Source organism: Schistocerca nitens, chromosome 6 (genome assembly GCF_023898315.1).
Source record: "Schistocerca nitens isolate TAMUIC-IGC-003100 chromosome 6, iqSchNite1.1, whole genome shotgun sequence".
Lineage (NCBI taxonomy): Eukaryota > Metazoa > Arthropoda > Insecta > Orthoptera > Acrididae > Schistocerca > Schistocerca nitens.
The window spans coordinates 371,533,760-371,648,149 of record NC_064619.1 but is presented as its reverse complement, the minus strand read 5'-3'; the positions used below and the strand labels follow the sequence as shown (position 1 = coordinate 371,648,149).

The window sequence follows — 114,390 nt, the reverse complement described above, 5'->3', positions numbered from 1 at the left end:
CTAAGTGTAAGCTCTCACCTTCCTCCTTGATTAATTCTGATGTTATTCTGTCCTCCCCTGGGGCTTTGTTGTTTCTGAGTCCTTTGATTGTGATTTTCATGTCTTCTTCACTAACTTCCCATTCTTCATCTTTCTTTTCCCCCGTAGTTTTTGCAGGTAATATCTCATCTTGGCCTGGGCGATGCAACAGTTCCAAGAAGTATTCTTTCCATCTTTCTACAATTCTTTCCTTGTCATTTATCTTGCCGTTCTTATCTCTAATGAAAAAAGTTGGGCTCTGAAATCCACATTTCCGATTTTTTATGTATTGGAAGAATTGCCTTGAGTTCTTGTTTTGGCTCTCTGCCTCAACTTGTTCTAGCAAACTGGATAGATATATTCTCTTCTCTTCTCTGCTCTTAGGATTCACTTTGTCTCCCTTCTGATGTTGATAAAATGTGTCCTTGTCTGCTCATTCTCCCTGTCAGCTAGCCACTTCTCTCTCATCTTCCTTCACTTTTCTGTAGCCTTCTGGCATGTCTCGTTGAACAATTTCCTCTTCATTATCTTCTTTCTTCCCAGTATATCCTCTGCTACACTTAGTACCATGGACTTTATTTCTTTCCAGCTTTCCTCCGCGTTCTCTCTTGGTTCTAGGGTCTCTAGGATCTCAAAATGGTTTTTGATTTCTATAGCACATTGTTCTTTAATGGCACTTTCTTGTAGTTTCTCAACATTCAAAGCAGGTTCTAGTGTCCCCTTCTTCTTATGCATGTAGGTGAACATGAGTTTAAGCTTGCACACAATGAGGAGGTGGTCTGATGCACAGTCGGCTCCGCTATACGACCTGACGTCCATGACTCTGTGGCTATAGTGCTGGTCCACCAAAATGTGACCTATCTTGTTGGTGGTTCTTCCATCTGGTGAACACCCTGTTCCCATATGTATTCTCTTGTGTTTTAAGTGAGTTGAACTTACCCTCAGGTTCTTTGAGATAGCTAAGTTGATCATCCTCTGACCATTCTCATTGGTCTCATCATGCAAACTGTTTTTCCTATAGTTGGTATGTAGAATTATTGTTTTCCTGCTTTTCCATTAAAATCTCCCAGCACTATCCTGATATTTCTAGTTGGTGTGCTCTCAATCATTTGTTCTAGTTTCCTCATTTGTTTTATCCTCAGTTGGGGCATGAACATTGATGAATGTGACATCTGACATTTAGTTTCCAAGTACTATGCAGGATATTCTCTTATTAACAGCTTTGAATTCCTTCACCAAATTTGCTGCTTTTTTGTGTATTACAAGACCAGTGTGGAATGCGTGTTTATCTACATGTCCGCCGTAGAATAGTGTGTATCCATCCTCTCTCTGAGTTCCTTCTCCTAGCCATCTTTTCTCTTGTGCCGCCACCAGGTCCAGTTCATATCGGTTAATTTCTGAGACTATAGTCTGGATGATTTCTGGTCTATACAGGCTCTGAACATTCCAAGATCCAAAATTAAAATTTCAAAATCATGTGCTGTTTGTCCTTTGCAGTTTTCATATTCCATTGTATCCATCCACGTCTGAGGCAAGTTTGTTTTTCGTAACAGAGTTTTTTACAGGATTGGGTTGATAGCCCCATGCCCAACCCTCCTCCTTTATCCGGGCTTGGGACCAGCAGTGGCTGTTGCAAGGCAGCTGACCCCAGGCAGTGTTATAAAGATAAGATGGCATCACAGAAAGATCCATAGGTAATTTTTCTTGTTCATTTCTACCAGAGCAATGTTTGTGAAATTATAAATAGATGTGTCCACAGAGTAGCCTTCATGTAACCAAACTGAAGTAGTTAGATACTCCATTGTAGACTACTTTCTCAAAACAATTTTGAGCCTATGTTTAGAAATCAGTTGCAACGTCCCAGGTTTTCTTGACATGATTAAATAATGGTGTTCTTCCAGGTATACAGTAGAGTATGCCCCAAAGCACAACATTAAATCAATTCCTTATTGTGAGTTTTGTAAATGGGTCTTTCTATCACATATTCAGTCTCCCAGAAAAGATTTGTCACTTGGTATGTAAGATAATGCAAGTAGTGTGTTGCCAAATCTGTACAAAATTCTAATACTGTATTTTAAATGACATCATAGCAAGAAGAGTTACTGTTTTTTAGTGACCTCATGATTTTGTGATGTGTCTGATAGATAATTTGGCAAAACTGGTATCTATTGCTGGAGTATGCAATGCCTGTTCAAGTAAATCTAATGAATCTACCTTTGATGGACCATTGTTCCTCAGCTAATGTTGGGGAATGTTCTGTTGGAAAGGTTTTGCATAATTGCATCTGCATGGGTTTGCAGTTCTTGTTTATGCTCACATTCTGACCACTAGTGGATAAACTTTATTTATGTGAGCGCAGTAATAGTATTCTTTGTAATTGATTTTGTTGTATGTGAAAAGTTAGCCATTGTAGAGAAAGCCAGTTACGTTAATTAATAAAATAAGTTCATACACAGCTCTATTAATCTCTTTTTAGCAAACCTCCATTATCCACATCAAAATTGTTGAAATTAGAGGCCAGTAATTTGAATTGATTATCATTTGCCTTGCTTATTTTATTCATTTCATGCTTAATAGTATTCCTAATTATCTTTGTTTTTGGACTCCTTTTGTGTGTACTACATGGTTGTTGCGTTTTTGATGACCTGTTCAAGAATGTTGCAGTACTGCTTGTAATGCCTTTTTAAGTCTTATTAGCAGTAGTCCTCAGTGTTAAAGTTCTCTCCTCCTAGCACATGAAACTTTAATCCCATGCATTAACCATTCTTTCTCACTGCTTCTACTATAATTATCTCTGACTCATTGAAAAGGAAAATTGGATTCAAAGTGTGGTAAGAATTTTTTTAGGACATGATTAAATTTCTCATCTACTGTGTGTGTCTCAGTGAATTTCTTGACATTTTTCATCCTTGATTTGAGAGAGTGAGTCAGCAATTAAGATTCTATGAAATTTACCTTTCCTCCTTAATTAAAGCGGATCTACTGGGGTGCCTGGTTACTGCTGCATGCCAGTCATAGTCAAATGTACTATATATTATGGTCCTTATACATCTTTTGCAAAAGACAATTCAATTGAAAAATAATTTGTCAATTGTTGTTGTATATCTCCCATTCTTGTTTGAAATGTTACTGAGGGTGTAAACAAAAGCAGGATATCAGTAGCTCTAGAAGCCCTTGATCAATACTATATATACTAATAATGAATCTGTAAAACTACTGTCTGTCTATATGTGAACACACTAATCTCCAAAACTACTAGACAAATTTTCACATGGTTTTCATAGGTAACTTGAGTATAAATTTGGTCACCATAATAAGCTTTATTTATTTAAAATTGGCTCACAAAACAAAGGTAACCACACTTGCTATAAAAAATGTATGTATGTATGGGTTTAGTGTTGTAGGGTTGCCGGATCCAATGACGTACACCACATGTAAAAAGCACTATTTTATTGGTCCAAAGAGCACATATACAGATATATACCTCTCTTGATTCTCGGTACACCTGTTTTCCATTTCACGTGCAACCATAGACTGCTCACAAACAGCTTGCCAATTGCCAAAGATGTTACCAGTGACTTACCCCCCCCCCCCCCCTTTTTGAGTGTGGAGCACAAACACAAATACAAGGGCATACAAAGCACCCAGGGGGAGGGAGAGAGGGGTTTAAACAGAAACAATACATTACATTACATAATATCACATTACATTAGTAAAGCCAGCAAGGGGGTCCGGATGGTCCAGGCGAATTCTTGTCAGTAGTGAAGGAGTCCAGGGAGGGGGCGGTGGATTGTGAGAAGCCAGAGTAGCGAACCTAAATGCCTGTAGTGGTACGAAGAATTTTCACCATTGATGGGTCAGTACCAACAGGCAAGGGGACAGATTGGAGAAGGTGAATGTGCGTCAAGTTGTCATTGGGGAAGGTGGCTTGCTTGTAAAATACAAATATGTTATCATGATGCACAACAAAAAACACTTTTGAACTACAAATGATATCAGTGTTGACATTAACGACCACTTCTGTATAGAGGTTGACAGAATCTCCACATGAGTCATCGTCGGCAATGCCACACGTTCAGAGGCTGGCCCCTGATATGTTACTAAATCCTAACAGTGGAGAGGTGAGGGAGGGGGGGGCTGCCAGTAGGAGGGGGCAGTCATCACATGCTTGACTCTGTAGGGGATGTCACACACACACCTGTAGCCCTGTCACATGACTGGCAGTAGGTAACATCACACATGCAGGAATGATTGTCACCCACCCGCAGACCATCAGTAGATGGTTCATGCATGGCAGGTGTAGTAGAGGTTGGGGGCTGACTGGGTGGGGTATCAGGTAGTTCTCCCAGAGACCATGTCGGTTTGAGGTGGCAGACAGATACAGTTTGAGTTGTGCCATTAGTGAGCACTTTGAACATGCTGTTACGCTCAGATATGACTCTGTGCGGGACTGAGTGTGGAGGGCTGAGTGCTGGTCGGATGGTGTCATCCCAGACCATGACGTGAGTGCATGCCGCCAAGTGCTTATGCAGGAATATGGGAGGAAGTGAGTGCAGCTGAGGAGGGAGCATGCAAATGTTAGTGATTAGCTCCTTAACATGCCTGACAAATGTCAAGTCGCAGATTAGGCACAGAGGGAGTGAAGGCTCGACTAGCTCTGTTGGGAATGTGAGGGGTTCTCTGTATAGTACTTCCGCCAGAGATATGCCAAGCTCCTCTTTGTATGTGGCCTGAACGCCTAACATTGCCCATGGTAAGGCGTCAGCTCACTCACCTCCATGGCACATCAGTGAAGATATAAGCATTTGCTGCCAGCATTTGATAAGCCTGTTGCTTTGGGCGGTGGTATGCTGTTGTCCTAAATTGTTTCACCTGACACAGTTCACAAAGCTGCTGGAAGAGGGTGGACTCAAACTGGCAGCCCTGGTCAATGGTGATACAAGCTGGGAAGCTGAAGCGCGAGATCCAAATTAATAAATGGGCAAGGGCCACTGCATCAGCTGTGATAGTAGTGAGGTAGAATTACCTCTACCCAGTGGGAAAACCTGTTAATGGCAGACAGTATGTAACGAAAGTGGCCTGAGGGGGTAAGGGCCAGACGATATCAATGTGTTTATGTTGAGATCTTCTTTTAGCCACATCGAATGTACCCATGGCGAACTGCATGACATCCTACTTTTACATGTTGACAAGCCACACATGCTCGCACCCAACTGAAACATTGTTTTATCACTCCAGGTCAAACAAAATGGGGCATGCAGGGATAGCAGACTGTTGTAAATCTGGTCTGCGATCTTCAGTTTAGCGTCCAGTGGGGTCACAGTTAAATGGAGAAAGTTAATTTGAACTTCTGTAGGAAGTCTGAGCAACCAGATGGTCCAAAGTGTAGTGTCCGGCATATGATGTGTCTCAATCATATTGCAGAGATGATGCCAGAGATGTGAGGGGGATCTGGAATTCAGCAACTCATGACTGATGATTAGGCAGATAGCTTCCTCTCTAGATGTGGATAGGGGCTTGAGGATTGTGCATTGGGTGACTGCATATTTGTCCGAATAGGGAGGCAGAGCCACAATATTGCAGATCAGGTCTGGTTCATCATGGAGGTGACATAGTAAGCAAAGGAATTTAGAGTTGTCAGCAATGCCGTGTAGCTGCAGGACGTAGTTGACAAAGGCAAACCTCGTGTGTGAGTGGTCCTTGCAAAAGGGGTGGTAGCTTAGGCCAATGGATGGGGAAGTCTTGGCATAACTGTTTGTCAGAAACTCACTCCCTGTCCATAGCTCTGCAGTGTAACTGGCTCGGGTGCAGTAGCTGTGTGTGTGGAGGATACACAACGAACATCAACAAAAGTAAGACAATGATAATGGACTGTAGTCAAATAAACTCAGGTGATGGTGAGGGAATTAGTTTAGGAAATGAGACACTTAAAGTACTAGATGAGTTTTGCTATTTGGGAAGCAAAATAACTGCTGATTGTCAAAATAGAGAGGATATAAAATGTAGAATGGCTGTGGCAAGGAAAGCATTAATAATCATAATCATCATCATAGACTAATTATGCCTTTCAGCGTTCAGTCCAGAGCATACCGTATTTACTCAAATCTAAGCCGCACTTTTTTCCGGTTTTTGTAATCCAAATAACCACATGCGGCTTAGAATCGAGTGCAAAGTAAGCGGAAGTTCTGAAAAATGTTGGTAGGTGCCGCCACAACTAACTTCTGCCGTCGAATATATGTAGCGCTACACAGGCATGCTTTGCAGGCACAAAGATAAATACTGGCGCCAAAAACAAATTTAAAAAAACATGGAAGACGAGCTTTTTTCTCTGCCCTGAGTTTCACCACTGCATTTTCATACACAAGCCAATGAAGTAAATACAAATTCCGTATTGTTTATCTTCGAATGTAGCAGCATTTCAATGTACTATGAAAATCTGACTGGCAGGACTGTTCGGGATGTTTATCAATATGGCCAACTCTACGTTCTGAATTTTTTCCTATATGTGAGAAGAGATGGTTGCTAATAGGAACTTTTATGAATTGTGAATCACATGCAGTATTCTCTTCACAATAAGAATAATATGAATATAAACATTTTGTCATGTATTGTTTCGTGTTTGCTGCTATCTCATTTAAATCCTGTCTGCCTAATAAACTACAAAACTAGAGTGAGACAACAGGAAACATGGATGAATATACATATCATGTCATGTTTATATTCATATTATTCTTATATCTAATAGTGATACACTCAGAAATGAAGCACGGCAATTCACTAGGTTTTTAAATCTAAGATGACTAATTTCTGTGCAGAATGTAATGTACTAAAGAGGAGTCTGCAAAGATTTTAAAACGGAGAAAAATTTTCGCTAAACTCTTGTTCAGAACATCTTCTATCATACACAGCCTATTATTTGGGTCTTCTTGATCATTATCAAAGAAAGCAGCAGTGTAAGTAACAACAAATAAGTCTCTTGCCATTGTTTCGCTAATGAGACAATTCCCCTCTTTTTTTTTTTTATTGTAAGCCGCGGTTAGTAGTAGTTTATCCTGTAGTGAAGTAGAAGTGGATAGTTCCTGTGAATTATTATGGGTGGAGGTTACACTCAACAACCGAGCTAGGTTAATAGTTGGCTCCTTTTACCGACCTCCTGACTCAGCAGCATTAGTGGCAGAACAACTGAGAGAAAATCTGGAATATATTTCACATAAATTTCCTAAGGATGTTATAGTCTTAGCTGGAGATTTCAATTTACCAGATACAGACTGGGACACTCAGATGTTTAGGACGGGTGGTAGGGACAGAGCATCGAGTGACATTACACTGAGTGCACTATCCCAAAATTACCTCGAGCAATTAAACAGAGAACCGACTCGTGGAGATAACATCTTGGACCTACTGATAACAAACAGACCTGAACTTTTCGACTCTGTATGTGCAGAACAGGAATCGGTGATCATAAGGCCGTTGCAGCATCCCTGAATATGGAAGTTAATAGGAATACAAAAAAAGGGAGGAAGGTTTATCTGTTTAGCAAGAGTAATAGGAGGCAGATTTCAGACTACCTAACAGATCAAAACGAAAATTTCTATTCCGACACTGACAATGTTGAGTGTTTATGGAAAAAGTTCAAGGCAATCGTAAAATGCGTTTTAGACAGGTACGTGCCGAGTAAAACTGTGAGGGACGGGAAAAACCCACCGTGGTACAACAACAAAGTTAGGAAACTACTGTGAAATCAAAGAGAGCTTCACTCCAAGTTTAAACGCAGCCAAAACCTCTCAGACAAACAGAAGCTAAACGATGTCAAAGTTAGCGTAAGAAGGGCTGTGTGTGAAGCGTTCAGTGAATTCGAAAGTAAAATTCTATGTACCGACTTGACAGAAAATCCTAGGAAGTTCTGGTCTTACGTTAAATCAGTAAGTGGCTCGAAACAGCATATCCAGACACTCCGGGATGATGATGGCATTGAAACAGAGGATGACACGTGTAAAGCTGAAATACTAAACACCTTTTTCCAAAGCTGTTTTACAGAGGAAGACCGCACTGCAGTTCCTTCTCTAAATCCTCGCACAAACGAAAAAATGGCTGATATCGAAATAAGTGTCCAAGGAATAGAAAAGCAACTGGAATCACTCAACAGAGGAAAGTCGACTGGATCTGACGGGATACCAATTTGATTCTACACAGAGTACGCGAGGGAACTTGCCCCCCCTTCTAACAGCTGTGTACTGCAAGTCTCTAGAGGAACGGAAGATTCCAAAAGATTGGAAAAGAGCACAGGTAGTCCCAGTCTTCAAGAAGGGTCGTCAAGCAGATGCACAAAACTATAGACCTATATCTCTGACGTCGATCTGTTGTAGAATTTTAGAACATATTTTTTGCTCGCATATCATGTCGTTTTTGGAAACCCAGAATCTATTATGTAGGAAACAACATGGATTCCAGAAACAGCGATCGTGTGAGACCCAACTCACTTTATTTGTTCATGAGACCCAGAAAATATTAGATACAGGCTCCCAGATAGATGCTATTTTCCTTGACTTCTGGAAGGCGTTCGATACAGTTCCACACTGTCACCTGAAAAACAAAGTAAGAGCCTACGGAATATCAGACCAGCTGTGTGGCTGGATTGAAGAGTTTTTAGCAAACAGAACACAGCATGTTGTTATCAATGGAGAGACGTCTACAGACGTTAAGGTAACCTCTGGCGTGCCACAGGGGAGTGTTATGGGACCATTGATTTTCACAATATATATTAATGACCTAGTAGATAGTGTCAGAAGTTCCATGTGGCTTTTCGCGGATGATGCTGTAGTATACAGAGAAGTTGCAGCATTAGAAAATTGCAGCGAAATGCAGGAAGATCTGCAGTGGATAGGCACTTGGTGCAGGGAGTGGCAACTGACCCTTAACATAGATAAATGTAATTATTGTGAATACATAGAAAGAAGGATCCTTTATTGTATGATTATATGATAGAGGAACAAACACTGGTAGCAGTTACTTCTGTAAAATATCTGGGAGTAAGTGTTCGGAATGAGTTGAAGTGGAATGATCACATGAAATTAATTGTTGGTAAGGCGGGTACCAGGTTGAGATTCATTGGGAGAGTCCTTAGAAAATGTAGTCCATCAACAAAGGAGATGGCTTACAAAACACTCGTTCGACCTATACTTGAGTATTGCTCATCAGTGTGGGATCCGTACCAGATCGGGTCGACAGAGGAGATAGAGGAGATCCAAATGAGAGCGGCGCGTTTTGTCGCAGGGTTATTTGGTAACTGTGATAGCGTTACGGAGATGTTTAGCAAACTCAAGTGGCAGACTCCGCAAGAGTGGCGCTCTGCATCGCGGTGTAGCTTGCTCGCCAGGTTTCGAGAGGGTGCGTTTCTGGATGAGGTATCGAATATATTGCTTCCCCCTACTTATACCTCCCGAGGAGATCACGAATGTAAAATTAGAGAGATTCGAGCGCACACAGAGGCTTTGTCAGTCATTCTTCCCGTGAACCATACGCAACTGGAACAGAAAAGCGAGGTAATGACAGTGGCACGTGAAGTGCCCTCCGCCACACACCGTTGGGTGGCTTGTGGAGTATAAATGTAGATGTAGATAAGCAAGCCATGCCACAAGCGGTGACAGGCTGTAAACACTCATTATCAGAATGTGACAAACAATGCATGGCACAGTACAGTAATGCATTTTCAGCTTAGAGTGACGTAAACACCTATAACAAAGACAACAGCACTTATCAGATCAAAGAAAATAAGCAATCAATTCAAACCACATGAAGCACGTGAAAAAGGAAGGGTACCCGTATAAATACAGACGGAGCACCTGATGCATGGCAATGGCTACCTGGTAAAGCTTAACTGCTAAGCTTACTACTCGAACCAAACTACTGTAGCTGTATCGTCATTCATTCAACCTAAATTGTGTCTCATATTACAATGGACCAACTTTGTTTCAATTTGGAGGTGCGGCCTAAAACTTTTCTCTCCCCTTGAATTTAGAGTCTCAAATTTCAGGTGTGGCTTAGATTCGAGTGCAGCTAAGATTCGAATAAATACGGTAGTCCCCCTTATAAAATTCCTCTATGATCCCCTATTCAGTGCTAACATTGGTGCCTCTTCTGATGTTAAGCATATTACTTCAAAATCATTCTTAACCAAATCCAGGTACCTTCTCCTTGGTCTACCCCGACTCCTCCTACCCTCTACTGCTGATCCCATGAGTCTCTTTGGTAACCTTGCTTCTCCCATGCATGTAACATGACCCCACCATCTAAGCCTGTTCGCCCTGACTGCTACATCTATAGAGTTCATTCCCAGTTTTTCTTTGATTTCTTCATTGTGGACACCCTCCTGCCATCGTTCCCATCTACTAGTACCTGCAATCATCCTAGCTACTTTCATATCCGTAACCTCAACCTTATTGATAAGGTAGCCTGAATCCACCCAGCTTTTGCTCCCATACAACAAAGTTGGTCGAAAGATTGAACGGTGCACAGATAACTTAGTCTTGGTACTGACTTCCTTCTTGCAGAAGAGAGTAGATCGTAGCTCAGTGCTCACTGCATTAGCTTTGCTACACCTCTCTTCCAGTTCTTTCACTATGTTGCTGTCCTGTAAGAATATGCATCCTAAGTACTTGAAACCGTCCACCTGTTCTAACCCACTGACATAACTTTCATCTGGGAGATGCTGATCTTCATACCTTAGTCCTTACATTTCTGATCTAGCTCTGAAATATTACTTTGCAAACTTTCAATTGAATCTGCCATCACAACTAAGTCATCCACATATGCGAGACTGCTTATTTTGTGTTCACATATATTAATCTCACCAAGCCAGTCTATGGTTTTCAACATATGATCCATAAATAATATGAACAACATTGGAGACAGGTTGCAGCCTTGTCTTACCCCTGAAACTACTCTGACCCATGAACTCAATTTACCATCAACTCTAATTGCTGTCTATCTATGTAAAGACCTTTAATTGCTTGCAAAAGTTTGCCTCCTATTCCATAATCTCTTAGAACAGACAATAACTTCCTCCTAGGAAACTGGTCATATGCCTTTTCTAGATCTATAAAGCGTAGATACAATTCCCTGTTCCACTCATAACATTTCTCCATTATACTTGAAAAAAGAGACAGCATTGGTCGTAAATTTTTTACTATTGCAAAACTCTATGTGATTGCCTTAAGCTTAGTGACAACAGTGCATCCCAATTTAAGTTATACAATATAGCACTGAAGATGGTCACTCAGTGACAGAAAATTGATTTTGCAATAGTAAAAAATTTACGACCAATGCTGTCTCTTTTTTCAAGTATACCTGTTATCTGGTCGTAGTGCACAAGACAACATGGAGTCGCCAATCAATAAAATTTCTCCATTATTTGCTGTAAGCTAAAGATCTGGTCCTGACAACCTCTAAGAGTCCTAAACCCACACTGATTTTCATCCAATTTGTCCTCAACTAATACTCACACTTTCCTTTCAACAATACCTGAGAAGATTTTACCCACAACACTGATTAAAGAGATACCTCTGTAGTTGTTAGAATCTTCTCTGTTTCCATGTTTAAAGATTGGTGTGATTACTGCTTTCGTCCAGTCTGATGGAACCTGTCCCAACTCCCATGCCATTTCAGTTATCCTGTGTAGCCATTTAAGACCTGACATTCCACTGTATTTTATGAGTTCCGACTTAATTTCATCCACCCCAGCCGCTTTATTGCTCTGCAATCTATTGATCATTTTCTCCACTTCCTCAAATGCGATCCAATTTCCATCATCATTCCTATCCCATTGTACATCGAAATCTGAAACATTACTGATCGTATTTTCACCTACATTGAGCAACTCTTCAAATGATTCTCTCCATCTGCCCAAGGCATCAACAGGATTCACCAGCAGTTTTCCTGACCTGTCCAAAATACTTGTCATTTCCTTCTTACATCCCTTTCAAAGACTGCTAATTACACTCCAGAATGGTTTTCCAGCAGCTTGACCCAAAGTCTCCAACCTGTTTCCAAAGTCTTCCCAAGGTTTCTTCGTGGATGCTGCAATTATCTGTTTGGCTTTGTTTCTTTCTTCAACATAACTTTCTCTGTCTACCTGAGTTCTAGTATGTAGCCATTTTTGATACGCCTTCTTTTTCATTTTACAGGCTGCCTTGACTGTGCCATTCCACCAAGCTGTTTGCTTCATCCTACCTTTACACACTACTGTTCCAAGACATTCTTTAGCCACTTCTAGTACTGTATCCATTCCTTTTCCAATGGCTGTAATTGGCTACATTCAACTAACTGGTACCTTTCTGAGATCCCTGTTATGTACTTGTGCCTGATTTCCTTATCCTGAAGTTTCTCCACTCTTATCCTCCTACATATGGGCCTGACCTTCTGCACTTCCGGTCTCACAATACCAATTTCACTGCAGATTAAATAGTGATCATTGTCCTCAAAGAATCCCCTGAATACATGTGTGTCCCTCACAGCCTTCCTGAATTCCTGATCTGTTATTATATAGTCAATGACAGATCTGGTTCCCCTGCCTTCCCAAGTATACCGGTGAATGTTCTTATGTTCAAAAAAGGAGTTTGTGATTACTTAGCCCATACTGGCACAGAAATCCAAGAGTTGTTTCCCGTTCCTGTTGGCCTCCATATCCTCTCCAAATTTACCCATAACCTTTTCATACCCTTCTGTTAGATTTCCAAACCTGGCATTAAAATCACCCATGAGCAGAACACTGTCCTTGTCCTTTACTCTAACAACTACATCACAGAGTGCATCATAAAAACTATCCATCTTATCATTACTGACAAAGAGAAATTTGTTAACATCAAGTACAGATTTAAGTGTCAGGAATAAGTTTCTGAAAGTATTTGTGTGGAGTGTAGCCATGTATGGAAGTGAAACATAGAGAATAAACAGTTTAAACAAGAAGAGAATAGAAGCTTTTGAAATGTGAAGCTACAGAGGAATGCTGAAATTAGATAGGTTGATAAAGTAACTGATGAGGAGGTAATGAACAGAATTGGGGAGACAAGTAATTTGTGGCACAACTTGACCAAAATAAGGGATTGGTTGATAGGCCACATTCTAAGACATAAAGAGATCACCAGTTTACTACAGGAGGGAAGTGTGGGGGTTAAAATCATAGAGGGAGATCAAGGTATGAATACAGTAAGCAGACTTGGGATGATGTAGGTTGCAGTAGTTACTCAGAGACAATGAGGCTTGCACAGGATAGAACATCTTGGAAAGCCACATAAAACAGTCTTTGGACTAATGATGCTACAACCGCCAACCAGTTTATTCATAATTTGGTTAATCTCCTTTTTGGTGTCTACTTGGCTAATGTAATCTGCGTTGCCGCACTAACACTTTTGAGGGGGGATGTAATGGAAAATGTAAACATTTATTTAAAAACCATTACAGCCATATTTATAAATGTGCAAATCTAAAGTTTTGCACATGTAAAGCAAAAGAGCTGTGTTTTAACGGAAAAACATAATAAAATATGCAGGATTTAATTTTTAATTTTTTTATTGTCTTTTTTTTTTATAAAAAGCTATAACTCAAATTCTAATCATGCAATTAATGAGTGAATTTTATTGCAGTGTCCTGAGAAGGTTGTAAGACCACTAAACTTAAGTTATTAATTTATGGTACAAATTGTATCATTAATGGAGTTTTTAATTTTGCACATCTAAAATTAACTTTTTTTTCTACATACAATCATCTAAATATCAGAATGTAACTGCAGGATCTCATATTTTTTAATTCCAGGGACACAGCAACCATAAACATGTTGCAAATAGTTCCTGAAATTTTCATAGCATTAGCACATAGCTTTTTTCAGAAAATGCTTCTAAAAACATAAAAAATGTAAAACAGGGAAAATGAGGTTCAAAGATTTTCTTCTCGTACTTCTACATGTAATTAGCTTATCTCAATTTTAAAATCCGCCATACTGATACTCCTCATCCTACAGGTTTCTCTTCTCTCCTCTTTGAATCTGCCTGATATGTGTTTGCAGGTAACACACTGATCTGTTAGCTTTCTTAATCCTGCTCTCATCGATGGTGTAAAATGCTTTTGTTGTAAACACACCAGGATCTGTACCAACTCTCTTCATCACTTCAATTCTCCATTATTTCCATTATTGTAACATAAAACTGCAACATAGACACCTATTTTGAGTACTTAAATTTCACAGAATGTCCTTTTTGAGTGTCTAATCCAAATTAAATTATTGAGGCTTTCATTTGCATTTTGTGCTTTTTCGTGAAGACACTTCCTCAATAAGTCGGGCATTGTAAGAAACCTGAATGTGGGCTTAACTGCATTCATAACAGGTTCTGGTAATGAGTGTTTCTGTTAATACATCTCATTTCTGTCGTCGAACCTACACCAATCGTCTTTCGGACACAGATTGTACATTGGTGTTTTGCCAGTGGATAGTTCTTGGAAAAAAAAATTGCCCACACAGCACGCATCATTGCCTCTAAATTGTGTGTGTTTCCTGATAGCTCTCCAGTAAAATAACTGAAGAGCATTAATTTCTTTTGGGGTAAGGCTGCCTTTTCCTCCTAGTGGTTTTCCATACTCAAGTACTTCACTCTCTTTTCAGCAATCGATGAAGCCCACCACCAAGCCTCTTTCGGGTGTGGCCAACACATTCCAACTTTTCTGTTGAATTGTATGGATTTTTATCTGTTACAATTGTGAACGAAGAGGAGTCCCTATCACCAAGGTATTTAGTATATCTAAGGTCATACTGGTACACAAATCTGGAAAACATCCTCACAACTGCAGCAGCCTCCATGCCCCCACTTGAGCCACTATAATTTTTAGAGCTTGCTACTGCATGCTTTTCTTGCCACAGTTTCTCACTGTCTTCATCGTTGGACATTTTCCTTGTTCACACTGGTGGCAGAATTTAGACATAATTTCTACATAAAAAACTTTACCTGAGTCAGTACCAGTAACAGATGCAAGTCCAACAGAGATGTTTGACCTCTTTTCATCCAGACCCCATCTACAGATGCACACAGGTCAGTAACATTGGTAGGAGATTCACTGTCATGAATATCTATGCCAGGATCTATTTCCTTTTGATTTATTTCCACCAATTACTCCACTGCTTTCTTCATAGAAACTTTGGCAGTATTGCATACAGCATCAGATATTTGTTTGTTTATTTTTTCAAACCTTGCACAAGGTGAAGGCATGGTCAGGAAACCACACAATAAATTGCCTCCTTCTTGGCCCTGTCCAAGGCATCACAGAGCATATGCTAGCCTAAAATTGCTTTCATAAGTACCAGTGTCAGATTTTTGGAGGAGGAAAATGAAAATTCATAGCCACACGAATTACAAATTAATTTAAAATCACAAGCTATTCCCCTCTTCTTTCTTCAACAACAATTAAGCATTCTGTATTCTTACAGCTAACACATGAACATGAAAACTTTATAGCCTGGCAGAGAAGCTCAAAATCAGTAAGTCTGAATCCAGTGAAATCCGTATCAACATAGTTCATGCACCTGTGCAATTCTACTGTCTCAAGTTTTGATGCTGAAGCTGAGAGCTTATGTTCTTCATTTCAAGCTGCTTCCTCTTTCTTTTTTTTTTTTATAAACCAATTTCCATGAAACGTCCATTTCATAAACACAGTTTTTCCACCACCCATTATGCATAAGTCTTGACTTCCACATAAAGGTTTGTGAATTCAACCTTCCACCTACTGGTATGTGTTAGTGTTGACAAAAAATAAATAAACCACATGCAAGAAAGTTTTCAGTCAAAGATATAGCTGTCAACCAGAGATATAGATGACAGCCAAAGATATCAAAAGAAACCAGCCTTCACACTGACAAATTCTGCTGAATCAAGCAGTTTCCCCAATTTCAGTAAAGGTGGGAGTTAATCCGTTTAACAACTTAAAGGCATTTCTAAATCTGCTATCACGAGAAAATTCACACACAACATAGATTAAACTGTGTAGATCAAGAAAGTAATATTATTGAAAAATTGATTTTTTGTGCCAAAATCCATTACATCCCCCTTAAACATATCCTTACTCCTTCTAACAAACAATTTTCTAGAAATGAGGAGTGAACCTGTTACACAATTAATAGAATATTCCTTAAGAGATGTTACATTGTGATAACTGCTTGAAAATTTGTTGGAATTTTGCCACAGTATATTTGTAATTTATCAAATTGCTCTTGCATTTAATTTTGATTTATCTTTTCAGAAGTTTCAGGTTTCCACACTGCAAAACATTCACAGTGCTTGATCTCTCAAAGAATTAATTATGAAGACAAAAATTTTCATTGTGTCTTTCCATGGAATAGATTGTCTTTTTCATTGACTGAGCATATCTGTCCTGTGAAAGAAGTTGAAAAGGAACGATCTAATATTGTTAGTAAGTACTAACCATATAAATAAATTTTTTCCTTCACTAAAAAGAGCAAAAATTCAGCCTTTCTTTTTCTACAGGCTTTCCAGTCCATCATTCTACACAGAAGACCTCACAAAATTTTAAAGAATCCATCACTGATTATTCCCCAAGGAGTAATGAAAGCAGTTTAGAAGATCTTAACACTGAACACAAATGTTCAAGGACAGATTCTTCCATCACAAGTCCAAATGGAAATACCAGTGTCAATAAGACGGGAAATACTGAATTTTCTGATTGTTTCCATTGCAATGCTATGTTGGTTCATAAAGACTTGCGTCAATGGAAGAAAGCAATAACTACTCAATTGGACTCTCCAGAAAAAGCCCCAGTTAGTGTATCCAGTGATAAATCTACTAACACCTGGGGCTATGACCAGGAGCATCTGACTTCATTTGTACCAAGAGAAAGAGATTTTATCACAAGAGATCGGCAAAGATCTAAATTGAGACCATGTAAAAGATTCAAAAGTCCTCTAAGGTCATCATCACCTGAAATTGAAGTATCTGTAAATACAGAGTTTCTAGTTTCACAGCAAGAGAGGCATGAACAAGAGGAAAATGGAACATCAATGGAATCCATTTCAACAATACCTGATAAACAAACTGATTGTGCATCTCTTTCAGAAACACAGGAATATAAGGATCTGGAGGCAATGGTTCTGCATGCTGCTGAAGTAAATGAGAGAGAGAACACGGAAGAGAATGTGACACAGGTAAACAAAGCTGAATGGAAAAGCTAGCCAACCCCTCCCCCACCTGCACCCCCTCACCCATCTCCACCATGTCTGTTCCTCGCTCCCCCTTGTTTGTAGTTTACAAATTTTCGCATATATTGTGTATAGATGGAAAATACTAAAACAAGAAGTTACTTCCTTGAATTTTATTGTTAATTCTGCCTTTGTAACTAATATTACACAGATAATTTAAGTTTATTTTAGTTGCTTTTTCCATTTTCCATCTTCACAGCTGGTTGATGCAGCCACATACAATGTAGACTGGTTTCTGAGGGATGCTCTTGGTGATGAAATGGACATCTCCATTTGCACTGACAGTCATGATGGCCAAGTCATAAAGCCAGATTTTCCTGAGGAATGCTGTGCATCTAACCATGGAGAACCATTATTCCACACAGTTAGCAGTTACCGAATGTTAACCAACCTCAAAAGACAGGTTTGATAGAATGTTTCGAAGTTATTTACACATTCTGATATATAAAACCCTGTTGGTAAGGTGTAACTCACTTCTTCATATTGCCACAGTGGAAAACAATCTGAATTCAGCATTGGCCACCTCTAACATGTTATCTGAAGTCTCTGACAAGATACCATGTTCAGCTATTTTTCTCTGTTATCTCTTGATTCTACTTTCATGAGATTTTAATATTTCCACTTGCTGGTAAAATATAAGATGCACACTCAGTTCATTACATGGTAAATGCAAACAATAAGAAAACTACAAAACATTGTCCTTCAAGTATCCAGGATTCATAATATTTCGTATGTTTGTTATGCCTAGTTTATTTAGTTATTCTTGCATTTGTGAAATCTGATTTGACATTATTATGATACTAAAAAATTGTGGGTAGAATACAAAGATTGCAAGGAGTGTAGATAATGATTCACTGTATAGCTGATGTATTGAATGGTCAGCAGGCAGTTTTCCACTTAGTGGTTGAAGTGGTAAATTGCAAAACCTGTCATCCACTTGTGTGAACACAATGTATGAAACCAAATGTCTCTTGCAAGGAGAGGGCAAGCCGTGTGGAAACTGTGGGAAGATCCAGGTTGTGTGACCTTACTTCTCAACGAAGGAAACACAACTGTGTTCCTATCTCCCCAGTATTACATGGAGAAAATGCACGGATGGCTACAAGACCATGGTTAGAGGAAGACAGGAACTGACCCTACCAAGAGGATGGAGGGGAAGACTGGAACTTCTCAAATAATCCAGCTTGCCAAAAAACATTCTTTAAAAGCCACAACAGAGAGCACTAGTCCCACTGGGACTTCATGGACTGCTGGAAGCTCAAAAAGATAGTATGCCTTTATGCCCCATTGTTAGCAATTTTGGTATCCTGATGTACTCATTTGCAAGCTTGCTAAATAAATTAAGGATAAGTATAGCCCTCATTTCAGGAAGTATCTATGCCACATTTACAACACCATGGTTTTTGTTGGAACCTTAACAACTTTAACATTAAAGATACCAAGAGCTTGATGTGCTTCAACGCTCCTTTTAACAGTGCCTTTTCAAGGAGTCTTTTAAATTACTGGCCCAATTTGACACAGAGACAATCAACCTTTATAGGCCTGTCGTGATACTGTCTCAAGTATCCCTTCCAGCAGACAGTGAAAAGGCTGCAGAGGATCTGACATGGTTATTGCAGCAGAATAGTCTAGAACATAGTTATGGAGGGTGTAGGCAAACCATGACAGTGGCAGAGCCACTGATCTAGGTGTTCACTTTCTGGTGGCAATAGGCCTGACCCAGCAGTTTTACAGTCACCTTGGCCGCCCCCCATAGTGTTATACAGCGTCCTCCAGGAGCAACAATGAAAGTTCATATGAGTTAACCGATTCCAGCTGAGAGTCACTGATAGTTTATTCATGAGATACTACTTTTTTTTCATTTTGTCAAGTACACACATTTTCAGTTCTGAACATTTAATGCAAGTTGCCAGTAGTTACATCACTCTGAAATCTTATCAAGATCTGACTGAATATTTGTGCAGCTTTTTCCAGCCAGTATTTCATTAAAGATAACTGCACTGTCAGTGCAAAGTCTGAGGTTACAATTAAGTTAATATTGGCTCCAAGGTCATTAATATACAACATGAACAGGAAAGTGCCAACACACTTCCTGGAGCAACTGTAGTTACTTCATCTGTCAGTTATTCTCCATTCAAGATGACATGCTGTGTCCTCCCTCTTTTTTTTTTATAATAAGCTTAAGTGTGGTAGTGAGTCAAATATCTTTTGGAAGTCAATAAAACTGTACCTGACTGACTATCTTGATCCATGACTTTCAAGATGTCATGCGATAAAAGCATGAGTTGGTTTTGGGCTCTGTGCTGGTTGACATGGATGATGTACCTCATTACTTCAATGTATTGTAATGAAGTGTCTCTCAGCCAAAAATTCAGTAAAGAATCTGGTACAGGTTCCATCAGTCCCTAGAACTTTAAGTTTCAATGACTTCATTGTTTATCACTGTCACTGAACTCCAAAGTCTCTTTCACTCACCTCTGGAGTAGTATAAGAATTAAAGCTGGCAATAGTCCTGGGTTTTCCTGTAGAAAGGAATATTTGAAAATGGAGTTCAGCATTTCTACTTTTGCTTTGCTGTCACCAATTTCTTTTTGTCTTGTCTACGAGTTTCTGGACACTAACTTTGGTACCACCAACAGCCTTCACATACAACCAGAATTTCTTTGGGTTTTGGGAAAGATGTTTTGATAATAGTCTGCTAGGGTCCAACCAATATAGTCATTAGTCCAGGAGAGGCACTGCAGGCAATGTTGTGCTCTTAGCAAAAGCACTTGCATGGATTGTTCGTTGCCGTAGCCTGTTAATGCCAAATTTTGCCATACTGTCCTATTGCATGTGTTAATCATTCTTCCTACATTGATTTCTGTCGTTACCTCATGCAGTGTTGCTCACCTGCTAGCGCAGATAACTCTACACAAATGCCACTGCTCCCAGTCATTAAGTGAAGGCACTTTGCCTCTGCATTGCCTATTGTGAGAGATAATGCCTGAAATTTAGTGTTCTCAGCACTCTTGACACTGTGAATCCCAAAGTACTCCAATTCCATAATGATTTCCCAAATGGAATGTCCCATGCACCTTGCTCCCACTAGCACTCCACATTCAGTGTCTGTTGATTTCCATCATGCATCCATAATCATGTTGGGAACCTTTTCACAGCAATCACCTGAGTACAAATGACAGCTCCACCAAACCACTCCCTCTTCTATTACATGTATGTGATTCTACGGCCATATGTGAATATTGCTATCAGATGACTTTCGTCACTTCAGTGTACTTCCATCTGTGGAGGCATGTAACTAGATCTTCCAATGATACTTCCAGCTCTCCTACAACTATCATTATCTGCACTGAATGGCAAGTTGTGTAATCTATAAAAAGACTTATATGTATCCCACATACAGTCAGCTACCTGTATATCAGTATCTTATGTGTAATGCACTCCTGACCTATTCAGCAAATCGTACAGTCCTCAACCCAATGGTGCAAGTCTAAGAAGTCACATCTCAGCTTTTTGCAGGACCATTGCATTCTCTGATTAAAGCCTTCTGCTTGATTTTGAACCGGGGGAGCCTTGATCTGTTCTGTGGGCAGTAGTGCAGATTGTGAGCTTTACCCAAGCTCCATGGCATTGCTGGTATTTTCAACCTTCTCTCTGTCATGGGAACGATCTAGGTGTGATCTTGAAGCCCAGATGACAGGTATCATTTGTGCTAACATGCACCACAGTCTGCAGTTGGTTGCACTCTGTTCCTCAATGACAGTCAGAATTGCCTCTTCAGTATGTTGAGTGAGGCCCCAGACATGCATAGTGATACACATGGTGTTTCTTTTGTCCCTTTCAGCCATTTCGCTAAGGGGCACCATTGTTTGTTACACATTTTAAATGTTGAAGAAACTTCAGAAAGTTCTCAAATATGCATTTGCAAGCAACCTAAAATGCTCAAAAATATATCCTTTACCACATAAAAATGGAATGAAGGTAGGGAATGGTTGTTTTTGAATGAGAATGCTGTTCCCAGAAGTTGCTAAAAAGTTCAGATTAAGTTTACAATTGATGATATAGTAAGTTTTTCATAGTACTTGAAAATGTTCAAAAATACACAATACCAATATAATCAGTTAAAGATTACATGAAAACAATGCAAACAGTAAAATATTAGAAGCTAGAATTTAGTGTTGGGCCTATCTGGCACAGAAAGTCTCAAAGGTAAATTTGGAAGTCAGTTTATGTGTATAAATAAATGCATGAATTGGATGAATTATTTATTTAGATGAATTTCTGGCACCTTCTGCATTGGTGTGCTAAAGACGAACACTGCAGCATCAGTTTCACACACAAAATTGTGGAGCACCATCTGTTTGCTTGGGGCAGTGAATAACATCTGTCAGTATTAATAGAAAAATGAAATGTATTGTAATATCTGTGTAATGCATGTTTATCATATCTTTGTCATATGTGTACAACTGTAGCCTGTTTTATATAAATAATCTTAACAGGTTATGGGCCCAGACCACGTGTGAAAAGCCGCAAAGTAATTGTTTTCACTCATGACTAAAATAATGTGAAGTTTCCCTTTGTTTGCGTGTTCTACGAAAATGGCAGCCAGTGTTGGCGATTACAAAATACAAGTAGAAAAACTCGGAGTACCCGAAGATTGGGTGAAGTGGAAAGGACACATGTTGATGTTGTTGCAAACATTTGTACTTGAAGACATCATAAACGGTACATACAACTGTCCTGAATTGCCACACGATTCAACCATGAAGAAAAAGGCAGCACATCTGCAGTAGTTGAAAGACAATGTCAAAGCAGTAAGTGTACTAGCAAGTGCGTTAGGAAAATCCATTGCTGAGCTTGTGTTAACACTTGCACCAATGCAGTGAAATTTGGAATAAGTTACTTGCACAATTTGAATGAAGCAGTACACAATGTCTGAAAATGTTGATAGAAGCATCTTTTTATTTTTTTTTAACATGACGCCAAAGAGGACATTAGCACACATCATGAAGCTACAAAAGCTTTTTGTCAATTTGAATGACGAATTGCAGAAGCACAATGAAAATGTTTTGTATGAAAGAATTTTAAATGGCCGAATTCTCTCCACACTAGGCAAAGAATATAACAATTTCAAGGACCTGTGGTACACGATATCATCTGAAAATATAAGTGTGAACTTTTTGATTGAAATATTGTCCACACTTGAATTGAGTGAGCAAAGTATGGTTGAACCAGCTGTGTTCATTACATGCAGTTGCCCTAAAAAAAAAATTCAGTTAAATAAGTGATGATATTGGTATTTAAAAATCAGAGAAGAATATTGAATACAGAAAAAGATTTCCTTGTCAAAAATGTGGACAGGTAGGCCACTTCGCAGCAGTGTGTCCAACAAAAAAAGACAGATAACACTCCCATAAACCGTTCTGAAAAGAACATAGAAAAAAATGTTGCATTTTTGTCACATGTTTTTAGTGCTTGTCGAAAACTGCATTGGAATCAACAGTTGGTACTGTGACAGTGATGCCACAAATCACATCACTGCAAATAGACAATAATTTGTATCATGTATGAAATTTGCCATCTGTGAAAAGATTTCTGCTGGAAAAGAGATGTGAGCATGTTGGCTCATGGACAAGGAGCTGTGAAAATTCAAGTGCAGTTGAAAAACCGGTGAATTGAAAGATGTACTTCATGTTCCTGAACTGAGTGCTCCCTTGTTCTCTGTCAAAGCAGCTGCACGAAGAGATTTTTGCACTAGACATGATGACAAAAGTGTCAAAATTGAAGAAAAAGTGACTGGGCAAACAATGAGGACTGGTCATGTCAGCCATGGTCTCTATTCTTGACATACGTGTCATTAAACCAGTACAGCTGGCTCAAGTGAATTTGGTGACATCATCAGATATGCTGCAAATTTCCATGAGAGATTTTGACATCAGCACAAACACCACGTGAAACTCCTCTTGAAGCAGATGAACATCAATGTGGATGGGTGCAAAGAACAATTCTGTGATGAATGTGCACTTAGAAAAATGCATCGACTTCCATTCAGGAATAGAATGAATTGATGACTGGTTACAGATGAACAAATCCATGCTGATGTAAATAGATCTACATTTACAGTCTCTCTCGGAAAAGCTCACTATTACATAAGTTTCAAAGATGATTTTAGCAACTTCTGTTAAATTTTCTTTCTTAAGCAGAAAAGTGAAGTCAGCACAGACCTGGAACAGTTTTTGAATAAAGCCAAGACAAACAGTCATGTTGTCAAACAGTTCAGCTGTGATGGAAGAAGAGAGTTCGATAACAAGAGAGCCGTGAAATTGCTAGCAAGCAGAGGCACAGATCATTGCATCACTCCACCTTACACACCACAGCAAAGTGGTGTTGCAGAAAGAGAGAACTGCACTCTTGTGGAATGTGCACATTCTATCTTGAACCCCAGTAAATTTCCAAAGGGACTATGGGCAGAAACATAAAATACTGCTGCATATTTTTTTTTAAATTTCACTGAGAAGTCCTCTACTCAGAACAAACCTCCATACTAACTCTGGTGTGGATGACTAGTAGATAACCCGGACCATCTGAGAATCTTTGGAAGAGAATGTTATGTGCATGTGAATAAGAATTTTTATTCAAAATTTGATGACAAAGCTGTGCGTGGACATCTGAAGGGGTATGCAAATGACAGAGATGGCTTCACAGTTTGGTTTCCATCTCAAATAAAAGTTGTACTAAGTTATGATGTAAAATTCAAGCCTGAAGTTGTATGCAATCTGCACACCAGTGTACTGAATTTGTAGAACAATGTCTTCACCAGCAACTTCAGAGTCAGCCTAATCAAACTTTTGATGAAAAAAGGAATGAGAAGTGAAGCTGTCAGCCATGACTAGAGAACAGAAAGAGAAAGTAAAGTGGAAGAAGACTTGGAGACAATGTCAAGTTCTGGAGTAAGTAAAGAGGAGGAAGAAGATTTGGATATGGTATCAAGTTCTGGAAGGTGCAAAGTTTTGAGTGAGAAACAAAGAAGCAAGTACAAGAAGAAGAAACCAGAATGGATGACCAGTTGAGATTGTGTACATGATTAGATTAGATTAGATTAGATTAATACTAGTTCCATGGATCATGAATACGATATTTCGTAATGATGTGGAACGAGTCATGGCTGGAACATCGAGGACAAGGATCCAACATCATATGCAGAAGCTCTGCACTCTAGCAATAAAATTCAGTGGCTGGGGCCATGCACAAAGAATTAAAGTCCCTGAAAGAGAATAATACTTGGATATGACTTTACCATCCAAGTGGTGTATGGATTTTGCAAAATCAGTGGGTCTTGCGGAAGAAAATTGCAGAAAATGAGATAGTTCACTTAAAGTGTCAACTTGTGACCAAATGACACATACAAGAACAAGGAACTGACTATGAAGAAACATTCAGCCCTGCCATGTGTTATGATACAATTCAAACTCTGTTGGCATGGGCTGCTGCACAGAATTTGAAGCTTAATCAGTTTGATGTCAAAATTCTTTTGCTAAATTGTGTTCTTGAAGGAGGTGTATACATGGACAACCAGAAGGTTTTTGAGAGGGTACTGGGTTTGCTTATTTGCTGAAGAAAAGTCTGTATGGTCTCAAACAGGCACCATGATGTTGGAACAAACATTTCCTAGGCTTCACAATACAGGCTGGATTTACAAACAGTGATGCTGATGTCTCTTCTACCATCGGAGCAACAAGTACTGTCTATATATTGCAATCTGTGTTGATGATGGTTTAGTTGTGGGCAGCAACAGAGCAGATATTGAAGATTTCTTGAAAATGTTGAAGTGGGAGTTTCTTACAACTCGAGCGTCTCTCAACAATTTCTTGGGTATGAAGATACAGCAAAATGAAGACAGGCCAGTAGCAGTGCACCAAGAAGACAACACAAAGGAAATTCTGAAATGGTATGGAATGGCTGAGTCTAATGGAGTTTCTACTCCAATTGGACACAAAGAAAATAATTTCAAAGAGAAGATCACAGCCAAAGTTTGATATCAAGAGGCAATGGGTTGTCTGATGAATTTGGAAACAGTCTCGCATCAGGACATTGCTTTCACAGTGAGCAAAACAGCCAAAGCAATAGAAGATCCTACAGTTAAAGACTAGAATCAAGTAAAATGAATTTTTGGTACTTTAAGAATACAGTGGACTATGGAATTAACTACAACAACAACAACAACAACAACAAAGTGAGATTACAAAAGACAGTGTCAACATCTACTATGGAAGCAGAAGTAATATCAGCCAGTAAAGGAGCAAAGGAGCTGGTCTGGTTAAAAGGGTTGCTGTATGGATCGTTTGCAACTTCCAAACATGTGAAACATTCTACACTGTATGTTGACAATGCAAGTACAATAAAACTGTCCAAATACCCCACATATCACTGAAAATCAAAACACACAAAGTTCATCACTTCCACATCAGGGAAAGATTCTTGAATGAGGATCTTGAATTAGAACACATTGACAGGACCAACCAGATAGCTGATCTACTAACCAAGCCACTGGATAGTGTTTGACTCAAGATGCTGCATGAAAGAACTGGAGTGCAGAAGATTAAATCCATGTGAAATTCAGTACTCAATTTTTGTTTTTGGAGGAAGTGTCAATATTATTGTATACCTGTATCATATCTTTGTCATGCGTGTACAACTGAATCTTTGGACAGTAGAACTGAGGGTCCTTGTCTTTGTCACAAAACTGAACCTATGGTCAGAGAGAGAGAGAGAGAGAATCTCCTATTGCACTTTGTAGTCTGTTTTAAATAAATAATCTTAACATCTTTTCACCATTACCGGAATGCCTACGTCTCATGGACTTACGCAAGGTAATAAGGCCTTCATACAACACTGTGTGTGGTTAATTAGCCTGATTAGTCCTGAATAGTCACACAATACATATGAAGAGCACTAATTTATGGTCATAGTAATATCACCCCATGCTGTGGGCTTAACCAATGGGGGGATCGACACAATCATTTGAGAGCAGTAATACTGCCAGTAAATTAGTCTTTGCATGACTCTTGAAGCATTCCAGTGAAAACAGTTCTAGACACTAACTTCAAATGGTATCTATAGTAAAAGTTAGGAATCAGTCCATCCATATTACTCCCCACAAAGCTATCCATCATGATCTTACCTCTTTGGGTACTAAAACACTTTGGAATGCTACATGAAGGATCAGGAGATCATGATAGCCACTTCCGTCCTTCAAACAATGATAGAAAACAATCCCTATTTAAATGATCTATTGTTTATTTTGTTTGAATGGCAGTCTAGACTTTTGCGGGTAATAGTTAACCAGAGGCTTCAAAGTGTCCCCTTTGTGTGTGAAGTCTGAGCACAGTGATTTTCACCATGGGCATTCGTGAATGTAGTGAAGAAGGAAAAAATTACAAATAACTGGATACTTTGATATTATCTTTCAAAACTAGAAAAAATACCAAATAAATTTAAATACTGAAAATTGACTCTAATGTGATGTAGTCAGTGCTTTTATATATTGCATGGTATAGCACTGATGATAAAGTAGAAGGAATTTGGTGTTTCAGAGGACGAGGGGAAGGGATGTGGATATTAATGCAATGTTTCTAGTTTTACCATTTAAAACAACAAACAACAATTATTTTAAGTAAAAAGCACTAATTGCATAAAAAGTGGATTATTTTAAAACTTGCAGAAAATAAGACCACATTTATCATCAGTGAGAATGAGCATTTCTGATGCACCTACATCACCCACAGAAAAACAGGTGCAAGCTGCAGTGCAGTCACTACTTTCAAAGGTTTGCTTATTCACCATTATTACATCTGAATAATAAAGTTCGGTTGAAGTTATTCACATGTGTATATTTAATTTAATTATTTTTCCAGGCAGACATACATATGTCAATAATTATTCAAGCAAGCAAAGCACTTGATGTTTGTGAGCAGTCAAAAGAGTTTATATCATCACGTGAGAGAGTAGAGTGTGAAAGAATCCTGCTCATATCAAGTGAGTAAAAATACAAATAATTAATGCCTCCAATTTTTCTCCCTCACACAGAAATATGCTCTGCTGATTAGAAAATTAAGACCTATAAACAAGGCAGTTTAAAGTAAAATGATATACTTCAACACACACAGAATTACTGATTTTTCACAGATTTTTCTACATCACAAATTTGAATGAACCAACTGTAAAACACAGTTGATTGCTAAAAATTGTGTATTCTTCCTAATTTATTTTTGCCTAACTTACTAAGTGCAGAGAATGATGGGGGAAACAAAACAGACATGTTGCAGCCTGGAAAAGGAGAATCACCACATCAAGGAAATGATTCAAATTTTGTTATTTTGTTATTGTTTTGTTATTTTGTTGTTGTTTTTTGTTGTTTTTTGTTGTTTTTTGTTGTTTTTTGTTGTTTTTGTTGTTTTTTGTTGTTTTTTTGTAGTTGTTGTTTTTTGTTGTTGTTTTTTTTGTTGTTTTTTGTTGTTGTTGTTTTTTGTTTTTTGTTGTTGTTGTTGTTTTTGTTATTTTTTTTTGTTGTTTTTTGTTGTTGTTTTTTTGTTGTTTTTTGTTGTTTTTGTTGTTGTTGTTGTTGTTGTTGTTGTTGTTTTTTGTTGTTGTTTTTTGTTGTTGTTGTTGTTTTTTGTTGTTGTTTTTTGTTGTTGTTGTTGTTTTATGTTGTTGTTGTTGTTTTATGTTGTTGTTGTTGTTTTATGTTGTTGTTGTTGTTTTATGTTGTTGTTGTTTTTTTTTTGTTGTTGTTGTTTTTTTTTGTTGTTGTTGTTGTTGTTGTTGTTGTTGTTTTGCTGTTTGTTGTTGTTGTTTTGCTGTTTGTTGTTGTTGTTTTGCTGTTTGTTGTTGTTGTTTTGCTGTTTGTTGTTGTTGTTTTGCTGTTTGTTGTTGTTGTTTTGCTGTTTGTTGTTGTTGTTTTGCTGTTTTTTTTGTTGTTTTGTTGTTTTTTTGTTATTTTGTTGTTACTGTGGTAGTGGTCTTCAGTCCAGAGTCTGCAGTGTTGGAGCTCTCCATGCTACTATATCTTGGGCAAGCCTCTTCATCTCTGGGTAACTACTGCAACTTACAACCTTCGAAATCTGCCTAGTGAATTTATCTCTTGGTCTCCCTCTACGATTTTTACCCTCCATGCTTGCCTCCAATAGTTAATTGGTGATCTCTTGATGCCTCAGAATGTGTCCTACCGACTGATCCCTTCTTCTAGTCAATTGTGGCACAAATTCCTCTTCTCCCCAATTCTATTCAGTACCTCGTTATTTACATGATCTACCCATCTAATATTCAGCATTCTTCTGTAGCACCACAATTTGAAAGCTTCTATTTTCTTCTTGTCCAAACTATTTCTCATCTGTGTTTCACTTCTATACATGGCTACACTCCACACAAATACTTTCAGAAAAGACTTCCTGAGACTTCAGTCTATATTTGATGTTAACAAATTTCTCTTCTTCAGAAATGCCTACAGTTTATATCCACTCTACTTCAATCAACATCAGTTATTTTGCTTTCCAAATAGCAAAACTCATCTACTACTTTAAGCATCTCATTTCCTAATCTAATTCCCTCAGCATCACTTGATTTGATTAGACTAAATTATATTATCCTCATCTTGCTTTTGTTGATGTTCACCCTATATCCTCTCTTAAATCCTCTTCCAGGAAACTGCCCATTCCATTCAACTGCTCTTCCATGTCCTTTGCTGTCCCTGGCAGAATTACAATGTTGTCACTAAACCACAAAGTTTTTATTTTCCTCTGTGGATTTTAACTCGTGCTCCAAATTTTTCTTTTGTTTCCTTTACTGTTCACTCAATATACTGATTGAGGGATAGGCTACAAACCTGTCTCACTTGCTTCTCAATCATTGCCTAATTTGCCGGACATAGACTCAGAGACTCAAACGTTTTTAACGGGTGGCAGGGGCAAAGAATCCAGTGAAATGTTTTTAAGTGCATTATCTGAAAACTACCTTGAGCAGTTAAACAGAGAACCGACTCGTGGCGATAACATATTAGACCTTCTGGTGACAAAGAATTTGAAACAGTTAACACAGAACAGGAAATCAGCGATCATAAAGCAGTTACAGCATCAGTGATTTCAGCCATAAATAGAAACATTAAAAAAGGTAGGAAGATTTTTCTGTTTAGCAAAAGTGACAAAAGGCAGATTACAGAGTACCTGACGGCTCAACACAAAAGTTTTGTCTCAAGTACAGATAGTGTTGAGGATCAGTGGCCAAAGTTCAAAACCATCGTACAATATGCATTAGATGAGTATGTGCCAAGCAAGGTCATAAGAGATGGAAAAGAGCCACCATGGTACAACAACTGAGTTAGAAAACTGCTGTGTAAGCAAAGGGAACTTCACAGCAAACATATACATAGCCAAAGCCTTGCAGACAAACAAAAATTACGCGAAGCGAAATGTAGTGTGAGGAGGGCTAAGCGAGAGGCATTCAATGAATTCGAAAGCAAAGTTCTATGTACTGACTTGGCAGAAAATCCTAAGAAATTTTGGTCTTATGTCAAAGTAGTAGGTGGATCAAAACAAAATGTCCAAACACTCTGACCCAAATGGTACTGAAACAGAGGATGACAGACTAAAGGCCGAAATACTAATGTCTTTTTCCAAAGCTGTTTCACAGAGGAAGACTGCACTGTAGTTCCCTCTCTAGATTGTCGCACAGTTGACAGTGGTAGGTATCAAAATAGATCAGAGAGATAGAGAAACAATTAAAATCGCTCAAAAGAGGAAAGGCTGCTGGATCTGATGGGATACCAGTTCGATTTTACACAGAGTACACGAAGGAAACCCCCCCCCCCAGGGGGTCCACAACTCTTTTGTGGATACGTGCGTAGCAAGCAAGGGACCCCGAGCTAATGTGGCCCTCCTTCCTTTCCGGGCTGCATACCTTCCTTTTCCGCATCCTTCCCTATCCCCCCATCTTCGCCCCCCCGTCCCCTCACCTCTGGCTCTTTCCTTCCTCTTCTCCCACTCTGGGAGTATGGTTTGTGCCTACATCCAGAGACAGACGCTCGTAAATGTAACGCATTCTTCACCTTCTCTGCTTGTATGTCTTTATCCTTCCTTCATCCTTCTCTTCTCCTTACCTCTTCTCTTTACCCTTTTCTCCGCTGCGGCGTTTGAGACCTCTCCTCTTTCCTTTCCCTTTCTTTGTTTTTCCCTTTCAATTTCTCTTTCTTCCTCCCTGTGCGTGTCTGAAGGCCGACCCACGCATTTTCGTGCATAGCCGGTGACGGGGTAACGCGTAATTCCCCACCCCGGGTAGACAGGTACGTACCCCCTGGTAACGGCCAGGCCCAGCGAGGGGTGATTACCCGAGCTGATACCTTCCGAAAGTGCCGATTGGTCCCTCCGTCCGTTTGTCAGGAGGTGCGACCTGAGGTGTGAACAATCACCTAAGGCGGGAGTGAACCTCAGAGAGGGCCCCCACAAGGGAGGAGCGTGCCATCGGAGACGCCGGTAATCATGGGGGATTCTTCCGCAATGGTTTCCTCATCTTCCACTATGTCTGCTCACAAGCGTAAGTTCACTGAGTCTCAGCCACAGACAGTTCTTCCATCATTGCCACAGTTCCTTGTTGTTTCTCGGTCTGACGAAGGTCACGACTTCTCCACGGTCAACCCTTTCATTATTCAGAAAGTTATTGATGCAATTGCAGGTCCTGTAAAGTCTTGTTCCAGATTACGGAATGGCACCTTGTTGTTAGAAACAGTCAGTGCCCTCCAGGCACAAAAATTGCTGCGTACTTCACTGCTCCACACCTTCCCTGTCCGGGTTGAAGCGCACCGCACTTTAAATTCCTCATGTGGAGTCGTTTATACACGCTCCCTCGACAGATTGTCTGACGAGGAAATTCAGCACTACCTGCCTGACCAGGGTGTAACGGCTGTTCATAGTTATGAAAAGGGTTGACACAAACATCATTCCAACCCGCACTATCTTCTTGACATTTGACAAAGTTCAACTCCCATCGAAAATCAAAGCAGGCTATGAGATAATTTCCATTCGCCCTTACGTCCCAAACCCTACGCATTGCTATTGGTGTCAGCGGTTCAGTCACACCAGCCAGTCCTGTTCCAATCCGGCCAAATGTGTTACGTGTGGCAAGGATGCCCATGAGGGTGCTTCTCCACTTCCATCCCCTCGTTGCATCAACTGTATGGGTGACCATGCTGCTTCCTCTCGAGATTGCCCTATTTTTAAAGACGAAAAGCTCATTCAGGAAATCAGAGTGAAGGAAAAGGTCTCGACCTTTGCTGCTCGAAAATTATTCGCCAGTCGACAGCCCACCATGCCTCAGACAGGAAAATACAGCACTGTCCTTGCTTCTCCTCGACCAACAAAGGAGGCGTCCACGCAGACTTGCGACCTCACTTTTAGTGCCACGGTCGTCAGATCGGCCAGTGCAAAGATCACCCGTTCAACCTCACCACTTTCGCCTGCCCACTCTATGGCTCACCCTTCACCGGGTTCTGCTAAATCTCGAGCCCAAAAGTCAGACACCAAGACTTAGAAAAAAGAACATACTCGTGAAGATTTTTTACGTACCCCAACTTCACAATCATCGGTTCCTCCTTCATCTAAACATCATGTTTCCAAGAAGGCTAATAAGAAACCCAGTTCATCTCCTTCTCCACCAAGGCGTGTCTCATCTACAGCATCACCTGGTGGAAATCGCCCTCGGCCGTCTTCTGTGTCGCCGAGGCGCACTGCTGGCGGCCAATCAACCGGCCAATCGCTGGTGGCAGGAGCTGCTCCTGACCAACCTATGGATCAGGATCTTCTGCCTTCGGTTGAATGCCAATTCCATGCTGTCGGTCACAAGCTCTGAGCAGTCATTGAGTTGGCGGCAACGTTGGTCACATTCCTCCATTTTCTGTTCACCCTATGTCCATTACCCACTGGAATATCTGCGGTATTCGAGCCAATCGGGATGAATTGTCGATCCTCTTACTATCCTACTCGCCGGTCATCTTCTGTCTTCAGGAAACAAAGCTGCGTCCCCATGACCGCTTTGTTCTCCCCCATTTTCAGTCTGTCCGATTTGATCTCCCCTCTGTTGAAGGCACTCCAGCCCATGGAGGACTCATGATTCTTCTCCATGATACTCTCCATTATCACCCAATCCCCTTAAACACTTCCTTCCAAGCTGTCGCTGTCAGTCTTTCCCTTTCTGGATATACCTTTTCTCTTTGTACTGTATACATTCCATCGTCCACACCAATGGCACGAGCTGATCTCCTTCATCTTCTTGGTCAGCTTCCACCCCCCCCCCCCTATTTGCTGGTTGGGGACTTCAATGCCCACCACCCGCTTTGGGGATCTTCACATCCTTGTCCACGTGGCTCACTATTGCTAGATGTCTTCCAACAAGCGGATCTAGTTTGCCTCAACACTGGGGTCCCTACATTTTTGTCTGCCTCCATGACAAATTTCTCTCATTTGGACCTTTCGGTCGGTACTGTTCCGCTAGCTAGGCACTTTGAATGGTTCGCCCTTGATGATACACACTCGAGTGACCACTTTCCGTGTGTCCTTAGACTGCAGCCTCAACTGCCATATATGCGCCTGCGATGCTGGAAGTTTTCCCAAGCCGATTGGACACTTTTTTTCGTCTCTAGTGACATTAGATGACCGTCACTTTCCTAGCGTCGACGATGAGGTCACACATATTACAGACGTTATTCTTACAGCTGCGGAATGTTCAATACCACGCACCTCCAAATTGCCCTGGCGCCCCCCAGTTCCTTGGTGGAACGAGGCATGCCGTGACGCAATACGTGAGCGGCGACGTGCTCTTCGTGTTTTCCGCCACCATCCTACTTTGGCCAACTGTATCCGCTATAAGCAGTTCCGTGCGCGATGCCATCGCGTCATCCGCGATAGCAAGAAGGCAAGCTGGAAATTCTTTATTAGCTCATTTAACACCTTCACTCCCGCCTCGGAAGTTTAGAGTCGGATTCGACGGTTATCAGGCGCGCCTAGTAGAAACTAGTCTCTGGGCTCACAGTCGCGCACGATACATTAGTGGACCCCGTCGCAATTTCTAACTCATTGGGTCAACACTTTGCTGGGATTTCGAGCTCTTCAAATTACCCGCCAGCGTTTCTCCTGAAGAAACGTGCAGCGGAAGTGCAACCTCTTGCTTTCTTCTCTCAAAATCATGGGCTATAATACTGTTTTCTCCATGCTGGAACTCCAACATGCACTCTCTTCTTCTGGCTCCTCCGCCCCAGGACCGGATGGTAACCACGTCCTAATGTTGCTGCATTTCTCAACCCATAGTCTGCGTTACCTCCTTCGCCTTTATAATCGAATTTGGACCGACAGTACTTTTCCCAGACGATGACGGGAAGCTATCGTTGTTCCTGTTCCGAAACCTGGAAAGGACAAACATCTCCCCTCTAGCTATCACCGCATTTCTCTCACGAGTAGTGTATGTAAGGTTTTGGAGCGTATGGTGAATTGCTGTTTAGCTTGGTGGCTGGAGTCCCGCAGTCTTTTAACACCTGCCCAATGCGGATTCCGCGAGCATCATTCTGCAGTTGACCATCTTGTTGCTATCTCCACTTATATCATGAACAATTTTCTCCGGAAACGCCAAACAGTAGCAATATTTTTTGATCTGGAGAGAGCATACGATACCTGTTGGAGGACAGGCATCCTCCGCACACTGTTCTCCTGGGGCTTTAGAGGTCGGCTGCCCCTTTTTCTTCGCGAATTTATGGCAGAGCGCACATTTAGAGTGCGGGTGAACACTACTAACTCCCGTACTTTCTCCCAAGAAAACGGGGTACCCCAGGGCTCCATGCTGATTGTTGTACTGTTTGCCATTGCCATAAATCCAATTATGGATTGTCTCCTTCCTGATGTCTCGGGCTCCCTCTTTGTGGACGATTTTGCGATCTACTACAGCTCTCAACGGACCAGCCTTCTTGAATGACGTCTTCAAGGATGTCTCAATCGCCTCCACTCTTGGAGCATTGAAACCGGCTTCCGTTTTTCTCCCAGTAAGACCGTTTGTGTTAATTTTTTGCGACGTGAGGAGTGTCTTCTACCCTCCTTACATCTAGGACCTGTCAACCTTCCATTTTCGGACATCACTAAATTCTTGGGTCCTATGTTTGACAGAAAACTGTGCTGGTCCTCCCACGTTTCCTATCTTTCGGCTCACTGTCTGCGATCCCTCAACACCCTCCGTGTCCTGAATGGTACCTCCTGGGGAGCGGACCGAGTGGTCCTTCTCTGCCTCTATCGCACCTTAGTGCACTCGAAATTGGACTATGGAAGCATAGTTTACTCCTCTGCTTGGCCGTCTATTCTTTGTCGTCTCGACTCTATCCACCACCGTGGATTACGTTTAGTGTCTGGATCTTTTTACACCAGCCCTGTGGAAAGCCTTTATGCTGAGACTGCTGAACCTCTGCTGTCCAATCGACGAGCAGTCTTTCTGAGTCGTTATGCTAGCCATCTGTCTTCCATGCCTGCTAATCCAGCCCATGACATTTTTTTCGATGCCTCCTTTGATGTAGGGTATGCAGGCCACCCTTCCTCCCTACTACCACTGGGAGTCCGCTTCTGTCAACTGCTCCATTCTCTTTCCTTCCGCTTTCCTAAAACCTTCTTGACAACTTGGAGTACAGCACCGGCTTGGCTCCGTCCCCGGATCTTCCTGCTCCGTGACCTTCACTTGTTTATCGTCGGGCATTTGCTGCTCTATGTGCACAAATGGAGGAAGCCACATTTATTTACACTGATGGCTCAAAAACATTGTTAGGTGTAGGGAGTGCCTATATTGTTGACGACAACCCAAATCAATTTCGGCTTCCCGACCAGTGTTCGGTTTATACTGCGGAGCTTTACGCTGTTCTCCAGGCTGTCCACTACATCCGCCGCCATCTTCGGATACAGTATGTTAACTGTTCAGATTCTCTCAGCTCTCTCCTCAGTCTCCAAGCTCTTTACCCTGTCCACCCTCTGGTCCACCGGATTCAGGACTGTCTGCACTTGCTCCACCTGGGGGACGTCTCGGTGGCGTTCCTCTGGCTCCCGGGACACGTTAGTATCTGTGGAAATAAGGCGGCCGATATAGCGGCCAAGGCTGCAGTCTCTCTTCTTCGGCCAGCTACTCAATAGATTCCCTTTGCCGATCTACGGAGCGTTTTATGTCGTTGTATTGTTCTTTTATGGCACACACATTGGTCAACACTTCCCCATAATAAATTGCGGGACATGAAAGCTCTTCCTTGTGCTTGGACCTCTTCCTCCCGAACGCGTCGTCGGGAGGAGGTAATTTTAACTAGACAGGCACTGTCTTTTTAGCCATCGACATCTTTTAAGCGGCGATCCTCCCCCACTCTGTCTCCACTGCTCTCAGCTGTGGACAGTAAAACACCTTTTAATTGATTGCCCCTATTTTACTCCGTTACGTGCCCGTCTACAGCTGTCGCCTGATATATTGTCAATTTTAGCAGATGACACGCGCTCGGCCGATTGCGTTCTCGAGTTTATTAGTGCCAGTGAAATGACGTCAGTCATTTGAAGCTTTTTTTTGGGGACAACCAAACCCTTTCTGTAGTGGATTTTTAAGCCTTCCTTCTGCTTTTAGTTTCTCCAGTTTTTTGAGTTTCGTTCCCATTGCTGCTGGTTTCCATTTTCGGTTTTTACTGTTCCCTAAGTCGCGGACCGGGCGCTAATGGCCATAGCAGTTTTGCGCCCTAAAACCAAAACAAACAAAAAAAAATTACAAAATATTAACTTCAGTCATTACACAGAAATTAATGACACATGCAACACAGAACAAAATTATAAATGAAGAACAAAAAGGCTGCTGCAAAGGAGCACGAGGATGTAAAGAGCAAATGATAATAGATGCAGAGGTGACATATCAAGCTAAAACTAAACAAAGGTCACTACACTACGCATACATTGATTATGAAAAAGCTTTTGATAGTGTACCCCCACTCATGGTTACTACATATATTGGAAATATACAAAGTAGATCCTAAATTGATACAGTTCCTAAACATAGTAATGAAAAATTGGAAAACCACACTTAATATCCAAGCAAATTCAAATATCACATCACAGCCAATACAGATTAAGCGTGGAATATACCAAGGAGACTCATTAAGTCCTTTCTTATTCTGCCTTGCTCTGAACCCACTATCCAACATGCTAAATAATACAAATTATGGATACAATATTACTGGAACATACCCACACAAAATCACACATTTGCTATACATGGATGATCTAAAACTACTGGCAGCAACAAATCAACAACTCAACCAATTACTAAAGATAACAGATGTATTCAGCAATGATATAAATATGGCTTTTGGAACAGACAAATGTAAGAAAAATAGCATAGTCAAGGGAAAACACATTAAACAAGAAGATTACATATTGGATAACCACAGTGACTGCATAGAAGTGATGGAAAAAACAGATGCCTATAAATATCTAGGATACAGACAAAAAATAGGAATAGATAATACAAATATTAAAGAAGAACTAAAAGAAAATATAGACAAAGACTACTGAAAACAGAACTGACAGCAAGAAACAAGACCAAAGCTAACACAGACCTAGAAGCACTCAATACACTTACACGTCCACAATGCCACAAATGTGGCATCAGGATAAAGTTGACATTATACCAATTATACTATCAACTACAGGAGTCATACCACACAATATCCACCAGTACATCAACGCAATACAGCTACATCCAAACATATATATACAACTACAGAAATATGTAATTATTGATACATGTTCAATTTCCCGAAAGTTCCTAAATGCGATGTAACATATACCGTACAGTTAAAAGGAAGTCATGCTTGATCAAGGTCCACGTCACTTTCCATTTTTGACCAGACATAACGTCTGAGAAAAGAAAGAATAATAATAATAATAATAATAATAATAATAATAATAATAATAATCCCGTGGAGGCCCGGGAAAAGAATAGGCCTCCGGTATGTTCTGCCAGTCGTAAAAGGCGACGAAAAGAACAAACCACTAATAGGGCTAACCCCCCTTTTAGTGTGATTACTTGGTTCAGGACAGAACTAAAGAAGCCTCGGACAAGCACCGTCATGGTCGGGGACGGCGCTTGAACCCTATGCCCGCCCACAATGGTAATGACACTGCTAGCCAACTGGAAAATGATCTAAATCCAAATAGAGGTGTTTTGCAGGATATGCTTCCTGCAACCACCCTAGAAGGAAAACAAAGACAGAGGATGAGATGGTCAGATGAAGTTAGACACCTCATGTTCTGTTATTACCAAGCAACAAACCTAGGAACCAACACAACTGGATACAGATCACAAGTATACACAACATTTATTACCAGATACCCAGAATTAAAATTTTTAACAGAACAACGTCTAGCTGATCAGATTCGTGTAATAATAAAAAATAACAGGATACCCCAGTCAGAATTAGAAAACATCAAACAACAAGTACAACAAATACTGGAACAAAATAATGTGCAATTAGAAGAAGAAGAAAATACAGTAATGGACTCAAACATCCCAGAGCAAACAAACAAAGAACAACACGCATCAATTAAACAATCAGAGGAAAATGAAATTTTAAGACAGCCACCAGCACAAGCACAAATAGAACACGAAGTGACACACATGTTAGATATAGAAGAAAAATTTCAGTTGACATATATAGAATACAAAGACACAAATACAGACATTAGACCATTCTTGCATAGACCACCAAATAGCCCACAAGTCGAAACAACAATAAAAACTATCAACACAATCATACACAACAAAATAAATGAATACACAACTATGGAAGAGTTACAACTACTGGTTTATGTAGGAGCACTCACTACACTAAATATACACACTAGGCAGATATCAGAACCAACCAACACACAGAAGAAACCCACAAAACCAGCATGGCAACACAGGCTACAGATCAGAATAGAAAAACTGAGAAAAGACATCGGACAGTTAACACAATTTATAAGAAATGAAATATCAGACAAAAAACGAAAAAGGTTAGGTAAAATCTCACAACAAGAAGCAATAGAGCAATTAGATGAAAAGAAGCAAAAATTACAAGCTTTGGCGAAACGACTTAGAAGATACAAAAAAAGTGAAAATAGAAGGAAACAAAACCAAACATTCAACACAAACCAAAAGAAATTTTACCAAACAATAGATAACACACACATAAAAATAGACAATCCACCAAACATAAGAGACATGGAACACTTCTGGAGCAGCATATGGTCAAACCCGGTACAACATAACAGGCATGCACGGTGGATACAAGCAGAAACAGATACATACAAGATGATACCACAAATGCCTGAAGTGATAATTTTGCAACATGAAGTCACCCGAGCAATTAATTCTACGCACAATTGGAAAGCCCCTGGAAATGATAAAATAGCAAATTTCTGGCTAAAGAAGTTCACCTCAACACATTCACATCTAACTAAATTATTTAACAGTTACATTGCAGACCCATACATATTCCCTGATACACTTACACATGGAATAACTTATCTGAAACCTAAAGATCAAGCAGACACAGCAAACCCAGCTAAATATCGCCCCATAACATGCCTACCAACAATCTACAAAATATTAACTTCAGTCATTACACAGAAATTAATGACACATACAACACAGAACAAAATTATAAATGAAGAACAAAAAGGCTGCTGCAAAGGAGCGCGAGGATGTAAGGAGCAACTGATAATAGATGCAGAGGTGACATATCAAGCTAAAACTAAACAAAGGTCTCTACACTACGCATACATTGATTACCAAAAAGCTTTTGATAGTGTACCCCACTCATGGTTACTACAAATATTGGAAATATACAAAGTAGATCCTAAATTGATACAGTTCCTAAACATAGTAATGAAAAACTGGAAAACCACACTTAATATCCAAACAAATTCAGATAATATCACATCACAGCCAATACAGATTAAGCGTGGAATATACCAAGGAGACTCATTAAGTCCTTTCTGGTTCTGCCTTGCTCTGAACCCACTATCCAACATGCTAAATAATACAAATTATGGATACAATATTACTGGAACATACCCACACAAAATCACACATTTGCTATACATGGATGATCTAAAACTACTGGCAGCAACAAATCAACAACTCAACCAATTACTAAAGATAACAGAAGTATTCAGCAATGATATAAGTATGGTGTTTGGAACAGACAAATGTAAGAAAAATAGCATAGTCAAGGGAAAACACACTAAACAAGAAGATTACATATTGGATAACCACAGCGACTGCATAGAAGCGATGGAAAAAACGGATGCCTATAAATATCTAGGATACAGACAAAAAATAGGAATAGATAATACAAATATTAAAGAAGAACTAAAAGAAAAATATAGACAAAGACTAACAAAAATACTGAAAACAGAATTGACAGCAAGAAACAAGACCAAAGCTATAAATACTTATGCCATACCAATATTGACCTACTCATTTGGAGTAGTGAAATGGAGTAACACAGACCTAGAAGCACTCAATACACTTACACGATCACAATGCCATAAATATAGAATACATCACATACATTCAGCAACAGAAAGATTCACATTAAGCAGAAAGGAAGGAGGAAGGGGATTTATCGATATAAAAAACCTACACTATGGACAGGTAGACAATTTAAGAAAATTCTTTATAGAACGAGCAGAAACTAGCAAAATACACAAAGCAATCACTCATATAAATACATCGGCTACACCACTACAATTTCATAACCACCTCTACAACCTGTTAGACCACATAACATCAACAGATACGAAGAAAGTAAATTGGAAAAAGAAAACACTTCATGGCAAGCACCCGTATCATCTAACACAGCCACACATCGATCAAGACGCATCCAACACATGGCTAAGAAAAGGCAATATATACAGTGAGACAGAAGGATTCATGATTGCAATACAGGATCAAACAATAAACACCAGGTATTACAGCAAGCATATTATTAAAGATCCCAATACCACAACAGATAAATGCAGACTTTGTAAACAACAAATAGAAACAGTAGATCACATCACAAGCGGATGTACAATACTAGCAAATACAGAATACCCCAGAAGACATGACAATGTTGCAAAAATAATACATCAACAGCTTGCCTTACACCATAAACTCTTAAAACAACAAGTTCCTACATACAAGTATGCACCACAAAATGTACTGGAGAATGATGAATACAAATTATACTGGAACAGAACCATTATAACAGATAAAACAACGCCACATAACAAACCTGACATCATACTCACCAATAAAAAGAAGAAATTAACACAACTAATCGAAATATCCATACCCAATACAACAAATATACAAAAGAAAACAGGAGAAAAAATTGAAAAATACATCCAACTGGCTGAGGAAGTCAAAGACATGTGGCATCAGGATAAAGTTGACATCATACCAATTATACTATCAACTACAGGAGTCATACCACACAATATCCACCAGTACATCAATGCAATAGAGCTACATCCAAACGTATATATACAACTACAGAAATCAGTAATTATTGATACATGTTCAATTACCCGAAAGTTCCTAAATGCAATATAACACATACCATACAGTTAAAAGGAAGTGACACCTGATCAAGGTCCGCGTCACTTTTCATTTTTAACCAGACTTAAAAACGTCTGAGAAAGTAAAGAATAATAATAATAATAACCCCCGTGGAGGCCCGGGAAAAGAATAGGCCTCCGGTATGTTCTGCCAGTCGTAAAAGGCGACGAAAAGAACAAGCCACTAATAGGGCTAACCCCCCTTTTAGTGTGATTACTTGGTTCAGGACAGAACTAAAGAAGCCTCGGACAAGCGCCGTCATGGTCGGGGACGGCGCTTGAACCCTATGCCCGCCCACAATGGTAATGACACTGCTAGCCAACTGGAAAATGATTTAAATCCAAATAGAGGTGTTTTGCAGGATATGCGTCCTGCAACCACCCTAGAAGGAAAACAAAGACAGAGGATGAGATGGTCAGACGAAGTTAATCGACACCTCATGTTCTGTTATTACCAAGCAATAAACCTAGGAACCAAAACAACTGGATACAGATCACAAGTATACACAACATTTATTACCAGATACCCAGAATTAAAATTTTTAACAGAACAACGTCTAGCTGATCAGATTCGTGTAATAATAAAAAATAACAGGATACCCCAGTCAGAATTAGAAAACATCAAACAACAAGTACAACAAACACTGGAACAAAATAATGTACAGTCACAAGAAGAAGAAAATACAGTAATAGACTCAAACATCCCAGAGCAAACAAACAAAGAACAACACGCATCAATTAAACAATCAGAGGAAAATGAAATTTTAAGACAGCCACCAGCACAAGCACAAATAGAACACGAAGTGACACACATGTTAGATATAGAAGAAAAATTTCAGTTGACATATATAGAATACAAAGACACAAATACAGACATTAGACCATTCTTGCATAGACCACCAAATAGCCCACAAGTCGAAACAACAATAAAAACTATCAACACAATCATACACAACAAAATAAATGAATACACAACTATGGAAGAGTTACAACTACTGGTTTATGTAGGAGCACTCACTACACTAAATATACACACTAGGCAGAGATCAGAACCAACCAACACACAGAAGTAACCCACAAAACCAGCATGGCAACACAGGCTACAGATCAGAATAGAAAAACTGAGAAAAGACATCGGACAGTTAACACAATTTATAAGAAATGAAATATCAGACAAAAAACGAAAAAGGTTAGGTAAAATCTCACAACAAGAAGCAATAGAGCAATTAGATGAAAAGAAGCAAAAATTACAAGCTTTGGCGAAACGACTTAGAAGATACAAAAAAAGTGAAAATAGAAGGAAACAAAACCAAACATTCAACACAAACCAAAAGAAATTTTACCAAACAATAGATAACACACACATAAAAATAGACAATCCACCAAACATAAGAGACATGGAACACTTCTGGAGCAGCATATGGTCAAACCCGGTACAACATAACAGGCATGCACGGTGGATACAAGCAGAAACAGATACATACAAGATGATACCACAAATGCCTGAAGTGATAATTTTGCAACATGAAGTCACCCGAGCAATTAATTCTACGCACAATTGGAAAGCCCCTGGAAATGATAAAATAGCAAATTTCTGGCTAAAGAAGTTCACCTCAACACATTCACATCTAACTAAATTATTTAACAGTTACATTGCAGACCCATACATATTCCCTGATACACTTACACATGGAATAACTTATCTGAAACCTAAAGATCAAGCAGACACAGCAAACCCAGCTAAATATCGCCCCATAACATGCCTACCAACAATCTACAAAATATTAACTTCAGTCATTACACAGAAATTAATGACACATACAACACAGAACAAAATTATAAATGAAGAACAAAAAGGCTGCTGCAAAGGAGCACGAGGATGTAAAGAGCAACTGATAATAGATGCAGAGGTGACATATCAAGCTAAAACTAAACAAAGGTCTCTACACTACGCATACATTGATTACCAAAAAGCTTTTGATAGTGTACCCCACTCATGGTTACTACAAATATTGGAAATATACAAAGTAGATCCTAAATTGATACAGTTCCTAAACATAGTAATGAAAAACTGGAAAACCACACTTAATATCCAAACAAATTCAGATAATATCACATCACAGCCAATACAGATTAAGCGTGGAATATACCAAGGAGACTCATTAAGTCCTTTCTGGTTCTGCCTTGCTCTGAACCCACTATCCAACATGCTAAACAATACAAATTATGGATACAATATTACTGGAACATACCCACACAAAATCACACATTTGCTATACATGGATGATCTAAAACTACTGGCAGCAACAAATCAACAACTCAACCAATTACTAAAGATAACAGAAGTATTCAGCAATGATATAAGTATGGCGTTTGGAACAGACAAATGTAAGAAAAATAGCATAGTCAAGGGAAAACACACTAAACAAGAAGATTACATATTGGATAACCACAGCGACTGCATAGAAGCGATGGAAAAAACAGATGTCTATAAATATCTAGGATACAGACCAAAAATAGGAATAGATAATACAAAGATTAAAGAAGAACTAAAAGAAAAATATAGACAAAGACTAACAAAAATACTGAAAACAGAATTGACAGCAAGAAACAAGACCAAAGCTATAAATACTTATGCCATACCAATATTGACCTACTCATTTGGAGTAGTGAAATGGAGTAACACAGACCTAGAAGCACTCAATACACTTACACGATCACAATGCCACAAATATAGAATACATCACATACATTCAGCAACAGAAAGATTCACATTAAGCAGAAAGGAAGGAGGAAGGGGATTTATCGACATAAAAAACCTACACTATGGACAGGTAGACAATTTAAGAAAATTCTTTCTAGAACGAGCAGAAACTAGCAAAATACACAAGGCAATCACTCATATAAATACATCGGCTACACCACTGCAACTTCATAACCACTTCTACAACCCTTTAGATCACATAACATCAACAAATACGAAGAAAGTAAATTGGAAAAAGAAAACACTACATGGCAAGCACCCGTATCATCTAACACAGCCACACATCGATCAAGACGCATCCAACACATGGCTAAGAAAAGGCAATATATACAGTGAGACAGAAGGATTCATGATTGCAATACAGGATCAAACAATAAACACCAGGTATTACAGCAAGCATATTATTAAAGATCCCAATACCACAACAGATAAATGCAGACTTTGTAAACAACAAGTAGAAACAGTAGATCACATCACAAGCGGATGTACAATACTAGCAAATACAGAATACCCCAGAAGACATGACAATGTCGCAAAAATAATACATCAACAACTTGCCTTACAACATAAACTTATAAAACAACACGTTCCTACATACAAGTATGCACCACAAAATGTACTGGAGAATGATGAATACAAATTATACTGGAACAGAACCATTATAACAGATAAAACAACGCCACATAACAAACCTGACATCATACTCACCAATAAAAAGAAGAAATTAACACAATTAATCGAAATATCCATACCCAATACAACAAATATACAAAAGAAAACAGGAGAAAAAATTGAAAAATACATCCAACTGGCTGAGGAAGTCAAAGACATGTGGCATCAGGATAAAGTTGACATCATACCAATTATACTATCAACTACAGGAGTCATACCACACAATATCCACCAATACATCAATGCAATACAGCTACATCCAAACATATATATACAATTACAGAAATCCGTAATTATTGATACATGTTCAATTACCCGAAAGTTCCTAAATGCAATATAACATGTACCGTACAGCAAAAAGGAAGTGACGCTTGATAAAGGTCCGCGTCACTCCATTCCTCACCAGACTTAACATCTGAGAAAGTAAAGATAATAATAATAATAATGTGCTTTGTCAAATTCTTCATGCAATATCATATCTCCAGTTTCATTTCTCCCGTTATTTACTTATTGCTGTAATAGTAGATGTACTACACAAGAAATGCTAATAAAAAGTGCCAGAAGCAGAAAATGGGGTCACTGGACACATACTTCTTTTGTACTGTGGGCTCTCTAATCAAAAAGACACTTGGACATAAAATAATCAGCATGCTATACAAAGGAGAGAGAATGAAGATTCACCAGAGAAGGAAATATTTTCTTCGTGAGAGGAACGACAGATAAAGGAGGAAAAAACTCGTGGAATTTCTGATCTATCATAAAGTACATAGAAGACATTCATCCTCTGAAAGTTGGTGAAATAGATGTAGGTTCCAAAGACACGGCAATCTCATTAAACAGAAATTTTGTAACTATTGCGTATAAACCCGTAACACAAATTTAAGCAGATGAATTGAATACACTGCAATAAATAAATAAATAAATAAATCCAGCTTATTTATCCTCTCTCTTTCACAACTATTACTGAGATGTGTTTCAAACAAACTAAAATAACAAAATATGACATTCATTTGTTACCATGGATAGCCCGTTACATTGTATCTCATGAGGAAATGCAGTGACAGGTAACTAAACACTTAATACACACATTAAATACTGAAATGGGGAACATATTTTTCTAAATGATTAAAATAAGTAAAGGAAAGGCAGTCTTCCAGTAGATAAACAATTTGTTTTAAGAAACTACAGGCCAATTTCATGGATTGAGTTGTTAACATTCCCAATAGCTGCATAGAGCATGGACCTTGCCAAGGTGGAGTGACTTGTGTGCCTTATTGATACAGATAGGTGCTATCATAATGGAGGTTTACCTGTGAAGAGGCCAGGCTAATCTAAAGTTCCTGGAGGGAGGCAGCAGCCTTTTCAGTAGTTGCAAGGATAAAATTTTGGGTAATTCTCCTGCCCTTGAAACATTAGCAAACATGTTGCTGTAACTCGTAATGCAAATGGCTGAAAGCAAGGGAAAACTACTGCTGCCACATTTCCTGAGAACATGAAGCTTTAGAACATTGTTAAATGATTATAACATCCTTGTGGGTAAAATATTCCAAAGACAAAGCAGTATCCCATTTTGATCTCTGGATAGGAACTACTCAGGAGCATGTCATCATCAGAAAATACAAAATGGCATTCCATGGTTCAGTGCTTGGAAGTTCAGATCCCTTAATTGGGTGGGTGGGTGGGTGGGTAGTTAGGAATAATGCAGTAATAGGTAGCTGTCTGACAGAATTTTGCACAGAGCATAAAGGCTAGTTTACACAATGACACTGAGTTGCACCACTTAATTCATTGAATGAGTTGCACACAAATGGTTTTGTACATGACTATACACATGGCATCACCTCTGTGAACTTCAATTTTGTCTTTTCATGAGTGCTGTAGTCATTTCTAAAATGAAAGTTTTGGCAGCTGCACAAGTTATGGTGGAGTTAATGTTTGGTTAGGTGAAATTTCTGCATAAGAAAAGAAATGAGAAACGTATTGGGTTTATGACTGGATAAAAAAAAGACATCAGCTCAGTGACTCTGCAACATTGCTGAAAGAAATTTCAGTGGAAGACCATGGAAGTTATTCTGATTAACTTAGAATGACATCAGAACAGTTAGTGTTCCTTCTAAATAGAGTTAAGGAGGTAAGAAGGAAGAAAGATACTGTAATGCCTGAAACATTGTTGCCATAAATGAAATTACAAATCATGTTGCATGCAATAGACTCCAGTTTTCTTGGTTGGCTAGATGATGTGATTTTAGTTAGTGGTGACATATTTCTATTAACATTACATTTAATTAAGCCTTTGTTGTGCGAAATGCGTTTGGCATTCTGATATCCAAAATTCGTTTGTATGAAATGCCAGTTCTATTACACAAACAGATAGTTGTAAAACTTGTCAGAGCTACACTCGCAATTCATAACTGGCAAAGCAAAAATTTCTCAAATTTTGACAACCACAGCTCATAGATTAGGAGCATGTCGGTAACGGAGTATACCAGCCAGGAACATGGAGAAGCATAAATGCTGGGTGGGCTGATAGATCTAAAACTGCAGTCCAGTAGTAATGATAATAGGAAAGTCCTCATATAGTAGAGAATGGTTTGCAGACTACTTTCTTGTAAGAGGATCTGTACAGGAGCAAAACTTTGAAGTTTAAGCATATGTACTGCAATTTATGAATGGGAAACACTACTGTAACAGTTTAAATAAATGAATACTGGATAAAGAATTCAGCTTTATGATATGTGAAGCCTTTACTCCTGACAACAGTTTTTCTTAAAATGGAATTGGCCAACTTGAACTGTGGCATTTCAGTATCGTAGGTGTGGGCTGTTCTGCATCCAAATGTTTTGCTTGCCTGTATTTTTCTTAATTTGTATATTTTCTCCTAATTGAATGAATTTTTCCTCAGATATTGTGAACCCATCCATGTTCAGATTGCATACCATGGCCTCCATGTAGTAGCATGTCACTGCTTGTTTTTGTAGTCAACATCACTTTAATCCCACAGACACCTATGCATAGCATAGATAACCAAAACCCAAAAGTACCCCACTTCATATTTCAATTTGTTTACACTCTACTGATAGACCTAACCTCAATACTTGTGCACCCAGTGTCACCAAAGTTGAAACAAACTGAAGTTGATTAGAAGATGAGTTGGTAGATACAATAAGTCAAGAACAATTTGAAAGAGCAGTTTGAGACAGTAAGATATCTGTTTAGTTCAATGATATTATTTTAATATTCTTTTACATGACCTATTATTTATGGTTATTTTGATTTCATGTCAGGGTGTATATAGACAATGTTACCAGAAAAGTTTACTCCTCAAATACATGTATCACTAAATCTTTCTTGCTATGGGTGTATACACCTGTGTCACTTATGTCTTTCAGACCCTGATTTGATCTCTTCAGTATATCTCTCTCATTAGACATATGATGGTAAATAGGCTCTTGAAATTACAGTTTGTAAGCAATACTGAGTTTATTATATCTTCAGTCCTAAAATATATATTAAAACAATTATCTCTGTTGGTCATTTTTACTCCTCTTCCCCTTCCTTCCCCCTCTGCAATGTGTTTAAAGGGCTTACTCTCACTTTCAAGTGGAACAGTGGATGCATTACAGTTTGTTTGCTGGATGTAGCCAGTTCTGTTTTGAATATCTTTTGCTACAAACAAAGTATAATTTGTCACTTTTATCATAATATGGCACTGCAGTTATACATTTTGAACAATATTTTAGTAACTTAAAAAGATATTTCAGCAAAAAGAACCATAAAGGTTGTTACAGTTTCAATATTAAATGCCACACACCAACACCACAAACAGTCCAGTGTGTGCAATACTATGTACACTAACAGGGCTGCAGCTTGGCCCATATGTATTCACTCTGTGATATCACTCCACAGGCTGCTTACTTACAAGCCTTTTTTGCTGGCACTGAAAGTTCACCCCCACCTCTCCCTAGCTGATAGGGCATCCTCCCACTGCATGGGATCTTTGGTCCTGAGAGACAGATAAGAGTGGAAGTTTGAGTCCTCCTTGGGCATGTGTCCTTACTGTAAGATATTTTAAATTAGATGAAGTAGTGTGTAAGGCTAGGGACCAATGACCTCAGCTGTTTGGTCCCTTAGGAACTTACCACCACAGATAAGATTAAGATTCAATATGTAGTAGCAATATAGATATATTTACTCTTATGGCCACACACTAAAGTTTTTCTGAAATAGCATCAAATATGTTTTCTTTTTTTTTCTCTCTTTGGAAAAATAAAGAAAAATCTCTTTGTACTCAGAACCACCTAAAAAAACCTCTAGAAAGCCGAAACTCTGAGAGAAACCCAAAAAGCTACAAACTGCAATGACTCCCTTGACTCTCAATTGTGCACTAAGAAGTTTTCATGAATATCTCAAAACGTTCACAATGTGCTTCTATCCATATCCATCCATTCATTTTATAATAGTACTCCGAAATGTAATTCTTCAGGCTTTCCGAGCAATCTGAAGACATCTTGAGATGTCTGTTGTTCTACTGGGTATCACTGTCATCCATGAACAGTGTTTTGATAACGTGCCTCATTATCTTAATCAGTTGTTACCTGAGACAGCTCGTACAGAGGAATGGATCCAGTACTAATACTTAATGCCTAACCTCTCTGTGGTCAGTTCAAAGGGCTCCATCTTTTTGTTTATTTGCACTAGAAACACCATGATGCTTCATTTTCAGTGTGGTTTGCCTGGCCATGAGTTGGCTTTAGTTTTTGGTTTGGTGCACTTTACTGCGATCTGACATTCTGCTCTCAGTATGGTGCAACTGTTGCTCTGTCTGAGGACTTTGTTCTCTATATGCACATCCTCAGTTCTTCTTTTTGTTGAGTTCTGCTGTTGTAATAATTGTGCTTTTAGCAATGCCAGTGCACAATCCCAGACTTCGTTGAGCTGGTACCCAGTGTCATGATTATGGGGTTTTGCCACCTCTGTCTCTATTGACACTTTTGTAACATTGTCCCAGTATCTGGGCCAGAACCCTTATTTCTTCATAGATCATGGTATGATTAAGTGCCAGACAGTGGTCAGTTATAGCTGATATGATCATCTGTATAGACCAGGTGTGCCTCTGATCTCGATATCTGATTCCCACTGCCCTATTTGTCTGGTCAGTGTATGACTTGCCACATTGGTAAGCTATATTATAAATTCCTGCTTTTTGTAAAACAATGTCTTCTTTCACACTTCCCAGTAGCCCTATTATTTTGGTAGGACGGACGTAACACATGCTAGATGTTACACTTCTTGAGAATCCTGTTCATCTTGACAGAAACAGATCTGCCAGATGTTTGTAGTGGGAAGGGATCACAGACGGAGCTCTTGGAACTGATCCTTGGGAAGGTAGTAGGTACAAGTATTGGACCCATTCCACTTGACAAACAGTCACAGGTGGCACCTGATGAGGACAAGTAATACTGCTGAAATAATGTGAATGGGTGACACTGATATCTGCCAGAACTCTGACACCTCAAGGTGTCAGAATCTGAAAAGTTTTCATAATAGAAATAACATTACAAAAAGTACAAAATCAAAATTACGTTTCACATGATGTTCCAAAACTGTTCCCTCTACATTTTTAAATGTTTGTACATCAGAAACCATCAAAATTTGAAATAAAAAATGTCAACATTCAGTTATAAAAATGCATTTAGGATTCATTTTCTCAAATGATCAAATTAAAAAAATTGTGTAAACAAACAGAAATTATCCTTACATTGAATACACCCACTCCTCAAAAAGAGCTCGGTTGGGCAGTCCTCCCGAAAAGAATTCTCAGAGTAATAGTAACAGGGCATTAGTGTGCCATATCACTTTCATTGTAATCAAGCAAAATGGGGGAAGCTTTGAGAAGATATCCCCTTTCTATATTAACAAGGCATTGGAAGGTATAGCTGGATCTCTGAAAAGAGTCAAACAACTATGTAATACAATGCTTTTGGTGGAAACAGCTAATTCCACCGAAATATCTAAGCTTCTAGGATGTAAGGCCTTAGGTGACTACCCAATCGAGGCTGAATTGCGTAACACCCTTAACATTAGTAAGGGCATGGTTACCTGCTCTGATATAATGGAGATGGACCCCGCGGAGTTGGGTGAAGAGTGGAAGAATGTGGCCATCAAAGAGGTGCAGAGTTATATGAGGAGAGTCAATGGCAAATTGGAAAAATTACTGGAATATATCCTTGCTGGTTATATCCGCCTTCAGGTTAGCCCATTTGTTCCTAACCCCATGCATTGCTGTAAATGTCAAAGATTTGGACATACCACTATGGGATGTAACGTGACCACTACATGTGGCAACTATGGAGACTCTGCTCACGAGTCAGGGACTTCTTGTACACTTCCTCTGAAATGTGTTAACTACTCTGGGGATCACCCAGTGTGGAGCAGAAAGTGTAGGGTTTACAACGAGGAAAAGAAAATTCAAGAGATGAAAGTACGGAGACGCATATCCTATGGTGAAGCTAAAAAGGCTTACAAAGCCATGCACCCACCAGTTTTTGCAACTTCTTTTGCATCAGCTCTTGAAACACCAATAGCTAAATGTGATGCTTTCACACAAACTCAGACCACAGATTCAGGTATGAGCACATGCACTTGTCACTGTACCTGTAGGGGAAATGCTCCACTTGCAACTAATGTTGCTTGGAAGCCGTCAGCAGTAGACTTACCACCTAAGCCACATACCACTCCCCAACTTCAGAAACCACCTAAGCTGTCCCAGCAACCCAGGCACTCTCCTCCTCCTGTCAGTAAAGAAAAACGCTCGTCTAAAGTAGTTCTAAGTCCAAGAAAGCAGTAGGTAAGCCTTCGGATCAATGAGTGCTCTCCCTTTCTGTGATGACTATGCTCTTGAAGATATGGACTTCCAATCGGAAGAACTAGAGAATGTGGAACCAGCTAATGTTCCCCCTGACCTCCCCGGTAAGTCACCACCTAAGAGGGAGAAAGGAAAGAACCATCATCGCTAACCAATGGCTTCAATAGGGACTTCTGTGTTGCAGTGGAATTTGAATGGATATTGCTCACATTTGGAAGAATTGCAGCTGCTGGTCCAGGATAAACCATTCTGCATCTGCTTACAAGAAACGCATTTTAAAGTCACAGACACACCTACATTACGGGGCTACCACATATACAGGAAAGACGATAGTGCTGTAGGCAGGGCTAAACATGGAGTGGCTATTTTTCTTGATGACAGATACCACTCCTCTGCTGTCCCTCTTGCCACGACCATCCAAGCAATTGCTGTGCAAGTTTTCTCACCATTTACTATCACAGCATGTTCTTTGTACCTCCCCCCCCCCCCCCCCCCCATGACACTTTGGATGCGGATGCACTAGCAGACTTCTATCAGGACTTCCATTCCCATTCCTTCTTGTGGGGGACTTCAATGCCCAAAATGTGCTGTGGGGCTTGGCTACTACTTGCTCCAGGGGTAGGCTGATTGATCGACTCGTCCATTCTGAGGATATCTGCCTTCTGAACGTGGGTCAGATGACTCACTTTTCCACAGTTACAGGGTCTTTTTCAGCCATTGACCTTTGTTTTTGTTCCCCAGCTATTGCAGATTCAGTTCAGTGGGAAGTGTCTCCAGATTTACATTCTAGTGACCACTTAGCAGTGTGGATCTGTCTGCCGACTAGGACAGTGACCAGCAGGAGTCCACGCAGGTTTATGCTACAAAGGGCAAATTGGTTACAGTACAGTTGACAGGCTATTTTTGAACGAAAGTATTGTGCAAAAGAGGTGGTGGCCCATATCGCTCATGAGATCCGAAGGGCTGCCACAGAGTTTATCCCCAGGTCTAGTAACCACCTCTGACGACAGCCTGTACCATGGTGGAATGACGACTGTTGATTGGCAATCAGGGCCAGATGGACAGCTCTTCAGAACTTCAAACAGTGTTCAACTACAGACAATCTTCATGTCTTCAGGTCTGCGAGAGCACATGCAAGGCGAGTGATCAAAGAACAGAAGAGTGCTTCCTGGAGGGAATTCACAACTTCCATTAATCGGTCCACTTCCGCTGTGCACGTTTGGGAATCAATAAGATGGATTTCAGGCAAGGGTAGTCCACATCTCCTTACAGCCTTGTCAAATAATGGGGCCTTGGTGGACACGCCAGAAGAGATGGCTCATGTTTTCACTGAACACTTCTTTACTGTTACTAAGTCATCCAGACAAGCTCCTGCTGTTCAGGTATTCCGTCGGACTGCAAAGATGAGGAAGCTCATTTTTTTCTCGCGTAATGAAGAAGTCTACAACCTTCCATTCTCCATGTGGGAACAGGAATCAGCTTTATCTGTAGCCAAAGACACTGCTCCAGAACCTGATGACCTCCATTATACCATGCTTCGTCATCTGTGCCCTGAAGCAAAAGGTCAGCTCCTATCTTGTTTGTCAGATTTGGTTTGATGGACAGTACCCCACGACTTGGAAGGAGGCAATCTTAATTCCATTCTGGAAACCAGGTAAGGTCCAGAGCACCCCTAACAGTTATCGGATGTCACCCGTACTAGCTGTATGGGTAAGACTCTTGAACGCATGGTCAACCGCCGCCTCATCTGGCTGCTCCAATCCCGAGGTTACCTGAGCCGTTTCCAGTGTGGTTTCAGGTGCTACCGTTCCACTCTTGACAACTTAATTCTACTGGACACCTCGAAAAAGCATATAACACTACTTGGAGGTACACTATCCTTTGCCAACTTCATCAATGGGAACTACGTGGACGCCTGCTGCTTCTGATCCACTCCTTTCTCGAGGACAGGCATTCTTGTTATCGCATTGGTGATGCCATATCTGATTGCTATGTTCAGGAGAATGGTGTGCCCCAGGACAGTGTCCTCAGTGTTACATTGTTTGCAATTGCTATCAATGGCATTTCCTATGCAGCCAGGAGCCCTATCAAATTCTCTTTGTTTGTGGATGACTTTGCAATCTTCTACACTTCCTCTGATCTTACGATGACGATGAGGCAGCTACAAATGACCATTAGAAGGCTGGAAACCTGGCCCCAGACAACTGGTTTTCAGTTCTCACCTGAGAAGGTGAGTCAATGTTAATGTTAATCATGCTCGTCGGAGTTTTAACCAACCAGACCTTACAATGGGGGACCGTATTTTTACTTTTTCAAGACATGGTGCGCTTTTTGGGTCTATTATTTGACTCGAAATTAACATGACTCCCACACCTGAAAGATTTATGAACAAAGGGCTTCCAGTTGTTGAACATTTTTAAATGCCTTGGTGGAAAAACATGGTGAGCTGACAGGTCCCGCCTCCTACAGTTTTACAGGGCATTTGTTTGATCACGCTTAGACTATTGCAGGGTGGTATATGGATCAGCCCATCCTTCCTACCTCTGGATGTTAGATGCTGTCCACCATGCAGGCATTTGGATATCGACTGCAGCCTTTCAGACCAGCCCAGTTCAGAGTCTGTTTGCAGAGGCTGGTAAACTACCACTCTGGATTCGGTGACGTATTCTTTTGGCTGGACAGGCACTGAAAATCTCAGCGTCACCTCAGTCATTGGCAATTAGTTCAGTGATCCAACTCGCCTTCGAACGATTATTCAGGAATTGGCCCCACGTGACTCAGCCATTTGGTATATGTGCTGCGGCCTGCCTCAAGGATCTGGATCTGTTGGGCATGAAGATACACACCCAGGAATGGAATGCACTGCAGCCTTGGTGTCTTTGGAGGCCCAAAGTGATTCTAAGCTTGACGCAGCACCCAAAAATTGTACTCCAGATATGGTTTTTACAACTTTGTTTTAATCTATTTTAAGTATGTACCATCATTTTATCATTATTTATACAGATGGAATGCTCTTGGTTGTTCTGTGGTTTTCCCTGATAGGGTTTTTAAAGTGCGTATTCCAGAACAATTTACGAATTATGATGTGGAGTCATGTGGCATTCTAATGGCACTGGAAAGGGTTCACAGACATCACCGTAAGAGTTTTTTTGTCTGTTCAGACTCTTAGTGCTTCACCAAATGTATCCGGTAGACCCGCCGATTCAGCTCATCCATGACTGCTTACAGCAGCTCCAATGCCGTGGCAAGGTGGTGATCTTTTGCTGGGTACCTGACCACATCGGGATACAGGGTAACGACATGGCTGATAAAGCTGCCAAGGAAGCATGTTGGGATGGTGCTGTCCATCAATGTCCCATCCTGTTGCTTGCCATTATCTCATTTACTGGCAGATGCATCATACATCAGTGGGAGACTGAATTGTTGCAGGTGTCGGACAACAAACTGCGGTCACTCAAACTGACCACAAAAGCTTGGCAGACTTCGTGTCAGCCTCGCCACTGGAAGGAGGTTTTGCTTACCAGACTGTGCATCAGGCATAGCCCTTTCACACATAACTTCCTCCTCTGGGGGGAGGATCCACCTTTCTGTGAAGTTTTTGGTGTACTGCTTTCAGTTCAGCATATTGTGTGTCCTGTATACTGATAATAGGGCAGCTCTTGGTCTCGCTGGAGATCTGCCCACGGTCCTTGCAGATACCGATACCAGTGTTAAGAGTGGTGAAATTTTGTGAACTATCAGGCCTCGTCCCTAAACTGGTGGGTAAGGGCAGCACACTTTAGTACTTTATAAACTGCTCTGCATGTGGGGACAGCCTTCATCCTCACCCATGAGATTTCCTGTCGATTTTTCGTCAGGGCAGTGATGACGGTGATGTCGAGTGCCCTCTCAACCCAACTCATCGTCGTCATTGTACACACCACACAATAACATTTTTTGAGTATTAATGTTAATTAACCTCATAATTCACTTCAGATTAGATATAAAGTTCAATATTCAGCTGTATTCTTCACTTACATTTAATGCAAAGCCTTTGGTATCTTTTGTTTTGTACAGTTGCCTGTATTTGTGATGTATACTAAAGGGCCCAGAAATGTAATAACATTGTACTCATTAAATGTCTCCCACATATAATCAAATAATCTTCATTCTTAATAAACCATGTTGTAGTGAAATTAGTCTTCAGTAAATTTTGTAGCAGGATCAGGGTCAAGGTGAAATTAATATTGTTTATAAGCTGCTTTTTATTAGGTCTTCAGCTCTAACTACTTCACAGTAGATTATATTCCACTCCAGGGTCATCACATGAGATTATTTTGGTTGCAAAACTGGGAAATAGTCATATAAATTTTAACTTCAGTATATTATTCTTTACTTTGGCCTCTTCAATTTTAAATAAGTTTCAACTGGATTGTATAACCTTGACCATTTATTTATATGAACTTGCACAAATATGTTTTCAGCATTGAGTAATTCTTAATGCTAAATTGATTTTCACATATTTTTCATAAGTTTTCACTGTTGTATTTCTGTATAATATATTCACTGACAAAGCTTAGTATTGTTGTCATGTATCCTCACGGTTGTAGCCCCCAGACAATGCCAGAATTGTGCTGCCGATGCCCGAGTGATAACCTCCCCATGTGTGCCGAGAAGTAGCTGCCTGTCAATTCCAAGGCACTGTGACTCTCGGAAATGGTTACGGTACAAGGTAGTCCATGCTAAGGCAGGGTGGTGCCTGTGGCAAGATCCTCTGATCAGAAAGAGGGGCATCAGGGCAGATGATGCACAATGAAATGGATCAAACTCATTCACACTGGTGGTCTTGTCAACATGGCTGTCAAAGCAGACAGAAAATATTTTAATGCAGAGGCTTAGATTACATTAGATTCAGTTTTTGTTCCATAGACACAAAAAATGAGATGATTCTCACAGGTGTGGAACATGTCAGAAAGTATAACATAAAAACATAAAACATTTGAATATAATATTAACTACCTTGATCATTTGTCAGGAGATTGTCAAAATAGATGAATACAATGTGATAAACTAGAACAGCTAATAATTACAGAACTAACAGGCCATCAAAATGAAACATTATTATGAACTATTAATAAATGTACCATACACAAAATATCTAATCTTGACTGTTGTGACCAAGTGCTGTCAAAACTGAGATCTAACAGACATTTTTACTTATGCTTTCTTAACAATCTCTGTTAAGATATTCATCTATAGAGTAGGAGGAGTTGTCTATCAAAAAGTCTTTCAAACTCTGTTTTAACCGTACTTTATCTGAAACCAAGATTTTAATGGTTGCTGGCAATTTGTTGAAAATGTTTGTTCCTGAATATTGGACCCCTTTTTGGACCAAGGTAAGTGATTTTAGGTCTTTATGTAGATTGTTCTTATTTGTAGTATTGATACTATGTACTGAGCTATTGGCTGGAACAGAGATATATTACTTGCAACAAATTTCATTACAGAACAAATATAATAAGAAGCAGTGGTTAGAATACGAAGTTCCTTGAACAGGTTTCTATGTTGTGATCTTGAATTTGCACCACAAATGATTCTTATCACACGCTATTGCACCCTAAAAACTTTTGCTCCATTTGATGAGTTAGCCCAGAATATGATCCTGTACGACATAATAGAATTAAAATAGGCAAAGTACGTAATTTCTTAATTTATATCCCCTACATCTAACCTCATTCTCACTGTAAATGCAGACTTGTTTAGGCACTTAAACAGTTCTGTGGTATGCCCTTCCCAACTGAATTTATTATCGAGTTGTAATCCCAGAAACTTAACACTGTCAACCTCTTCAATCTGCATGCCTTCATATGTTATACACATGCTGGCAGGGAATCTCTTACAGGTTCTGAACGGCATGCAGTGGGTCTTTTCAAAGTTTAACACTGTCAGTTCCAGCCCTGTTCTGTGTAGCCGGCTCCAGAAACCAGACTATTTTATCAATATTTAGAGACTTGCTATGGTAGCAATTGTTAATATATATTTTGACAAATAGCCCACCATTTAAATTCTATTTCCTTCTACTTTTAAATTATGGTGAAATGTTTATGTTGAATTTAATAGGGTTTTAGGGTAATCACATAATCAACTGCCATGTTTTTGTAAATTTAAAAGTCATATATTCAAATAAAATACAGCAAAAATTTTATAAAGTGAAAATATTTTCTTTATATCCCTGAACTCGATTCTCACACAGAATCATGTTGTTTCTGTGTGTGGTATATTTTGAAACAAGGTCGTATACACAATGCAACACCACACTGCTCACATTGGTATAGTTTCTTTGTGGGAAGCTTTTCCAGTTCCTTTCTTGTTCCTGGAGCTGCATACATGGCGCGCGCACACACACACACACACACACACACACACACACACACACACACACACACACACACACATGCAGCATACTTCTTGGCTGTTGATGGTATGTCCTGCAGAAAATGCCTTTGTGATAATCTGCCCACAGTTCCACTTTGTACACTTGTACCAGCAGCTTGTTGCACTTCCTCCTGAGTGAACTCAGCTGAAAGTGTTACAAAAAGTCAGTGATTGTCATTTTCTTCTGGTGCACCAAATTGTACAACAAGAATTAATTTGACACTCCCATAATCAGTTGGTGGAAATACAGTTTGCTCTACCATTTTACTGTCCTGTGTCAAAATACATTGTACTGTAAGCATTGGCCTGCAAGGTCAACCCCAGCCTTGTTGCAATTGTAATCCAGGACTTCAGTACAGGCTTCAGTACAAATGTACCATTCCTTTTTGTGTGTGTGTGTGTGTGCCAAATGATGCCATATGTCTAGTTGATAATGAATACACATCCCTCTTGTCCTTCCATTTCATTGCAAACAAATTACCTCTAAGTATATTATGTCACTTCACCCTTCTGTACTTTAGTTGCTACCAAATCTTGGGGGCATCAATCTCCTTAAATTCAACAGTGCATACAGCACCAATTCCTGCTTGAGCCAACTGCTGAAACAGATCTGGACTCAAATAAAATCTGTTTAAGTACATAATGTGGCCTTTATGCAACAGTTTGCCTTCAGACACGAGCCACAAGACAACTGCTGATGATGCGTTGTTGAGTGCCTGCTTTCCAGCATACACTTCAAAATTGAGGACATAACCACTGCTTGTCTCTGCAACAATGTACAGCTTCAAGCTGTATTTGTGAGGTTTGTTCTATATGTACACTCAAAAACTTACATGACCTCGAAATGGGCTTATACCTTTATCTATTGCAAGTTTTTCTGATGGGTAATATGCTTGACTGCAACGTTCCCTCAGCCTGTTGTGTTAAGGAAGGATTCTGAAGAGTGGATGAAATCCTTCTGAGAAGAAGCGTTTTTTTTTTGCATATGATTATCAGTGAGATGTGAGCAAGAAAGTACCGTATTTACTCGAATCTAAGCCGCACTCGAATCTAAGCCGCACCTGAAAAATGAGACTCGAAATAAAGGAAAAAAAAATTTCCCGAATCTAAGCCGCACCTGAAATTTGAGACTCTAAATTCAAGGGGAGAGAAAAGTTTAAGGCCACACCTCCAAATCGAAACAAAGTTGGTCCATTGTAATATGAGACACAATTTAGGTCGAATGAAAGACGATACAGCTACAGTAGTTTGGTTCGAGTCGTAAGCTTAGCAGTTAAGCTTTACCAGGTAGCCATTGCTATGCGTCAGGCGCTCCGTCCGTATTTATACGGGTACCCTTCCTTTTTCACGTGCTTCGTCTGGTTTGAAGCGATTGCTTATTTTGCTTTGATCTGATAAGTGCCGTTTTCTTTGTTATAGGTGTTTACGTCACTCTAAGCTGAAAATGCATTACTGTACTGTGTAATGCATTGTTTGTCGCATTTTGATAGTGCGTGTTTACGGCCTGTCGCCGCTCGCGGCATGACTTGCTTTTGTGCGCACTACCGCCGCTTAAAAAAAAAAGAGGAATCGTCTCATTAGCGAAACAATGGCAAGAGACTGCTATTTGTTGTTACTTACACTGCTGCTTTCTTTGATAATGATCAACAAGAACCAAATGCGTATGATAGAACATGCGTATGATAGAACATGTTCTGAACGAGAGTTTTGCGAAAATTTTCCTCCGTTTGAAAATCTTTGCGGCCGCTTCTTTAGTACATCAAATTCTGCACAGAAATTAGTCATCTTACATTTAAAATCTAGTCAGTTGCCGTGCTTCATTTCTGACTGTATCACTATTAGGCATAAGAATAATACGAATATAAACATGACACGATACGTATATTCTTCCGCGTTTGCTGTTGTCCCACTCTAGTTTCGTAGTTTATTACGCAGACAGGATTTAAATGAGATAGCAGCAAACACGAAAGAATACATGGCAAAATGTTTATATTCGTATTATTCTTATGGTGAAGAGAATACTGCATGTGATTCACATTTCATCAGGTTCCTATTAGCAACCATCTCTTCTCACAGGTAGGAAAAAACTCGGAACGTAGAGTTGGCCATATTGACAAACATCCCTAACAGTCTTGCCAGTCGGATTTTCGTAGTACATTGAAATTCTGCTACATTCGAAGATGAACAGTACGGAATTTGTATTTACTTCGTTGGATAATGTATGAAAATGCAGTGGTCGAAACTCGGGGCGGAGAAAAAAAAAAAGCTCGTCTTCTACCTTTTTTTTTTATTTATTTTGGCGCCAGTATTTATCTTTGTGCCCACAAAGCACGCTTGTGTAGCGCTACATATATTCGATGGCAGAAGTTAGTTGTGGCGGCACCTATCAACATTTTTCAGAACTTCAGCTTGCTTTGCACTCGATTCTAAGCCGCAGGTGGTTTTTTGGATTACAAAAACCGGAAAAAAATTATACCGCAAACGTGTCATTATATGAGGATAGAAATTGCAACTTACAACAGGATTAGAGCACCAGTGATCTGCCATTCTTCGCCTTCTGGAAATGCACATACAGAAAATGATGCCCAAGAAATATATAATTTGTTTCTGCTTTCAAGTCTCTGATACCTTCGTCAGTTAGAAACACTTTAGCACAGTTGAATACCAAACTTGCAGAATTGATGTCTGCAAGTATTTTTCTTGACGTTGTGTTGACAGGCAAAGATGTTAAAAAATCAGTTGCACTCCAGACATCAGTTTCAGCAAAAGAAACATCAAGTGGTGAATAACAAAATGCATCACCACTTCCAGCCCCCTTCTGATGAGCTACTTTGTTCAGATCATCAACTGATAAAAATAATATAGCCTGTGACAGTGTGGTTGCAGCAAAGCCTAACAAAATGCATAACATGGCATAAGTTTTTTTGCATAAATAGCAACAACACCATGTAATGTATAAGTAATAATTCATGTACCTTCAAAAATGCCATTCTCTTCCTCATCCTCTTCTGCACCCTCTGTATCATCTGAAGCCTCTTCCATCATGATCAGATAGTACTCTGTGCCATTTTGAAGAGAGTTCACAACCTACAATTCACCATGCGCCAGCATTGGTGTGAATAAAGCACTGCCCGTCAACATTGTTGTGAAGATGTACTACTCATCACTGAAAGAAAGATACTTCTCATGCCATCTGTGAACACAGGCCTGAACTAAGATCCCAGATAGCCCATACCACCATCCAAAGCTGTCTGAATAGCATTAAAGAGATGATAATTGACAAAAACACTATATCCCGTAAATTCTATGGGCTTGGCAATTTTTGGAAGTCCAGCGGCCCATAAATTTTACGGGCTTGGCACAGAAAGTGTTAATGACAATGAATTAGCTTTAAACCATTTATTAATGTCAGTGAAAATTTATCAGCTATTTCTAAATCTGTACTTAACTTGCTACCTATTGCTATGTTTGTATCATCTTCAAACAAAACAAACTTAGCATCTGGAAATTTAACACATGAGAGGGCACAAGATGGAACCTTGAGAAGCACCACATGTAGTTAATTCCCAGTCAAATGAATACTGACTGCTTACTGCACAGGTATCTTGCAATAACACCCTTTGCTTACTGTTAGATACATAAGACTCGAACCATTTCACAGCATTGCCAGTGACACCATAATATTCTAATTTACTTAAGGGAATGCTATGGTTCATGCAGTCAAAGGCTTTTGACAGGTCACAGAAAATGCCAGTAGCCTCTAATTTATTATCTAACAAATGAAATACGTTCTCACTGTAAGTGTAAATAGCTTTCTCTATATCAGAACCCTTAAGAAACCCAAACTGTGACTTGGACAATCTGTTATTTGCAGTTGGATGCTTAAGGAGATGCTCGAACACAACCTTTTCAAATATTGTTGAGAAAGCCAGCAAAAGTGAAATTTGTCAATAGTTTGATGATATCTCTTTATCCCCCTTTTTGTAAAGAGGCTTAACTTCAGTATATTTTAGCCAGTCTGGAAATGTTGAGATAGAGCTCAACCCACAGCACTCTTTGATTAACTTCGATGATATGTTATCATACCCACTGGAATATTTAGATTTTAAGGATTTTATTATGGATCCTATTTCTTTAGGAGATGTGAGTGTAATTTCTATTTTACTGAAGTTATTTTTTAAAGACTGGTCTCAGATACTCCATTGCACTCTTCACCGAATCTGATACCCCCAAGCTGTTAGTAACAGAAATTAAGTACCCCATGGTGCTCCAGCCATTGGACACGTCATTTGATGAGAGTCAGGTGAGGAGAAATGGAGGTGGGCAGTGTACCCAGTTCTTGGTATGCTTCAGAAGAGATGAAGAATCTTTTGCAACAACAGTCACTGATTTTCATTAAAAATAGTGAGAATACATTCGGAGAAATTGCTGCTATAGGGAAAATGCATTGATCAAAACTGTGAATGCTAATCAATCACCGACACTCCAGGCCTGTGACAAGCTCAGAGATATACCAGTTACCAACATGCCTCATACCAAATTCAGCAGGATTCAAGGTGTTATATTCCATCAGGACGCAACACTAGAAACAAAGAAAGAACTATGCATTAACCTACAGCAGTGTGTCCATTTTGTTTTTCGCATTCAGTGATGACCTAAGCATAACAAGGTTGACACTGGAGCTTTTATACTACCTTTTAATGGAAGTGTTTTACCTGAGAAAGTTAAAGTTTTGGATTATAGATGTGATGTCAAACCTTATTTTCCTTCTCATATGAAACATCTTGTGTGTCATAGATTTGAACATATCCTCTCACTGATGGGACATGCAGAAGGACAATGCATTACAGAAAACTTCACAAACAAGACACTAGGTATGTAAACTGCCCAGAAACCAACCCCCTTGTTCACCAACATAATCAGTTTTCAAGAGAGAAGAAAATCCAGGAATATAAAGCACTTTACTGCCTGTGTTACTAATATGGTAAGAAAATGTTAGAAGACTCCAGTCAGTCAATATGACGTACAGCTTTGAAGGCATTGTATCGATCCACTCCTTGTGGTAATAAGGTCTCAAACAGCAACGTCTGACCCTAAACACACAAAGGAAAGTGACAACTCCCTCAAACCCCCCACTGCACAGTACTGGTAGTAACCATCCCATTGTTGCAGCTGGAGATGTTGGCTGCCTCTGGCATCACCAGGGAAGAGCAGACACCTGTTAGGTGTTTCTTCCCAAGATGTAAGAGACCAGCAGTGTACACCATCCAGAGGCTGAAAGAGTAACAGGCTAGAAGTCATAGAAAAGAATGGTCCTCTTCTGTGTTGTAAATCAGGTAAAGACAAGAAAATTCTCACAGAAACTAGAGCTTCATCAGGACAAAAAGAAAAACTCTAAACTGAATTCTGCAGCTCAAGTCGATTTGCCTCCCTGAGGTCAAGCCTATGAATACCAGTGAAGAATCACACATTCAAGTGAGGCCCTACACAACAGCAGAGTGATTCATACTCCTTTTTTCCCCATTGTTGCTTTCTCAGACCCCATTGTTCCATTTTTTCAATGGAACTGTAAAGTCTACCTTTACTACCTGGCCAAACTCTGTGAATTAATTATTATTTACTTTACAGTCAGTGTGGCACTTAAGGAGAAAGCAAACTTGCTCCTATTAAAAATTACAAATCCTCATGTAAAAGTCATGTTAACACTCAAAGGGCACGTAGAGGAGCCCGTGAACACTCTACGCTTTGACACAGTGAGCAGGGTGCCACTAAACAGCTATGGCTCTTTGTGTCCATTTGTCAGTTGGGGTGACAGTATGTAATGTATAACGCCTAGACAGATCCGGGTGAACTATTGTGAACAGCTGCCTCCACCCTTCCTCCTATCGCAGGATGTCAATGCCCTGAACCCTCTATGGGGGCAGCAAAAACACGTCCAAGGACCAAGTAATAGAGAAATTAATTTCAGAACTGGAAGTGTGCTCACTTAACACAGGACCTGCAATACATTTCAGTACAGCCCATGGAATGTACTCAGCTGTAGATGTTGGTCTGCAGCTCAAACATACTCAGCCAAAGATGCTCGAGCATCTCACCCTTGATCCAGGAGTATGTCCATGGTAACCAATGATAGTGACCACTTTTCTATTACTCTCTTCTCAAACTATCAACCAATAGCATCTCCACCATGTTCTTCACTCTGCATAGCCAACTGGCAAGCTTTCAGCTCCTGAGCAATTTTTGAAGCCAGTCAGGAGGAGGATATCAAAGTAGAAGTATCAGATACTATTGATAAAATTGCACATGCTGCAGAAGCAATGATATCCCATTCCTCAGGCTCTCCCACCAGAAATCTGTGATATTGTGTTCTAAAGGAATAGCTGCAGCTATTAGTATTGAAGAGTATTCCAACAACACAGTGTCATCCCTCTACGAAACATTTAACCAAATTCAAGAGACTTAAAAGTGAAGGCACAGTTTCTGATAAAAAAAGAGAAAGCAAGAGTGTTAGGAACAGTATGTATCACGTATGAGAGCCCATACCTCATTGTCTCAAGTATGGACTAAACTTTGCCACATTTGTGGCCACCCACCATTCACAGCAGTTCCTGAGGTCTCTCTCAATATTAACATCTGTAATGATCCTGCAGTCATTACTGAATCTTTCAGAGCACACACTGCCAAAGTGTGCACATGCAATAGCTACCACCCTGATGTCCTGACCCAGAAATGCCTGGTGATGTGAAACTATGTATCCTTCCATGCACAAGGCTTCATAGTGTACTGTGCTTTGTTTAGTGAATGAAAGTTATGCAGTGTTTTGGCAGAACGTCAAAACAGAAGACCTGGACCAGATAAAACTGACAATAAAATGTTGAATTCAGCAATGTCAGCATAAACAAATCCTAGAGTTTTTTGATCATATTTGCTGGGAAGGAGAGATTACTCCTCAGTGGTGGGATGGTAAGATTTTTCTATCCTAAAACTGGGAATAGACCCTCAAATTTTGACTAGTTATTGACAAGTCCCTCTAACAACCTGGCTAAGTAAATAATTTGAAAGAATGATCCAATTGATAACTGTTTGTGCCTGGAAGACAGAGGACATTTATTGCAATTTCAAATTGGGCTTCATGCACTCTGGTCTCCCACGGACCAACAAATTCATCTGTAATCTGCAGTGCACAATCCTTTAGCAAATTTCCATCACCTGACAGCTTTACTTTTTGACCTGCGGAATGCATATGATTCCACCTGGTGCTGTCACATCCTGTCTACACAGCAAGAATAGCCCTTCTGTGTGTGCTTACCCATTTTATCCAGAATATCATATCCAGTATGAACACAAAACTAGGGCCCCTCCAGGATCAGTTCTGTGTATGTCACTCTTTGTCACTGCAAACAGTAGTATTGTGACTGGTGTGGAATCCAAAGTCCCATTGTCTTGTGTGTTTGACAACATTTACCTGTATTCCAGATCTACGTCATATGCAGCACAGTGCCAGCTTCAGAGGGGCCATACAGAAAGTACATAACTGGGCCTTGACTCATGGATATAAATTTTCTCCCATTAAAGCTGATATACTGCACTTTTGTTGATTCAAGACTGTCTGTGCTCACACTAAACTTAACCTCAGTAACTTTTAAGTTTTTAGGCCTTTATTTGACTGTAACTTAATGAGGTTACCACATGTATACCAGTTCAAGGTGACTGCATGAGGAATTGTAACACCCTCAGATTTTTCAGCAGCACTTCCCAAGCACGGACCACACAGCTGTACAGTTCCATGAAGCTTTGATTATAGCTTTCCGGGACTATGGATGTGTTGCCTACAGGTCTGCAGCACCATCAGTTCTCAGTGTTAGACCCTGTCCATCCTGGTGAGGTGTGTTTGGCAACTGGAGTCTTCCATATGATCCCCATGGACAGTCTCTTGATGGAAGCTGATTCAGATGCCAGAAAGTCTTGGTGAACTACGCAGTCACTGTCTCTCTACAACTACACCTATACTCTGCAAACCACCATGAGGTGCATGGCAGAGGGTACATCCCACTGTATCAGTTATTAGGGTTCCTTCCTTTTCCATTCATACACTCCTGGAAATGGAAAAAAGAACACATTGACACCGGTGTGTCAGACCCACCACACTTGCTCCGGACACTGCGAGAGGGCTGTACAAGCAATGATCACACGCACGGCACAGCGGACACACCAGGAACCGCGGTGTTGGCCATCGAATGGCGCTAGCTGCGCAGCATTTGTGCACCGCCGCCGTCAGTGTCAGCCAGTTTGCCGTGGCATACGGAGCTCCATCGCAGTCTTTAACACTGGTAGCATGCCGCGACAGCGTGGACGTGAACCGTATGTGCAGTTGACGGACTTTGAGCGAGGGCGTATAGTGGGCATGCAGGAGGCCGGGTGGACGTACCGCCGAATTGCTCAACACGTGGGGCGTGAGGTCTCCACAGTACATCGATGTTGTCGCCAGTGGTCGGCGGAAGGTGCACGTGCCCGTCGACCTGGGACCGGACCGCAGCGACGCACGGATGCACGCCAAGACCGTAGGATCCTACGCAGTGCCGTAGGGGACCGCACCGCCACTTCCCAGCAAATTAGGGACACTGTTGCTCCTGGGGTATCGGCGAGGACCATTCGCAACAGTCTCCATGAAGCTGGGCTATGGTCCCGCACACCGTTAGGCCGTCTTCCGCTCACGCCCTAACATCGTGCAGCCCGCCTTCAGTGGTGTCGCAACAGGCGTGAATGGAGACGTGTCGTCTTCAGCGATGAGAGTCGCTTCTGCCTTGGTGCCAATGATGGTCGTATGCGTGTTTGGCGCCGTGCAGGTGAGCGCCACAATCAGGACTGCATACGACCGAGGCACACAGGGCCAACACCCGGCATCATGGTGTGGGGAGCGATCTCCTACACTGGCCGTACACCACTGGTGATCGTCGAGGGGACACTGAATAGTGCACGGTACATCCAAACCGTCATCGAACCCATCGTTCTACCATTCCTAGACCGGCAAGGGAACTTGCTGTTCCAACAGGACAATGCACGTCCGCATGTATCCCGTGCCACCCAACGTGCTCTAGAAGGTGTAAGTCAACTACCCTGGTCAGCAAGATCTCCGGATCTGTCCCCCATTGTGCATGTTTTGGACTGGATGAAGCGTCGTCTCACGCGGTCTGCACGTCCAGCACGAACGCTGGTCCAACTGAGGCGCCAGGTGGAAATGGCATGGCAAGCCGTTCCACAGGACTACATCCAGCATCTCTACGATCGTCTCCATGGGAGAATAGCAGCCTGCATTGCTGCGAAAGGTGGATATACACTGTACTAGTGCCGACATTGTGCATGCTCTGTTGCCTGTGTCTATGTGCCTGTGGTTCTGTCAGTGTGATCATGTGATGTATCTGACCCCAGGAATGTGTCAATAAAGTTTCCCCTTCCTGGGACAATGAATTCACGGTGTTCTTATTTCAATTTCCAGGAGTGTATATGGAGCATGGGAAGAATGATTTTTTAATGCCTCTGTGCATGCAGTAATTATTCTAATCTTGTCTTCATGATCTCCATAGGAGTGATACATAGAGGTTTGCAGTAATTTCCTACAGTCATCATTTAAAGCCAGTTCTTGACACTTTGTTAATGAGCTTTCTTGGGATAGTTGACATCTATCTTCAAGAGTCTTCCAGTTCAGTTCCTTCAGTATCTCTGTAACATTCTCCCATGAATTAAACAAACCTGTGACCATTTATGCTGCTTTTCTCTGTATACGTTAAATATCCCCCATTTGTCCTATCTGATATGGGTCTCGCACACTTCAGTAACATTCTAGAACAATTCACATGAGTGATTTGTAAGCAATCTCCTTTATAGACTGATTCACTTTCCCAGTATTCTACCCAATAAACCGAAGTCTACCACCTGCTTTACCCACAACTGAATGTATGTGATCATTCCATTTCATATCCCTACAAACTGCTACACCCAAGTATTTGTATGAGTTGGCTGATTCCAGCAGTGACAAATTGATATTAGCCATAGGCTACATTTTTCCATTTTGTAAAATGTAAAATTTTACACTTCTGAACACTTACAGCAAGTTTCAAATCTCTGCATCATAATAAAATCTTATCAAGATGTGGCTGAATATTTATGCAGCTTCTTTCAGATAGTACTTAGTTATAGGTAACTGCATCATCTGCAAAAACCTGATTGTATTATTAATATTGTCTGCAGGGACATTAATATAAAATATGAGCAGCAAGGATCCCAACACACTCCCTGGGGCACAACTGAAGTTACTTCTACATCTTACAGTGACTCCCCATCCAAGAGAACATGCTGTGTCCTCCCTGCCAAAAAGTTCACAATCCAGTCACAAATTTCACTTGATACAACAAGTATAGGTGTGGTACTGAGCCAAATTCTTTTCGAAAATCAAGAAATACTGCATCTGTGTAATTGCCTTGATCCAAAGATTTCAGTATGTCATGTGAGAAAAGTGCAAGTTGGGTTTCGCATGATTGATTTTTTCAAAATCCATGCTGCTTAGCATTGAGAAGGTCATTCTGATCGATCCTTATTATGTTTGAGCTCAGAATCTTAGAACAAATTCTACAACAAATGGATGTCAAGGATATCGGATTGTAGCTTTGTGGACCCCTTCTACTACCTGTCTTGTAGAAGGGTGTGACCTGTGCCTTTTTCCATGAACTGGGCATGGTTTTTTGTTCCAAGGATCTATGACAGATTGTAGTTAGAAGAGGGGGCAAACTCTGCCACAAATTCAGACAGAATCTGACAGAGATTCCATTGGGGCTGGGAGCTTTGTTCAGTTTTAAAGATTTCAGGTGTTTTTCACCATCACTGACACTAATACTTACTTCCTTCATTCATCTTTTCAGTGGTACAAGGATTACATTGGGGCAATTCTCCTGAGTTTTCCTTTGTAGAAGAAAATTTTACAACAGAGTTAAGCATTTTCCGTTTTACTTTGCTACGTTCAATTGCAGATCCTGTCTCGTCCGCTAGGGACTGGACACTAACTTTGGTGCCACTGACAGCCTTCTTTGGGTTCTGTGAAAGATTACTTGACAATATTATGCTATTTTAGTCATTGAAGGCATCAAGCTTTGCTCTCTCTTGACAGCCAAATTGGTTTATTCAGCATCTATCTATCTATAGCCATACACTTCGTTTTACATCTATTATGCAGTAATCTCTATTTCCTTAAAAGTTTCTTGACAGTGACTGTATACATAACCTGGAGGTTCCCTCCCTTTATGAACTCTTCTACTTGGTACACGTCTGTCAAGTGCATGGTCAACTATTCTTTTAAACCTGAGTCAGAGCTCCTCTGATACTCTTTCCCTATGCTGAAAGTTTCAAGTTCCTCATTGATTAATTGTTGGATGACTAAGTGTCTCCACCAATGATCACAGTATGACTGGGGAACTCTAAAGTTTCTGGTTATATCAGGAGACAAGTCTGATGCACAGTAGAAGGCTCCAGTTAACATTTTGTCCCCATGCCTCATACTGAGTCTTGCTCAAACAATCCCACATGAAGCTTCAATTTCAACCTCAGTGAATTTGAATTTCTTGTATACTGCAACAAATACATCATCTACATTTCCCATTTGCCTATCCTTTCAATATGCACTTAAATTTTGCTCGAAAATCTTGGTATCAATTTCAGTTTCATCCAGCTTTCTGTACTTAGTATTATGTGAGCTTCACTGCTTTTCATTAGAATTTCGAAGTTTGGCATTTTGTCGTGAATGCCTTGACAGTTTACGATTTGGATTTTAATACTATCACCTGTAGGAACCATTTCTTTCAGTCTTTCACTGACACATCTGGATTTCCTACAGTTGTTGTTATCTGGATTGGATGGAGAATTGTCTAATCAAAAAACCCTTATGTGCACCCCACACAGTCAGCTACCTGAGTAGTGGCCTCTGATGTGTAGTGCACACCTGACATATTTAGGGCAGCCCTACAGTTCTCAGTCCCATGGCGCAAATTCAGAAAGTTGCAGCCTAGCTTTCACAGAACCTTTAAAGTATCTGCTTCAATCCTTCCAATCAACTTGGAACCCAAGGGGTATGATCAATTCTGGGTAAATGCTACAAACTGTGAGCTTCATTGAAACTCCATGTGCAAGGTTCATCTTCGCAACCTTCTCTGCCAGTCGCTGAAATGAACCAAGAAGGACCTCGGAGGCAAGATCAGGGGCATCATTTGTTCCAATGTGCACCGCAATCGGCAGTTGGTTGCATGCTGTTCCCTCAGTGGCTGCTGGAATAACCTCTTAAACATCCTGAATGAGGCCCACAGGCATACAAATTGAGTGCACTTGATGTTTTTTTCCTGTCTGTTGCTGCCATTTCTCTAAGGGGTATTATCATCCACTGTACATTTGCAGTGCTGACAATTAATAGACCCTAGCCTTTTGTGCTTGTCTCCTACTGACATGGACAAAACAGATTTCCCCAAAACAAGTGAAGTGAGTCCCACTGGCACAGTTTCAGTGAAAGATAGCAACTCAAACTTGTTGATTTGGGTGATTGGTACAATACTCTGAGTCCTCCCTGGTCCCCATCCACCTTGTACAGGATGCCTAGATGTACCATTAATATGCCATTCGCAGTCAAGTGGATGAGTAATGACAGATCCTCTACTTTCTACATAGGAGACAAGATCCACTGCAGTGCATAGGACTTGAGGTACTTCTGGTATAGGTATCACAGGTACACGACTCTCAGAAACTCTACCAATACATTGATTTGCAGCAGCTGCCAATTGTTTGAAGTAGTCAGTGACTTCAAGTTGCTTACTGAATCCTGTGCTTGAGAACAGCATTCGCACTAGGGCTGCATTTTGGCTGGTGCAATGTATCACAAGGAAGTGAACAAACAACTTTAAATTAAGCCTACTAATTATCTCTTAATCTATGAAGCTAGAAAGTTGCTAATTCCCTATAAGAACTGAAGCCTACACATCAGATTATTCAATTCTGTTTCACATCCAACAGTTCATAATATTTACAGATTGTCCAAAAATGGGTAGACCAGCCAGATAATTGGAGGCTCCAGGCAAAGACCTCCAACTACTGCCTTTTGTCTGTTTACATAGAAACCCCTTCCAGCACCTCAATGGCATGCACTTAGTCCTATGATTCAGGTATATCTCTTCTGTGGCCCTAAAGAAAATGCTGACCCCACCATTCTCAGAGGCATATTCCATTCAATTCTCAAAGACTGTTAAGATTAATCATCAATCTACACAGATGGATCAAAAGTTAACAACAGAGTTGGTTGTGCTTTTGCATATGTGGGTTATGAGAAGTGTTCTTTGCTGAGTGCATGCAGTGAGTATGTTGCAGAGTTGCTCACCATATCACAGACTCTACAATACACGAAAACTCTTGAAAGAGACTTCCTGGTTTATAGTGACTTGACGAGATGCTTAAAAGGCATATCTCAGTGCTACCCCGGAAACATTTTCGTTGCTAACATCCAACACATAGCAGGTGACCCCAGCAACTCTGGAACCACCGTAACATTCATCTGGACACTAAGCCACATGGGTACTCTGGAAATTGACCTCACCAATAAATTAGCTAAAGAAGTAACGACAGAAGACAATCTTGCACATGGAGTACTGGACACAAGACCTACAATTGCAACTGTGACATCAAATCTTGAAAATCTGGCATGTGGAATCATAGGCTTCTACAACCCTCAAAAAGTTAAGAGAAATCAAGGGTACAATCGAGGTATAACCTATCACTGACAAAATCACTTGTCTACCTGATTACCACACATATCTGTGGATGATGGGTTAAGAGCAGATGTTATAACAAAATTTAATGCATCTTAACATTTGGTGTCAGAAGCAAATATGGGGGAAGCACATCTCCCTGTGTCATGTTGCCCAAGTGACCTCAAGATGCCTCCCCCTCTGGAATGTCAGGCATTTTTAAATTTTTATATACACCTTTTATTTATGTGCAGTGTCCCTACTTTCTTAATTTTCTCACTCCTATTTTAGTCATTCTGACTGTGATGACTATTCTGGGTGCATCTTTCAGTGATCAGCTGTAGTTTCTAGCGACTTGGGTTTTATTTTACTTTTAACAATCAGCCTTAAGCTAATGTCATGCAAGTCTTCAACAACAACAACAACAACAACAACAACAACAACAATAATAATAATAATAATAATAATAATGTCACAGACTCTGCTGCTGACTGTTCCCCTTTTCTTGTTTCACATAACTTTATCTAAATTTCTAGTGAAATAAGGCACTGATAACAAAGATGTTCAGGCCCTTTAAACCCATCATCATCATCATAATCATCATCCACAAAAACAGCACTTTCCCATCACTCAATCCTATCAGTGGCTGTAGAGTAAATTTTATAATTAAATTGGACAAGTGTTGGAATGGTTTGCTTGTCATGGCTTCTCAGTAAAAAGGTAACAGGGCACAGAAATCTACCCCTCTTATTGTGTAATTTGTCAAAATCAAACCAACTGTTTACACCTTTCTCCATCAGCCTAAGAAAAGCACCAGAAGTGACTTTCCAGGCTTTATCATTGAACCTATTGCGATGGTATATTGATCATTTTTCTTTTTAGAGCATCCAACTGCAACTTAATGAAACACATTTTCCTGCCATTCTCTTGCTTTATTCTCTGCAAGGCATCTTCAGTGACCTGTAAATTGAACATATTTTTACTAATTACTTCACATTTTGGGGCAATGTAACTATAGGATATAAACAGCACTGGTCGTTGCTTTTTGCTAAGACGTAGTAATATTTTAAATTCTACTTACAAGGTTGTGTGACAAATTTTTACATACTATGTTTGTTCCATTTTTGGTGCTGTTCCTCTTCTTATAATTGTTACTTGGGATTTTTCCACATTTCACAGCACTAGGAACTGAATACTTGTTTTGATGCAATGTTTTAATGTTTTGGTTTGTGTTGCTGACTGTCGGATGTTTTTGCCAAAGATCGAATGTTATTGCCAACTTTAGAGTGTAATGTTTGAAGTATCTGTGATATGTTTCTTTTATTAAGTGTAGTAGGGAGCCTGCACTGATGTGTGTTTGCTCATTTATCATATGTTTGTTTTCAGCAATGATTTTATGAATGTGAAAGTTTTCTTGCATTTGTATAAGGTATTTTCCATGGTTGTTTATTCTCATTATTTTCATTTCTTGTTCCATGTCATGATGTTTTAAATTTTCTGAAAATATAGGGTGGTTTGTTTTGTAATTCAGACACCCAGTTTTCTTTTTCTAATTTTTTTAACCGTGTTTTAAATTTTTTTAAAATTCCTAGATGTGATGCCTGTGTATACTGCATCACATCTTTGACATTCAAGTTTATATATTCCTGATCCCTGGAATTTATCCCTCTTGGTTGTTGGATGGCTTAGGTGCAATTGGAGGGTTTGCCCAGTCTTGTATGCTATTTGGAAGTCCTGCCTCTTTAGTATGTTTGCAACTCTATGTATTAATTTGTGTAAGTCGCAATGTATCATCTGCTTCTTTTCTGTGTGATGTTGTCATTGTGTGTGTTTGTAAGTTTTTAGCTTGTGAGTTATCTTGTATCCTGGAAGTGCTGTGTTTGTTTTGCATTAGTTTTTATTTTTTGATTGAGTCTGTGTACTACATGTGTGTCATATGCAATGTTCCTAGCTATTTGTACTCATTTCTTTTTCATAGTTTCTCTTGATGAGTGGAATCCTGCTTAATGTGTCTTTGTGGTGCAAGCTTCTGGTTGTGGGGATGATTTGATGTGGAATGTATGTATTATTGTGGCTATGGCTGCCAGTTTTATAACATGTTAAATGTATGTTTCCTCTTTTTTTTATTATGTCAAAAGGATTTGATTTCTTTCCCTTTTCTTCAAGTGTGAATTTTATGTTCTGATGTGCTTCGTTGATTTCAGATTGCAGTTCATCTATTTTTCCATTGGGCTCATCTATCAGACATATAAAGTCATCCACATATCTGTACCAATATATGATTTTAAAACTTTCATTAGTGGTTATCTTTTCAAATATCTGATTTTCTAGATGACTGATGAAAATACCTTCAACATCTAATTATACTACTGTCTCTTTATCTAATTTACTGAACATGTAAATCTTTTTATTTGTTCTTGTTACCACTAGTGAAAAATGTGATGCCTTTAACATGGTCATTTTACTGACAAATGATGCAACATGTAGTTCATTTTTGTAGAAGTGTATGACAACAAATTCAGATCAAATAAAACATACATCACAGAAAAGTGTGCCCAAACCATCCAGTCAGTACAATCAGTACACAGTATAGCCTTCTCTGGCAATAATAAAGGTGTGTATTCTCTTGCGCAAGTGATCATAAAGGTACCAAATGATATTATGTGATAGTGTGTCCCAATCTTATGTAGCAACCTTCTTGCAGGCTGTGGAGAAAAAGTAAGTTCCCACTTTGGCATGTTCATGTATGTTCAGCTGACATGAGGTTTGGTAATTTTGGTGGCCAGGACACTATTGTTTACAAAAAAGAGCATGTTATGTTGCAGCAACCATATGTGGCCATGCATTGTTCTATTGGAAAAGCACATCACCTCTCTGTTGAAGAAATGGCAGTAGCACAGGTACAAAAACCTCTGCAGTATAGTGAGCACTGGTTACTTAACACTGTAGAAACACCAAATATGACAACAAGTTGTAACTGATGCCTGCCACACCATGAAGCCTGGGGCAGGAACTGTGTGTCATGGGTAAAAGGGCTTTGGAATAGACTGCTCACCAGGTCTATGCCATACACATGTCCATCATACACATACAGGCAGAACCTACTCTAATCACTGAGGACAACAGAGCACCATTTCACTTTCCAATCAGCTCGCACGACACCAGAGTAGCTGTGCTTGGCAGTTTAGTGGTGTCAATGGTAGCCCAGTGAGAGGCTTGATCATAGTCCTGCTGCAAGCAAATGGCTCCCAATGGTCCTGTACGATGATCAGTCTGCAACCACTGTTAACACAATGTGTTGATCTTGATATGTGTCTGTGCTATGTGGACATTCTGAACCTGGTCTACAGGCCACTGCTAAAAGCCCTAACAGACTGCTGGAATGCTGTGCCCTACATGGGCAGTAACCTCAATACAGCCATCCAGCATCCCACAGTCCCACAATATGAGGCAGTTCAAATGGCAGAAGTTGTTCGACAGAAGTATGCACTCTTCAGTGGAGCATGATTGTATCCTAGAATGAATGTTGCAAACACTATTCACCTGTAAACTTGGCACAATTGCTGTCTGCAGATTCAAAACAGAGGACACAGGCTGAGCACCAGCAGATCACCAACGACCATGACAAACAAATCACTAACACTACACCCCTCTTCATTATCATATTTTAGATCCTGGTTCCATAGTACACAGTCCTTGAGGATATCCCATTTTTCCCCCAATAGTGTATTTTGGTAACCACTGATGCTTAAACTGCCTCATGATCACTGATACCAATTTCACTGTGGACATCAGAAATATCCTTACGTTGCACAAGAAATATGAGGGTCATATGAGATTTTACATGTCAGATGCCTTTATTTGAAACACGAAAGTGTCTTCAGATGATACACTTATCTACATAGTCTAACTATGGTCTTATAATGTGATGCATCTATTTCTCTTTGATTTTGTGATCTTCCTTGCATGTAACACCATCTCAGTGCCATCTCTGGGGAGTATAGTTCCATTTATTATGTCATATAATTTATAGGCAATTTAATTTTTCCATGTTCTGTTCTGGAGACATATTATGGTTTTGAATTTACCAGCTAAGAACTGAGAGCAGTTCTTGCTCTTAAATTTGCTTTGTAGTCCTGGCTCACTCAACTGCATCATTCCTTAAGTTTTCTTTCCATTCTTGTCAAAACCAAGATATTTGTAGGTCTGTCCCTGTTCTGGATTTCTAATTCATCTCTTTATGCAAGTGAAAGTGTTGCTTACACAAGCTTCCCTCTAACTATGTTTTTACATGTTTATTAGTGCCAAGTCACAGGAAAATGTCATCAATGCAGCTCTTGATACAAAATAGCATGTCATTCATGATATTGATTGTCAAATAGTTAAAAATCATCTCCCCCCTGCGAGTTCGGGGGTAAGAATAGGCCCGCGGTGTTCCTGCCTGTCGTAAGAGGCGACAAAAAGGAGTCTCAACTGTTTCGGTCTTTGTGATGGTCTCCTACGGGGTTTGACCACTACCATTCCAAATTTTCCGTTAGTGCGTACCATTTGGGGAAGGACGCCTTACGTGGTGCATCTTAAATCCATCTTGCCCTAAGATCTGGCACACCCGATATTGTCATGGAGTTGGACTTACATCGAGCTTCCGGGCACATCCCCTGCAGTGTGTTCCGGGTAGCATACATTCCCTCCATTGTGCACTTCCATCTTTGCCCTCATGATGTACATGGATATTTCGACACCCGACATCCAGCACAGTAGCCAGTCTGTTGTGGTGGGGTTGTCATGTACCCTTTTGGTGGTAGCCCCCTGACTACACAGGGATCGCACTGCTGATGCCTGAGCTGTTACCTCCCCGCATATGCCGAGGAGTAGATGCCTATCTCTCTGGGGCATCAGGACTTCCGGCAAAGGCCATCCTGCCAGGTGGTCTTTACTGCAGCTGGGTGGCGCCCGTGGGGAGAGCCCCTGGTCAGAGTGGGTGGCATCAGCGCAATGAAGCGTGGTACATCATCTCTCGCTGGTGGACCTCCACCAGCAGTCTCTAAGTGATTGAGGTCTAACCTCAACGGCAAGAAATATGACCAGAGATCATTTCCCTCCCTGGTCACTCCATGGGAGGAACGCATGGCTAAAGACAGCAGTGGAGATTATTCACCCCGGTACCTTGTCTGTACGCGGGTTGTTGGAGAATCTTTTATGCCAACCAAGCCTCAGTTTTTTGTGGAACATTTAGAGAACAAGTTCGGGGAGGTGGAGGGCTTGTCCAAAATGCGCTCTGGGTCAGTACTCATCAAAACAGCATCCTCTGCCCAGTCACGGAGGTTGCTCGTTTGTGAGAAGTTGGGGGATGTTTCAGTTAGCATCATGCCCCATTAGAGTCTCAACATGGTCCAGGGTATTATCTTCCACAGAGATCTTCTTCTGCAGTCCGACGATGAACTACGTGCCAACCTAGAGCGACGAGGTGTTCACTTCATCTGGCACATCCATTGGCGTCTGAGGGATAATCAGGTAGCCACTGGTGCCTTCATCTTGGCCTTCGAGGGTGATGTCCTACCCGAAAAGGTTAAGGTGTTGGTTTACTGTTATGATGTGAAGCCATATATCCCTCCTCCAATGCGGTGTTTTAAATGCTGAAAGTTTGGGCACATGTCCTCTCGCTGTACTTCCGGCATCACGTGTCGAGATTGTGGATGTCCTATCTGTGTTAACTGTGGAGAACACCATTCCCCATGCTCACCGGACTGTAGGATATTCCAGAAAGAAAGGAAGATAATGGAATAAAAGACCCTGGACCGCCTGACCTGCCCCGAGACTAGGCGGAAATATGAGCGATTACGAGGTGGAGATTCTGGCGTCCGCTGAGGACCTGGATCTCGCCAGTCCCTCAGACGCAATGGATAGCTGTTCCACAGGTAGTGACTCGGTAGCAGCAGGGGCCCAGGAGGCGTAATCTGCCTCCCTAGTCCCTTCATGCCTTTCTCAGCCATGGACAATATCGTCCTCCAGTGGAACTGCAGCGGTTTCTTCCACCATCTAGCTGAGCTCCGACAACTTATCAGCCTTCACCCTTCCTTCTGCATTGCTCTTCATGAAATTTGGTTTCCAGCAATGCGAACTCCCGCCCTCCATGGCTATCAGGGTTATTATAAGAACCAGGCAGCTTATGAAAGGGTGTCTGGTGGCGTCTGCATATATGTCCTTAACTCTCTTCACAGCGAATCTATCCCTCTACAAACAGCTTTAGAGGCCGTCACTGTTTGGGTGTGGACGCCACAGGCTGTTACTGTCTGCAGTCTTTACCTTCCACCGGATGGTGATGTCGCGCAGCATGTCCTGGCTGTGCTGATAGCCCAATTGCCGCCACCTTTTTTGTTACTGGGCGACTTCAATGCTCATAACCCTCTGTGGGGTGGGTCAGTGGCGACAGGTCGAGGTGCCACCATTGAGCATTTATTGGCACAGCTCGATCTTTCAATTTTAAATGATGGTGCCTGCACGCACTTCAGTGTGGCGCATGGCACGTACTCCGCCATCGACCTTTCGATCTGCAGCCCTAGCCTCTACCGTCTGTCCAATGGAGAGTGCATGATGACCTGTGTGGCAGTGACCACTTTGAAATCTTTCTGTCACTGCCACAGCGTCAGTCTTCTGGGTGCCCTTGCAGGTGGGCTATGAATAAGGCTGACTGGGACTTGTTCTCCTCCACTGCCGCTATTGAGCCTATCTCTAATGACGACATTGATGCGGTGGTTCACTCGGTCACCACCGGCATCGTTACCGCCGCAGAATCTGCCATTCCCCATTCTTCTGGGTCCCATTGGCGGAGGACTGTGCCTTGGTGATCGCCTGAGATCGCTGAAGCGATTAAAGATCGCCGGCGGGCACTCCAGCATCACAAGCGACATCCCTCCATAGAACACCTTATTGCCTTCAAACAACTGCGTGCGCGAGCCCGCCACCTTATCCGCCATAGCAAGCAGGAGTGCTGGGAGTGGTATGTGTCCACCATTGGCCTCCATGTCTCTCCATCGCAGGTCTGGGCCAAGATCCAATGCCTCTATGGCTATCGGACCCCTGTCAGCGTCCCTGCGCTCTCACTGAATGGAGCAGTTTGTACAGACTCTGACGAAATTGCCAACAGCTTGGCAGAGCGTTTTGCTCTTAGTTCCTTTTCTTCCAATTACCCACTGGCCTTCCGCTCCATTAAAGAGCGGATGGAACGTCGGAGCCTTTCATTTCTCACCCACCATCCTGAATCCTACAATGTTCCATTCAGTGAGTGGGAATTTCACAGTGCCCTAATCGCTTGACCTGATACTGCTCCTGGGCCAGATCGCATCCACTGTCAGATGCTGAAACACCTTTCAGTCTACTGCCAGCGACGGCTCCTTGACCTTTACAACCGTCTCTGGGTCGACAGTGAGTTTCCGTCGCAATGGCGGGAAAGCATTGTTATCCCCATTTTGACACCTGACAAGAACCCTTCGGAGGTGGACAGCTACCGCCCCATTAGCCTCACCAAAGTTCTTTGCAAGTTGCTCAAACGGATGGTGAGCCGGCGATTTAGTTAGATACTCGAGTCAAGGGGCCTCTTGGCTCCGTCTCAGGGTGGGTTCCGTAAAGGCCGCTCTGCCGCTGACAATCTGGTGAGCCTGGAGTCGGCCATCCGTATGACCTTTGCCCAACATCAGCACCTGGTCGCTGTCTTTTTCGACATGCGGAAGGCGTATGATACTATGTGGCGCCATCACATCCTCTCTACACTTCATGATTGGGGTCTTCGGGGTCTGCTGCAGTTTTTCATTCACAATTTTCTTGCGCATAGTACCTTCTGTGTGCAACTCACGGCCTCTCATAGTTCCTCCCAAGTTCAGGAGAACGGGGTGCCACAGGGATGTGTTTTATGTGTGTGCCTGTTTTTAATAGCAATTAACGGGCTCGCTGCGGCGGTGGGAACATCTGTCTCAGCGTCCTTGTATGCTGATGACTTCTGCCTTTACTATAGCTCTAGCCGGCCGGAGTGGCTGTGCGGTTGTAGGCGCTACAGTCTGGAGCCGAGCGACCGCTCCGGTCGCAGGTTCAAATCCTGCCTCGGGCATGGATGTGTGTGATGTCCTTAGGTTAGTTAGGTTTAATTAGTTCTAAGTTCTAGGTGACTGATGACCACAGAACTTAAGTTGCATAGTGCTCAGAGCCACTATAGCTCTAATGGCATTGCAGCTGCTGAACGTCAGCTGCAGGGCGCTATCCGCAAGGCGCAGTCTTGGGCTGTTGTGCATGGCTTTCAGTTTATGGTTGCCAAGACCTGCGTTATGCATTTCTGCCGGTGACGCACTGTTCATCCGGAGCCATGGCTTTACCTTGATGGCGAACTTCTTGCTGTGGTGGAGTCACATAGGTTTTTGGGTGTCGTTTTTGATGCCCGGTTGACTCGGTTGCCTCATATTCGGCAACTTAAACAGATGTGTTGGCGGCATCTAAATGCTCTGCGATGCTTGAGCCACACTAGCTGGGGCACCGACCGATCTAGCCTCTTACGGCTCTACCAGGCATTAATCTAGTCTCGTCTGGATTATGGGAGCCTGGCTTATGGCTCAGCATCCCCATCTGCGTTGCGGGTGCTGGACCCAATCCTACACACCGGAATACAACTTGCCACTGGTGCCTTTTGGACAAGCCCTGTGGACAGCATACTTGTGGAGGCAGGTGTCCCTCCACTGCGATTAAGGCGCCAACATTTGGTGGCCGCTTATGCTGCCCATGTTTGTAGCTTCCCCAGTTATCCAAATTATCATCTCCCGTTCCCACAGTCAGTCTTCAATCTCCCAGAACGTCGGCCCCAATCAGGTTGTACGATTGTGGTCCGCATCCGAGAGCTTCTCTCCAGGCTTGGGATTTTCCCTGTTCCACCTCCTTTCCGGGCCCCTCTGCATACACACACTTGGTGTGTTCCTCGCCCTTGCCTTCGGCTCGACTTGGCACAGAGCCCGAAGGACTCAGTCCCTCTGGCAGCCTTCCGCCGCCGCTTTTATTCCATCCTCGCCATGTATCAGGGCTCTGGCATTGTTTACACTGACAGTTCAATGGTTGCTGGTTGTGTTGGTTATCCTCTAACCCTAGGGGACCGTTTACAAACAATGATCCTTGCCGGCTGGCTGCAGCATTTTCACTGCTGAGCTGGTCGCCATCTTTCATGCCCTCGAGTATATCCGCTCCTGCTCAGGTGAGTCCTTTGTTATCTGTAGCGACTCCCTGAGCTGTTTACTAGCTATCGACCAGTATTTCCCTCGTTCTCGTCTGGTGATGGCTGTCCAGGAGTCCCTGCATACTCTTGCCTATTGCGGCCGATCTGTGGTCTTAATGTGGACCCCAGGCTATGTTGGGATACCCAGCAATGAAAACGTTGACCGACTGGCGAAAGAGGCCACCAGTAAACCATCTCTGGACATTGGCCCCCCGGAGACTGATTTGCGTGCAGTCTTACGCCGCAAAGTTTTTGTGCTATGGGATGCTGAATGGCGTGGTCTGACCACCCCTAACAAACTCCGTGCCATCAAGGAGGCGACTGCTGTGTGGCGCACCTCCTTGCGAGTCTCTCGCAAGGAGTCTGTCATCCTCTGCCGACTGCGCATTGGGCACACACGGATGACGCACAGCCACTTGTTGCGCCGTGAGGACCCCCCTCTCTGTCGCTGCGGCTCAGCATTGACAGTGGTCCACATTTTGTTGGACTGTCCACTTTTAGCTGTGCTCAGGCACGCGTTTGTGCTGCCTGATATGCTCCCTGCCCTTTTAACTGATGACTCTGCTATAGCAGGTTTAGTTTTGCATTTTATTCAGGCAGGGGGCTTTTTTCATTTGCTCTAAGTGTTTCTCTTTATTTAGTGTTGATTCTGGCCTTTTCCCTACGGTTTTAGACTGAGTTTCTAATATATTTCTCGGTGGTTGGCTTTTCCTTTTTCTCTCTATGCTCGGCCAAACACCGTCGCACTGTGTAATTTTAATTCATTTTGTCTGATTTATGTCTGTCTGTCTTTCTTGTCTTGTGTCGTCTGCCGTCTTTTCTGTTGTTCATTTTTATTCTCTGTGGGTGTTTTTAGTTTTTGTAAAAAGAGACCGATGACCGTAGCAGTCTGGTCCCTTTAATCCCACAAACCAACCAACCAAAAATGATCTACGCAAAAAAATATAACAATTTTCCAGTTGTTGCAGAGCTTATGGGAAATTAAATTTGTAGACAATTGTCTGCAGAGGGATGCCCACCATATGCAAAACAGGTGTAGACAGAAGCTTGAAGACCTTGAACATGACCTCCTTCCCCATCTCCCTGCCCAAAACCATTTGTTCCTTCCATTCTGTTTCACTGAAGAACCAACCGGAGGGAAATTATGTTCAGTATCTTTCCTGTGACACTTGCAAACTATGTTTTTGTTCATTTTCATTTATCTCTGAGGTTTTACACACTGTGTTTTAGTGATTTCTGTTTTGTAATTATTTACTGAATTAGACCTGAGCTTCATTCTTCTATCTTCTATGTTAAATTACAAAGCTGTCCCTGAAGATTAATCACTAAAGATCTCCAAGAAGACTGTTGGATATTACATAGCATGGTGTAGCAGTAACTTTTCTGGCATGGGATAGGAATTTTGCAGTACTACACAAAGTAATCTTATCCTCCCACACATCATTATTATATTTCTATAATTTGCAAAAGGTTTGAAAGTTTCAAGAGGCATGAGATATAAAAAAAGAACTTTTTACTTATCTCCATCATGTCATTGTTGTTGGCTCCAAGTCTTGCATCTAGGGTACATTCTTGAGGCTGTAATTTTTATAACGTTGTGAGTTCTTGTTGAACTGAATAACTGATGAAGATTTGCCTGTTGCTATAAATATCTTATTATTTTATGCCATTCTTTTATATCACACCAACGTTACAGTTCCACTTCAGAAGGTGAATTCACATTATTGTTGACAGAATTAGAAAGATGCCTGCATTTTAATCAACGACATTCGCACAACTACTAACATTCTGCGGTACTCACAATGTTCCAGAGAGTTTACAAAGCAAAAGAGTTTACAAACTTTCTTGACAAAGGAAGAATCATCACCAAGTTTTATCATCATTTTTATAATGAGTCCAGAAATAGATTTAATACTTAGCGTTAGATTGTGCAATTAATAATATGAATTTTAAATGTGCCAGAAATCTCATAATTACAAATATTTTTTAAAAGTAGAGTAATTTTAACTGTATTGTATTTGTATTTATTTATTTATTTATCCTGTGGATCACATATTGTACAAAGTACACATGATATAGGACAAGTCATTTTTCTTAACAATTATGTAGTTTGGAGAAAAAAAAAATAGGCAATGGACTGCCATTTAAAAAAATGTACACAAAATTGTTCATTGATGAATATAGTAACTTCACATACAGAGAATACAAACAATTTACATGGGGAACTAAGAAACATGTAGGCAATGTAGTGCTACTTTAAATTTACACAAATAATCACTGAGATTACAGAATAGTGAAAATGTCAACTGGAAACACAACAGAAGGACAATGTCATTTAAAAACTACATTAAACATGAAATTAACATTGAGATTTCACAGACAATTAAGTTTTAATACTAATAGAATGTGTACTTGTACATTCAAAAAGCGAGTTAAAAAATTTGGGCAAGTGAAACTGAAACATAGTTGTGTATAGTAGAAATTAGGTTATTATTTTGCCTACAGAATGTTTTACTCTAATCGCAGTATTTTACAAAGGAACTTTATAATTTTTCATTTCCTGGAATTCTTGTACTGAATAGAAACAGTACTTTGTCAGAAATGCTTTTAGTTTATTTTTAAATATTGGATCTGGAGCAGTTTTTATTTGTTCTGGAATTTTATTGTGTAATACGACACCCAGATGAGTTATATATTTTTGGTATGATGATGTCCTTGAAAAAATTTGATGCCCTCTGGTATAATGAGCGTGTATATCATTGTTTTGGATTAATTTGCCTGTTCTTGAGAGGTATTCCCTGGTGAATAGGATTGTTTCTTGAATGAATAGGGATGGGATGCTTAGAACATTGTTTTATAAATTGACATTTACAGTATTCCAGCTTTTTGAGGCCACAGATTATCCTCAATGCTCTTTTTTGTAGTTTAAATATATTTGTGCTGTGAGTTGAATTTCCCCAAAAGATGATTCCATAGCGGAGCGATCAGTGGAACTGCGGATGGTATGCTTGCATTAGTGTGGATTTACTTGTAGTAGATTTTAGTATTCTTAGTCCATAGCACAATGATGAGAGTTTCTTTGATAAGTTGTTTGTATGTGTGTCCCATTTTAAATTTTGTTGGACCCATAGACCCAAAAATTTTGTTGCATTTACATTTTCAATTTTATCATTATTTAACTTTACTTGGATAGTTTTTTGATTGGATGTGGGAATTAGATGGAAGTTGATACATACAGTTTTCCCACTATTAACAATTAGGCCATTTTTGTTAAACCACTCAAAGTTTTTTCATAGAGTTATCAGATATTGTCTGAAGGGATTCAGGGCTAGATCCAGTCAACACTATGCTTGTATCATCAGCAAACAGGATAGTTTTTTGTGGGCTCATACGTTCAACAAGATCATCTATGTAAATGAGGAAAAGTAATGGCCCTAGAACAGAACCCTGGGGAACACCATATCTTATTGTTCTTTCCTCCGAGAGGAAAACTGTGTTATTTATTTTATTCTGTACATTAATATAGTATTGAAGTGATACCTTCTGTCTGCGGTTTTGTAGGTAAGAGCATAGCCAGTTGTGATCCACACCTCTTATTCCTCTTCTTTCCAATTTAGCAAGCAGTATTTTATGATCTAGTATGTCAAAGGCTTTAGAGAGATCTAAGAAGATACCTGCAGCTATATTATGTTGGTCAATTGATTTCAGTATGTGGTCCAACAGTTCAAAAATTGCTGTCTGGGTGGATAAAGATTTACTAAAACCATGTTGTTGAATGCTGATTGGTGCGTAGTTTTTTATGAAATTTATAAGCCTGTCATAAAGTTTTTCCAGGATTTTTTGAAAAGATTCTTAATATGGATAATGGTCTATAATTGGATACTAAATCAGGGGAACCTTTCTTTAGTAATGGTGAGACTTTAGCTATTTTGAGAGCATCTGGAAAAATGCCAGTTTTTAATGATTGGTTGTAGATGGTTGATAATGGCTTTACTATATGGGGGGCACACACCTTTAATATGAGGTCAGGTACTTCATCATAGCCACTAGAGATTTTATTGGGTAACAATTTTATTATGTTCCTAATTTCATCAGGGTTTGTTTCATAAACAAACATTGTAGCATTAGTGCTGTTTGACGTATTGGTGGAATTGAAGAACAATACCTTGCAGTTTTCCTGAATGAGATCTTCTGTTAGTGAGGTGAAATATTCATTGAAATTGTTTACAACTGTGTATGGATCTGTGACCTTAGAGTCATTAAGTGTTAGAGAAATGTTTTCCCTTTTTGGTGTTGAACTACAAGTTTCTTTTTTAATAACTTTCCACATAGCTTTCATTTTGTTTGAAGAGTTTCTTATGAAATTGTCATTCCATAAAAGTTTTGCCTGTCTAATCACTCTAAGATAAGTTTTTTTGTAGGCTTTACAATAGTCAGAAAATTCTTCAGTGACTATGTATGTTTTGGAGCAATATTGGAGAAATCTATTTCTCTCACTAGAAATTTTGATTCCTTTTGTTACCCACGACTTTCTATTTTGATTGCTTGAAGTTTTTGTTTCAAAAGGAAATGCTGTATTAAAGTAATAAAGGAAAGTGTTATGGAATCTTAAGAACATATTATCAACAGTTGTTTGGATGTAAACACTGTCCCAATTTTCCTTAGCTAATAGGAAGTTAAAAATCCTAATATTGTCACCTGAAAAGTTACTTCTTTGAAATACTTTTTTGGGGCTGATTTTACTATTTTCCATGTCAATGCTCAGTAGCTGAGCATCATGATCACTGTACCCCATGCTCAGTACTTCGCCAGTGAATTTGTAACCAGTATCAGTTACGAAGATTTGATCAATTATTGATTCAGTATGCTCTGTTGATCTTGTTGGAGAGTGTCTTGTGGGGATCATATTAAAGGATTTGGTCATGTTTAACAAATCAAGTTTAGCATTACTGTTTTTTGATAAATCAATGTTAAAATCGCCACAAAGTATTATTCTCATATTTAATGAGCTGACAGTATTCAGCAGAACTTCTAATTTGGTCATAAAATTTGGAATATTACTATTTGGTGCTCTTTATACATTTATAATTATATAGTTTAGTTCAGGCAGCTTAACCATAGAAAGCTCAAATTCCTTATCTTCAGATAGTGCAATCTGTTCATTTAGGCCTACCTCAATGAATTTTATCTGGTCCTTTACAAATATAGCAGTACCACCATGTGTGGAGAAATTCCTACAATAAAAGCTTGTTAATGAGTACCTTGGAATAGAGGTTGACTGAATTTCTTCTTTAAACAGCCAGTGTTCGGTAATACATGTTACATCTGGATTTATTTGAGACTGAAGTAACACTTCCAGCATTTGAATCTTATTTCTGAATGACTGGACATTATGGTGTAATACAAGAAATGATGGACTTTGTGACTTTTCAGTTAAGGGTTTAATTTCTTTTCTTTTCTAAAGGTATTTCTGACACAGCACTTACCCTAAAAAATTGGCAGAGATTTTATTTTTGTGTGTGGCTTCTTGCATGCAATTTTCAGTAGTGGAGATGGTTTTGAGTGGTTGACACAGTTCTGCTTCCATCAAAGCTTCTGTTTTTGGCCTAAACAATTTTGTAATTTGTGGTTGTTTGGCGATCTTGATACTTGGGGCTGATTTCTTCAGGATATGATTTCGGAGTTTTTCTACTATTTGGTCTTTTCCTAACACATTTAAATGTAGCCCATGAGCTGTATGAAATCTTCTTCCTAAATTGTATGTATCAATTATCTCTATGTTATGAAATGTAGAACATATTTCTGATATCAGTTTGTTTGCAATGTAAATTTCTTGGTTGACACAGGACCAGGAAGGCAAATCATAACGATGAGGAATGTTAACAATGAGTACATTTGTATGTAATAGGTTGTTTAAGCATTCCTTCATTTCTTTTGCAAACCCTTTTGTTTCATTCCTATATATATCGTTTGAACCACCTAGCAGCACGACAAAATCACAATTACTTAAGTGAGATACATCAGTAGAGTTTGTTAGTTTATTTACCTCACAAAACTGTGCTCCTGGCTTCACAAAACCTGTTACCATTAAATTACATTTATCTTTCAATAGTGATGAAATTCCACATCCATGACTGTCACCAAGCACACAAATTTTTTTGTTTATCACAGTTTTGGGGCTAGAAGGTTTTGAAACGTGTTTTTGCTGTGTAGATATATTCTGTTTTTGCACATTCGGTAACCTTTTTTGATAACTATGAACCTGTGTTAACTTTGCGGACTTGGGAGCAAATTTACTGTATGCAGCAGAAGTTTGTTTTTCACAATGACCACAGTTTTGTAGTAGGATATCGAATTTGTTTTTTTGAGCTATTACTGAAGAAGATACACTATTTACGATACCTGCACACGTTATTTTACACAGACTCTGTTGTGTAGGTTCCACATTTTGCTTAATAACAGGCTTTTCTTTCAGATGGTGCACGATCTAAACTTTTGTAGATAGGCCTACCATTTTTTGGAGCACGGCAGGAGAATTTATTACTAAAGACGACAAAATGATTGCGCAATGGTTTGCGTTACCGGTACACCCAGAATGTGTTTGAAAACTTGAAATGGCGACGGAATCATCGGTTACTGTGTACACTTTATTTCTGTCGAATTCACTTACGCCCTGCTCGGCGGTTTTTAGTTTTCCATGATCATTTTCAAGACATTTGAGTCTATCAGCTAACACTCTGTTTTCTGCCAAGGATCTGCGCACAATTTCTTGCAACGAATTAATAGTTTCAACTAGTTTTGATTTGTCAGGATGGACTTCACATGTTACACACTTACATTTTGATTTGGATGATTTTTCACTGCAGGTTTTTTGTGTGGCACTACACTTGAAACTTTGCGAAGCACTTTTGTTGATCATCTTCTTGCTATTGATGCCGGATAACATTTGAAAATTCGAAATAACTGGAGGAACAAATTCACTAAACTTCTCAATCGCCGCCATCTTGAATGTCACTTTTGGCATCGAAATGCTCAATATACCAAACTATGTTTTAGCTACCTCATTTTGTACATACAGAGCACTAACAAATTAATTTCTTTTTACATATTTTAGCCTGAAACATAACACACCGTATGCAAAATCGCATGAAGTTCATTCAGTTAGACAGCTGATGTAATATTCACCTATCCAAGAACTGATACATACATGGTATCAGTTATTTCTATAAAAGAAAATATAATATACGTAAAAACAAAGATGATGTGACTTACCAAACGAAAGTGCTGGCAGGTCGATAGACACACAAACTTACACACAAAATTCTAGCTTTCGCAACCAACGGTTGCCTCGTCAGGAAAGAGGGAAGGAGAGGGAAAGACAAAAGGATGTGGGTTTTAAGGGAGAGGGTAAGGAGTCATTCCAATCCCGGGAGCGGAACGACTTACCTTAGGGGGAAAAAAGGACAGGTAGCGCACACGCTCACGCACACGCTCACGCTCACGCTCACGCTCACGCTCACGCTCACGCTCACGCTCACGCTCACGCTCACGCTCACGCTCACGCTCACGCTCACGCTCACGCTCACGCTCACGCTCACGCTCACGCTCACGCTCACGCTCACGCTCACGCTCACGCTCACGCTCACGCTCACGCTCACGCTCACGCTCACGCTCACGCTCACGCTCACGCTCACGCTCACGCTCACGCTCACGCTCACGCTCACGCTCACGCTCACGCTCACGCTCACGCTCACGCTCACGCTCACGCTCACGCTCACGCTCACGCTCACGCTCACGCTCACGCTCACGCTCACGCTCACGCTCACGCTCACAGCAGACATATTCAAAGACAAAGAGTTTGGGCAGAGATGTCAGTCGAGGCGGAAGTGCAGAGGCAAAGATGTTGTTGAATGACAGGTGAGGTATGAGTGGCGGCAACTTGAAATTAGCAGAGATTGAGGCCTGGTGGGTAACAGGAAGAGAGGATATATTGAAGAGCAAGTTCCCATCTCCGGAGTTCGGATAGGTTGGTGTTAGTGGGAAGTATCCAGATAACCCGGACGGTGTAACACTGCGCCAAGATGTGCTGGCCGTGCACCAAGGCATGTTTAGCCACAGGGTGATCCTCATTACCAACAAACACTATCTTCCTGTGTCCATTCATGCGAATGGACAGTTTGTTGCTGGTCATTCCCACACAGAATGCATCACAGTGTAGGCCGGTCAGTTGGTAAATCATGTGGGTGCTTTCACACGTGGCTCTGCCTTTGATCGTGTACACCTTCCGGGTTACAGGACTGGAGTAGGTGGTGGTGGGAGGGTGCATGGGGCAGGTTTTACACCGGGGGCAGTTACAAGGGTAGGAGCCAGAGGGTAGGGAAGGTGGTTTGGGGATTTCATAGGGATGAACTAACAGGTTATGAAGGTTAGGTGGACGGCGGAAAGACACTCTTGGTGGTGTGGGGAGGATTTCATGAAGGATGGATCTCATTTCAGGGCAGGATTTGAGGAAGTCGTATCCCTGCTGGAGAGCCACATTCAGGTTCTGGTCCAGTCCCGGAAAGTATCCTGTCACAAGTGGGGCACTTTTGTGGTTCTTCTGTGGGAGGTTCTGGGTTTGAGGGGATGAGGAAGTGGCTCTGGTTATTTGCTTCTGTACCAGGTTGGGAGGGTAGTTGCAGGATGCGAAAGCTGTTGTCAGGTTGTTGATGTAATGGTTCAGAGATTCCAGACTGGAGCAGATTCGTTTGCCACGAAGACCTAGGCTGTAGGAAGGGACCGTTTGATGTGGAATGGGTGGCAGCTGTCATAATGGAGGTACTGTTGCTTGTTGGTGGGTTTGATGTGGACGGACGTGTGAAACCCACCAACAAGCAACAGTACCTCCATTATGACAGGTGCCACCCATTCCACATCAAACGGACACCAAGAGTGTCTTTCCACCGTCCACCTAAGCTTCGTAACCTGTTAGTTCATCCCTATGAAATCCCCAAACCACCTTCCCTACCCTCTGGCTCCTACCCTTGTAACTGCCCCCAGTGTAAAACCTGCCCCATGCACCCTCCCACCACCACCACCTACTCCAGTCCTGTAACCCGGAAGGTGTACACGATCAAAGGCAGAGCCACATGTGAAAGCACCCACATGATTTACCAACTGACCTGCCTACACTGTGACGCATTCTATGTGGGAATGACCAGCAACAAACTGTCCATTCGCATGAATGGACACAGGCAGACAGTGTTTGTTGGTAATGAGGATCACCCTGTGGCTAAACATGCCTTGGTGCGCGGCCAGCAAATCTTGGCAAGGTGTTACACTGTCCGGGTTATCTGGATACTTCCCACTAACACCAACCTATCCGAACTCCGGAGATGGGTACTTGCACTTCAATATATCCTCTCTTCCCGTTACCCACCAGGCCTCAATCTCTGCTAATTTCAAGTTGCCGCCACTCATACCTCACCTGTCATTCAACATCATCTTTGCCTCTTCACTTCCGCCTCGACTGACATCTCTGCCCAAACCCTTTGTCTTTAAATATGTCTGCTTGTGTCTGTATATGTGTGGATGGATATATGTGTGTGTGTGCGAGTGTATACCTGTCCTTTTTTTCCCCCTAAGGTAAGTCTTTCCGCTTCCAGGATTGGAATGACTCCTTACCCTCTCCCTTAAAACCCACACCCTTTCGTCTTTCCCTCTCCTTCCCTCTTTCCTGACGAGGCAACCGTTGGTTGCGAAAGCTAGAATTTTGTGTGTATGTTTGTGTGTCTATCGACCTGCCAGCGCTTTTGTTTGGTAAGTCACATCATCTTTGTTTTTACATATATTTTTCCCACGTGGAATGTTTCCCTCTATTACATTCATAAAAGAAAATACAATGTTAGAGGAGGGTGGCCCATTACAACAGCTTATTCTTACCTTTGTTCTATATCTCTAATTTCGCTGTCTATTAAAAGGTGATTGTTAGTAAAAACCTTTGGTGATAATCATTTCATTCATATCATTTTAAAGTGGTCACTAAATATGGTGAATAATAGCTGTGTTCATTATTTTTAATAGAATATCAGAATGAAAATATTAAAAAGAAGGAATGTCCTTCACTTAATGATATTGCTCCTGCATTATTATTAAAGACACATTTTTTTGTATTCATGATTCCTTATTTTCTTTACAGCACACATACGAAATGCTGCTTATGGTGAAATTCACCGTTTAAAATTTGAAGATTCTGCAGACACTCATATTTGTTTTGAAAAAGGAACTATTTACATAAGTGATCTGGCACTAAAAGTAAAGGAAGATTTTCATAAATCCACATTACTTGACATGGGTATGTCTAACATAATACCTATTTAAAATCTGTCTTTCAGTTCTCATTTTATACTTTCCATGTGGTGTGACAAAATTCACTTTATTCTGGACCAGTTCCTTATATTTAGAAGTTGGATTACTGATGTTTTTTCATTTGTTCTAGAATGCATTATGAATGCTCATAGATAACCTATGAAACCTACTTTGATCACAATATTGAATTTTTGCTTTGCACTCTTAGACTGACATTATCTTATTATATACTGTAGTGATATTAAACAGTTATTTATTTTGTATATGGTGGAGCATAGAGTATTACTATACAGTGTATTGTCACAGGCAGGTGATTAGAAATCTATCATTTTCGTAACACTTTTATTCTATCCTGGACTTTCCATTGTTTGATATTATTATATATTATGTGACAAGTGGAAAACAATGGTATTAATGAAAATAGGCCAAACTTAGAACGCAAATATCTGACATGATACAACAATTGGCAGAGAACCACTCCTTAAAAATTAAATATAATTTCTCTTTCTAGTCAACACATGCAGTGTCAGTGTCGGGTAGTCTTTTGCATTGCCTGAGATACAGTGTTAAAGTGAGCTACTGCATAATGGGTTGGCTATCCTGGATTGTCTCACTGCAAATGCAAGCTGGGCCATGCACATTTTTCCATTCGAAAAGAAAATTGTTGTATATTCTTTGGTTTGTCCAGAGTATATTACCCTTCCACATACACTGAGGGAAATTAAAACCCCTGCTGGGTTAATGGTGCAGATATTTTTCTGTCTATATTCCTGGTGATATTTACTGGATCCATTTGCACCCATTTATGGCATTTTCCAAGTAATTCATCAAAGAGCTCTGTAGCAGTTCACATTGTCATTATCTGAACTTAAATCAGGATGATCTACATCTACATCTACATGATTACTCTGCAATTCACATTCAAGTGCTTGACAGAGGGTCCATCGAACCACAATCATACTATCTCTCTACCATTCCACTCCTGAACAGCGCGCGGGAAAAATGAACACCTAAACCTTTCTGCTCGAGCTCTGATTTCTCTTATTTTATTTTGATGAACATTCCTACCTATGTAGGTTGGGCTCAACAAAATGTTTTCGCATTTGGAAGAGAAAGTTGGTGACTGAAATTTCGTAAATAGATCTCACCGTGACGAAAAACTTCTTTGCTTTAATGACTTCCATCCCAACTCGCGTGTCATATCTGCCACACTCTCTTCCTTATTACATGATAATACAAAACAAGCTGCCCTTTTTTGTACCCTTTCTATGTCCACCGTCCATCCCACCTGGTAAGGATCCCACACCGCGCAGCAATATTCTAACAGAGGACGAACGAGTGTAGTGTAAGCTGTCTCTTTCGTGAACTTGTTGCATCTTCTAAGTGTCCTGCCAATGAAACGCAACCTTTGGCTCGCCTTCCCCACAATATTATGTATGTGGTCTTTCCAACTGAAGTTGTTTGTAATTTTTACACCCAGGTACTTAGTTGAATTGACAGCCTTGAGAATTGTACTATTTATCGAGTAATCAAATTCCAACGGATTTCTTTTGGAACTCATGTGGATCACCTCATACTTTTCGTTATTTAGCATCAATTGACACCTGCCACACCATACAGCAATCTTTTCTGAATCACTTTGCAACTGATACTGGTCTTCGGATGACCTTACTAGACGGTAAATTACAGCATCAACTGCGAACAACCTAAGAGAGTAAGTGTGGAGGCAGATATACATACAGTTGTCATACAATTGCACGGCATTACTATTACAAATGTTTACAAACCACCCAAAACAACATGGCCCGATTTTGTCCTACACACAGCAGAACATCCTGCAATTTACATAGGAGACTTCAATTGTCACCATGAACTTTGGAAGTACTCTCAAAATGTTGAAAATGGGAGCATGCTTGCAGAATGGATCGAAGAGAATAATCTTCATCTAGTGTTTGATGCCAAAGATCAAGGCACTTTCATGTCAGCTGCTTGGGACAAGGATTCAAATCCTGACTTACGCTTTGTTAGCTGCAACGAAACTGGCTTTCCCATCAACACCACAAGGAAAGTGATAGATGCCTTTCCTCACAGCCAACACAGACCTGTAATAATACAAATTGGCTGCACTGTTCCTGTCATACGATCAACTCCGCATGCTCGATGGAATTTCCAGAAAGCCAACTGGATGAAGTTTTCAACGGAACTGGATAAGACCATTCGATGGATACCTCCATCACATAATAACTATCAACGCTTCATTGGTGCAGTAACAGCAACAGCTAAAAAGTGTATGCCAAGAGGATACCAAAAAGAATATGTTCCAGGATGGAATGAGGAAAGTGAAACACTGTACCAATACTTCCAGCAAAGTGGTGACCCAGAGATAGCTACGGAACTATTGTCCAGCTTGGACATGTCTCGGAGGCAGAAATGGGCAGAAACAGTCAAAACTATGGACTTTACCCACTCAAGCAGAAAAGCATGGAGTCTTCTGAGAAAACTGGGAGGAAGTGCACCAGCATGCAGAAAAAATTCCAAAGTAACACCAGACCAAATTGCATCCCACATCATTACTACCTCAAGAGTACCTCCTGACAAGAAACATACAAGACATATCAGGCGACAGCTTCGTGACCTTAAAAAGAAGGCATCTCCCTCATCTGAGTATACCCATCCCTTCACAGTTTCAGACATTGACTCTGGACTGAAGGACCTCAAACCTCTTAAGGCACCTGGATTCGATGGTATCCACTCAAAATTCCTGATCCATATGGGAGGAAAAGCTAAGAAATGGCTGGCAGAATTCTTCACTGACATCCTGCTGACTGGTCAACTTCCATCTGAGTTTAGAAAGGTGAAGATAATATCTGTTCTGAAACCTGGCAAACCCAGCAACAAGGTAGAAAACTATCGCCCCATTTCCCTACTCAGCTGCTGCTACAAGCTTTTTGAAAGGCTAATATATAACAGAATAAGTAGCGCTATCTTAGAGAACGTTCCAGTTGATCAGGAAGGCTTCAGACCATGGCGTAGCTGCTGCGACCAAGTATTGTCTCTCACATCCTTCATAGAGTCAGGATACCAAATGAAGCAGAAAACATCTGTGGCATTTGTTGATCTAACTGCCGCCTTCGACACTGTGTGGAGGGAAGGCCTTATCTTCAAATTTCTCCGCATCATACCCTGCAGAACAATGGCTCGACTGATTAACAGCATGCTAAGTGATCGGAAGTTCCAGGTAATCACTGGAAGCAACATAAGTAAGGAGAGGAAGCTGAACAACATATTGCCTCAAGGATCATTTCTCTCACCCTTACTGTTCAACCTATATCTATCTGATCTACCTGACACTTCGTCCAGAAAATACTGCTATGCCGATGACCTGGCTCTAGCCATCAAACACCAGGAAATGAAGACAACAGAAGAGATTTTAGCCAATGACCTGTCTGCATTAGACAATTACTTCAAAATCTGGAGACTCCAACCCAGTGTGAGTAAAACAGAAGTGTGTTGCTTCCATCTAAATAACCAGTTGGCGAACGTAAAACTGGAGGTAAGTTTCAGAGGCAGAATTCTTCATCACAACTGGAACCCAAAATATCTTGGTGTCATCCTGGATCGTACACTATGCTTCAAACAACACCTTCTTAACTTAGCTCATAAGCTGAGGACTCGAAACAACATCCTCCATAAGCTATGTGGAACTACCTGGGGATCTTCAGCAACCACCCTGCGAACTTCAGCTCTGGGCTTGGTATACTCAAGTGCTGAGTATTGTGCACCTGTTGGGATGAATAGTCATCATACAAGGCTTGTTGCTACCCAGCTGAATACGAAAATGCGCATAATATCTGGCACAATCAGATCTACTCCAGTTTATTGGCTTCCACTGTTAACCGGTATAATGCCTCCTGATCTACGCAGATGTACTGCCCTTATGAGAGAATTCCACAAGATCTCCAGGAATTCTAACCTACCCGTGTATAGCGACCTGCCACTTCTAAATCACAAGAGACTGAAATCAAGTCATCCAACTCTGTGCGATGCTGCTGACATGGTTGCTAAGAATTTCAAACATCTTGAAGAATGGAAAGGTCGGTGGGAAGCAGTGACAGATGTGCACCTGCATAACATCTTCTCAGGTGCTAAACTTCCAAGTGGATTTGACTTACCACGCAAGACGTGGTCTACTCTCAACAGAATCCGTACCAGCCATGGGCGATGCAGGGATGCTCTCTTTAAGTGGAAGAAGCTGCCTGGTCCAGCTTGTGGCTGCGGGGCTGCATACCAGACTGTTCACCGCATTGTCAGTGAATGCAGGATTCGAGCCTATCATGGCGCCAAAGAGGATTTCCTGCTAGCAACTCCAGATGCAGTGCGCTGGATTGAAGGACTGGATATTCAGTTGTAAAGACAAACTTAAGTTTCTTGTGTGTCAATATGTACATATGTATATGTAATTTCATGATATGTCTGTATTAGCCATACGCTAAATAAATAAAATAACCTAAGAGAACTGCTCAGATTGTCACCCAGGTCATTTATATAGATCAGGAACAGCAGAGGTCCCAGGACACTTCCCTGGGGAACACCTGATATCACTTCGGTTTTACTTGATGATTTGCAGTCTATTAGTACGAACTGCGACCTTCCTGACAGGAAATCACGAATCCAGTCGCACAACTGAGATGATACCCCATAGGCCCGCAGCTTGATTAGAAGTCACTTGTGAGGAACGGTGTCAAAAGCTTTCCGGAAATCTAGAAATATGGAATCAACTTGAGATCCCCCGTCGATAGCAGTCATTACTTCGTGCGAATAAAGAGCTAGCTGCGTTGCATAAGAACGATGTTTTCTGAAACCATGCTGATTACATATCAATAGATTGTTCCCTTTGAGGTAATTCATAATGTTTGAATACAGTATATGCTCCAAAACCCTACTGCAAATCGACGCCAATAATATAGGTCTGTAGTTTGATGGATTACTCCTTCTACCCTTCTTAAACACTGGTGCGACCTGTGCAATTTTCCAATCTGTAGGTACAGATCTATCGGTGAGTGAGCGGTTGTATATGATTGCTAATTAGGGAGCTATTGTATCAGCGTAATCTCAAAGGAGCCTAATCGGTATACAATCTGGACCTGAAGACTTGCCCGTATCAAGCGATTTGAGTTGCTTCGCAACCCCTAAGGTATCTACTTCTAAGAAACTCATGTTAGCAGTTGTTCGTGTTTCAAATTCTGGAATATTCCATCCATCTTCCCTGGTGAAGGAATTTCGGAAAACTGCGTTCAATAACTCCACTTTAGCGGCACAGTCATCGGTAACAGTACCATCGGCACTGCGCAGCGAAGGTATTGACTGCGTCTTGCCGCTTGTGTACTTTACATACGACCAGAATTTCTTCGGATTTTCTACCAAATTTCGAGACAATGTTTCGTTGTGGAACCTATTAAAGGCATCTCTCATTGAAGTCCATGCCAGATTTCGCACGTCTGTAAATTGTAGCCAATCTTCGGGATTTCGTATTCTTCTGAACTTTGCATGCTTTTTCCGTTGCCTCTGCAACAGCGTTCAGACCTGTTTTGTGTACCATGGGGAATCAGTTCCATCTCTACCAATTAATGAGGTATGAATCTCTCAATTGCTGTTGCTACTATATCTTTGAATTTCAGCCACATCTCGTCTACATTTGCATAGTCAGTTCAGAAGGAATGGAGATTGTCTCTTAGGAAGGCTTCTAGTGACACTTTATCCGCTTTTTTAAATAAAATTATTTTGCGTTTGTTTCTGGTGGATTTGGAAGAAACAGTATTGAGCCTAGCTACAACGACCTTGTGATCACTAATCCCTGTATCAGTCATGATGCTCTCTATTAGCTCTGGATTGTTTGTGGCTAAGAGGTCAAGTGTGTTTTTGCAACCATTTATAATTCGCGTGGGTTCTGCAATTTCCTCTAACAATCATGTAATAAACTTCTCTGGCTTCAGAGTTTGGATGGAGAGATAAGGCTTAGAGTTAGGAGTTGCTAGCTTGGTATAATTTCTAGCTAGCCTCTGATTGTATGCATCATTGTATCAGCTTGAGTTTTGAGCTTGCTGGCATGTCTGATGCTTGACCACACAGGAGTACAAGCTGCTGTGCTATACAATAATCTTTGTGCTGAGAGGCAGAGCATTACAACTGTTGACCCCTATGTGGTACCACACAGCTTTTGGAATTTTATCCCTGGTGTGGTCTTCAGCTATAGTATTTATCCCATGCCAAAAAATCTCTTCCGTTCTCCCTGGTCAATCATGGTAGCCACATCTGGAGTGAAAAACAGGGTTTTTTTTAAACATACCAATAACCTTATCGCATCCTTTATTCGTAGACAGTGTCCTATCCACCTCATCCAAACAGATATCCTGTGACATCTGCTCTTCTAACTCCAATAAACCTGTTATCAGCCACCACCCAGCAGTGCTCTGATCATTCTTGCCTCGAAAAGCTCAACTGCTTCCTTCACCGGGCTTTAGAGCACCTCTTGTCAAGCTCTAAATGAGGAATGTCCTACCCATATCACCCAAAGTTGTGTTCCATCACTCACTCACTCACCCATACTACTGAATATCTATATCCATCTCTGTTCCAATCTTGCTTCCAGTCCTGTGTGATCAGTTATTCCCTTGTGGTGGACCCATGTGCAAGAGCTGTCCCATACCCATGCTCATCACGTTCTCCTGCAGTCCTATTACTGGCATTTCCTACCATATAAGAGGCAGGGGAATGTATGAAAGCAGCTATGTTATATATCAGCTATGCTGCAATTACTGCACAGCATTCTAAGTGGGCATGACAAGAAACCAACTGTGTACTTACATGACTGGCCACTGCTAAAATGTGGCATACAGTGAATTTGATGATTCAGTTGCCACGCATGCTGTGCAACACAACAAAAATTATTTCAACAGCTGCAGTGACAATGTTTTGCATAGTTTATAGACATTTCAGATTCTATAGTGATCTTCTAATCATAAGCAAGTAAGCCATAAATTAAACTCTCCTGTTTTCTGTTGAAACTTACTGTAAGGAAGAAAACAAAACAGCACATACTTGTATATACAACTTTTTTTAAATTACTTGTAAGGAGAAAGAATATATATGGAAGAAACAATTAGTCTAATGATTTTAATGTCATGCTACAATAGGTAAAGCTGACTGCAAGACAAGAAACTAAGCCCCACATTTCCACAGCAGGGTATTTTTCTTTTTTGCAGCTGGTTTTAAATATCGCCTATGTCTGTCGAAGAGTTCATTAGAATACTGTGTACAATTTTTTTAAAATAAGTGGCTCAATACATTTGAATTATTTTTTCATCCATTGTTGCAGAAATGAGAACATGGTTTGTATGTTTAATGACGCACAATGGCAGAGTGCTTGCTACAGAAGCTGAAGCAAACACCAAAGAAGGACACATTAGATTCTCAGGATGTTATGCATTCACTGAACTGCGGAAAGATTTTACCATAAGAGTTCAAGTTTACTGTTTGAAACTGAGAAAACAGATACCAGGATGTCAGTCAAAACCTCGCTCATTGGTAGTTTTTTGATTGCTTTTGTGTTTGAATGAATTAATATTCCTACTGTAAGAGCTTTATTTTGAAGTATTCATTTTGTATCAGATGCCAATGGCAGTTTTTGGGTGTCCAGTCTCATGTAAAAAAGCAAATAATAGTTGGAGGAAGGCTAGCCCAGATTTGCATGAAAGAATAAAAACTTCCTCATTCACTCCGGCAGGAGAGCTTCATTTGAGAGTTCATGATGTTCACTGCTCTAAGCCTTGGCCACTACGTAAGGTGAGTGGTATTCTTTTCACAGAAAAAACTATAAGATCCACATTTAGAAGTAAAATGGTCTGTGGCTTCAAGTGCTGTGGCTTTGTTCCTTTAATGCTCTGTTGATCAACACATTTTATAAGTAACAGGATTTTTTTTTTCACGTTCATATTTAATTTTCTCAACTTGTTGCTTTTCAGGTACCTCCTTCATCGCCTCTAGTTGGCACAATTGATTTGGAGCTCAAAACATCACTTAAACTAACGGCTGAATATTCAGGATTTCTAAATTTGTCTGAAGAATTCTCATTGCCCGGATCATGGCAGAGATACTGGTTTTATTTGAAAGAACATATGTTATATTATTGGAATTACCCATTAGATAAAGATATAAAGGTAAAAGTTCATTTGAAAGAAATGCAATAACGATAGAAGCTGAAGTAATGAGTTAAAATTCATGCCAAGTCCTAGCCTTTTAATTCTTTTCTTCACCTTCTGTTGTTATCAAACATTAAGCTGAGATTAAATATGTCTCCAGGAAAATGTAATTACATCAGATCAAAAGAAAAAAGGGACATTAGTTTATTAGTTTTCCTTCTATTATTAGAATTATGGATTGCAAACATGCAATAGGAAAACTGACTGAAGTTGAAGAACACTTGTGTAAAAACTTAAATAATTTGTCACCAAATTCAGTAAATTTTTTATAAACAATGCTGAATGAAAGGCAGCATGAGTGGTCAGGTTGGGCTTTTTTTCTCCAATTCCATGGGAGAGCATTACAGATAGGCAGAAAGAAATGAACTGGCAAATTTTTAAAACAGATACATAACAACCCATGAAATCCTGCATGTTAAGTCTAATAACAGGTACACTGGGAAGTACTATCTGCCATGCACTTCAGTGGTTTTGTTTGCACAGCATAGATGTAGTATAGATTCAATTCAATTCACTTTATCATCATCCATTTTATCATATACATGAGATATAGGAATGACGAGAGACAGAAAGAGAATAATATTTTTAACAATTAAGGCAAATAACATTTTCTTAATTACACTTTACATATTTTGTCTTTTTACATGCAAGATAAAAAAAATAGGGGATGTAGAAGGGTTTGTCTTAAAACACATTGGCAAATAGATTTATTTGAATTATTAGGTACAAAATGAAAGCATCACTGATAATAATGACTGTTAGACACAGCCATTAAATAATTATAAAAAATCCTCTGGATATTTATACACAATTAAAATTTCCTACATCCAGATGGATAACAAACTACATCTAAAACTACGAAATAATTTTTTGTGAATCATTTATACTTTAAGAAATGTTTATGTAATTCTCACCATTCATCTGCATGTGAATTGTTGCCTGTCCTTACTTTATGTTTGTAGTTTGTGTCAGAGAATATCCATCACTGTGAAAAAAAATCATCAACATTATTACATTGATGAGAGAACTGCTTCAAACAGAAAAGATGTGTGTTATTTTATTGAGCAGCAGATAATGGAATGATATCATTCTTCCCACCACTGAAACTTGTGTTCACTTAAATGTTATTTGTTCTTGTCTTATTTCTCTGTCTGCAAAGTTACAGCCCTATCTACTGTTTTAGGCCAAATATAAGCAGCACCATTAATTTTGAAATGGAGGTGGAGGGAAAGAAAAAAAATCTAGTGAAGAAAAATTTGTCCCAATACCCATTTACAAAAACTGTTCACATTATGGTTGACCTTAATTACATTTTTTGATATAATTAAGTAGATAAATTACACAGGATTACAAACTTTCTAATCAACCTCAACATCTCTATTCACTACTGGCATTTGTTTATCACTGTCAGTATACTGTTCATTCTTCTCTTAGAATATATTGTCCTAGCGTATTCTTTTTGCTCCCTGTTTCTTTATCTGTTTGACCTTCAGAATTCCCAGGTAATATTGCTAAAAGCTTTTTCTTAATCTATAAATCATATAACTTCACATTTCTTAACCCAATTTTCTAAAATAAATCATAGTATCGGTATTGCCTTGGGTGTTCTTAAAATTCTCCTGCACCCACATCTTTTCAGAATTTGACTTCTACCAATTTTTCCATTAAATTGAGTCAACATATTGCAACTATGAATTATTAAACTAATGGTTTGGTAATTGTTATGTCTGTTAGTACCTGCCTTCTTTGGAGTAGGGGTTCCTATGTGTTTCTTAATACATTACATTAATACTTGTTCCATAGGTCATGAGTACAACATTTCATAATGATGTGGTACTTGAAGCCTGAGGTTATTTTGCCTGTTTCATATGTCTTGCATAGTAGGTATGATAGTTTTGGCATGGCTGGATCTCCCAAATATTTCAATAATTCAGAGGATATGCAGCCCATTTTCTGACATCCCTCATATAAGGAGGATGACCTTAATAGCATAACATTTCCATTTCCCTTGCAGAACATAATTTGGCAAGATCACAGGAAACATGAAAGACTTATTATTCTTATTTGATTCTACAATAACTAATAGTTAATGAGTTTATATACTGCTTGCTCTATGGCAGTCTTTAATGAAACCAAAATTAGCAGCTGTTATTCCCAGAAAGAAACTAACATTCTATTATAAGCTACTTTTTAAAGAACTTCAAAGAACAATCTGAGGATGAAAATGGGTCAATAACTATGGGCCAGTTGCTTACTTCTGTTTTTGTAAATGTGTATTATAAGGGGTGATGAAAGTTTCCATTTGAGTGTGTAGCTGCACCACATACGTAGTCTGGCATGACCCAGGTGTGGGTATGTGTTCAAGCACAGACATTTAGGTAAGGGTTTAGGGTGGCATTCATGCATTTCTTATGTGTGTGGGGTAAATTCAGAAAGGTGAACTGTGTTGATGTTATTACCAACTGTTTCCAGAAAGAACTAATAATCCTTTTCTTGGCTGCTGAAGGACAAACACCAGTAGATGTCCATCAGAGAATGAAGAAAGTGTATGGGGCAGCATAACTTTTGAGAACGACTGTTGTGAATGGTGCACCAAGTTCCATACTGTTGCCTTATTACAATGAACATCATCATACCACAAATGCCAATAGATCTAGCAGGCATGGAATAATGTGCCCAAGACAGTACTTGCCACTTGTATCACTGACTCCATGCCAGAGCCAGTACCTGCACTGCTGCCTCTGGAGACTACATAAAGCACTAATATAGGTATTCCAGCACAGATTAATATGTGGTCCCCAAGAACTGCCAGTTATTTATCTGTCAAGACAGTCATTTCATGTACTTCTTATATATTGTTTCACCAATAAATGTTGAGTGAATTGGTAAACCCTAAAAGAAGGTTTTCCTTTTCCAACCTCAGCAGCATATGTTGACTACTAACCCTCGAGCAGGTGCACCTGTGTAGTAAGTGTGCCATCCACAAATAACATTGTATTGTACTGTTCCATTATTGCTTTATAATTGAGTGTCCATATCTACTCCTCCAATATTACTGTACCTCACAGAGTGCTAAACAGTACTGTCATACAGACAAGAAACTGTGGTAGTATACAATAAACAGAAAGCCAGGTGAGAAAAAAATTTATAATCTGTGCAAGAAAATGACACAGATTCCAAGCTAGTGGTGCAGTCCCACAATGAGGCCATTGTTTAAGAGATAATTAGCAATTCAATCAGTAATTGGCTGGGTTCTTATGCAAATGTGCTGATTAATACTTCGAGTGGGTCATTACTGTGAGGCAACAGTCATACCCAGCAATAGTGATATAATGAAAGTTTATTTTATTAGTGTTTAATTAAATAGTGATTATCTCATATGATCTAAATTTATTTTATCATTGTTTTAGAAAACTAAGGTTAAACTGTGATTCTGCTCATACATGTTTACCTCAGTAACACAAAAACAGCTATTCTTTAAATGTGTACAAAGTATGCCACACTCCAGCTTGTGTTATAAAAAATGGTGCACCTGCTCAAGAGTTAAAGACAGGCTTATGCATTTATGCCCCAATTGGCAGTACCTGTCTAGAACCTGACTCATATGAAAAATTTTTTGAATCTCTGCAACAACTGCTCCAGTTTCATTATTCTGATTCACATATTATCATATTGTTACATTATTCTTTTTTCTTTTCTCCTTGATTTTTCTCTTCTTGGTTTAATCAAGAAATTAGTGTCTTAATTTCTCTCTGAAATACTTTGTTCCAGAAAAACATGTAATGGTTTACAATCTGATTTTCTTTTATGAGCAAGATATAAACAGATACTAACTTTTAATGTCGGTCAGTTTCTACTCTCAGTATTTATGTAGCTGTTGCCTTCATTGTCCATACTCAGAGTTCACCTCTGGCAATCCACACAGATCTCTGCTGCATTTTCAGGACTTCTGCTGACTAGTTCTGTCCATTACACATTCCCTAAGAAGTGCTGTGAACCACAATAAAACAAGAATCACAAAAAACGTGTAAGATTTGGTCTTGGATTTTCAGCTGCTGTTGAAAAGAATTAAAAGAATTTAGTAGCTGTTTATTTAAATTCAGTGTCTCTCACTGCTGCTGTGATCTTGGAGTTTGGTATCATTTGCCCTACTGAAGTAATTCATTTTGTGCCTACTAATGCTTGTAATTGTCCTTCACCTATTCTTGGAAATGTAATTGCATTGTGCAGTGCTCCTGCCTTTTTGATGATATACTGAAGAATTTTGCAATACTAATGTAATGTATTTTTAACTCCAATTATTGAAAGAGCTCTCTTCTTAGTAAAAGATCTTATATTGCATATATTCTCACCCTTTATCTCCATTGTCACTGTAATTGTCACTTCCCCATTGTAGAGGAAAACTGGATTCATAGTGTTAGAATATTTTAAGAGAATGATTAAATTTCTCATGTAACATGTCCTTTGTTAAATTTCCTCCCATTTTTCATGCCATGAATTTGCCCTGAATAATGGAACTGAGTAGCCACATCCTCTTCCTCAAATTACACACACAGGAATGCAATGCTAACATGGATCCATCTAGGTGGATCTGATCAATTTCTATGGCTTACAAATAATAATCTGTTATGTGTGGCACATTTGTAGGAATACTTCCAGATTTTTTAATTTTCTTTGGTGATGTGAGACGCTTAGTGCTCTTTCTTCACAAGGTTGTTATGTTTTGGTAAGAGGGTCAAAATGTCTTAGGTTGTTGCCCTTTGTGCGGTTGAAGATACTGTTTTCTGTTTCTTCATTGATTGATTGCTGAGAAGCCACCTCAAAAAATTTTGAAATCATAGAGACTGATCAGATAATATTCTGGCTATTATGAGTGTTTCTAGAAACTAGTTGTGCAAGTAATCTCCCTGAAGCCCTGCATTTTCATGTATGACAGAACAGCTTGTCTTATTACTCAGAGTGAGACAATCTTCACATCTGAGTGTGCAGCATTCACACCTATGTGCTTGATGTCATCATCAATTGATAGTTGACTTTAAAGTCCAAACTATTCCCAGAACGCCCAACAAACACTATATGATCTTCTTTACCAAGGTCTTTGCTCATAGACCCTAAATCACAGGTAACATCACTGAGCCTTGCAGTTGGTATACAACGCTAATCATCTGCTATTCCCTTCCCAGGGAGTTTTGTACTAGTTCACACATTCCCCTCTAATGACTGCTCTCTTGCAGAAAGTCTGTATTGGTTTTTGAACCCTCTGACTAGTGTTGTGATTGACTAAAATGTACAATCAATATGAAGAGAGTGCAAGCACTGGTTCATGAATAGCTGTGATATAAAAACTAGATTTTTCTTTGTATTGTACGATATGATTTAAGTTCTTCTGCTCTTTGGTAATTACTATGGTGTGCGATGGATGAATATTCTATGTACAGCCAGTAAATACAATCAAGTGTTGACTGCTATCATAGTTGTGTGTATCATAAGTTGATGCTGAATTCCGGTAAAGTGGTGACCTCATACTGAACAATATGGAGCATTCTCTACAATCATGCACACAACACAATGGAGTGCCACAAACCACCATCTGCAAGCAACACCATGCCACAGACAGCCGCTCAGAGTATCAGCACAGGCTCAAGCAATGGCAACAAGAACTAAAACATAAAAAATTTACCTTTCTGGCCTACAAGAGCACAACTTCGGTCAACAAAAGTGGAGACCATTTTTTGATTACATGGCCTAGTCTCTGATAAGGAACAGTTTACATTGATTATATCACAGTTGGAGTTAAACGTGACCGAACAACTAAACAGTGTTTTACATCGACAATCTTATTCTGTGTTTAAAGAAGCTTTAGTCCAGTGTTTCGTGCTATTGTCAGTATAAAAGTTACAAAAAATTGAGAGTGAAGCATGTGCCAGTGATTCCCCATCCCAAGTACTTTGCTCATTACGTGCAATGGTGGGTAACAAACTGCTGCTGGAACAGTCTTTAAAAATTTTCTGGCTTCAAAGATTTCTACAAGACATGGGGTTCTTTGTGCTTTTACATATCTCTCCCTTGACAAATTGGAACACAAAGTGGATGCAGTCAAGATTGCATGCACAGATAATACACAATGTGCCACTGTGAATGAGGTTGTGGTGGGAGACCCAGAACCACACATTGTGACCATAGCTGCAGCTGGAAAACCCAATGTGCATACTGCACCAGCACAGATTCAAGGCTTACAGGCAGAGCCATTTATGGGGCAGTTGATGAAGAAATTAGCCAGACTAAATGAAAGGCTAATGGGCATGCTCACAATGATGGGGTTCCAGGTAAGAACAACCAGTGACACAGAAAGTGGTGTTGGTACTGCAGGCATTTTATCAATGCAGTGGGGCAGTGCACAAACCCCTGCACATACCCAAATGGGAGTGACAGGTGGCAATAGGTGTGCACACTCATCAGGATTTATAGCTGTGCCTAAAAGGCAGAAAACATGCAATGGTATCATCTGTTATGGACTCCACTTGATTATATATCAAAGACAGAAAGTCTGGTGCACATTACCTAGAATACACTGGTTGAGAAATCAGTGTTTGAATGACTCTTGCAAAAATGAAGATGTTCCTTTTATCACAGCTGCCAACTTTTCTACAATCGGGACATATGAGAAGAAAAAACTAACTCTAGAACTGAGTGACAACTTCTGCCCTACATGGACATTTGACATTGCTGAAGTGACTGGGCCAATTTTAGGAGTTGATTTTCTCTGACTTTTTCAGTAGGCCAGATTTAGTGCATTGGTGCTCAGTGCAAATACCTCTCTTTCCCAAACTCATGACAACATCAGAATGCAAACTGCATGACTCCACCACTTTTGGCCAAGAGATGATGCCTCCCCACATCTTCTGCATCGGTTACATGACAGGAAAAATCACTATTGCTGGAATGTGGAGTACACACGTGTGTTATGCAAGAAGACACCAGACACACATTTACATGAAATAATTGGGCACTTGGAGCTGAGACAGACCTACAAGGTACTTGAAACACAAATATCTCAGATACAAGGTCTGCTTCTGTGGAAAGGTCAACCACTTTTTAATTAAAAGACAAGAATGCTAAGCTGTGAAGGAAAATTGCAAAAAGAGTTGGATTTCACATGCAAAAAACTATGGCTGTGCTGCACTGCTGTGGCCATAGATGGTGGCTGAGCTGCTTCCCCCTCTTCCTTCTCCAAGAGCACCTGTCCATTGGGCAATGACCTCGGCCAACACCTGCTGCGTGAGCTTCCTGCACTGTTGGATCTGGTGCTGGCCAAGAGCAACAGAAGTCATTCCACTCAACAGTTTATTAGGACAACACCAGCTCAGTCGTGGTTTTCAGACTTTGGTACTTGTGTCCCTGTAAATTATCAGCAGCAAAACAGGAATTTGATAAAGTGATCACTGACAGAGCCATATTGAGATCACAATTGCAAATAGTAAAGAAGAAAAACAGATCTTGGAGAATCTGCAAAGGCTACAGGGGTTTCTCCAGATCAGTATTTAGTGCCTCATAGAGCTGTCTTTAATGGTAATCTAGAAGGTGCTTGTTATTTCAGTGTTGTTGGCTGTTGACTGCGTTGACTGCACAAACTAGGCAGCATTTCAAGCACAAAGTACTGAACAGTCTTCCATTTGTGTTCTGCCACATGGATGACACAATAGCATTCTCAAAAACTAATGAGAAGCACACTGTGTGTGTGTGTGTGTGTGTGTGTGTGTGTGTGTGTGAAGCGCATGGGCGCATGGTCATCAGCGCCCAAACGCATGGAAACAGGAACACATGCGGTGAAGGGATGAAGACGGACAGCGAACAAGGAGAATGGCTAAAAGACACAGACATGCAGTTCCAAATCCTCACATACAGAGGCAAAACAAGAGGAGAAGAAACACACTAAAAAAAGGAAAGGAAACACAAGGAAAAGAGAACAGAAATCGAAGTGAAACAAGTAGGTAATCGTGAATGGCGGACCTCTTACCTAAAACCTGGGTGAGCCAGTCACCCAGCAGCACATTAAAATCCTCTCCCTAAAATCCAAGGCAACAAATTGGACAGAACACAAAACCGTAAGACCTTAACCACAGTCATTGCGTCGTCTTGCAAGATAGAGGGCAAATCCGGTGGCAAGGAAACCACTGCCCTCTGATCAGAGAATAAGACACTAAGCACCTGTATGCTTTGTTCCAAAGACTAGAGTGCTATGGTGTTATGGTTAAGAAGGACAAATGTGCTTTTTCAAAAGATGCTGTAAGGTTCCTTGCCTACATTGTATCGTACTATAGTATCTTGCCACTTCCCAAAAAGTGACAGATATTGTAAACATGACCACCTCCTTCTACATTTAAAGGCTTTATGCATTTTTTGTGGATGTCATACTATCATAGAAGACACTTGCCACCTTTTCAGAGTTGCTAACTGGAAAAAACATATCCAGCTGCAGGAAGGTTTCATGTAGTCCTGAAGCTACATCTGCATAAAGTGAGCTATAAAAATTCATTGGTTATTGCTACACTGTTCGTACATCCTGTTTAGAATGCACCAATCAATTTGTGGGCTGACACAAGTCAGACAGCACTGGGCATGGTGTTAACGCATGTCACAGCAAAATGGCAACCTCTGGCTTTCTTTCCCAAACCCTGTTGATACAGCAGAAACAATGGAGTGCATTTGACAGTAATCTCCTAACCATGTATCTACCTGTTAAAGATTTCTGACAATTCCTAGAGGGTCTGGTATGGTATTTACAGTTTTCACCGACCATAAACTCCTGAATTTCATATTCCAAGATATTACTGATCTCAACTCCCCATGTCAGATTTGACAAGCAGAATTCATTGCCCAAGTTTCCTCAGATGTGCAACACATTGCAGGCCAGGATTACATTGTGGCTGACTGCTTGTCACACAACTGTGTGACATTTACTGTCATTAACTGGGCTGAAGTAGCAGCAGAACACAATATGGACAACTTCCTTTAGCAGCATTGGGCTGATCCTGCATTGACAGGCCTTTGCCTTGAGCACCTGTCAACAACATAAGACAAGGGATTTGGTGCAACACTTGAGGAACCAAATTATATCCATTTATCCGAGCAAAGTGGTGACACCTGGTGTTGGAGACCTTTCATAATGTAGTACAACTGGGAATAAGAGCTACTGCTAAGTTAATACTAGACAGAGTTGTTTGGCTGGGAGTGCAGAAGATTGCCATCAATGGGTTCAATGTTGCAAGTGATGTCAAGGTTGTAAGATCTCTTGCCACAACTTTACTCTGGTGGATGACTTCCCCTCCCCTTCAGGGAGAGTCTCGTATTTGGATATTGTATGTCCTCTTCCCCTTCAAAAGGCTTTTGCTTTCTAGTTACCATGATACATAATTCAACAGGTGGCCCAAGGCTGTCTCAGTACTGGATATTTCAGCAGTGTCAGTGCAGACACATACAAACTACAAACTACCATCTTGCCAGCAACAGGATGGTAGAGCATATGCACCACCCCCTGAAAGCTGCCTTGGCCTGTTGTGCAGAATCCTGGGTGACAGCTCTACAATCAGTACTTCTAGGCTTCTTCACACTAATTAGAGATGACTCAGGGTGTTTCTCTGCCCAATTAGACTGTGGAGAGCAACTGAAGATACTGGGTAGTTTTTCTCACCCTCTTCTCTTCCAGTCTATTGGTCAGGGAATATGCCATATTTTTACACACCCTACATACTCGTGTGCAACTCCTCAAACCTACCGATCTGTCATGCACAGAGACAAAAAATTTTCTCCCAGGAAGACTTGTTCAAATTGGTGTTTGTTTGGATAAAAGACAACACTGCTGGACCTCCTTTCCCCTCCATGTATGTGATTTTTTAAGGGCATTGACAGGGGTGACAAAACATTTCTGGTTGAAAAAACGTTAAACAAGACAGTGTCAGTTGACCACCTCAAGCCAGTACATGACGATGCCTGACCAGATGAACTGTGTAATGAAAGAGCCCAACTGTTATATTCCCCTTATGACTTGTCAGAGAAAGATACTCACATTCATCTTCTTGAACACATGAAGAACCTGATTGTGTTTATCTGGTCTGGCAGATAAGTGCTTTCATCGTTTGAGGAGGGGGCAGCTCTCTAGCTGAGAGACTGACAGACCATGTGAGTAAACACGTTACACACGTGAACTAAGCTACAGCTCTCCCAAAAGGAAGAGCTGACGTGGTGGACTAAAATGGACAATCGATATGGAATTAGTGAAAGCAATGATTCATGAACAGCTGTGATATAAAAACTAAATTATCTTCATATATGACAATATGACTTGCATTCTTTAGTAATTACTGTGGTGTTGTCTTTCCTATTGTGTGTGTTGGATGAGTATTCTGTATGTAGTAACTAAATGCAATAAAGTGTTGACTGCTATCATAGTCATATGTATTACAAGTGGATGCTGAAATACTTACAGTATTAGCCTTAATTTGCTCTTTTTCTCTCTGCCTTATCCTTAGGTTGACTGTTTACTCTGGTCCACAGTCTCCACTGAAGTAAAACTGTTCTAGTTGCCTAAACTGAAGCTAGCAGACATGAAGCATTTCTTGAACCTTTTGCCTGATGTGGCAGCTTTGACCAGTTGATTCATGTCGCCTATTTCTGATTGTACTGCTGCCAATTGCAGTTCCTTAATGTGCTAATTCGGCGTGCTGCCAGATTAGCATGAAGCTTAAACATTACTTACTCTTTCTTTGTAATCATGGAGCATTAAGCACAACCATTACAGTGCTAAAAGCTATGCCTATCTCCATCCAAATTGGTTGCTTCACCTCATCCAATATGAAAAAAGTGTAGGCTTTTGTTACTGTCAACCACTTCTCCCTACTCTGCGGCAGTTTTCACACTTGGCCCATTGTGATGACATTCTTTTGCACTATACAGGTTATTTAATGAAAACTGTTCAGTGAAGAAACTATTTTTATGAATTTCTGGTGTTTTATTTAATTAAATGTGACTGACATATGATAAATATATAATTCAAACTGCCTCTACAGCTGAATGGTTAGCATCTAGGGCCTGGTTTCAGGTTTGTTTGTTTTTAGGTAGGAAGGCCTGGTTTATATAGTTTATGTGCCACTCTATCAAAGGGTGAACAATGATTAAGTTGTATTTCCTGCCAAAGTATAAAGTGAACAAAATCTCTAGTAAGTATGGTATGGAAAGTTCTGCCTGAACATAAATGTACAAATTATACAAATTGAAGGTAGAGGGGGACAAAGGGGAAGGGGAAGGGACTAATAATATCAGCTGCATCAGGGCTTTATGTGTAATCAGTGGCTGTAAGTGAAATTTTTGTCAGATCAGGGCTTTAACCAAGGGTCTCCTTCTTACTAGGCAATTACCCTCCTTTGTCCCCTCCTTGCCCACCCCTTACCCTCCTTGCCCACCCCTTACCCTCCTTGCCCACCCCTTACCCTCCTTGCCCACCCCTTGCCCTCCTTGCCCACCCCTTGCCCTCCTTGCCCACCCCTTGCCCTCCTTGCCCACCCCTTGCCCTCCTTGCCAACCCCTTGCCCTCCTTGCCCACCCCTTGCCCTCCTTGCCCACCCCTTGCCCTCCTTGCCCACCCCTTGCCCTCCTTGCCCACCCCTTGCCCTCCTTGCCAACCCCTTGCCCTCCTTGCCCACCCCTTGCCCTCCTTGCCCACCCCTTGCCCTCCTTGCCCACCCCTTGCCCTCCTTGCCCACCCCTTGCCCTCCTTGCCCACCCCTTGCCCTCCTTGCCCACCCCTTGCCCTCCTTGCCCTCCTTGCCCACCCCTTGCCCTCCTTGCCCACCCCTTGCCCTCCTTGCCCACCCCTTGCCCTCCTTGCCCACCCCATGCCCTCCTTGCCCACCCCATGCCCTCCTTGCCCACCCCATGCCCTCCTTGCCCACCCCATGCCCTCCTTGCCCACCCCATGCCCTCCTTGCCCACCCCATGCCCTCCTTGCCCACCCCTGGCCCTCCTTGCCCACCCCTGGCCCTCCTTGCCCACCCCTGGCCCTCCTTGCCCACCCCTGGCCCTCCTTGCCCACCCCATGCCCTCCTTGCCCACCCCATGCCCTCCTTGCCCACCCCTGGCCCTCCTTGCCCACCCCTGGCCCTCCTTGCCCACCCCTGGCCCTCCTTGCCCACCCCTGGCCCTCCTTGCCCACCCCTGGCCCTCCTTGCCCACCCCTGGCCCTCCTTGCCCACCCCTGGCCCTCCTTGCCCACCCCTGGCCCTCCTTGCCCACCCCTGGCCCTCCTTGCCCACCCCTGGCCCTCCTTGCCCACCCCTGGCCCTCCTTGCCCACCCCTGGCCCTCCTTGCCCACCCCTGGCCCTCCTTGCCCACCCCTGGCCCTCCTTGCCCACCCCTGGCCCTCCTTGCCCACCCCTGGCCCTCCTTGCCCACCCCTGGCCCTCCTTGCCCACCCCTGGCCCTCCTTGCCCACCCCTGGCCCTCCTTGCCCACCCCTGGCCCTCCTTGCCCACCCCTGGCCCTCCTTGCCCACCCCTGGCCCTCCTTGCCCACCCCTGGCCCTCCTTGCCCACCCCTGGCCCTCCTTGCCCACCCCTGGCCCTCCTTGCCCACCCCTGGCCCTCCTTGCCCACCCCTGGCCCTCCTTGCCCACCCCTGGCCCTCCTTGCCCACCCCTGGCCCTCCTTGCCCACCCCTGGCCCTCCTTGCCCACCCCTGGCCCTCCTTGCCCACCCCTGGCCCTCCTTGCCCACCCCTGGCCCTCCTTGCCCACCCCTCGCCCTCCTTGCCCGCCCCCGCCCCCTCGCCCTCCTTGCCCGCCCCCGCCCCCTCGCCCTCCTTGCCCGCCCCCGCCCCCTCGCCCTCCTTGCCCGCCCCCGCCCCCTCGCCCTCCTTGCCCGCCCCCGCCCCCTCGCCCTCCTTGCCCGCCCCCGCCCCCTCGCCCTCCTTGCCCGCCCCCGCCCCCTCGCCCTCCTTGCCCGCCCCCGCCCCCTCGCCCTCCTTGCCCGCCCCCGCCCCCTCGCCCTCCTTGCCCGCCCCCGCCCCCTCGCCCTCCTTGCCCGCCCCCGCCCCCTCGCCCTCCTTGCCCGCCCCCGCCCCCTCGCCCTCCTTGCCCGCCCCCGCCCCCTCGCCCTCCTTGCCCGCCCCCGCCCCCTCGCCCTCCTTGCCCGCCCCCGCCCCCTCGCCCTCCTTGCCCGCCCCCGCCCCCTCGCCCTCCTTGCCCGCCCCCGCCCCCTCGCCCTCCTTGCCCGCCCCCGCCCCCTCGCCCTCCTTGCCCGCCCCCGCCCCCTCGCCCTCCTTGCCCGCCCCCGCCCCCTCGCCCTCCTTGCCCGCCCCCGCCCCCTCGCCCTCCTTGCCCGCCCCCGCCCCCTCGCCCTCCTTGCCCGCCCCCGCCCCCTCGCCCTCCTTGCCCGCCCCCGCCCCCTCGCCCTCCTTGCCCGCCCCCGCCCCCTCGCCCTCCTCGCCCGCCCCCGCCCCCTCGCCCCCCTCGCCCGCCCCCGCCCCCTCGCCCCCCTCGCCCGCCCCCGCCCCCTCGCCCCCCTCGCCCCCTCGCCCTCCTCGCCCGCCCCCTCGCCCGCCCCCGCCCCCATGCCCCCTCGTTGCCCGCCCCCTTCCCCTCCTTGCCCCCTTGCCCGTCCCCACCTTGCCCCACTTTACCGCACCCGCCCCCTTGCCCTCTTCACACCCCTCCCCCTTCCACCTTCGATTTTCATCAGTGTTGTTGTTGTTGTGTTACTTTATCATTTCCATCATTACTATTTTTTGCAGGATCCAGTTGGGAAAATTGATCTTAGCAAATGTTTGACAAAAACCATTGGTTCAGTAAGCAGGAGTCAGTGTGCTCGACCAAGAACTTTCGTCATAGAGACAAGCACTCAAGACACTATATCTACTGCCATGAGGTATGCTATTGATATAAAGTTTCATCACATTGATAAGAGAAAGAATAACACAGATATTTATTACTACATTCATGGTTATCTGGTTACTAATTCTGTTTCAGAAGTTGGTTTTCCTGCCTTGTAACAGTCATTTTTCTCTCTGTGTATAATTTTTTACATGGCTGTAGCTTTATAATAGGACGCTAGAAACAAATAGAACTCTCTGAAACGTGATACATGATAGTCACAGAGACATGACAGTAAGGACCACTTAACAAGAGATGTCTTCAGTGGACTTTGTTCACTCTCCTTGGTCAGTGGGGTAGAATTAAAATGTTCATGTGATGCCTCAGACACATTATCACTTGTCACAATGTGAAGATGCTACCTTCTCTTGCTTGCTGGTGCCTGACCAGCTAACATGTTTCTCTCCTACTCTCCCAAGACAGCCCTTACATTTTAGCCTTAGTGGTCACTCTCCAGGCAGTGATTTCTTCCCTAAATGCCACATATGTATAACTCTTTTTATGGAATAACCTTCCAGGGCTCAATTTTGGAAACTGTCACTTTCATATTGTCGCAGAGGAAGCTGAGTAGCACTGTCACTGTGGTGCAGCGGTTATGATACTAGACTCTTGCATGGAGGGTCATGAGTTCGAAACTCACCTGAACTGTAGAATTTTAATTTATATATTCGGTTTGAGGACATTCTAGAAGTAGCCACAAATATCAAGAATCATTGTGTTGGAATGTTCTGTAACTGTATATGTATGTGTTCTGGCCAGAGGCAGTTCGCTCCACGTTCTTGTATGTGCAAGTGCTGCATAAACCTTCATTAAGTGATTTTAGTGTTTGTCATTCATCTAATTACACCTTCTTCTACGTGACATTATTCTGGTGGAGACGCTGGGTATTGGTACTTGTGATAGCATACATTATCAATGACACAGTGGCTCCCATCAGGCCATGACAGAGCCACTGTTCATGTGGCAAGAAACCCAAGTTTGAGTCGTATTCAACAGATTTCAATCTATCGGAGACAGAAGAAGAAGAGAATGTTACGATGGCAGCAATTGTGTGCCAACGCATGAGACATCCTTCTGGGTTCTCTGGTGACAATGGTCAAGATCCAAACAAGTGGCTGAAGGTATATGAGTGTATAGCCAAATGTAACAAATGGGATGACACCGTGT

General features: G+C 41.1%; 1 protein-coding gene across 1 annotated transcript; it reads right to left on the bottom strand.

Moving 5' to 3' along the window:
• Window positions 1-58,195: 58,195 nt before the first annotated feature.
• On the bottom strand, window positions 58,196-113,066 carry LOC126263369 (spidroin-1-like). The gene is given in 7 exon segments (XM_049960461.1): window positions 58,196-58,437; window positions 60,300-60,563; window positions 60,647-60,758; window positions 110,748-110,921; window positions 110,924-112,033; window positions 112,036-112,993; window positions 113,053-113,066. Coding segments are annotated over 7 exon segments (2,874 nt in total).
• Between the last annotated feature and the right edge of the window lie 1,324 nt (window positions 113,067-114,390).